The 113,835-nt window shown below is 45.4% G+C and overlaps 3 protein-coding genes and 1 pseudogene across 6 annotated transcripts; 1 reads left to right on the top strand and 3 right to left on the bottom strand.

Moving 5' to 3' along the window:
- The first annotated feature begins 631 nt into the window (after positions 1–631).
- Positions 632–7,692, top strand: Idnk (IDNK gluconokinase). Of its 2 annotated transcripts, XM_032884999.1 has the most exons (5): positions 632–740; positions 3,082–3,112; positions 3,313–3,399; positions 5,949–5,992; positions 6,404–7,692. In XM_032884999.1, the coding sequence occupies exons 1-5, from the start codon at positions 691–693 to the stop codon at positions 6,747–6,749; spliced, it is 558 nt and encodes a 185-aa protein (XP_032740890.1). In that variant the 5' UTR covers positions 632–690; the 3' UTR covers positions 6,750–7,692. The 2 variants fall into 2 exon arrangements, with proteins under 2 accessions (XP_032740890.1, XP_032740891.1); XM_032885000.1 differs by lacking the exon at positions 5,949–5,992.
- Positions 7,693–18,463: 10,771 nt separating this feature from the next.
- On the bottom strand, positions 18,464–57,720 carry Ubqln1 (ubiquilin 1). Of its 3 annotated transcripts, XM_032919595.1 has the most exons (11): positions 57,345–57,720; positions 41,385–41,536; positions 39,003–39,118; positions 36,222–36,484; positions 34,660–34,818; positions 34,279–34,522; positions 25,421–25,563; positions 22,907–22,990; positions 21,729–21,844; positions 21,428–21,593; positions 18,464–20,334 (listed from the first exon to the last, which is right to left on the bottom strand). In XM_032919595.1, exons 1-11 carry the CDS (start codon positions 57,495–57,497, stop codon positions 20,182–20,184), a joined length of 1,749 nt encoding a protein of 582 aa, XP_032775486.1. In that variant the 5' UTR covers positions 57,498–57,720; the 3' UTR covers positions 18,464–20,181. The 3 variants fall into 3 exon arrangements, with proteins under 3 accessions (XP_032775486.1, XP_032775487.1, XP_032775485.1); XM_032919596.1 differs by lacking the exon at positions 22,907–22,990; XM_032919594.1 differs by lacking the exons at positions 22,907–22,990; positions 41,385–41,536; positions 57,345–57,720 and having other exon boundaries at positions 39,003–39,246.
- A 10,675-nt stretch (positions 57,721–68,395) lies between these two features.
- LOC116884139 lies at positions 68,396–68,478 on the bottom strand (annotated as a pseudogene).
- A 7,486-nt stretch (positions 68,479–75,964) lies between these two features.
- On the bottom strand, positions 75,965–112,931 carry Gkap1 (G kinase anchoring protein 1). Its single transcript, XM_032884526.1, has 11 exons — positions 112,746–112,931; positions 103,474–103,731; positions 102,885–103,028; positions 99,117–99,194; positions 96,229–96,352; positions 90,463–90,485; positions 84,070–84,222; positions 81,075–81,176; positions 78,567–78,630; positions 76,998–77,068; positions 75,965–76,161 (listed from the first exon to the last, which is right to left on the bottom strand). The coding sequence occupies exons 2-11, from the start codon at positions 103,687–103,689 to the stop codon at positions 76,063–76,065; spliced, it is 1,074 nt and encodes a 357-aa protein (XP_032740417.1). The 5' UTR covers positions 103,690–103,731; positions 112,746–112,931; the 3' UTR covers positions 75,965–76,062.
- Between the last annotated feature and the right edge of the window lie 904 nt (positions 112,932–113,835).

Here is a 113,835-nt window from a genome sequence, read left to right as displayed (position 1 = left end):
GCTTAATGTACTAGGGAGGCAGAAGCAAGCAGATCTTTGTGAGTTTGAGGCCAGCTTGGTCTATGTAGTGAGTTCCAGGACAGCCAGAGATAAAGCTGGCTGAGAGAGAGAGAGAGAGAGAGAGAGAGAGAGAGAGAGAGAGAGAGAGAGAGAGAGAGAGGAGAGAGAGAGAGAATATGTTTCAAAAAACAAAGCAAACAGAAACACACCTAAGAGTTAGATACTTGGATAAGCTTTTGCACACAGAGTGAAAGATGCTGGACCATGGCGTGAAGCTGCGGCTGGTGCATGCCTGCTCAGTTGAGGGCGCACTGGGGGAAAGCGCCTTTCTCCCCCTGAATATCAGTCAAGCTTGTCTCTTCCATTTTAACCCTTGAGCTTTTTCGGGTTAGAGTGAAGAAAGGGAAAGCAAGCTCTTTTCTGTTTGGTCGTTTTGTTGTTGTTGTTGTTTAAAATGAGTCTCTCTTTCTCTTTTTTAAAGATTTGTTTATTTAACGCACATGCATACACTGTCGCCCTGATCAGACACACCAAAAGAGGGCACCACGATCTTCTGGAAACCCCAGCAGGAACCCTCTGGGGCTGCACCACCCAGCGGTCAGCACAGGAGCGGAGGGGCGTAGTCTATGATGTCAGTGTTTGGGCGGGACCTGTCCCGGAAGTAGGTGCTGAGGACCGGGGAGCTGGGACATGGAGACACCCGGGGTGCTGCTGGTGATGGGAGTGAGCGGCTCTGGGAAGTAGGTCCTGGGGGCAGCGGGTGGGTGGAAGCTGGGAGGCTGTGCGGAGCCTGAGCCCTGGGGGCCACGCCATCGCCGCCCCTGCCGAGGACCCCCGCTCTCCTGCCCCCCTGCCCCCCTGGCAACTCCCCAGGATCACCACGGGTAAAACACAAGAGGTCCTGTTGACGGTGGCTAGCGACCCTTCTCATCCTTTAGTCTTATAAACCTGAGCCTGGTGGCATCTTGCAGAACAAGGTGGGAGGGTGCGAACCCCAAACCAAGAGGCAAACCTCGCCATGGGCAGATGGTCTCCCTCCTAGGTGAGTTTCTGGATTCTTCCAAATAGGTTTTGAAAAGTGAAGAGCAGCCTTGATCATGTTCCTGCTTAGGCTGGGATGCTCACATGCGAAGTGCTGCTAGAACTCTGCAAAATAAGCAGTTTCTTCTCAGTCCAGTGCTGGGAAGTTGAGAAGTAAGCAAGCGGTAGGCATTGGCTTTATAGACGCCTACCTGTGAGATTCTTTGAACTGAAGGTAAAGTGGGACAGAGCCCAGATCCATAGGTGTAACCCGGTGGTGGATTGTCGTGCAGGGGTTCAATCCCTGTACCACAGAATGAACAAACCCCAGAGGCGAAACTAGGAAGTCCGTCCATTGTGTTCACTCTCTTCCCAGAAACCCTTTCTCTTTCATCCAGAACCACACCTAGTCCATAGTAAGTGCTCAGGTTGTCTCTGTGGTAGAGACCGGAAGGACGAGTCTGAGAGCATTACCCGTGTTTGTTTTCTGATGGAGTGACTGGACTGGGCTGGTTTGGAAACAGAGTTAGGGGCTGGGAACTCGACGGAGGCGCTGGAGGCGCTCGAAGAGAACTCAGTTGAGTGACAGGTACTGCAGGGTGAAAAACTTAGGGGAGCTCTGCAGGAGAGGTGGTGGAGGGTGCTGACGGCACGGTATCCATCTCTGCTCCTGCTGGTGTTTTCTGTCTACGGAGTTTTTGCCTGCAGTTTGTCTGAGTGCCACATGGGTGCAGTGCACAAGGTGGCCAGAAGAGGGCACCAGAGTCCGTGCAATGGTAGCTTCATCCAGATGGTTGCAAGCTGCCCTGTGGGTTCTGGGAACCAAACCCAGAGTCCCTGGAAGAGCAGCCAATGTTCTAACTGCATTGTGTACGTCTGTATAGCTAACAGGGCTCCGAGGTGTTTATAGGCCCCCGAAGTTTACACAGTGTTTACACATTTAAACTTTTTATTAAACCCCCTGCTTTGGATGTGTCAGTCACAAGTCAGGGCAGGCCCCATGCCGAGGCCAACACAAAACAAAATCAATAGTACTTAAAAAAAATAAAATAAAAAACAATTTCTTGAATCTTTGATAAAAGTACCTTTTTCTTCATTCAGTGTTCTCTCTCCCCAAGTATTTATACAGGACAGAGTTTCTCTGTATAACAGAACCCTGGCTGTCCTGGACTCACATTGTAGACCAAGTTGGCCTCAAACTCAGAGACCCACTGCTTCTGCTTCCTAGTGCTGGGATTAAAGGTTTGCAGCCACGACCCCCAGCTGTTTTTGGGATTTTGAGTCAGCATTTCCGTGTGCCATCCAACTGGCCTAGAACCAACTGTCCCCTCTCCTGCCTCCACTTCTTTTTTTTTTTTTTTTTTTTATTTATTTTATGTATAGGAGTACACTATAGCTCTCTTCAGACCCACCAGAAGAGGGCGCCAGATCCCATTACAGATGGCTGTGAGCCCCCATGTGGTTGCTGGGAATTGAACTCAGGACCTCTGGAAGAGCAGTCAGTGCTCTTAACCTCTGAGCCATCCCTCCAGCCCCCTGCCTCCACTTCTTATATCTACCACAAAGCTACAAAACACTGATTATTGAGGGGGGGGCTTTTTTTTGTTATTTATTTTATGTATTTTATGTATTATGAGTACACTGTGGCTGTCTTGAGATGCACCAGAAGAGGTCATCAGATCTCATTACAGATGGTTGTAAGCCACCAAGTGGTTGCTGGGAATTGAACTCAGGACCTTTCGAAGAGCACTCTTTTTTATTTTTTTTTCTATTCTTTTTTTTTTTTTTTCGGAGCTGGGGATCGAACCCAGGGCCTTGTGCTTGCTAGGCAAGAGCTCTACCACTGAGCTAAATCCCCAACCCCTTCACTGGTATTCCTAAGGACGGTGAAGGCCGTCTCTAGACGCCATGGCTAAGGGCATGGCTGCTTTAGAACCACAGAGGGGCCTGCATCTTAGTACCGTAAGTCATGACGGCTGTGCCTCTCTCAGAAAAGCTCTCAGAACAGGTGGTCCTCACCCGTGTTGGGCAGAAATAGCATCACCTGTATTCCTTCCACAGATCCACTGTGGGTGCGCTGCTGGCCAACAAGGTAATTCCCCTCGCCCACTGTGTTCTTGTCCACGGCTTCCTCCCTTTCCGTTTCTTCCTGGTAGTGATAAATCAAAGTTATCAGTGGGAGAGGGGCCGCCTCAGATCAGTGATATCTACACCTGCCTGACAGTAAGCTCCCGGTGACTGTCACAAGGGCCATCTTGCTGACGCTATATATCTTTCCTTTTGTTCCTAAAGCTGGGATGGAAATTCTATGATGCCGATGATTACCACTCTGAGGAGAATCGGATAAAGATGGGGAAAGGGGTACCACTGAATGACCAGGTAACACTGGCTATGAGAGCCTAACATCGCGGCAACACGCCTCCACATCAGTTAGTTAGCCTAGAACCTGAACTTCCTCCGTGAATTCAACCCCAGGAATGAACCACCTCTGCCCTCCCTGGATGCAGCCTGCCACAGCTCTTCCCAGGATTTTAATCTGCAAAGGCTCCCTTGTGCTCATACAGGGGAAGTTAGCGCCTCCCGGGTCCTTTCACCTCTCTCACACCACCAAGTTCTGGTGAATTCCAGCCCAAGACCACAGTGATGGTGCAAACTCCAATGTGGCCGCGTGTCTTAGTTACTTTTCTGTTGCTGTGCATGACTAAGCCTTAATTGGGCTTACGGTTTCAGAGGATTGGAATCCATGAGGGTGGAGCTTGGCATGGCAGCGGGGACAGCTGAGATTTTTACACACGGATCTGAGACAGGAGGCAGAGAGCGCTCTGGGAATGCACTGAAACCTCAAATCCTGCGCCCAAGGACACACCTCCTCCAAGAAGGCCACGCCTCTTAATCCTTCCCCAAAACTTTCATCGAAAGTTTCACCGAGTATTAAAGCATCCGAGCCTATGGGGGTCGTTCTCATTAAAACCACCACACCATGCCACGGTGTCTGAGGCTCTCCTGGCATGGTCTCTCAAGGCTGTTCAGTCTCGCTTTTAGAAATGTCAGGAATTCCTCCATCTCCATCGGTGCCACTCAGCCCTTAGTCCCTCCCACCTCCATCTCCATTGGAGCCACTCAGCCTCTTAGTCCCTCCCACTTCCAACTCCATTGGAGCCACTCAGCCTCTTGATCTCTTCCACCTCCATCTCCATCGGAGCCACTTAGTCCCGCGCCCCTCCATCTCCATTGGAGCCACTCAGCCCTTAGTCCCGCCCACCTCTATCGGAGCCACTCAGCCCCTTAGTCCCTCCCACCTCCATCTCCCTTGGAGCCACCCAGCCCCTTGGTCCCTCGCTCGACCGTGTTCCTCCTCACAGGGCTTTTGTGTCCAATGTCCAGCTGCTCTCTGGATTGTGTTTCCTCCTTCATGAATGACTCATGTCCATCTTAATATCTCAGCTCCTAGGCCACTCCTTGGGCGAGCCTACTCAGAGGCCGTACTTTCCCTGTTAAATCGAAGGTCTTGATAATCCATCAAAAATACGTGAATCTGAGCTGTTTAGATACTGTAATGGTTTGAATACACTTGGCCCAGGCAGTGGCACTATTAAGAGGTATGGCTTTGTTGGAGTAGGTGTGTCATTGCGGGCGTGGTCTTTAAGACCCTCATCCTAGCTCCCTGGAAGCCAGTCTTCTCCTGTTTGCCTAGGTGTTGAACTCTTAGCTCCTCTTGCATCGTGCCTTCCTGGGCGTTGCTGTGCTCACTCCCGCCTTAATGGTTTAGAGAATCCACCTGAGAGGCTGAAGAGGTGGCTCGGTGCTTAAGAGCTCTGGCTGCTCTTGCAGAGTTCACAGCTCACAGTTCGTAGCGCTCACAGCTGCCTGGAAGTAAGTTGCAAGCGATTCCCCAGTCTTCTTTTGGCCCCAGTGAGAACCGCAAGCATTCAGTGTGCTTAGAGAACACGCAGGCAAAACACTCACATAAAATAAAACAAAACTTAAAAAGGAAATAGCCAAGAAGTTAAAATTAAAAGGTTTAGCATAATAGATAGTATCGTCGTCTCTAATCTCCTTTCTTGCTTGAATGTGGCAGGAAACCTTGGCTAACCGGAGTCGTTTTGGGAGACAAATTCAAATGGTGCATTAAGACATTAATTCAAGGCTGGGGTAGAACTCAGCTGCAGATCAAGTGCTTAGCTGTGGGTTCTGATCAGACGCATTGAAAGAATACGTCAGCCACAGTAAGAGGTGTGTGAGCATGAAAGTCAGGGAGGACGTCTGCACCAGTGGGAGGTTTGAAGGGAGTATAGAGTATTGCAGCTTAAGGGAATCTCTAGTATTCTGAAACGAGCCATTGACACCAGAACCAAGAAAATGTTTCCGTGGTGGTAGGCCTATGGCTCCCCGCTACCCCCAGCCTGTTCATGCCCAGTTCTCATAAGTAATGTGTTTATAAAAAGATAAACAGAGGGGGGATGTGTTCTAGAGAGGTGTGGGGGACGGGGGCGCCTCTGCGAGCCCATGCTGAGACATCCCTTCCCCCTGAGGGACCAACCACACGAAGGTATAGTATAGAATAGAGTTTATTCGGTGCATGGGAGGGGAGTTGAGAGGGTAGGAGGGCAGAGAAAGTCAGAGAGAGAGCGCAAGGAGTAGAGAAGGAGAGGCTGGCCATGAGTCGAGTAGAGAGAAGGGAGAGGGGAATGGGAGGACAGAGCAGGGGCAAGAAGGCCCCTTTTGTAGTGAGTCGGGATACCTGCCTGTTGCCAGGTAACTGTGGGGCGGAGCCTACCTGGCTGTTCCCAGGCAACCGTGAGGCGGAGCTTAGACAGAATGCTAACAATAACCACTAAGATCTCTTTGAAGTTGACTGTCGTGACTGTGATGCAGCCATCTCTGTACAAGCGGTGCTGGGAAAGCTACTGAGTCTGTTCTAATTTCAGGACAGGATTCCATGGCTTTGCAGCTTGCACGACATTTTACTAAGGTATGACGTCATACCTGCCCGCCATAACTCAGTAAATTAAAAATCACTTCTGAAACCGCAACTGGACGCGTCCATGGGGTGGAGACAAACACTTAGCGCTTGCACATACCAGGTACCCAGCCAACTTCTGTCCTCGGGACAGCTCTGAATGGGCCCATTTTACAGGTGAGGCACTGATGCCGGGGGCTGTAACCCTTGAGCCCAAGACTGTTCAGTTTACGGATGAAAGACCCTTAATTTAAGATTGCTTAGCGCCCACTGCTTAATCTCCATTTTCAAGTAACACTTTACACCGGCAGAGACAGGCTATTAACACCCATAATTGACAGCCTTTGCAATGGCTTCATTCTTCAGCCCTCATCCCTTTTTGGGGGGTGGGGGGGTATGTGTTTTCTTATATTTTGAAAACAGAGATGTGGCTTCGGGACAGTCTGTCGTTCTAGCCTGTTCAGCTCTGAAGAAAATGTACAGGGACATCTTGATCCGAGGCGGAAGTGACGTGCCTCCGAGAAGTGATGAGTCAGCAAAGGAGGAGCCGCTGGCTGGCGGGAAGTTCCTGGTGGTCCACCTCTCCGGGTCGTTTGAGCTCATTTATGGACGCTTGCTCCAAAGGAAAGGACATTTCATGCCACCCGAGTTACTGCAGTCCCAGTTCAGTATTCTGGAGCCCCCATCAGCTCCCGAAAACTTCATCCATATCAGTGTGGACAAAGGTCTCCCAGAGATCGCGGCTGCGGTTCTGGAAGCCCTCAAATGAAGTATTCGCTTCACGCCTGTGGGGTCCAGCGCGCTCTGCCTCCAAGCTCCTCACCCACTGTATATTCTGAATTCATTGTTTTAGAGACAGGGTTTCTCTGTGTAGACCAGGCTGGTCTGGAGCTCAGAGATCTGCCTGCCTCTGCCACCCCGGAGGGCTGGAATTAAAGGCGAGGACCACCATGGTCAGGCTGTATTCTGAATTCTTAATTGGGAACAAACCGCAGCTCGTGGAGGTGTGGCGGTGGAGACGGTTGTTTGACTGTATTAGGAGTCCGCGGTGTGCTTGGAAGGACAAGGGGGAGGATGTTAAATGTTAAAAACTGGGGCTGGAGAGATGGCTCGGCAGTTATGAGCACTGACTGCTCTTCTAGAGGTCCCGAGTTCAATTCCCAGCAACCACATGGTGGCTCACAACCATCTGTAATGGGATCCAATGTCCTCTTCTGGTGTGTCTGAAGACAGCTGCGGTGTACTATCATAAATAAATGAGTAAAAATAAATAAATCTTTTTTAAAAAGTTAAAAACTGACGTTTAAATTCACGTACCATGCAACCAGATGGCCAGAGAAAATCCGGTAATCAATGCTAGAAATTACTACCTTTCAAAAGAACAATGGCTCGTGCTTGTATCTGTAATAATGAGTGAAATTTGCGATCCTGGAAACTGGTTTCAGTAACAGAAACTCCGGCAGAACAGAGCCGCCCACTGCATGCCACACTGCCGACTGCAGCGTCAACCGCTTTTTAAATATTTTAGGTTAGCATACTAAATCATAGGCTTTGTCTTCTGTCACTTACTATCTATAATGTCATTTATTCATTGTCACTATTATTAGTGGGTTATTATTAGACGGGTTGGCCTCAAACTCAGACATTTGCCTCCTTCTGCCTCTCCAGTGCTGGATGAAAGGCTCGCCCCACCATAAACGGCTTTGTTTTCACACGTCCGTCTTTATACTTTATTCTAATGCATCCCTCTCTCACTGCCCTCCCCCATCCTCCTGCTCCTCTCTGGTTGGTTCCCTTCCTCCCCACTTCCCCTCCATATAGGTTTAGGACCTGCTCGGGAGAGAATTGGGTCTTTTTACAACTACACAAAGTTTCACTGTGTATACACACATTTTCTTTAACTGTCCTGGACATCTCGGCTTGCTAATGGAGGCAAAGGGCTTTTGGTTGAGTCATTTCATGGAAAGACCTGTGAAGAGTTTTCTCCTTTTTAAAAAATCACCTTTGTGTTGGATCTTGGAGACAGTGTCTCTGTAGACCCCGCTCTCCTGGACCTGTTATATAGACAGGCTCCAAACACAGAGTAAGTAGCAAGACTGAAGGTAATGGACTTGCACTGAAGGACCCGATCTGAGCCCAGGCCTTACTGCTCCATGCTTCCTGTCTGTGGGTGCAGTGTGACCAGTCACCACTTGTGCCAGCTACTCTGAGTCCTTGCCACAGTAGACTGTGTCCGGTCAATTCTTTTTATTTTATTTTTTAAAGAACATTTATTTATTTAATGTATTTATTTTATGTATAGGAGTACACCGTTGCTGTCCTCAGACTCACCAGAAGAGGGCATCAGATCCCGTTACAGATGGTTGTGAGCCACCATGTGGTTGCTGGGGATTTGAACTCCGGACCTCTGGAAGAGCAGTTGGTGCTCTTAAACGCTGAGCCATCTCTCCAACCCGTCCTGTCAATTCTTTTCTTTTTTTTCTTTTTTTCTTTTTCCTTTTTTTCAGAGCTGGGGACTGAACCCAGGGCCTTGCGCTTGCTAGGCAAATGCTCTACCACTGAGCTAAATCCCCAACCCCCCCCCCATCCTATCAATTCTTTTTTTTTTTTTAAGAATTTTTTTTATTTAAGTACACCGCAGCTGCCTTCAGACACACCAGAAGAGGGCACCAGATCTCATTACAGATGGTTGTGAGCCATGTGGTTGCTGGGAATTGAACTCAGGACCTAAGGAAGAGCAGTCAGTGCTCTTAACGGCTGAGCCATATCTCCAGTCCCCCGTCCTGTCAATTCTTAAAGCCACAATAAGATCGCTCACTCTTCCTCCAGCCGCTGTTTGCCGAGTGCTTGGTCACAGCAGGAAGGAAAGAGAGCATTCATCCCCTGAAATGTGAAGCCTTTGCATTCTAGACCCAGCTAGGTCTCTGGGAGTTCAAGGCTAACCTGGCCTACACACTGAGTTCCAGGCAAGCCCAGAACTACATAGTAAGACCTCGTCTTGTAAGGCTTGAAGTGAGTCTTGACTACTGGGGGAACCCCCAAGTGAGACACAAGAACGGGGTTCGATGCAAGCGCAAGGTTTATTTTTCCAGACTGTCAGGGCCGACCCTCAATCAGCCCCTCGTGGCGAGCAGCTAGAAGGCGACCTGAAATGGCTAAAACAAACAGTTTTTATACTTTTTAAGAGTATGGGTTACATCAGCAAGTTACAGTTTAAACTTATTGGCTAAGCATATTGACCTTTGACTCTATTGGCTAGCAAGCATGTGACACGCATTCAAACTCTTATCTGGGACCAGAGGGTCAGGTGACTACCAGTCAGGACATTCCGTGGTTTTTCAAGAATGTCCCTGCTCCTCCTGAGGACTGTGGGTGGAGAATGGAACTTGGCCTAGCCTTGACCCGAGGCGGTGGGTGTAAGACTGGGGAAAATCCCTAGGGTCCTTTAACTGGAGCCTTAAGGCAGGAGTCCAGATCTGCTGAAAGATAAGAGTTCCTGGTAGACTGTTTCCTCGATCCACTCCCTACTCGTGTGTCCCGGATTAGACTTGGACTGGCCCAGCCCAGAGGTGCCGCAGCAGAAAATGGAAAGTAAGAGAAAGGCGGTGTTTTCCAACCTCTAATGCACCTTAGGATGGGATGTCTCAGGGCAAGAGACATAGCTCAGTGTACTGGCATGTGCAGGGCCCCAAGTCTGACCCCAGCACTGCAAACACCACCAGATGCTTTCCCAGCCAGTGTACTGAACCATCTTGACCAGGGCGTTCTGGTACCTGACCTGAGCCTTGGACCTGGGCAGAGCAGCCTGATCCAGAAACCTGTTTGGACTTGTAGTTTGTGTACACCAACCCCAGAAGAAAGCATCAGAGAGACTTCATTGTGTTGAAAGTCTAGAGCTGGTGGGGTTGTAACCAAGCAAACTGGGCTTAGATAGGCTGGGCTCCCTGAGACAGAAAAGACAGAAATGTGGAGAGCTCTTGGGGCCACCTTCTAGGAATTTGGCAGGAATTTGACATTGGGCTAGGACAAGGAAGTAGGCTCAAGATGAATCCATCCGAGGGAGGTATTGTAGTCCTAGTATCTTGGTCATCCTGAAAAAACCCTAGACACAGGGACCATGGGACTTTGTTTATTGCCTCGATTGTTCCTTGACTACTTCGTCTTTGACCTAGAACTGACCCTATTCTTTGCATGTACCTAGAATAGTATAAAAGCAGACTGGAAAAAAAATAAACCAGCCTCAGCCTCAGCACTGGCTGGAGCCATGTTCTAGAGTGGTCTAATTGTCTCTTCTTTCTTCAATCCTCATTCCCTCCCTTGAGGCCCTGTTGACTGACTGAGCTGGCTTGATCAGTTTAATGCCATTGTAACAAGGCCTTGGGCCACTCGGCTTTCAACGAGGCTGAAAGTCTGTAGTCCAAGGAGAGAAAGCACACTGGGAATCGGGCAGAGGTGACAGAACAGGAAGGCTATGGAGGGCAGAGAAGGAAATGGCCTGCAGTACCAACATGGGCTGTTTGGGCTGGGGGTTGTCCCACTGACAACCACACTTCCTGTAGGCTTTAAATCTAGTGTGGGGTGGCTCCGCCTGTGTGGGAGGCAGGTTTTGAGGATGCAATGGCCCGTATCTCAAGAGAGCTATACAGTTTACCGCCATAATGAGAAGGATCTATTGTTTGAGACCCAGCCAACGTAGGAACCATAAAACACGCAACAATCAATATCAGGGATCCAGGGGACGCCCTGCCATTGTGTTGCCATGGAGACAGCCACAGAGGCACAGAAACAGGAGAGGGGGTTGCGGGGGGGGGGGAGAGCAGATGTAGACCCAGCAAGAGGTTGGAACACACTGGAGAGAGCCTGGTCTGAAGAATGCAGAGCTCTTGTCACCACCCTCTGTTAGCTTGCACGTTGCCATGGGAACAGGAAGCTCTGAGCACAGGTCTGGGATGGCTCCTCCCCTCTAACAGAAGTGCCAGCAGCAGGAAGAGTGTAAGGTCCCCTGTCTCTCTCCCTGCATGCAGAACTCCTGCTGGCCCCACTCCCTGACACGTCAGTTAGGACATTTACTACCTCTGGGTGCACAGAGGGTGGAGGGGATGCTCTGGAGAGAAAGCAAGCGAGCAGGTTACAGGCTGCAATTCCACGGGAGCCAGCGGCAGCAGGAAAGTTCCAATCACTGACCCTGTAACTCAGCAGTGATCAGCAGGCCGCACATGGAGTGACTCCCACACAGGGCAGGCAGGCTCCAGGGCTGGAGGTCCTGAAAGACGCTGCCACATTTCAAGTGCACTCGCGCGCGCGCGCACACACACACACACACACACACATGTGCACACACACATGTAGACACATATGAGCAGACCTATGCACACATATACACACATGTACATACACATACACACCCACACGCAAGCACACACACTCAACATTTTACCTTTTTATTATATTTTACTATTACATACTTTTATAAATTTTTATTTTGTCTTGGTTCTTAACACTCCAACTGCTGGACTCGATGATATTAAAGCGGTTGAATTTGCTACGTAAAGAACTGGAAAGCTGGGGTTGGGGATTTAGCTCAGTGGTAGAGCGTTTGCCTAGGAAGCGCAAGGCCCTGGGTTCGGTCCCCAGCTCTGAAAAAAAAAACCAAAAAAAAAAAAAAAAAAAAGAACTGGAAAGCTGGGCTGGAGAGATGGCTCAGCGGTTAAGAGCGCTGGCTGCTCTTCCAGAGGTCCTGAGTTCAGTTCCCATCAACCACACGGTAGCTCAGAAAACCATCTGTAATGGGATCTGTTCTGGTGTGTCTGAAGACAGCAACAGTGTACTAGAACACATAAAATAAAATAAAATAAAATAAAATAAAATAAAATAAAATAAAATAAAATAGGCTGAAAAATGGAAGCCGTGGAAGTGCACATCTTTAATCCCAGCGCTCAGAGGCAGAGGCAGGCAGGTCTCTGAGTTCAATTACAGAATGAGTTCCAGGTCAGTCAGAGCTACATAATAAGCTCTTGTCGGAACAAAACAACAACCAAAAAAAACAAACAACAACAACAAAAAACAAAAGACAAAAGAGAGGTGGAGGCGGGAGGGATCGATGGCTCTGAAATGAGAGAGTGCCAAGTGCTCTCACACGGGGTCCAAATTTGGTTCCCAGCACCCACATGGTGGCTCATAACCACCCGTACCTCCAGTTCCAGAAGATCCAACTCCTGCACACACGTGCGGCACACAATCATATACATTCAGAGGCGCACATGTAACATTAAATATCTTGTCTTAGTGATGAGTGACCTCAAGAGACTTCGGATGAAGTCAACTCATAAATTTGGATGAAAATTCAACTTCAGTCAGAAATTCAGGAAAGAGGGAGTCTAAAAAATAATAAAAAGAAACTTGGAACATAAAGCTTAATCAACCCAAAAGAAAGAATTACCGACAGACCAGCTTCTACATGGACGAGGGCCAGCGCAGTGGTGCTCACTGAGGCTAAGGATCTCTTGAGTTCCAGGGTAGCTACCGAGGATAGGAAGGCTCATCTCTATTCTGTACAATAAAGACATTTCTACCCCCACTGCCGAAAGGATTCCGCTGTGAATTTCTATATACACACCATCTGTTCTGTTAGCACCCGTTCCACCTCGCCCCTACACCACAGATGCCCCTGGAGAACAAGGTTGGTATTGGCAGAGGTAGCTAGACTTGGGGTCCGAATCAGTGCCTGATCCCAGACAGGCCAAGAATGCCAAAGATAGTGAGTCAGATGTCACAGGTTTTAGAGATCTGACTGAGCCTCCAGACAGAGACAAAACTGAAGTCTACAATGACCGGCTTTCTTTGTGTCTTCACCCACCATTTCCTTATACGGTTGACTGACTGGAGAGGTGTAGGCAGGTTTCCTGAGATTGCTGGTTTTGAATACACAATTTAAAGATTCAGCTGGGTGTAGCAGCACAGGCCTTTTAGCTCAACCCCCAGGAGGCAGAAGCAGGTGAATCTTAGTGAGTTCCAGGCCAGCCTACTCTCTGTTGTAAATTCCAGGCCAGCAAGGGCTACCCAGAGAGAATTAGTCTTAAGAAACAAAAGTACGGTTTCCATTTGTCTCCACTCACCGGCCTCGGTAATGAAATCCCACATGCCAGGAGTCCAAGGACAGTACAGGTTTCTGACCTGCTACAGTCACAGGTTAATTTATGAGCATGCGTGTCAAGCATGCCTTTCTGGAGCGCGGTTGTGTCGCAGTGTTCCGGAAGCTTGTTTCTGAGCACACACGCACACAGGCACCTGCCGCAGTCTCTCCACACAGTAGCAACCAGTTGGCTGCGGTAGCCTGATGAACAGTCCAAGCTGTTTCCCGGAGCTTGTAAGAAAACAAGGCTGTAACCTGCTCCTCCATTTCACAGGTTGTTCCTATGCCCCGCCCACATGTCATCTGTGGGAATGGGTTTGCTTCATACTTCAATTGTTCACTTTTGTTAGTCACTTTCCAAGCACAGGTCACCCTGAGACTGTACACAGCTTGAACTTGAGTGAACTTTGCGCCTATGACTCTGCCCAGCCCTCAGAATGTGAATTGATGCTCTGAATAAAGTCGGCTATCACATGACTTTAGTTTTTTTTTTTTTTTTTGGTTCTTTTTTTCGGAGCTGGGGACCGAACCCAGGGCCTTGTGCTTCCTAGGTAAGCGCTCTACCACTGAGCTAAATCCCCAGCCCCTAGTTTTTAGGTTTTTAGGCTCTGCTCTCTCAGGCTTGGGCCACCAACTAGAGTAGTGGCACTAGACACGCTAGGACATCTGCAATCTCTTGAGGGTTCTGCCTGCTTCTCGTCTCCCCTGGGGCATGCCAGGCTTACGCTGCCTCTGAAACACCTCAGACCAGATTTGTGACCATTATGTTATAGGCTAGGGTTTTTACTGAACACATGGAGTTTTCTGCACTTCTAAGAAAATAATGACGTATACTCTACTTCCTACCATCGGTCCTCAGCATGTCAGCATCAAACTGGTGTATCTCTGAACAGCATTTATACAATGTTGGATTTTAAAGATTGTTTTATGTATCTGCCTGTATATATACATGTATGGGTACCACATGCACATTGGAGGTTAGAAGAGTGTGGAACTGTAGTTACAGGTGGTTGTGAGCCACCACGTGGGTACAGGGAACCAAACTTGAGGCCTCTTCATGGTTCAGATTAAGCTGGTTGTCGTACCTGCTTAATCTCTCCAGCCAGTCCCCTGGAATTAATATTAACATTTCTCAAACTACTTATAGTAGAAAAGTAAATGGCTACCAAGGCACACAGCTGGTTAGCATGTGGGCCTTACAGAGAGAAAGAATGCTACCAAGACATTCTATTAGGGGCTGGAGAGATGGCTCAGAGGTTAAGAGCACTGAGTGCTCTTCCAGAGGTCCTGAGTTCAAATCCCAGCAACCACATGATGGCTCAAAACCATCTGTAATGAGATCTGGTGCCCTCTTCTGGTGTGTCTAAAGATGGCTATGTGTACTGTGGCCCTGTAGAAAACCCAGAAAAGTCAGACAGATGGACACGCACACGCACACACACACAAGCACGCACGTGCGTGCGATTAATTTCACTGATGACAGACACAGTAAGCAATAAACTGTTCCTTGCAGACATGTTCCTACATTAACTAACAGGAATACGGACGACTTTGTTGCTGAGGGTGATTTAAACTGTGGAAGCCTGGTTCTAGAAGTTTCAGAGGAGAATTTTAATTAATATGTGCAAGAGAGACTGTTCTTGTGATATTTTGGTGAAGAGCGTGTGAGGTGGAAACTTCTCAGTTATGCCAAATGGTGTTTTGTTGGGGCACACGGGCGAAAGGATGTCTTGCTAAAGCAAACACATGAGACTGTTTTCCTGAAGCAGACACAGGTGAGAGGATGTTTGAATATAGCAGACGCGTGAGAGGACTCCTGATGAAGGAGTATGAATGTGACCCCACAGACAGTGGGGGACGAGCACTGAGCCTTGGTTTGCTCCGCTATTCGCTAATGACACACGTTATTGCCTTAGGTAGACAGTGAAGCTCAACTTGTGGTAACTCTGACATTGAGAGAAACTTGCCCAAGAACTGCTTGTGAGGTTCCTGAGGCAACTTGCCGCTTCCTCAGGCTTGTTGGCCATTCTGGCTGTTTCTTCAGGATGGAACTACAGCTGCCTGGTGTCTGCTTGCTGAAAGGACCAGACTGCTGCCAAAGAAGAATGAACTATCCCCCCAATGAACTATTTTTGAACATGTCCAATCCCCCCACATCCTAATAACTTTTCTCTTCTACTACTTCTTCTGGGTGGTGGGCTAGAGGAGAGGTTGAACCCTTATTTAACAATAGGTTGCAAAGAGTTTATGCCAACAAACATGGTTTTTGGTTTTTTTTTTTTTTCTTTTTCCCTTTTTGATCTTTTCTGGAGAATCTACCTGAGGCTAAGGTAAAGAGATTTATACTAATTGCACTGACAAAGTCCCAAAAAATACCGACAGAGACTTCGTTCTCTGGTAAATCTCAGGAAGAATGTTTTGAACAAGTGTAATGAGCTTAGAAAGGAAAAACATAAAAATGTGTGGTTCAAGTATTTAAGGGGCTCCAGGGAGTGAAATGGAGCTGAATCCTGTGTTCAAGAGATAGAGATTAAGGGAGTGGTTATCTCAGGATCCCACCCAGCTAAGTTTACTGCTTGTGTTTGCAGATAAAGATACAGGTTGGACTTTTAATCTGGAATGATCTACAGTCCAGAAATGAAGGACACACTTGTGACCCCAAATTTTGAGGCTGGAAGACACAGGCTTCTGATCTGGATCTTGAGAAGAGTGGCCATGAAAAGCTTTGGCCCAGGCATGGTGGTACAAAATTTTAATACCAGGGGCTGGAGAGATGGCTCAGCAGTTAAGAGCACTGACTGCTCTTCCAGAGGTCCTGAGTTCAAATCCTAGCAACCACATGGTGGCTCACAACTGTCTGTAATGGGATCTGATCCCTCTTCTGGTGTGCCTCAAGACATCTACAGTGTACTTATGTATAATAAATATTTTAAAAAAAATTTTTAATACCAGGAGACAAAGCAAAGCAGGTCTCTTGAGTTCAAAGCCAGCCTGGGACTCAGAGCAAGTTCTAGGCGAAGAAAAGCTTAAGTCCGGGTGTAGTGGTACACACATTTAATCCCAGCATTTAGGAGACAGGCATGTAGATCTCTGAGTTCAAATCAGTCTACAGAGCAAATTCCAGGACAGCCAAGCTTAGGCAGTGAAGGAGTTGGAAAACAGAAAGTTTGTGATAACGTAATAGAACAAGGGGCCATGTTCCAGCTCCTGCAAGCAGCAGAACTTGGCAGTATTGGCAATGTGGCTCTGGCTTTAGAGCAAGAATAGAAGGGACTACTGGGACAACTGATGCTGGAGCTAAGAAATTAGCAGTGATTAAGAAGAGACCAGCATCACTGAGGTGAAATCTTCCTGGGAAGTGTTTTCTGAGGGCACAAAAAAGCTGTGTTCCAGAGATAGTCAAAGTTGTATCTCATGCTGCAGCTGGACTGGTAATGTGTAAGACTTACCCAAGTTGTACTGGCTTTGAAGGCATGAAGGGGTCTTGGAGAGCAGCTGAGGCTTGGCACTGTGAGAAGCCATGGAAGGTGAAGGTGCAGCCTCAGTTGCAGTTGATGGACCAGGACTGAAGGGGTAATGCAAAGAAGTTGAGACTTGGCACCATGATGAGAGCCTATGGGAGCCTATGGGTGAAGCCTAGTTGCAGCGGAAGATCCCAATATATCGGAGATGCCAGTACCAAGGGATGATCACCAAGACCAGCGGCAGTGGAGTTGAGACAGAGATGCAGAGTTTTCACGGCTGGCTTCCTATTTTGTTTTGGGGATTACAGTTAGGTGATTGGATGGATCTCAGAAGAGACTCTGCACTTAGACTTCTGTGGGGACTTTTGAAGTTGGACTAAGTATATTTTTTATTATGCTGTGGCTAGTTATGCCCCCCCACAACAGGCTCATGTGTTTGAACACGACTATGGGGGTCAGGGAGTAGGAATGTAGTGGTTTACATATGCTTGGTCCAGGGAGTGGCACTATTAGGAGGTGTAGCCTTAGGTGTGTCACTGGGCTTTGAGAGATCCTCCTCTTAGCTGCCTTCAGAACATGAGGTGGAACTCTCAGCAACTCCTGCCCCACACCTGCCTGGATGCTGCCATGCTCCCACCTTGATGATAATGGACTAAACCTCTGAACCTGTAAGCCAGCCCCAGTTAAATGTCCTTATAAGACTTGCCTTGGTCATGGTGTCTGCTCACAGCAGTAAAACCCTAACTGAGACAAAGATGCTTTCAACACAATGAGATTTCTTCTGGCCATAATGAACACGCCCACGTATATACTTACTTAACTTTGAAATTCAAGAGTAGGGTAAGTTCCTGGCACACAGTTATAACCCAGACTGCAGATAAACTATGCTCTTGGAAATGTTTCTGTTCTCTGTAATGTACTCTATGGCCTTGTCATATTGCCCTACAACTTCAGTCTATTTCTACAGGCTGTCTTTAATTAAATGTAGCTGCTTTCCCATAGTAAAAAAGAAATACTTTTGTGAGTTCAAGGCCAGTTAGGGATATGTGGTAAGGCCCTGCCTAATTAGTAATCCCTTTCATTACTCTTTAAGCCAAACTTGAAATCCAAGATGTAAGTATTTTCCCCCTTTCCTCTCTTGACACCTAGGATCTCACTGTTTATCCACACTGGCCTCACGCTTTGGATCCCCACTAGACATAGGCACATACTACCCCTGGCTTGAAATTGGGAAGACCGTTTCTATCTGGTAACTTTTGTTAGAGTTTATATTTTACCCTTCCATTCTTTTGTGTGTTCTGTTCTGGAGGACGCAGTGTAAGAACAACACATGCCTGCACACAACGCCTTTTTTGCCCTTCTAAGAATCCCAGCCACAGACAGGCACTGCGATTCTCACATGGGGGTCATTCCTAAATAAACCTACTGTGAACTGAGGATATCAAGCCAGAGTACACCTAGTAGAGCCAATTAATCTAGTAGACAGCTCACTCTAGCAACCCTGTACTTGCAGGACAGAGGACTCCCACCTGTTATCTCAATACCTAGGATCAGTGCAGACTCCTGGCCAGGCTGGGACACGGAATGGATTTCAGAGTAGCCACAGCTACAGAGTCAGACTGTGTGCGATACAAACCAACCCCATAGCTCACAAAAGAATTTATCGTTGTTTTTCAACATAGTGTTTCTCCGTGTAGCCTGGCTATCCTCTAATTCAGAGATCTGCCTGCCCCTGCCTCCTGAGGGCTGGGATTGAAGAAGTGCACCACCATTCCCAGCTCCCTGACAAAAGAAATCTCTAACTTTTCTGGGGTAAACCAAATAGGTTTTACATTAAGACATACTGAGAGAAAACAAGACACTTTTCTACAAAAGAGGCAGACGACCAAGTGTAAAAGCTGGAGGTTTATTGTTATTTGGTGATTAATAAATCAAACTGCTTTTGACACTGCCCCACCAGTATATTACCATTCACCCGTACAAAGTCTTTCAACCAGACAGACTGAGGCGTGAGGCAGAGAGCAGACATGTGCACACTGTGCCGACCTCCTCAGTCACGCCTCCACCCCGACCTTTATCCATGTTTTCTTCCTGGAGAAAGTGTCAGAAAAGTGTACAGCCTGGGGCCAACCTGCCTCTCAACCTTTTAGTATCAAGCGACTTACAGAAGTTACAGAATTCACCTTCTATTTCCCTTGATTTTACTTGTCTGAACTCATTCTAGATTATTTAACATTATAATTTCGGGCAACCATACAAGAGAGAACACAGTGACCTAAGAGAATACTGAACCAGAGTCAGTCACATACATCACTGACCCTAACGTTGTATTTTAACTGGTCCCAAAGGAATGTATCACCCCAAGAGTTTGAGAGTCAGGCAAGCAGAACGTCTCTGGGGAAGGAAGAAAGGGGCTATAGAACAGCCAAACTTACTGAAAATTGTTAAAACGGCTCTTTTCCACCCGACCGATACTACTGTATGCATAGAATCTTCACAGAATCAGAGTTGCCAGTATTACCTAGTTCAGGCTGGCCCAATCCAGCACAGATTCTGTCTCAACCCTCCCCCACCCCCTCTGAGGCTCCGAACAGCACGACATTAAACTACTTCTTAATAGAACTAGCCAAACACTTGAGAAACGAGTGGCTCACTAATCATTTAAAATCCAGGTATTGCCTATGGATGAGAAAGCTGATAAACCCAAGAGAGCTCTACCGTTGTACGCCAACTAACCGGAAGCATCAGCACCTCCAGTGAAAGCGACGTCTCAATAAACCCAGTGCTGCTTAGACCCTGCGGGGAGCAGGAAGCCCCAGCAAACCCAGCAGACAGAGTGTGGTACACATCAGAGTGTGGCACAGTGCTCCTTCAGTCGGCACAAATAAAGGTAATTTACAGACATTATAGAATGTTGAGATGTCCTTACATTATGTTGCCTGTACAATTAAATGTCCCTAAAGAGATAACCAGAATTAGTTTTTCTTTATTTTCCACACTGACTAAATGGCACTTCTGCTGAGAGATGTTTATCAAAGGTGCTGTAAGATTCTACGCACTTAGGAATCCTTATCGTACTTTTTCGGTTACAGAAATTTTGCTTAGATGGCCTAGAAATGTGCAGTAATTGGTACTGTATACAAATAGAGAAAACTGTCAGCAGTAGAAACCTTACGGCAGCGTTTGCAAAGCACATGCCAAAGTCACATCAGCAATGTTGTACCAGAAACCATGGAGCGCAAATGATCTGCTTTTTAATGCCTTTATTCTACATAAATTACTACCAGAGGGCTATGTTTAAAAAGCAAGTTAGTTGGACAGATGCAGGACAAAAATGTGTTCACCCAATTAGAAAAGGTGATGTTTAAAAGATTACAACAAATGCCAAGTGTTTGACGCATGCAGCGGCCTTAACCAGAGACATCGATTCCCACTGTTCCAAAGACACAGAAACCCGCACATCTTACTGCACTCCACCTCCAGAGACTTCCTATCGGTTTCCTTTATAACAGCACAGAATCCCAATGAAATAAAGCAGGTTATTTTAAAGATTTAAGAGCCGTTATCAAAAATAAATTACATTTTTTCAGGATACAGAAATGCTGCTATGACGGCTGGGAACCCAGCAACCTTTCAATGGCCGCATTGATGTCGCCCCCCGTTGCTATCAGTGCTTGTAAGTTTGCTTCACGGTTCAAGAATCCCATTGCACTGAGCTGTTCCAGTTGCTGTTGAAATCTGACTTCTGGACTCTGCAGCTGTTGAAAAGAACAATGAAGCACAATCTAAGGAAAGCCGGTCTATGCTATACCAAGTCACCTTTTAAAAACATCAACTGTATCCTAGACAATGTATGCTGGTCTGCTGAGTGCTCTTTAAATTGCTACGTCTGCCTTGAGATCCTGCCACCATCCTGGGTTATTTATTAAACAGGACAGACTTATTCATCTGAAGTCCACAAGACCACCTGCAATCATTCAAAAACTAATTTCCAGGCATTAGTCTATAATTTATCCCTACATTTATATTGCAGTTACTTCAAATGAGCAAAATACGACTTAAAATAATTTGTAACTATCCGTCATATTTAAAAGCTCATTAGCACTTTATTTTAGAATAGTTTATTCCTAAACCATGACCAACAGATCATATAACTCTGCCTTTATGAAAGCCTTACAGGTTGCAATGAGTACACGAGGGCTTTGGATCTGATTCCCTGAAGCCTCTCTCTCCCCTCCCACAAAAGGTAAACAAGCCTGATAAATTTCATTACCTCCAAGCCTTGTGAACCAGCAGAAAGAAGCCTTCTTTAGAGTCCATGCCCCGACAGTTAAGAATTAGTCACTTTCTCTCGTATCAATACTAAGCGTACTTCAATTCCAACTATGGTATCACTACGCGACAGCATGCCTGCTGCCCACAGAGGCCAGATGAGCCAACTGTAACTGCAGTCACACAGGGCTGTGAGCTGCCACACCCATGCTCGGAAGCATGGTCAGCCTCCTCTCCAGGCTCCTTCCTTTAACGGTAAATTCTTAGTAAAGACAATAAATGTTTACAGGGGTCCACCACATACAGGAAGTGCAGAGCAGTGGACAGGCTCCAATAGGAAGCCTAGAAACAGCTGTTCTGAAACACTGACAATGTCTTTAGATTCCCCTTGATAAACTCTTATAAAACTTGATACAGCAACAAAGTTAACAGCCTCTGTGACGGCTGCTTTGGTTTTAGATTTGTTATCCTTGAGTAGCGCTTTCATTGCTCTGAACAGGAAATGGCTACCGCTTTCTTTTTGCTGGTTTTTGAAAATTGGAAAAAGAGAGCAAAGTTCGCAGAGAAAAGCGTTATCACCTGAGGGTTCACCCCGGCAAGGGCCTGCAGCATCTGCTGGATAAACTGCTGGTGGCCTGGCTCAGCAGCACCCCCTTGGGGGTTCGTATCCTCACCAGGTGCAGTGCTAGGTGCAGTGGTCCCCACAGTGCCTCCAGAATTGCCCGCTGCCAAGCCAGGAGTAAACCTAGGGGAGCACAGGCAGCACCATCAGGCTGTATTCAACACGATCTTGGAGAGGTTGTTTTCCTAAAAACAACTCAATAACCAAAATAAAAGGCAGAATGATATTAAATCTGGAGTTCCAGAGAAATGAGCCTACCCTGGGATGAGGCCGGGAGCTTCTGTGGCCAACGTCTGCAAGCCCTGCTGGATCTGCAGCAGCGCCTGCATGGCTCTAGGGTTCGACATGGCTGACAGTGTGTCGGGGTTCTGCATCTGAGGAGGAAGGAAACCTGGTGGTTACCAGAGAACTAAAAGCACAGCAGGTACATTTTTCCAACTCTGCAACATTTTTGAAGAAAATCTAAAATCTTACACCCAGACACCTTATTTTTTCCCAAAATGAACATAAACCCTCCTCTTTGACAGCAAAGTCCAACACAAGCTATTACTTGACTCACTCGCAAGCCTACCAAGCCGTTTCCAGAGCGAAGACAAGGAGCAGTTCCAGAAGCCACATCCCCTTTCTCCAACAGAAGAAAAATTTTCTACGCAATTCCAAATGCACAATTTATTAGATGGTGGTAACCTGGTGACCAGGCCTTGTCTACTGCTAATCTAACAACTTTCCCAGTGACCATCTTGGAATCACCGTGGCAAACCTGAAGTAAGTGCAGCGCCCCTAGTTTAGCTTCTTGGCTTTCAAATCCCCATGCCTGACACAAAGGAAGGAGCTTCTACCACTGCAGCAGAGCAAGGACAGTCACTAACTGTGGGTAACGACTTGCTGCCTAACAATGATTTCAATCAGGTAAGAACCCCGACAACTACCAGTTTCAAAAACACCAACACCACTTTTATGTTTCTAAATAGCATTGTGACAATCTTGGGGAGTGTTTTTTTTTTTTTTTTTAAAAAAAAAAAAACCTTCCTAAGGTGACAACACTGACAGTCTTAATCTCACTAATTCAGATTTTAAGGAAATGAGATCTACTCCCAGAGAACAAGCATTCTACTAATTTGGAAGAAAATGAGACATTACAACAAAAGCAACCCGAGGGAAGCACTTTCCTATAGCTGGAAACCACACAGTGCACATGAAGAAGCTCTTCAAGGTTAGCACAGTGAAAGGAAATGGCCTACGATGTTAACAATCCTCAGGAGCAAAAGCAGCGCGCGGTTCTCTCCTCAGAGGAGGGGTGACATGGCCGGGGAGGTCAGGCTCAGTGTCTACAGGGGTGGGTCACGCGCTCCTGTGCACTGTGCTCTCAGCAGGTCTCAGGACGCTCCCAGCACCCCCTCCGCAGACGGCAGACAGCAGCGTCTTGTCTTACTCACTTGTTGGAGGAAGGTTGGGAGCTGTTGTCTCATTTGCTCTTGAAGCTGAGGGTTCCCAGCAAATAGGGGGTTATTCAGCATCATCTACGGGCAAGTATTCAGACAGTTTACTGGAGACATCCGGACAAGCCAGGCACCTGCTTACACTCTGCCTGCCTCCAAGTGCCTAACCGGCACTTAAGAGGGAGGGAGAACAGAAATCAAAACGGGCAGGGAAGTGCTGTCCACAAGGAGCTCAGGGGAGGGGAAAGAAAGGAGGGAGGGAGGAAGGAAGGGAGGAAAGGAGGAAGGAAGAAAAGGAAGGAAGGTGGGCATCTTCTCTTGAACAAGAATGGTGGGTGACGGATGACAGGCAGTGCCCTAAAAAATAAAAGCAAGTGTTTTGTCTCCTCTTCCTTGAACAAAGGTGAATTCCTGCCTTTGAAAGAAAGAAAGAAAGAAAGAAAGAAAGAAAGAAAGAAAGAAAGAAAGAAAGAAAGAAAGAAAGAAAGAAAGGACAAAAGAAAAAGAACCAACCGTGGGAGCGCCAGGCTCTCCGTCAGGAAGATAGGCTTCCTGCTACACTACAGAGAAAAGCGCATCACTGTGTAACAGCTTAAACATGGCTTGCTTAGAGGCCTCAACACACACAGCAAGCACTGAGAACACCCAGGTCCGGGATCACTCCATCCACCTGGGAGTCCAGAAGAACCACAACAGCAATCAACGTGCCAGAGCGCTGGAGCTGTTAGATGGAAACCAGCCCCAACCAGCCCAGCAGTCCTCTGGGTAAGGTTACATAGCTAAGACCCCAGATAGGAAGGAGAACACCAAGATTAGCGTCTGGATTCCACCTCACTAGCACCACTGTAGATAGAAATGTGGGACACTTAGCCCTCAAAGGATGACCAGTATTAACAGGATGTGACTGCCTGAAGACCATCACACACAATAAGCACACCGGAAACGACAAGGTTCAAAAGAGACAAATTGCATATTGCTTTCTGATGATTACTGATGGCCTGTTTACCTGTCCAAAGTCTGGGGAGGAAGTGATCTTTGCCCTCAATTAGGCAACCGTACTAAATAACAACTGTATGTAAATCCTGTTAAAAAAGCGATTCCCTCCCCCTTCAAAGTGGATTATCAACACCATCAAAGCAGAGAACAGTTGGTGTCTTATGGATACAGAATGTGCTTTAGAGTGAGCAGTAAATTACCAAGAGCTGTTCCAATTAGGGACGCCTCTCTTTAAGTCTTCCAGACAAACGCTCCTTTGTTACGAGGCTCTTAACCCTTACCACACGTACTTTCATCTTAAATGGCTCAACTAGGATAGAAAAAGCTACACACACACAGAGACACACACCCACACGCATGCACAGATACACACACAGAGACACACACACAAACACAGACACACATGCACAGACACACACACACACAGAGACACACACACATGCAGACACACACACAGACACACACACACAGACACACACACACAGACACACATGCACAGACACACACACAGAGACACGCACCCACACGCATGCACAGACACACACGCGCACATACACCTTTTTATTAATTATACTTACTATATTTTGCTAACTTACCTGAACTTCCACTCCAAAAATTAAGTTTTTACATTTAAAATACTTTAAATATTTAAGTTTCAAAAGAATAAACTATAAACGAGAGCAGCTGATGTGAGGAGAGCACACTGTAGGTTTTAAGGCACTCTACAGGAAGAGGCGTGGCCTCGCGCTGTCAGTGCTTTGCCTTGCAGTTAGCAGACAGCAGATGTGAAGCACCAGGTCCTCTACAGACAGAGCATGCTCACTCAGAGGAACCATAGGGATAGCACACATCCAGTGTTAACTGAATACGTACCTGAAAATACAGGTCACTTCACACACCCCCACATCAGGTACCCAAATGACAAAAATGCTTAGGACACATTACCATCAAGCATTTAATTAATAAGTTCACAGAACCAGCTTTCCAAACACCACAACAATCCACGACACGCACACTTGGAGATTAACATTACCCAGAAGCATTGTCCAGTAACTGTTGTTGTTATGTAAGTCATTACTAAGGACCCTACCTCAACGCCATCTGCTATAGCCTTGGGTCAGTGTGGCTGCAGGACTTTGGAAATAACGAGAGAAGAGAAGAAGCTTTCAGGTAAAGGAGAGCTGTAAGGAACACAGCTAAATTCCTAAACTCCCGAGCTGCAGGGACCACGTGGGCACGCACGTCCACTCCACGCCCGCTACCCGAGAGCTGGCATGCAGCGACACACGCCCAGAGCAGCAGTGATCAGAGCAGAGTCTAAAAACGTCTGGTTTGTTTTTAAAGCGCATCTCATCAGCAATAGCAGAAGTGAGGTTGTTTCAATTACTTGAAACTCAACTGAAACTGCCGCAAAACCTGGAGATGTGCGTCTCCACCTCTGGTGCTCCGAGAACGCCAAGGACAGACCCACACGGCTGCTCAGTTCAGAACACGCTGAGGCGGTCACAAGCTCACCTGTGCGGCAAGGTCGGGGTTCTGGCTCAGTGACTGCATCATGCTTCTCATGTAGGGGGCAGACAGCATGTTCTGCATGAGCTGAGGGTTCTCAGTTATTTGCTGCAACAAGCTTTGCATCCCTGGCGTGTTGAACATACTAGCTAAAATTTATTTACAAAAACAAACAAACAAAAAGCATATTAAGACATACATTCATGTTTTAAAACACAGTGTATATTGTTACTTACAATATTTAAAAACATAATGTCCACTGCACCAACCGAGGTGGCATGTGGCCAATTCATTTTATGCAGCCTGGTTCCCCATGGCCAAGCACAGTCCCAGAGAGTAAGTGACAACTTTCACAAGTAAGCAGCTAAGTTTTCAATTATGTACGCCATCCTTCCCACTCCGTCCCCCTGCACACTTACTAAGGGCTGAAACCTAAATAAAGTTGCTACCCATTATGACTAAGTTCAGTTGTCCGATCAACCTTTATTGTACTCAACTGTGGCTCCAAGGCACAAGAGTTCTGACAAATAAGTATTTATAAAAATGTGGAAACGATCGAAATCCAATGTCCAGTGTCAGTATTGTTTGCTGACCCCACTGCTGGGCGCTTTCACACTAGGAAGGCACTGAACCAGGCGCCTGTGAGCCACCCTGCTTCCTCCACACGGCTTTGCAGTGCTACCAGAACCTGTACTGCAGCATTTCGGTTTGTTTTGTTTAAATTACAAACTAATCATGTAAGAGGTGAAGTAAGAGAAGCAAACTGTGAGCACTGTGGAGGTAAGGCACAGTACAGTGTGACTCACTTCACTAAAGGAAATGGCAGAACCCTGTCACTTTTCAAAGGCCACAAGACACAGACATGGCTGACTGGACACTCACAGCTACAGCCCCAGCCAGGCTCGACGGCACTCAGAAGACCGAGGAGGAATGCTAATCTCCAAGCTGGTCTGGGCTCTATAATGAGGCCCCACCTCAAAGGAAGCAGGGCCAGCAAGATGGCTCAGTCGTGGGTTGCTATTCCAGAGGATACAGGTTCAAGTCCCTGATAACTCACAACCACGTATTAACTGCAGTGCTAGATGTGAATTCCTTTTCATTCCTCCTCAGGCACTGCATGCACATGGTACAGACACCTATGGCAGGCAAATCCCCACTCATAATAACCTTTTTTAAAAAATATTTAAAAACCACAAAACCAAAGCCCAATCCTAAACCAACATTCTTCATCCATAGAAGAGCAACAATTGGAAAAATTACAAAACCAATGTGGAGTTATCTCATCAGAATTACATTTCTTTGTGTAGCAACCAGCTAGTTTTCAAGGGGGCACGTGAGCCTTAAGAGGAGTCGGATCGTAGTAACCGATCCAGAGTAGATTATATCTAGACTGAACATGCAAAAGGGGAGAACAGACGTTTCCCTTAGAATTAAGTACAGTGGGCATAGCACCAATATTAAACTAAAAACAATAGTATTGATTCTGAGTACTTACTTCTTGGTTCTTAAAAGTTCTGACAGTATCCTGTTCTAGATTGTAAGGGAATCACAAAGTTTGAACAGACAAAGAAATTTAACTTCTGGCTGGAGACTGCTCAGGGCTAAGAGTACTTGCTGCTTCTGCAGATGTCCCAGGTTCCATGCCTAGCAGTCTCGTGGAGGCTCATAACCACCCCAGGGCATCTAATAGGTACATGCAGTATACATACATGTGTGCAGGCACAACTTCCATACGCATAAAATAAAATTTTAAAAACAAACGGGGTCTCAGTTTTCCACAGAATCACTCAGGTAAGACTACTTCCTCTTTTTTTATTTTAAGACAAGGTCTCTGTGCAGCCGTGGCTGTCATAGAACTCACTCTGTAAAACAGAGGACTTCAAACCAGAGTTCTCCTGAGGGCGTGTGCCACCTCAGGGGCAAGACTCTTCGAAGCTGCTGAGGGTCTAGGGCTTGAGGCCAGCCTGAGCTGCCGCCTTTCCATGGGTCAAGCCCTAAAATATCGCTTTATTGTTTACATGAAGAAGCCACCAATTCCTGCTTTAAGATCTCCCCCACTTTCAGAGTTCACATAAAAAGGTGCATGTGTCAAGAGCATCACCTCTGCGAGGCGGGGACGAGCCTGTGCTGGAAAAGCAAGTCTTTTTGCTACTTAAATTTTTTTTAAAGGATTTTATTTATTTATTTATTTTTATGTATGTGAGTGCACTGTCGCTGTCTTCAGACACACTAGAAGAGGGCATCGGATCCCATCACAGATGGGTGTGAGCCACCATGTGGTTGCTGGGAATTGAACTCAGGACCTCTGGAAGAGCAATCAGTGCTCTTAACCACTGAGCTACCTCTCCAGCCCGATAATTAGGTTTTTTTTTTTTTTTTTTTTTTGGTTCTTTTTTTCGGAGCTGGGGACCGAACCCAGGGCCTTGCACTTGCTAGGCAAGCGCTCTAAGACTGAGCTAAATCCCCAACCCCGCTACTTAGTCCCCGTTTTGATGGACATTCTCAACATTAAGTGTTAAGAGCATGAAGATGTTATATTAAAAACCCAACTTAAAAGTTGCAAAGTTGTCACTGTAGACAACATGGCGATTACAAAAACAAACAAACAAACAAACAAACAAACAACCCAAAACCCCAACAGCTTCTTAGTGAGGCCATGTGATTAAGGCTGCTGCCCTGAGCCATTAAAATGTGAACATTTCTTCTTCCTCCAAAGATAAGAATCAAATAAGAAGCAGAACACAGAGCAGTTTCTTGATTTAAGGATGACATTAGTCCAATTTTTATGACACCTGTCTTGTCTTCAGAAACCTCACGACACTGTCTGGAACTAAATTCTGCACCCAGAATATCATTTCATTTCATATCATAATATTCCTCTGCCAAAATCCAAGACTCCTTTATTTACAGCAGGTCCTCCCCTCCTAGTGAAGGACCCTTCTTTCATGATCCAACGTCTTCCTATTTATATGCCAAGTACTGGCGCTCGCTCGGTGGGGTAGGGAGGGCCCTAGAAGCCCACCTGAGGGCAGGGTCCTTTGAAAAGTGTTGGATCAATCAAACAGATGGTGCCTCATAGAAAGAGGCTACGTCAGTGGGGCTGACTGAAGGGCAGGCTGGAGCCTCAGCCCAAGTGGAAAGCACAGGCACTGAACTGTCTGTCAGTCTTCTCAACAGCTAGGAACAAGGCGCCTACCGGGACTGGAGAGGGCTCAGCAGCTAAGAGCACTTCTGATCTTTCAAGGGACGTTTGAGTCTCAGCACCTAAGTTGGGCAGCCTGTAACTCCACATGATCGGATGGGCTCTGCGGCCACACACCACACATGTGTGAATACTCACAGACAGAGATAGTGTCTCGTCTAATAAAAGTAACCTCTGTATCAGTCACACACTACTGTTAAGAAATTAGCAGGCTTTAAAGTCACTTATAACCAGCTTGGACCTTACCTCCTGTGTCTCTAGATATCTAGTAATTGTAGAAGAAAAAACTAGAAAGGCCCTGTGAGAAGATACTGAGGTAGCAAGGCTCTTTTGAGGTCCATTAAGGTAAAGTTGTCTCTTCCATGTGTAAAACATGTCTGTTCGTCTAGATTTAATTTGTTTTTCTTTGACTTCCCACCTCACCAAAGTTTCTGATTAGTCCTGGCTGTCCTGAAACTCACTCTGTAGATCAGGCCCCCCTTCATCTGCCCCTTCTGCCCCCCAAATGCTGGCCTTCATCAAACCTGGCCTCCTCTAACTCCTTTAAATCTACAGTGTCGGGGTTGGGGATTTAGCTCAGCGGTAGAGCACTTGCCTAGCAAGCGCAAGGCCCTGGGTTCGGTCCCCAGCTCTGAAAAAAAGAAAAACAAACAAACAAACAAACAAACAAAAAACAAAAAAAACCTACAGTGTCACATGGTATTCGGTTAAAGGAATAGAATCTGAGTTGTACTTCTGGCCCAGGGTGGAGACAGGACATTAATCACCATGTCGCAGTAACTTCCTGGATATATAATTATTATATATTTATATGTAATAAGCATTTATTACACACGATAAATATATATGTAAGGATATATAATTATCTTCCTTAAAGGTTAATTCAAGTGAGGGGCTGGAGAGAGAGCTCAGTGGTTAAGGACACTCACTGTCTGCTCTTCCAGTGGTCCTGAATTCAATTCCTGGCAACCACATAGTGGCTCACAACCATCTGTAACGTGATCTGATGGCCTCTTCTGCCATGCATGTGCACATGCAGATAGAGCACTCATATATACTCAATAAATAAAAACAATTTTTAAAAAGTTCATTCAAGTGAGCCTGCCAGTAACATGAACAACAGAAAAGCACCACTGGCAAAGACTTAATCCTAGAGGCTTTAGAATACCGTCTCCACAGACATGTAGTTCAACAAAACCAGTCCCTTCATAGCCACCGTCTATTGTCACCTCTTAAGGATATTTCATCATCTACACCACTGTCTGAATTCATTCTATGGAAACCAAGGACAGGAAGTCAAGGGGGCAGAGGTAATGTTCCCAACACCACCACAAACCCTAGAAGCTTCACTCACATCCACACAGACCTTGAAGCCCACAGACTTACTAGAGAGAGAGTCTGGTGTACTACAGCCACCAGGCTCTGTAGGAACCAGCGAAGTCACGTTAAAATAAGAAATGCTAGATTTTATGCCAAAAAATAATAGAAGGGGAAAGCCTCAGAAATTTGCAGAAAGAGTAAATGTTGTTCTTGTCAGCAAGAGGAAGACAGCAGAGGTCAGAGCCATGGGCTGGAGAAGCCCTCGACGCCGTGAACCTTCGGTGATTAATGGGCACCTTGGTCCCGAGGTTGAGAATGCGCCAAGAAGTGCGCAGTGGGGGTCTAGCTCATGAGGTTTCTGGAGAACAAGGACACAAGGGAAACCAGGTTGCACGTCCTTCCTTCACAGCAAAGGATCTGGCTGCACTCTGCCTTGGCCGGAAAAAGGAGTGAGTTTACAGCTTCGAAGAAGCAGCAGCTGCCATTGTTAAGGAAGTCAGAACCGTTAGCGCTTTGCCTCGTGGAGGTGGCCCTGAGGTGAGACCCCACTCACCCACCTAATCCAAACGCAACTGAAAATGCAAGGCTAGGACCACTGACTCTCCCTGAAAGAACAGCAGCAGAGAAGAGCACAGGAAGGTCACTGGGGCCACGTCTAAAAACCAGGCTGCGTGTCCTTGGTGTCAGAACTCGGGGCTTCCCTCCACATGGTACTGGTTTGCAGGCATGAAATATACAAGAGTTAGAGGATCGTGAATCTGGACTAAGGTGAGAGAGAGAAAGAGAGGGGGTGGGGGGGCAAGGCTAGGCTCTGAGGAGACCAACGTGAGGAGTTAAGGTGAAGTCTAAATTGGTGAGGAGACCTCAGATCACAGGACACCCACCAGGGAAAGCTGCAAAGACAGTGGAACTGATCTAAGGGAGAGGTCACAGTCCCTGAAGGCCACACATGAACCAGCAGAAGTCGGTGTCTACAAAAATGAAAATTAATTCAAAATGGAACATGACCTTAATGTTTACCCTGAAACCTTTAAGTTGCTAAGACAACTACTTTTAAACACATGCACGAGCATGGGTTTCTTAGCAGGGATCCAGCGGCATAGGGGCTAAACACAAGCAACGTGAGATTAAGACACTTCTGCTTAGCAAAGGAAACACTACAGACGGGTGGTGTGTGTGTGTGTGTGTGTGTGTGTGTGTGCCTTTGCCAACTACATACCGAATGGGATTAATATCCAAACTACATAAAGAAATGCAAAACTAAACAACAGACCTCAAATCACCTACTCAGTAAGTCTATACAATAATAAACTGGGTAGACAATTCTCAGCAGACATACAAATTCTTGAAAAAGTTCAACATCAATAGGTATTAGAGAAATGCAAATTAAGACTGCTTTGAGGGCTGGAGAGATGGCTCAGTGGTTAAGAGCACTGCCTGCTCTTCCCGAGGTCCTGAGTTCAATTCCCAGCATCCCCTTGGCGGCTCACAACCATCTGTAGTGGGATCTGATGCCTTCTTCTTGTGTGTCTAAATCTTAAAAAAAAAAAAAAAAAAAGAAAGAAGAGTGTTTTGTGATTGTAGCTCACTCCAGCTAAGATGCTTAAGAAAAACACTGGCGAGGATGTGGGCAAGAAGTGCCCTTAGTCACTGCACGAGGGAACATAGACCTGTATGGAAACCAGTATGAAGAACCTAAAACACTGACCCAGCTACACCACTTCTGGGCAAGGAAGACTGCTGTGCTTTCACAGCAGCCAGGCTCGAAAGCCAGTCTAAACACCCCCACCAGACCAGCTGATATAGAACACGTGCAGTCTATGTCCAGGGCAAGCAGAAAGGCCGTAAAGAAAGCGGCCTCCCTGACGTGTGGAAGCAACGAGAAATCCTTATGCCAAGTGAAATGAGTCAGACCTAAGTGTCTCCTCTCACATGTGAAATCAGATATAAAGTTGTGTGTGTATCTAATTCTACCTAAGAGTGTTCAAACCAAGGAGCTAAGAAGGGGATCAAGAGAGGGGAGGAAGAGACCTCTGTGGAGGTGGGAAAAGCTGAATTCTTGCAATGAAAGAGCAGAGACTGGGATTAAGTGGGAGAAGGAAAAAAACCAGTTTGGCAAGATAGGACAAGGGAAGGACAGGAAGCGAAGGAAAACATATGATTCACATGCACAGCGATGCCATTGTGAAACCCAATGTTTTTTTATGTCCATCTAAAAATAATAAATCAGCTTCCTTCCCCATCAGATCTTACACCTCATGATGAACCCAGGAAAGAAGCAACTAACTAAGCAACGGGAGAGTCGAGCACCTCAGTACCCAGATTCCAGCCTTCACAAAACTAGTGGCTGGCCTAAAAGACAGCCACACACACACCAAGAGTACTAAGATTTGGTTCAAAAAGCACAGAGCAAAACTCAAGAGAGCAAAATAAATCGTATTCATTCAGCAACCACCAGGATCCCACCAACAGCAATTACCTAAGAGTGACATTAAGACCAATCCTGCCAGAAAAATACAGACATACCCTTATCGAGGACTATGCCAACACCAGAACCTGTCTGTGTTCGCACACATCACCAGCACCCCATTCTGACTCAGCAGACACCACAATTTCCAAGTCCATCCTGGCCTCTGCTACACATAGTGCTTACATCTTACCTGAACAATCTCAAGTTTGCCATCCAAGCCTCACGCCTAACCCCAGGCTCTACATCTCTATAAAGTACAGAGAAACTAGATTTAAAAAAAAAAAAAAAAAAAAGCCACACAATATGGTAATGAAGCCATATACTCCTAGAAGGAAACACTTTTCGGCAAATCAGAAACACACATACACAGAACAATTTCAAAACCAGTGCAGACAGACACAAACTATACACCGTGGAATCTATCTCTATGAATTTCTAGAGCTAAAGATCATTTATTGACTGAGAGAAAGAATCAATGAAGCGAGAGAGGTGTGTGTTTGAATTAGTATGGCAACAACTTAGGTGTTAGCCATCTAAATCTAAAATTCTTCATGTTATATCCTGCATGTATCTAACAATAGCAGTATAATCATGGTACTAGTGAGAACAATGTTTTACTTCTTCATCAATTAAGTGGATTCAAAGCTTAGCTTCCTATTTCTCAGTCACTCAGCCATTATTTCACACGTCCTGGGTTACTCAAATGACTTTAGAATCAAGTTCCTTCCATTAAATTTGACCCCTCCCCCCAATATACTAGTTACTTTTAGAAACTGTGATAAAATACTAGATGTAATTTTTCTTTTTCTTTTTCAAGACCTGGATTTTTGTGTGTAGCTTTGGTTGTTCTTGTACTCACTCTGTAGACCAGGTGGGCCTTGAACTCACAGAGATCCTTCTGTTAGTGTGGATGCTTTTATTTTTTTTAATTTCACTCATCATCCTTGTACCTCTGCCTCCCAAGCACTACGATTTTTAAAAGAGGACTTTATTATGGTCATGATTCCAGAGCCACCAGTGCACAACAGCAGGGAGATCTTGGCAAAGAATGGCAGTTCACATTGTGGCAACCAAGGAAGGAACAAGGGCGGAGACACGTGCAAGAGCCCAACCCCAGCGACCTGCCCACCTCCTCAGTTTTCAAAACCTCCCTGAGCAGTAACAACAGCTGAGGCTTCAACACATAAACCTGGAGAGCATTCATTCCAAACCAAAATACTCAAGATATGTTCTTCAATGGCAACCAGGATAATGCCGTTGTCATCTTAAAATGTTATTCCAGGGGTTAGTGGGATGGCTCAGTGGTTAAGAGCACTGACTGCTCTTCTAGAGGTCCACAGTTCAATTCCCAGCAACCACATCATGGCTTACAACCATCTGTAATGGGATCTGATGCCCTCTTCTGCTGTGTCTGAAGACAGCGACAGTGCACTCACATACATAAAATAGATAAATCTAAAAAGAATGTTATTCCTTTTCTAATTTTCCCAGGAATGAGCCCTGGCGATCTCCTGTACAGCATGAAAACTACATGTAATCATGTCATGATTACACAGACCAAGGCATGTTGTAGGGTTAGGTACAGAGCAGCAGTTAAGCGAGAGCTTACTGATCTGGAGAACGTGGTTCAGCCCCCAGCACTGTGTGATGGCTCAGAATCAAGCACAATTTCAGCTCTAAGGCATCTGACACCCCTTTCCAATTTCCAGGGGCTCCTGGACACATAGGCACGCACACACACGTTAGTAAATAAATTAATTCTCCGCCTCAAACAACCGTAACAGTCTGCGACAGAGTCTTCAAAAAAGGGATGCACATGGATACAGAGAAAGCACCAGCACCAGTCTCATTTTCAATGCGAGCCACACGTACCTCCTGCTCCAGGCACCAAGTTGGGCCCTGAGGTGCCCTGTCCCGCCGGGGTACTGGTGGCATTGCCAGCAGAGGTGCTCACTGTGTTAGTGGTGCTGCCAGTGCTGCCAGAGGCTGGAGAGCTCTGGGGAGTCTGTGGAGCCCAAGGATTAGGTAGCGGATCCCTATTTTCTGTTCGAGAAGGCTGAGTTCCTTCTGCTGAGGACGGACTGCTCACTAAGGAAGCAAATGGATTACCACCAAACTGTAATAAAGAAAAACATTAATTACGGAAGTATTTTTCAGGGAAGCTACATTCTCCATATAGCAGTACCCTCAATCGCAGACTATGCTAGACAAGAACAACTCGTAGGCCCCCATGAGCCTCGGAATGAGCGATACCTGCTCTTGCGCGGCGTTTAGCATGGGCTCCTGGATATCTGTGTACATGCGCCGTAAGGCGTTGTAGCCCCCAGGGATACTTTCTAGGTTGCTCAAGGCTCGGTCCTGGTTTCTCATCATTTCCTGCATCATCGCTGGGTTTCTGGCAAGTTCCAATGTCTAAGAAAGAAATTTACAGTTTTAAAAAAAGGCACTGAAATATTCAAGGAATTCCTTCCACATTCAGTCAATGCTTGTGGGAAGCCACTGACGTGGACTAGCTCCTGCACTGAGCCTCAGGAAACTGAAGGGAGGCACCCGTGCCAAGTGCCAGGCAGCCACACTGAACTTTTAAACTGCTATTTTGAAAAATACGAAACAGGGTGTTCTAGTCACTGAGAGTCAGCACCACAGCTCTGTCAGGACCGAGACTGCCCGGCGCTGCCGGCCTTGGCATCTCCAGTTGTCTACCTGCTGAAGGCCTAACCTCGTTTGCTCAGTTCATGGAAACACGGGTTCTATTTTAAAGGATGAGGTGTCATCCAATTCTAGAATCAAAAAGGCCAATTAAAAGTCTTAAACCAATTTTGCTATATTTAAATTAGTAAAGTACTTCTTAAAATTCCCAGTGGATTCTATCTCTAAATACGACACTTATTTATAGGCTATCACAAAGTAAACAGGCCATTCCAAAAATGGACTTTTAAGTTTCTTAAGTTTCTTAAATCCACAACCCCGACCCCAACCCCATAATTTTTGAGACAAGATTTCTCTATGTAGTCCCTGCTGTTCTAGAACTCACTATGTAGACCAGGATGACCTTAATCAAACTCAGAAGAGATCCTCCTCCCTCTGTCTCCCAAGTGCTGTGTGCCACCATACCCAATGGTTTTATTGAAAATTTTTTCATTAAATTTTTCTGATCCCCTCTCCTCAGAACTGTTTTCTGTTTTGTTTTATCTGTGTGAGGAGCAGGGCACTGATATCACCTCTCTAGCCTGCACTCTAGGACCTACCCTTCTCTCCACCCCACAGCACTGAGGAGAAACTGGCACAACAAGCCTATTTTCTAAGGCGGGCTTTAAAGAATTTTCAAGCATAGCAGAACATTCAGAGTTCAAACAAACCAAATTAATATTGTTTTGCTGACTTTCCTTAAACAATGGTTGGGATTCTCTTTAACTTTATAATAAATACACAATTCAATTTCTGGCACCACAGAAAATAACATTTTATACACACACAGACATGCACACGTACACACACACAATCTCACACAGAGACATTCACACACACACAGAGAATACACACACGCGCACACACAGAGTACACACACACATACAGTACACACACTCACACACATGCATGCACACACACAATCTCACAGAGTACACACACATACAGTACACACACACATGCACTCGCACACTCAGTACACACACAATCTCACACAGAGTACACACACACATACAGTACACACTCACACACACTCACACATGCACGCGCACACAATCACACACATATAGCACACACACACACGGCACGCGCACACACACAGTACACACACATTCCTTTCTGCGTACCTGTCGCATTATGTCTGGGTTATTGAGCATGTGACTGATCTCTGGGTTTCTCTGTATCAGCTGCTGCATCTGTGGGTTGGCCATGATCAGCTGCCGCATCAGGTCAGGGTTTGAGAGCATGCTCTGCACAAAGGGGTTTTCCATGATCTGGACCATCATTTCAGGGTTAGACAAAAGTTGCCGCTGCATTTGGCTCTGTAGTTCAGAGAAGTTGGTGGTATTTAAACCTAAGCTACTAAGACCTGCAAGTCCTCCAAGTCCACCTTAAAAGAAAAACAAAAATGGAAATCAGAAGTTTGTGCTAAAATATGAAGAATCATTAACTCTATATTTTAAAAACCATTCAAAACAAAACAATTCCTACCACCTACTTATATGGTGTTATACTCACTATTATACTATCTAATTCCTATGCTGTAGCTTAGATACGAAGTGTTGCCCCTAAGCCTTCATCCTCAGCTGGTGACACATGAAGGTGATCACAACGAGCTCCTCGTAGCTCAGTGGACTATTCATGCAGTGCATTTGAAGGGACTTCCTGCTGCTACAGATAGGGGACTTCTCTATGTGTATTAGGAAGACGTACTTGTACTCCCAGACTGGACACAAATCTGCATGTGCACCCTAATAGCCTACAACACACACTGCTAATGCTTTGTTCAGAGTCAACCTCACCCACAGCAGAGCAGAGACTCTTGTTAATATAACCCTGATACCAGCAGACACTAATTATTCTGTTTTAAGAACTGTTTGAACCTAGACACCCCCGGAACAGGGAATGAATGAAAGGGACAGCGGCAGCATAGGAACATTTCGCATAGTCTCAGTTGCTGACCATCTGAGCAGAGGCAAACCTGAGTTCTCAAAGGGTCAGTCACCTTGTTTCTGTTCTCCCCAACCCCATATCATTTGCTGGCAGAAGGTTACATGTGGCCTCCCCGGATTACCAGTTCTGAAATAAAGCACAATCTATAAACTTAATCCGCCTCTTCTCATCTGCCTTTGGGGCGGCAGGCAGAAGCTTCGAGACAGTAGCTGCACTGAGAGAAGCAGCGCTCTGCTGTACCCTCCTGGCCCACCAGCTGAGACACCAGGTGCCAAGACAGACTTGTCCCCTCCCCCACTGCTGCTTCACATGGACAGCCCCAACCCCAAACACATCCTACAATCAAAATGTGCCAAATTTTCAACTTTAATATGTAATAGAACCAGGGTTGGGGATTTAGCTCAGTGGTAGAGCGCTTGCCTAGCAAGCGCAAGGCCCTGGGTTTGGTCCTTAGCTCCACAAAACAAACAAACAAACAAACAAACAAAAAATAAAAACAAAAAATGTAGCAGAACCAACCAGACATATTTTTTTAATCTCTCTAGTATAAAACAACATATTTATTCCTTCTTGATCTCTCACAGGGTTCCTAAAAGCCTAGGTGGTCATTTGAGGGCTTTCTTCTGTCTGTCACACAGGTCACTGCACTGATGATGTTAGACTGAGGGTGCCCTGGGGAGTGACAGGAAGAGGACTGAGCTGGGGGTCAGAGAGCCTAGTGGATTACAGGTGAAACCTTCAGCCCCATCCACCTGACGTCATGAAGGGGAAGGAAAGCAGCTGGAGGCTCTTGCCTGTGTAAACTAAAACAGCGCTCATTTATTTCTTGTCCGTCCGCACCATGTTCTAGACGTGTGCACTGTGTGTTGGCATACTAGAATCGAGTCACCACAAGGTTTTCATGAAAAGGGTGTGTTCCTAGGATGTGAAAGCGAGACCTAAGGAAAACTGTTAGCTACAGCCTTAGGGCCGGTGAGGACATTGAAGCCCGACCAGTGTCACCTTCAGAACACGTTTTCTCCACAAAATCTCAACAACTGCAAGTGAATAAAGAATAGAGTGTGGGGAAGAGGCTCAGTGTGAAGTGTGCACAGGATGCGGGAGGGGGGGCGACGGGGAGGACGCAGGAAGGAGAGGAAAGTGGCTTGGGCTGACAGAAAAGAAGCTTCACTCCTGACGCTCAGGACACAGTTCTTTCATGTGCTTAGGGCATTTTCAAGATGTTTTTTAAAGTATTAGAATTAATTATTTATTATTGTGTGTGTATGAATGTTTTGCCTGTGTGTGTTATGGGTACCACATGCATGCCGGTGTCCCCAGGACAAGAAGACAGTGTCAGATCCCTTGGAACTTGAGTTATAGATGGTTGTGAGCCACAGAATGGTGCTGGGAACTGAACCAGGCCCCTGCAAGAGCAAACGGGGAGCCATGTCTTAACCAATGAGCTCTCCCCAGCCCGCGGTTGTGCAGCCGCACCCACAGCGGTGCGCTTGTCTACAGTCTCACAGCAGGAAAGCCAGCGTGGGAAGAGTGAGCTCGTGCCACACTGCAAACCAAACACAGGAGACTCCGTGACAAACAAGGAGGAGCGTCACTGGCACCCCTCCTGTATAAATGAAATATCATTACCGAATTCATCACAGCTCAGCACCAATTAACTAAGTCCTTAGATGCAATTATGTGGCATCACTACTTACACACGGGCTACATCACTTTTATTATAAAATGCCACTAAATGTCAGTATAAACTAAACAAACATACCTGTATCCCAAACCACTGTTGAAGCACAATTACAAAAATAAAAATAAACCATATAAAGTTTAAAAACTGGTTTGCTGAGTGACTTATGTTACTTAATTAAACTACCCTTGGAGGAAGAGAACATTTTACTACACACACACACACACACACACACACACACACACACACACATACACACACACACACAACTTACCTAAACCAAAGGAACTGTTAGCAGCAGACCCAGATGTGGGGTTACTATCAGGAGCTGGTGAACTGGTCACATTGTTTCCAGTGGTATTTGTTTGCTGAGCTGAATTATCTTGTGGCCTAGTGTAAGTAATTAAATCACAATGTAAGATGCAGAACTGGTTATTTTTAAAAGAATTAAAATTCCAATAGACAGAAAAACAAAGGGTAAGCTCTAGTAAACAGAATATCATCATCAATACTTTGCCTGAAATGACCTGACTGAGCATCACAAACAAATGTTGGAAACATAGTAAAACTTAAAAAAATTACTATTGTCTTTCTCTGAATACAATACACATGAAATGTTTCCCTGCTTTCCATCACAGTGATTATATAGGAAGGCCAACTAGTTATCACTCACAGAAGATGATCATAGACACTAACATCCACAGACCTCAAACAATTAAACTATTTTCTAGTTCCACAGTGCTAGGAACAGTTTACCTTCCCTCTCTCAAACTGTTAAAGGTAAAAAACTTAACAGTAAATGGGCTGGAGAGATGGCTCAGTAGTTAAGATCACTTGCTGCTCTCTCTTCCAGAGAGAGTTTCCAGCACCCACACCAGGTGGTAACTACAGCTCCAGGAGAACCAGGGGTCTTCAAAGGCACTCATGTGCACATACCCATACATGGCAATAGACACAGACAGACAGACAGACAGACAGACACACACACACACACACACACACACACACTCTGTGTAGGCATAAAAGCTGACAGGCTGTCATGGCTGTAATGTGGGCTGGTTCTGATATCACTGTAACTGGGCAAGAGTCCCGTGTCTCCCACCAGCTTTGGCTGCCAGGTTACTGACAGGATGATCCAAGAAACTGAAACTTCTCCACAGCTCCATGCTGCAAGGAGCAAAGGCTGGAGATCTGGTGCCAACTAGAGGGAGAGCCTGTGAGCTGGAAAGGGATCCATCAGTCTTTTGACAACTGGGTAGACCACCTTGTAGGAGAGACTGAAGCCAAGACAAGGATGGGTCAACAGGCAGGGCCCCACTTTTCCCCGGACTACTTAGTTATGTACACCTCTATCCTCTACTTAAGCCTAACCTATGTCACCACTCAGAAGATGGGGGTGGGGGCTGTCACTGGTCTATCTTGTTCTTCTCAGTGTGACACTCAATGGACTTCCCGTCTCATGTTCAGCATTAGTTGTCTGCTTCACTAAGGACAAGGGGTGCAGCCAGCTTGTTCAGGTGGCCAGGGCCGGGGCTCTGACACTAACCACTAGGTGCCATCTTCAGAGTTCTTTAGAACAGCAGGCTTGATTAGAGAAGTCTCTCTCATCTGACACCGATCTGATTATGGACCTTACCGCTTCGTTTACTGATTAAAAGGTCGATTTTTCACTTCGACATCTCAGAAATCATAATCTACCTTACACTTGCTTGACATCCCAGCATGAATCATCATGTATGCATATGTGCTCTGTGCTACATCACTGTCACGCAAGATGTTATCAAGTATACAGAAGCACAGGAAGAACACACGTCCTCATCAGTCAAGAGTATGCATGGCTGAGAAGCTGCTCCTAGTGCAAATGCTCCAGCCAGGTCCTGCAAGATGCTTCACCTCGATGCTTTCAAGTACAGTCTGTTGCAAAGGAAGAGCTGGGAGAGCCTTAAGACTGGCTGTTCAGTGAGGCACTGATCATCCCAGCACTCAGGAGGCAAAGGCAGGAGGAGCGGATTCACCGCTGGCCTGGACTAGACTGACGCTGTCTCTAAAAGCAAGCTGGTGTGGGAACACAGTGACAGACTCAGGCTGACCCGTTATGTAGCACAGCAACTCAAGACTAGCCATGAAGTTAACACTAATGAAACGGGAAGTGTTAGGAGGCTTCGGTCTGTTACATCATCTTACATTATCTCTGTGGTGGAATGATAGAAAATTCCAAGTTCCAGTAAGTCTGATGAAGCTCTCTCAACTAATAATGAGACAAAAATTTAGATGCTATCCAGAATAATGATAGTTTCTTTCAAAAATTTATCACACATTAATAATGATTTGTATTCTGTTAACATGTTACCGAAACCATGTCTAAAACTTTCCCTAAAGAGAACAGCTAAACACCAAGTTGTTACCTAACTCGAAATTGTTCTACATAATAACCAGTTGACTTTTCTAAGTTAAATGGGGCCTGCCCTGGATCTGCGTCCCAGCCCTCCCCACAGAAACAGTCCCTTCCCAGACATGCCATACCAGTACAGCACGGCTGGCGTCACAATGTTGTTTTTCACAAACACTCAAGAGAAACCAAGAAGGAACTTTAACTGTAAACACTAAGGACAAGGAGAGCCCCTGGGAGCCAGAACTGGTTATTTAACAGACATACCTGTTTTGGGTTTTGATGACAAGGTGAACCGTAAGTCCATCATGAATCCCATGCTGACTCAAAGTATCTTGATCTTTTAAAATTTTTCCAGCAAATATCAACACAAGTTGGTCAATATGAGATTTGAAACGTTTTGAGATTTCCTCTTTGAACTAATAAGATAAAAAATAAATTATATATGTATTTTTAATAACATAGAAGTTTGTACAGTACCACCTAGACTGGTTTGCAGAAGTTCCTCCAAGAGGCCTCACTACACGTGCTGTGTCTCCTCCTCTGTGTGCAACAACTGTCCTGTCTCTAATGGAGGACTTACCCCAGGTGTCACAGCCATGGCTTTGCACACTAAGATGGTGACGGTGCCTTCTTCCTTCTTATGCCAACAGGACCAAATCTAGTTGGAGTCACAAAGGAGCTCTGCTAAGCTTATTGTAACTGTCTCCCAAATCTCCACCTTTAGCCTCCCTGCTTTGGAATTCCAATGCACACAGGCGAGCTCATATTCACAGACCTTTTTACCAACCCTGTCACTTCTCTCATTCAATGTACATTACCAAGCAGTACCACCAAAAAGCAAATAAGAAAATCTTTTCCAGAGACTCGAATAAACTATAAACAGAGAAAGCACAAAGACAGTTGAAGAAGGCTTTCCAGAACTGAAAACCAAAAGAAAAATTAGGAAGAAATCAGGAAAACCTAGAGACCTGTTTGCTGGAGAACAGAACAGCCTGCAAATGCAGAGAAAGAACAAGACAATGCAGACAAATGCTTACTTAAAGTAATCGCCATTTCTTAACGTCTCTACTAAAATATTCAAAATACAGGTTTCATTCCGATTAGAAACCCCACAGTGGCCTGGGAAGCCCCATTACACGAGACTACACGAGAGCACAGTGGCAACCTAAAGACGAGGACCGCTCCGTCCCAGCTCCACACACTCCACAGCAGGGTGTGAACACAGAAGCCAGAACTTGACAGGCAAAGTCCATGGTGTTCCGGAGCCAAAACACTTCTGGGAGCCGCTAAGTTGTCTGTAACATCGGTAAGCAACCTTAATTAAAAATATCCCAAATCGGGGTTGGGGATTTAGCTCAGTGGTAGAGCCCTTGCCTAGCAAGCGCAAGGCCCTGGGTTCGGTCCCCAGCTCCGAAAAATAGAAAAAAGAAAAAAAAAATATCCCAAATCTAAAATCTGCCAAAATAATCTGACTTTTTCAGCGTCCCATTGTCACTCGAGGGTCTCTGATATCAGACCGCGTTGAGGAAAGCTCAGCACCTGCACACTGAAGTCTCTCAGGATCAGGGAAAGAAGTCAGAGGTACAGAGAAACAGTGTTATGTCACTCTGTAGCAGAGGGTGACCTCAAACTCCCAGTGGAGCCTCCCCAGTCCTGGCATCACAGGCTTGAGCGCCTCACCCAGCAGCCTGGACTTTACAACCCACCCTCTCAATTCCTACACGCATCCAAACTTCTGAAAGGCAAAAGCACACGTATAAAATGCACTACAGTAAATATTCTGGAACTTTCTCTTCTGAGCTTTCCCCCTCTATTTGAAACTATATGATACATTATCTTTTTGTTGGTGGTGATTTTGTGAGACAGGGTCTCTCTACATAGCCCTGGCTATCCTGGAATTCATTATGTAGACCAGGCTAGCCTCAATCTCACAGAAATCCACTGGCTTCTGCAGGTGATTAAAGGAGTGTGCCGACAGACTTGGCTGTGTAACACACCACTTACACCCTACAGCACTCACATGGAAAGAGAGTACCCTAACCACCTGTTAGGAATTCTTCCTCCCTTTGGTAGTGATAAGAGTATAATGGATAAAGAAAATATTTTTATAAGGCTCAAATGACAATGCATAAAACACAAGCATCAAGCACAGTAAACGGTGCCACTCTTTAGCACAGGAGTCTGTGATATGGACGAGCCTTTCATCAAGCACAGAGAAAGGACTGAAGACTTGACCCCAGTGGTGTTCATAAACCACAGCACTGGGTTTCCAACATAGATATGACTTCAAGGCCAAACCCATAAAGATCATACACAAAATAAACCAAAATGTATTAATTAAATGTGTAACCTTTATGATAGGTTTATTATAACAAATAAGATGCATTTAATGCATACAATGAGAAAGTCGATTTAGACCAATTGTTTCAATGTTAAACTCAGAAAGGTCTCGCTCTCCCTCCCAGTCTGAAGTAAGCAACCGACTGACCAGAGCTCAGCGTGCTTGCTGCCAGCCCGACTGACAGCCTGAGCTCAGGCCTATCCAAGGGACTACACGGTGGGTAGGAGGAGAGAACTGCCGTGTGTGTGAACACATGCATGCACACTAATAAACAAATATAGTTATACAGCGTTTTACAGTGTTTGAAGATATGAAGGGAAGATGCTGGATAGATAACTAAAGGTCCTACTTGTGCCTCCAAATTCCAACTAACATAAAAGGATGATTTTAGGCTTTACTGAACTGTCACTCACCAGTCATAGTGACACACACCTTTCATCCCACCACAAGGGAAGCAGAGGCAGGCAGCTTTCTCTGAGTTTGAGGTCACCCTGATCTACACAGGAAATTCCAAAACAGCCAAAGCTACACAGTAAAACTCCTTGTCTCCAAATATGTGTAGCTCACACGCCACTTAAAGGTGTCTAATTCAGAAGTCGTTAGTATATTTAGAAATAGGCTGCATTGATAAGAGTCAACTTTAGAACACCCTCAGTCACTCACAGAGAGAGCTGTGCCTCGAGCCATCCTTCCCATACACTCATTAACTCAGCCCCATTTCCCCAAAGCCCCACCAATGTCCTTTTCTCTGTCTACAGCTTTGCCCATTGGGGATCATTCATTCCCATCCTTAACCTACTCTGTCATCTAGTGTGTTCTTGGTACTGCCATCTTACCACTTGATAGCACACTGTCCAGGCACTGCACACTGAATTCCCAGAACAGCAGCAAACAAGCAAACAGCACACCTGTACTTACAGATTGTGGACACCAAGACCACTGCAGGCCAGAGACAAACTGTCTTAGAGTCTTAAGTCTCTTTGAAAGCCATTCAATGCTCACTTCTGTGTCTAACTAATATCACTGAATCAAAAATCCTTAAGATTTATTAGTAGGTTACTATCCAACTCCAAACCAAAGAACTGAGAAGTCGCTGGGGGGTGGTGGTGTCTGTCTTTAATCCCAGCACCTGCAAGGCAGAGAGGCAGGCGGATCCGTCTGAAACATAGCAATTTCCTCTCTTCGCTGTACCCACCTATCTGTGAAATCCACCAATGCAACTGGCAAAAATACTTTTATACTGAAACATCTTGTAACTACCTTCATAGCAGAACTTGCCTTTCGAGATAACCTTGACACATGGTCACTCCTCTCTAGTCCCAGAATCCATCCCTGGTGACAGCTGGTGTCCGCCCCATTCTCCTCCTGGCTTAATAGGAAGGCTGCACTCTCTCCACCGCTCACCAACAGTTTAGTTATCAGATGTTCCAGTCATCCTGGTTGCTGTGCACCTCTGCACACACTCACTGTCCACTTTCCTTGTGTGTGAATGTGATGACTGCACACAGGGGAGTTAACCTCAGGTCCTCACACTTTGCCCAAGGCTCCCCATTTCCTTGAAAGATGAAAACTAGCAAAGCACCCAATCTCTTACAGAGCCATTTCTCTCCTCACTTCTCACAGCCCTCATTACCTCATGAGAAGCTAGTAAAGGTAGTGAGGAAACCCAACATTGCTCGGCAGCAGACTAACAGCGTGAATCAGATCAATCAGTGATCCAGGAGGGCACTGGGCAGTGGAGGCAGGCAATGGTAGAGGGACATGATCTACCACACAGACAGAAGCACACATACATTTTCAAAGAAGACAAAACATGACTTTTAAAAAGTTTGAGCAAGGGGTTGGGGATTTAGCTCAGTGGTAGAGCGCTTGCCTAGCAAGCTCAAGGCCCTGGGTTTGGTCTTCAGCTGGGGGGTGGGGGTGGTGGGGGGTGGTGGGGGGTGGGGTTTGAGCAACAGATGGAACTTCATCTGTAAATGGGAGGCCAAGCCAACATGTGGGTAAAGCCAAGTACCACCCAGGTTAACTGACAGGGAAAGCCACACGGTCAATGCCAGTTAACTGCATCCCTTCGTTCTAAGTCAGCAAATTAAGTATTAAAAAAAAAAAAAGCACCTACATCTGTAAACAGAAGTGTAACTACAAATCATGTCAGGCACATTCTTAACTATGAGACGGGATGGTTCCCTGTAAAATCAGTAACAGAGGCTGTGCCCTGGGGACACCTGGTCTCTCATCATTTAAAAGACCTGCTATGTGCCACTTAAAACCATCTTTCAAGAAATTAGAAAGGTGAACAGATGTGGCATATTTGATAACCAGCTGTTATCCAGATTCACAAAGGAAGTAATCATAAAACTTGACAATAACAACCCAATTTTAAAATGGGCCAAAGCAGGCACTTCACCAGAGATCTACAGACAACTAATTAGCAGGAAAGATGCTCCCCGCCACAGCAGAAAGATGTGAAACTAAAGCCAAGAGATCAACAACAGACATGTATTAAAACAAAGCTCGGAACACCAACCGCACCAAGTGCTGGCAAGGGTCTGGAGCAATGGAAAGGCCTTCACTGGGGTGAGACTGCAGAATGAAGGGCCACTGCGGAAGATGCTTGGCTGTTTCTTAGGAAACCAAACTCACTCAGAATGGGATTCAGCAACCACTCCTTCATACTTGCAAGCTTTAAAACCGTCATGTAGACCTACAGAGGTTTCACTCATAATTGCCAAAAATTGGAAGGAGTCAAGCTATTCCTCAGTAGATAATCTGTGGTGCATTCAGATAATAAATTCAGCCCTGAAAAGAGTGTGCTCTAAGGTCATGAAAGGATGTGGAGGAACTTTAAACCAACTCACTGATGGAGCCCAGGACTTCTGCAGGCCAGGCAAGTTCTCTACCACTGAGTAGCATCATCTCCCAGGTCCCACTGTTTGCACTTAATCATAAACTTCTTTCCCAGGGAGAACCAGTGGCCTAGAGTTTTATAGCCAATAAAAGTCCCTTGGATTTACACTGAATGTAAAGACAGACAGAGCGGCTCACAGAATCTTTTTCTTACTCACATAAACAGAGAATGTGACACCTACCAGGCAGGCAGTTTAGGAAATGTAACAGGGTCCCTTAAGGGTCAAGAAAATGATCCCAGATGAAGAAATAAAAATGAAAAACTGTACAGACAATCCTCATCAAAGTCAATCACAGAAAGCCTTATATAGCTTGTGTCATTTGACAGGGACCAAAGAAGAGAAATGTGTGGAATCCAGGGCTCGCAGAGTTCGGAGCTCTAGAATCTATGTGCTCGCCTACAAGTAGCAAGTACTTCCTGACGGGAACAATTTACAAAAGCCACGGAGAACTCTCCACAGGACATAAAAACAGTGTGCACCTATCAACCTGATAAGGGAGGCAACGGAAATAGGGCAAATGACTTGATCTGAAAGCAGGAGGAGAAAAAGTGTACACAACAGGCAGGATAGACAGAAACCAATGTCCCTAGGACCACATGGCTGGATTTAAAATCTGACTTCTTCATACTGCCAAAAAGAGAGGAACTTAGGGCTGTGGCTGTGGTTGGTCAGTTGGGCAAATGCTTGCCTGGCACCCAGGTAATGCTGGCTTACATTCTTAGCATCCCCAGCAGGGGTTTGGAGAGAGGGGGTAAGGCTATGGACATCTTAGGCAGATGTGGTGACACACCCCTTTGAGCTCAGCACTGGGAGGTGGAGGCAGGCGTCTCTGTAAGATGGTGGTCCACAGTAAGCCTGGTCTACATGTGCATACGCATGCCTGCACAAACACACACAATTAAAAAATAATTTGAAATAAAACAAGTGGCTGACCCACTTCAACAATAAGCATCTTTTGAAGCACATTTAACAAAACAAGCTGACACCCAATCAAAACTCATTGACACATTTCAAAAATTGGAAATCTTATCAAGTAGTACTCCAGCGACATTTGCTCAAACACAAGAATTCCTGAGCGAACAAAAATATTTAACCACGCCCCCCCACTCACACACACCCCACACATACAGAGTGAAGAAGCCAGAGTCAAGACAGCAGCCACGCATAGCCAACAGAGGGGGCTGGAGAGCACCCAGATGCTCCCTCTTGTGGAGGAGGAGTCTGGCTCCCTGCCTTCCCTAACCATGGTGCTGTCCTGGCTTCCATCGGTGTCAGACGCACTTGGTATACACACATACACAGAACAACAGTACGTACATCTTTTAAAAAACCAACAGCACAAGCTCTGACTCCATAAAGATTTCCTACAAATTAGCAAGACACACAATCCTGGGGAAGAATCCTCTGCAGCAGGGAAAGGCGCCTTCCCCGTCCACATCAGGGACTGTAACTTACAATGGAGACTCCCTGAATGGCGCTGGGTCTGCAGAGTCCTGCAGTAACTGCTGCTACATAAACAGCAGGCTGCAGTGTGAGCGTCAGTTTAAGGCACGTACCACGGTAGAGACTGGATTGATTACAGTTCCACTGTTTATCTGACAGGCTGGCCATGTAAACGAACTGTGCCTCAAGCACACACTCATTTAGTCCAATCTGTGTTCAAGAACCAATGAACAGCTGCCTCTTGCCTCGTGTGACTGTAGACATCTCAAAGCAAAGGAAATCATGTCCAAGTGAAGATAAGCTCTGGTTTCTTCTATAAAATTGAAGGGCAGAAGGGCAGCATGTGTTTTCTAGAGAAGTGTGGCATTGGGACCATGGTTCAGTAGAGTGCTTGCCTAGTATCTGTATGCATTAGGCCCCACACTGGAATCTTTCCCTCCACCCCCCGGAGCTGAGGACTGAACCCAGGGCCTTAGCAAGCGCTCTACTGAGCTAAATCCCCAAACCCCCCACCCCCACTGGAATCTTAGTACTGCATAACCTGGGCACACTACTTGCAATCCAGGACTTGGGAGATCAAACAGGAGGACTAGAAGTTAAGGTCATCCTTGGCTACCCAGAGTTTGAGGCTAGACAGTCTAGACGTGAGCTCCTGGTTCAGTAAGAGACCTCATACCAAAAACCTATGCATAAGACAGAAGGCAACAGAGAGACTCAGCCTCAGCCTCTGCATGCATGTACACACACGTGGATGTGCCTGGACAACACACAATTCTCTATGTCAATCATCATTGTATTGCACAAGTACATAATTTTCTGGTACCATATCACCTCATTTGAAGTTTATAAGAAATTAAAAAAAAATCAACAAAAAACAAAAGCAGAGTCTGCTAGACATATGTGAAGTCACCTTCTCTCAAGCGAAGAAAGGGTCGCTAACAATTGCTGTCACAGACAACAGACTCCAGCCTCACCTCAGGTTTGAAATGGGAGTGCCTGGCTCTTCCCACTGACAGAAAACAGCGATGGATGCAGCTGACTGGAGCGCTTGCTTGCATTCTCCTCAAAGGAGCTGCCTCGGCTGCCTCATGAGCTATCTCTCAGACCTTAGATGTGGGGCTGAAGAGACCGCACAGCAGTGAGAGTGCCACAGGCAGTTCTCAGTACCCTCACCACACAGCTCCAGCTGCAGGGAAATCAGATATTTTGCAGCTTTTGGGGACCCTCCCATACTCACACTCACACAGGTAAATATTAAATATACATCTTTAAGAAAAATCTCAGAGCTGGAAACACTGAGAAGGCAGAGCCAAGGTAGATTTCTGAGTTCCAAGGCCAGCCTGCTCTATAGAGCAAGTTTCAGGATAACCAAGGCTCTAGAGAAACCCTGTTGCACACATGGAGTGTGTGCATGCCTGCCTGCTCACTCCCATCTATTTGGGAACTTGGTTTCAGTCCAATACTGAACTGAAGAGAGTAAAGGGAAAGCCAAACAACCAATACCAATTAACCAATTAATATTAAAACTATTCCTAGGGCTGGTGCAGGACTCAGCAGGTCAAAGGATTTGTCACACAAGCCTGTTGACCTGAGCTCAATTCCTGAAACTCACAGTCTAAAGAGAGAACCAAATCTCTAAAGTTGTCTCTTACCTCCACATATGTCCCTTGGCACACATGCCTGAGTGTACACACACACACACACACACACACACACACACACACACACACACACACCCCTCTGAAGGGAAAAAAATGCAAAACCTGAAATATTTCAAATCGTAACCATTCCCGATAAGGACTTTGCAACCTGGTCATGAGGTGGTCACCAGTGTCACCCTGATAACAAAAGACTGGGAGACAAACCTCTGCACAGCTCTGAAGGACTTTTTTGATTGGCTAATTAAGGAGGAAAGACCTAACCCAAAAGTTTGGTGGCACCATGGATGGTGTACACACACACACACACACACACACACACACACACACACAATTTAATTTAAAAAACTGTTAAAAAAGCAAGTTTTTCTTTTACCTTAACAAATTTAAAGCTAAGTTCAGCTTTATTGCTTGCCAAGAAAATTATGTTTCTTATGCTTTTTTTAATTATCTATTATATAATAGAGTACACTACAGCTGTTTTCAGACACACCAGAAGAGGGCATCAGATCCCATTACAGATGGTTGTGAGCCACCATGTGGTTGCTGGGAACTGAACTCAGGACCTCTGGAAGAGCAGTCAGTGCTCTTAACCAAGGAGCCATCTCTGCAGCCCCCTTATGCTGTTTGTTTTTGTTTTTAAGAACTTTGATTTTTATTTTGTGTGTATGGTGTTTTGCCTGCATGTATGTCTGCATAACAGATGTGTGCCTGGTGCCCATAGAGTCCAGATTAAAGGGTGTTGGATCCTTTGAGACTAGTTATGGAAGGCTGTGAGCCACCATGTGGGTGCTAGAGATCTAATCTAGGTCCTCTGCAAGAGCAACTCACAGCCCTCTTAATGGCGTAGTCTGCCCTTCAGCGCCCTCTCACCACCCTACTAGGAAACATTGTTACACAGTAAAAGATCTCCAGTGAGCACTGTATCAAGGTGCAGACCTTGCAGTTTCAGTAAAGGGCTACATAAAGTCTACTTTGTTTCTAGAGGCCAGTCTGGTTCGCTCTGAAAGACAGACAGGAATTGCCCAGTCATAGTTGACCTCTGTCTAAGAAACACACATGGGTAATAGCTTCTTACTTTTAGTAATGTTTGAAGCGGTTTAATCCTGGTTGTTTGAATCTACCATTGTAACAACATTTACAACACACAAAAAGTGCTGTTTTTCCCAGAGAACTGGTTGACAATCACTGACGAGGTGATATGGACTCTGCAAAAACCTGATGGCTCTACACATCTGAAAATCTGTCAGGGGCCAGTGAGATGGCTCAGCAAGTGCTTGTTGAAGACCTGAGTTTGCTCAACAGGCCTGACGTAGGAGGAGGAGAGAACAATCCTACAGGATGTCCTCTGACTTCCACACCTGTGCTCACACACCAGCGACAAATGTAATAAAATAACTTATCAGTCATGTCATCTTTGATAGAAAACGGCTAATACTAAATCATGTTCTATGAGTCAGAGGAACTCTCCAGCTTAAAAACTGAGGGCAGTGAGAGGGCTGGTGAAAAGCAGTTGCTTACCAAGCCCAATGACCCTGGTTCCACAGCCGAGGAACCAACTCCCTGAGTTGTCCTGATGAGTGCATGCGCACACACACTCACACAGAGACAAACTTAAACATTTTTAAAAGAGTCAAACTGGGCTGGGTATGCTGGTGCACATATTTAATCCCAGACCTTGGGAAGCAGAGACAGGAGGATCTCTCTGAGTTTGAGGCCAGCCTGGTCTGTATAGAAAGTTACAGGACAGCCAGGGCTACATAGAGATCCAGTCTCAAAGAAAGAGTTCCAAGTTAGGAGATTTAAGGGAGAGAAGGTTAAGATGAGGTTTCCAGAGGACTGTACCCATTTGTATATGCTTCACTCAGTAAAGGTTCCACAATGGGATTCCACAGTAAATACACATCATCACACGGAATGTCCCAAATTCATCCACAAACACAGTTTAGGGAGTCTATACTATGCACCAGGTTCTAGGAACAATACAGTAACACCACAGGCTCTTCCTAGCAGAGAAGCATTAAATAATGATAAATATGTAATTTTTGAACTATGATAAATGACACACACATGTACTAATGGTATTGTGAGAAAAAGCAACAGGTGACCCCAGTCTACCCTGGGCAATCAGGGATGCTTCTTTGAGAATCTGACCTCTGTCCTACAATTTAAAGGATTTGTAGAAGTCAACAAAGAGTAGGAGGTGGGACAGAACAAGCTGTACAAAAGTCCTAAGGCAGAGCGTAAATGTAGTAACAGGTCAAGGAATTCCAGTGTGGCTAACCAAAAGATCAAGGAGACCGAGCGATGCTATCAACAGCAGTGGAGAAGCAGGCAGACACCATCAACAAGCCGTTCCACTAACTCAGAGTTTAGGATAAATGACCTTCAGTGTGTCCATCATCGAATTAACAGTTCTCAGATATTACTCTGTGAATACACGGGAGGAGAGAAATACAGAAGTCAGAGACTGCCAGGAAGCTAGAACGTCATCTCCAGGCAAGAAGCAGCAGCAGTGCAGGGAGCTCAGTGCTCAAATGTTCCAAGCCTACCTTTCTCTTAGTTACTCCACTGCAGCAATCTGTGTCTCAAGACACCATTTCAACCAAGAGCTATTTAGGTAAATCTCAACTCCTGATAGTAGAGATTAAAATTTAAAAATCAAGCTGGGCAGTGGAGGTCAGACTGTCTCAAAAAACAAACTTAAAGAAACTTAAAGAAAATGACCTTCAAAATTTAAAAATTCAAAAATCATCTTTCCATCTAACTAGTCTTCAGAAAGACAGCTGTCTAAACATTGAGAGCACTGGCTGTTTTTCCGGAGGACATAGTGGTTTACAACTATCTGTGACTCCAGTTCCAAGGGAGGTAACACACGTTTGGGCCTCTGCAGGTACCAGGCACATGGGGCACATAGACACACATGCAGGCAAAACACTTATAATTTTATATATGTTTTATTGTGTGTATAATTTTATGTGTGTATAAATTTTATACACACATAATTTTTTTAAAAAGCTTTTTAAAAGTATTGCAGTGTTTTAAATTGCTTTTAAATTCACACTGTGGGTAGAAGGAGGACACGTGAGCCAAGATACACAAGTAGAGATCAAAGGACAACTTCTAAATGTCAGTTCTCTCCTTCCTCCTCCTCCTCCTCCTCCATCCCCCTACTCCCCCACCCCGCCACCCCAAGAGTAGCTGGGACTCAGAACTCAGGTGTCAGGACTGACAAGCCCCACTGAGCATCTGGCTGGCCCAATTTGCAAAATCACTTTAATCTAATTGATGACAGCTGAGATTTCCTGTGCATTGCAAATATCCCATAAGTCTCAAAATCTCTGCCAAAGATAATTAGTGACATTTAAAACAAAAACACATTATCTCAGACTTTCTAAGACATGTCTGTGCTAAAAGGCTATTGGTAATACTAAACGGTATCTTAGTGACACTCAACAGTCACTAGGACAATTATAACCAAAGACTGTCAAAAGCAAGTGTCAATGACAAAGTATTGGAACAGCCAGTTTAGAAACTACTTTGGCAATTCCCCCCAGAATTAAACATAGTTACCATGTGGCACCCAAGAAAAATGAAACCATTATGTCCACAAAAAGCACTTGAATCATGAGTGCTCATGGAGACATTATTCCTAACAAACACACATGTCCGGCAGGCTCACATCCACATCACTATGCACAACAAAGGAGACACTGGGGCGAGCCAGATGGCGCAGGGGTAAAGGTGTTTGGCGTCACACCTGACCCCATGAGTTCAATCTGTAGGACCCCAAATTACCTTCTGACAGAAGGCACACACACAAATACACATATATAAGCAACAAATGTTTTGTTTTAGAAAGTTCTTCTAGACTACAATTTGGATGACCAATGAAAACATTGTAAGGTGGACACAGACAAAACCATAATCCTACTCTGAGAAGGCAGAGGCAGAGAGAGCAAACTCAAGGCCAGCCTGGGCTCTATAGGGAGAACTTGTTTCAAAAACTGAGACAAGGAAGAACATAGTTTCTTTCGGGATGATGGTTACTTTGTGCTTCCTAGGCAAGCGCTCTACCACTGAGCTAAATCCCCAACCCGGAATGATGGTTACTTAAGTCTAGGGATGTTCTTTTTAAAATGACATCATTTATGGCTTAAGAAGTCAATTGAGCGGCCTCTGAAATTTTAAAGAAAAGTTAAGCAATATCTGTTAATTAGAACCTCTAAATCAGTTCTTCAGCAATTCATATATTTGGTTGTGAGCCTAGCCTTTAACGGCTGAGCCATCTCTCCAGCCCTCTTCAGCAATTCATGATAGCATACAAGACACTAATCTCAAGGACATGTTTTCCTTAGTATAGCCTGTATTACTGCTTCCTTCTACCCAGCCTTCTGGGGAAGATGCTATCCAGAAAACTACAACGGAAACCACAGAAACTGCCCTAACATTCAAGTAGACACACTGGGACTAAGGAGAAACTGTGAGCAGCATAGGGACAGCACAAGAGGCCCCGGGTTCAATGTCCAGCACAGAGAGAAGTCAGTCCACACTCGCACATTATGTAATGCAGTATGTGGGAAATTTATCTTAACATACACTATAATCTATTAAGCTTCTAAAAAATACAAAATTCCCCAAACCTGGTTGATATTTTATAGCTACAACAGACCTGAAATTACACTTTCACAGACTTAACATTCACACACAGCTCTGAGCATCAAGATGTGCATGGGCGTTTTATACTCCTCCTGCATGGCTTGGTGTGATGACCTGGAAGTGCTAATCTCCCTCATCAAAGAGAGGTCCATATCCAAAAGTTACACACAAGCTCCCCTCCCTCCCTCTACACCAACTCATACCTACCGCACACCGCTCTACCTCACCTTTTGACAGTGAACCCCGGATTCTCCAAGCTGCCAACAATAGCTGATAACAGAGAGCGGGAAAAGTCTCATACACAAAGCCACTACACAGTTGGGAATGTGGCTCAGTTGGTAAGTACTAGCCTAGCATGCCTGGAGCTCTGGGTTCAAGGCCCATCGAGGCACAAGCCAGGTATGTTTTGTATCAGCTGTAACAGCAGCTCTCACAGAGCGGAGGCAGGAGAACAGGGGCTTCAGAGTCATCTTTGGCTACACAGCCCCAATCACCATTACTATTAACCATTTAAAAGGAAATCTTAGTGCCTTCGAACACTACTCAGTGACAAACTCCCTAGCAAATACCAAGCCTAGGAAGTTCTGTAAGGAAAGTCTAACTTACAGAATGGCGGACTTTTTTCTTGTGCTAAGAACTGGACTTTACAAACGAGTGCCAGAGGTCTGCTTTAGCCTACTCTTGTGCATGTGTGTTCCCCATACCCATCCAACAGTCTGATGTGCTGTCCAGTCTGGGGGGACAGGGTATGCTTTCAACTTTTATCACATTTACTGCTCCCACAGGAAACAGATAAACCAACATTAGAATAAGTTACTTTAGGAAAGCTTTACTTTTACCCATTAAAGTCATTTTTACAGCACAGCAAAACATAAGTTTCCATGGAATTTAAAATTCTAGTGTCACTATTCCCCATTCCCCCCAAAAAACCCTATAGATAATCACCTAAATAATTTTTCTATTTATAAAGTATTATTTCTAATGTCCTGAAATAAAATGTGGAAGCTGCCAGGAAGATGGAAATCTAAACTGGGACTCTCAGGAAGACTCAAGAGCTTCATAATTTAGTATGTCCACACATTAATTAATTGGTTACAATTTAAAAAAAAAAAAATCAGGGCTACAGAGATGGCTCAGTGGTTAAGAGCACTGGCTGCTCTTCCAGAGGTCCTGAGTTCAATTCCCAGCAACCACATGGTGCCTCACAACCATCTGTAATGGGATCCGGTGCCTTCTTCCGGTGTGTCTGAAGACAACTACAGCGTACTCACACACACTAAATAAATCTTTAAAAAGAAAAGAAAAAGAAAAAACCCTATTCGTACCAAATATTAACAAGGAGACAGAAGGAAGGAGCACACACCCATATGATGTAGACTGAACTGCAAAATAGCACATTTTTCACGTTTCTTATAAAACTAAACAGAACTGGCAGAGCATGGTGGTGAATGCCTTTAATATCAACACTCAGATGAGTAAGGCAGATGAGTTTGAAGCCAGTCTGGTCTACACAGTGTGAGTTCCAGGATAGCCAAACTTCCAGAGTAAAAGCCTGTCTTTTAAATAAAAACAAAAGCAACTAAAGTGTAACAGAGTATATGGCCTCAAAAGGACCCCTGAGGCTCTTCGCAAGAACTGCAGCCAGCTGAAAACAGATGACCCTGGGCAGGTGACGGCTCACGGTGTGGAAAACCACTCAGCAGTTAAGTACTGAGCTGAGGACTTGGTTCAGTGGTAGAACGCAGCCTGTGCCTAGTATGCAAATCTCTGTCGTGGGAGGGATACAGACCTCACTGGGATGAATCTCAAAAACTATGCTGAGTGGAGGAAGAAAAAAAAGCCTTATCCAGAAGACCACATGAGAGACAACTAGGTCTCTGTGAACTCAATCTTGTAGGAAAAAAAAAATCCTTACAGGGGTGACAAAAAGAGGAACCGAAGGAAGCTTGTAGTCAACTCTAACAGGCTCCACCTATGGTCTGCTTGGCTGATACAGGTGTAGATAGAGCTGGGGAAACTAGCCAAGGCAACCATGTCCGTATCACTGCGCCTCTGATCATGTGGAATACCATTTTTCAAAGACGTTGTTCTCAAGCCACTAATATTCATGTGGCTTACCTTCCTTATAAGGGTAATACTGATATTTACAGTATTTTTAATAGTAAGTGTATTTTCGAAGTAAGAGATGCCTAATACAGAAAACGCAGGAAAATGTCAATTGTGGGTGACGTACACACCTGCTGGAAAACATAAAGACGGTAAACTTTTTTTTATAGCAGCGTTAACGCACAAGGAATGATGATTCAGTCAACCAGAGTTTCTCTCAATGATGCCACACATCCTCTTGCTTCAGAAAAGAAACCGACTTCACCTTTGGAACTAGATAAACCTTGAGAGAACTTACAGGTACATTCCAGTGGCTGTTCCTTGCTTCCTCGCATAAAACTGTTTACAATGTTTGATACTGTCAACAATTCAAATGCTCTAGACCGTGTTGAAAACTACATTTGATAGGTTCTACCAAGGCTCTTAATTAGCTGCAAGATTTGTTTTCCTGAATAGACTTTAAGGCAATTATCGGCCTTAACATCAACCATGTTTCCTTGCGGTCCGTTGCAACCGCTAAGACCCAGTCAGGTGTCTTCTCATCTCCCTAAAAAATCAAACAAAAACCTATCCAATGAGTGGCAGCTAAGCGATGACGGAAGTATTGTTCACAGAAGCAAGTCGCCTATGAATCAAAAAGTCATTTACTTTTTTCCTTTCAGGCGTGAGCTAGTACAGTGTGACTGAAAACAAGTTCCGCGTCATAATTTTTATAATAAAAGGCTGAAAGGTGGGGGAGAGTTCAGCACTCAAAACCGAGAACTAGCCCTCCACGTGCTTCTCGCCCCCAAACCTCTCCAATTCCCAGGCAGGTAAAACAATGACCCCCACCCAGCCTGGCCAAAGGCCGAGCGACGCCCGCGCCCTGCCTCCCAGCAGCTCCCGGCTCCTTTGTGAGGACTGGGGTCCCGGGGCCCGGAGCTCGGCGGCTGCGGCGCAGCCCAGCCCAGGCCGCGCGGCTCACTCGTCCCGGCCCCGCACAGCTCACGCAGCGGAACCCGGCGGGACCTGACCGGAGCTCCCCGGGGCCGCCGCCCGGCCAGGCCGCCCCTTCGCCGCCCTCCCCGCCCCGCCGGCGACGCAGCGACCGCCTGGCCCGCGCCCTCACCTGCTGGACCGAGCTGTTCTCGGGCACAGCGAACTCTTCCTTCTCTTTAGGCGTCTTCACCGTGACCTTCATGATCTTGGGCTCTGCGGGGCCGCTGTCGGCCACACTGTCCTGAGCGCCCGGTGGGCCGCCGCTCTCTGCGCTCTCGGCCATGGCGGTGACTCAGGCGAGCGCGACACTGGGGGCTGCGGCCGGGTCCGCGGGGCGCGACAGGTTGCGGGGCCACCGACGGTGCGTAGACGAGGGCTGCGGGTGCAGGCCCCGGTGGGCGATCGGCTGCCGTGTGGACGCGGGGACTCTCCGCGTCGCCGCCGCTTCCTCCTCCCGCACCTCCCCCACGCTCGTCGCCGGGCGCCGCGCGGGGCACGCTGGGTAACGCGCTGGCCGCGGCGCCGACTCCTGGCGGCCGGCTGCGCGAGGCACGCCGGGTAGCGCGTTGGCGAAGGAGCCGACTCATGGCCTGGCGGCGCTCGTTCCTTTCTTAGCCGGCGGACGAAGCGCGGGCTCCTCCAGGTCGAAGGTGCGCTGGGCACAGCGGGAGAACCTAACCCACTTCGCGTCTCCCGTTCTTCTTTGAAAGGCATTTAAACAGGGGTTTCATGGAAAACGCCATGGTGGTGCACTAAGATGACGTCACGGGCAGCGAAATTGCTAGAAACGTCTGGCCCTTTGCTCTCGGTCCCGGTATCCTCCCGACCTGGTCCCCGTGGGCGTTGGCTTATAAAATAGCGGCGAGTTACTTTATTTTAATAAGCGTAGTGTTTGCCCGGGTGGAAGGAGTTACGATTGCCTTGTCTTGTGCTCAGGGCTTGGAAGCTAAGCCAATGGTGAAAGGTCTTCAAAGGAACACGAAACAGACGCCAGTGAGCCACCAGCGCAACCGCAGGCGCTCACTGTTTCAATGAGGCCAGAGCTTCCCTCCATGGAGTCAAACAGGTTTGGTCAGAAGACAGGACAACCCATATTGTCTGTCTTCCAAGCTGCGTGGGGCAGAAACAGAATGCCTAGGACTATCCACCCAACGGGTAGGAGTTAAGCCCAGCTGATGTGTGCCTTTTGTATTCTGTCCCATTACGTTACTGTGCAGCTCGCATCAGGGATAATGGTTGAAAACTTATTTTTAGCATAATGTAGGCACAAATAAGTCATTCACAAGTGACTCCCACATCCTTTATTCGCAAAGATAGCGTGTAATACAGTCCGGCACTTTATGTTAATCAGCATTGCACAAACGTGAACTCTGACAGCGTACGCGTACCGTGACCCTAATATGCAAAGACATTCCATAGTTCTGCTCTTAGGCCATCAAACCCTGTTCTATGATTAACTACTGTTGCATAAACACTTCTTAGCAGAGCCCTTTGAAATCTGGGTCAGAGTTTCGAAGGTAAATGGCGACCCAAGTGTCACTTGATATCACTTAAATTTCTGTCAGCGTTGTTCGATCACAGGAAGAAGTTACAAGCTTTATGTCTAGGTGTGAGAAAATTGTTAGTTCTTGGGGTAGAAAGTTCCACCACTGAGCAAGCAAGCATTTTGGAATTTTCATATATATATATAAAATCTCCTTCCAACTTCATTAGTTCCTCTGTTGACTGGTTTTCCTTCCTGCTGTATTCTCCCTGTGTACTTCCCTAGGCTGCCTTCCATGATGACATCCCCCCCTCCTACCCCCCTCACACCTTCCCCTGCCTAACTTTCTGTGATCTCACATCATATCCCCCACCTTCTGGAAGTCTTCATTCTGTTGCCTTTTAGAAACCCGATCTCTCAGGGGTTGGGGATTTAGCTCAGTGGTAGAGTGCTTGCCTAGCAAGCACAAGGCCCCTAGGTTGGTCCCCAGCTCGAAAAAAAAAAAGAAAAGAAAGAAAAAAAAAAAAAAAAAAACCCGATCTCTTTACTCTAATACAGCGGCTGTAGATAACCTTTACTGATGTTTGTATGGAATACCCTTGTAATTGTATTTTATTTCTAAAAATCTCTGAGGTATATGGCATGTTGTGAACAAGAGTTCTCCCAGCCAAGCAAGCCACTGCCATCTTGGGTAGTTAGCTGCACTTTCTTGGAAAAGGTTCCTCCAAGCTGGCGTTACTAACTAGCACACCCCTTCATGGAGTGGTAGGGAGGGTCCCAAGACTGTCACCGGAGTATCCAGCCTTTCTCTACCACCTGTTGTTTACAATGCTGCCTTAATTGCAAGTGGCCATAAGGAGGCCATATACCTCAGAGACACTAGATAGTGCTGCCTACATTCATGACAGATATTCCACCATTTTTCTCTAGAAAAACCTCACAGGAAGGTCCAGCCAAAGATGAGCCTTAGGTGTATTTAGTCAGGTTGACAATCAAAATTAACCATCACAGTCAGGATAGGGTGTCATTAATTAACCACCATGAAGTTAACCTGTTAGAATCAAATTATAAAGAGCCCTTGGCAATGTGGACAGGGATTTTCTAGATAAAGGATCCGTCAACTGTCTCCAAAGATAGGGGTCCAGTGGGCCATATGGTTCCTGTCCAAAATATTCAGCGAGAATAGATTTGCTGATCTTTGGTCTAGATGTCTATTTCAATCTTTGGCTGTGGAGATGGAGGCTTATTAAATAGTTGTTCTGGAGGTAATTATAAGAACATATTTCAATTGTTCTACATTTAGTTGAATACAATTCCCAAATACTAAATCAAAGATCGACGAATAGCATTTGCCAATTTCCTTACAAATGTCCAATTAGTAACTGTTGGGGAAGGGCCCTGCCCATTGTGGGTCTTAGATTCTATAAGAAAGCGGGCTGAGCAAGTCTGAGAAGCAAGCCAGTAAGCAACACCCCTCCATGGCCTTTGCATCACCTCCTGCCTCCAAGTTCCTGCCCTGTTTGTTTCCCTGTCCCGACTCCTTGGATAATGAACAGTGATGTGGCAGTGTAAGCAAGATAAACCATATACTCCCCAACTTGCTTATGGTCACGGTGTTTCATCACAGCAATGGTAACCATAAGGAGGGCACTCCCCAGCTCTACAATCTGTAAAGCAAAGCCAAGAGCTTTAGGAATTAAAAGTCCCAGATCCTCCTCATCTACAGAGATTGAGACCTACCTCAAAACAAACAACAATAAAAAAGAAAGAAAAAACAAAACTCCTGACATTTTATTACAGTTTAGTTCCAAGTCTGTGAGATACTTCAGATAAATCTTAGTGTTTCACTCAGTCTGTAGCATTGCCAAGATTCCAGTATAAACTCACATTTAATTTCAGTTGTATTTCACACTCTTGTTTTTTATCTAACTGGGATTTACTGGGGATTTGGGGACAGGCCTAAAAATATCCCAAGTGTATCTTCCTGTGGCAGTTTCTCCAAACACAGTGCTGCTGATTATGGGAACACAACCTCCCAGGCCTGTCTATCTCACAGAAGTTGCAAGACTGGTTCTCCTGGAAGCCAGGAACACAATGTAACTGCTCTGGGAGCTGGGCTCCGGCTCCTGTCTTATTGGTTTTCAAAACTGCAAGCCTACTAATTATTTTATTTTATTTTATTTTATTTTGCAGATGATAGAGTTATTCCAAACAATTGGATTTAAAATGTTTCCTGAGCTTCTGAATGTAAAGACTCCTGCTGTATACTGTGGAAACCATACATCTGTATGAGCTGTAGGGAAATAGAAGATGCTCTGCAATAATAGCATTTCAAACTTTTTATGGAAGCAAATCTAGGATTATAAGGCTTCTGAGGTCTTCAGGACTGATATCAGGTCTATACGAAAGGCTTTTTACCTCCAGAAGACTGGGGCAGAATCCATTCCTTGCCTTTTCTGGTTTCTAGAGGATACTCACATTCTGTGACTTGTGGTTACATTCTTTAACCTCTAGTCCACTGTCCCTTTATGCTCCTCCTTTGTCTTTTTTCTTTTTAAGGATGTTTGGCCCACCCAGATAAGCAGGCCACCTTTTCTTGCAACAGTGTAGCCAAGGATTTTGTAGACTAGACTTGGACAGGTATTGTGAAACAGTTTCTTCTGAGATTGAAACATTGTATCTGCCAGGGAAATGCTTTAATTAGGAAGGTAAACAATTCAAAGAGCTGGAGGCCCCTGAAACTTACCAAATTCTTTAGGTTCCCCAAATCAATAGGAACAAAATTGCAAAGATTCTCAGACAAGTCAAGTTACAAAGAAGACTGACACCAGACCAGCTGCCTGACCAGCTGCCTGAAAGACCTTTAGATCATCTCAAGTGCCTGGAAAGGACACTCTAACCTGTTGACTGCCTGCAAGCCTGTGCAGTATGCTCCAGGCTTGCCAGCTCTGTGGGTCACCCTTCTAGGGTAAGCTTTGGCAATATAGCTGTCTTTGAGTCATTTTTGCTCCTGTAAGTAACCCCAATAAAACTCATTGGTTCACCAAAATGTACTTTGGTGGAATCCCTATTTGTTCGATCATGGGATCCTTATCTGGGGAGAGTAGGGAGGGGTGTGTGTGTGTGTGTGTGTGTGCCTCCCCAGGAAATGTTTTGAACACACAGCAACATGCAAGCCAGACTCCATAAAAATTGTATTTAAAACCTCCACCACACACTGTTGCTGCAGTCTTGACTGATTGTATACTTTCCCACGAGTATGACAGTCTTCTGGTCCCTGGTCAATCTCAACTCCAGACTCTGGAACAAATCCACCATTTCACTCTGCATTAATAAAGCTACTACTGTCCTGCGCACAGACTCTAAGCAGGACAAGAGCAGCCTACAGAATTAACCATCATATCCCCTAGTGCTCCAGGCCCAGGCTCTCTGAACAAATACCACAAACCGTCAGGAACTACTCGGCTGCTTCCTAATTAGTGTATCTATATTGACTTTTCCCAAAGCATTAATCCAGGAACCGATGTATCAGAGTTTTCACATCCTTTGTCCTGGCCTGCAAGGAGGAAATCTAGGGCAGTCCTATTGGTCACGGCAACCATGGTCAAATTGAGTGCTCTCCCAGGCTAATGTGACCTTGTTGATCACTCCAGTTAAAATAAGGCCAAATTTTGTTCCATCTCGTCCAGCTGGTTGTTTCATATTGTGGGAGTAACATATTCAAGATTCACACAGATACCAGTCACTCTGAAAGACTCCTCGAGGTGATCCAAGCAGTCTCACCTTTAGACAGTTTTCCTACTTACAAGGTCTGGGAACTCTTGAGGCCTTTGTGTTTTCCAGGGTGGGATGTTGCTGCTGATGTGTATAACATGGTACTGGTGAGGTAGATGGTACACCTGGGAAGAAAATGACTAATTATCAGCAGCCAAAATTGTCACCCACATCAGGTGGGAAGTACAGGTAGGCAGGACCTCCAAGCCGGTTGATACCTACATGTCAGTTTGGATATTCAGTCTAGTTCTTGTTTACAGGAAGACTGCCTAAGAGCAAATAGTTCAAAGCATTGTATCCGTTCCACACAATAAATAGCATTCTTCCATTCTTCTCTCCTACAGAATGGCAGGCAAAGGGTGACCAGGGAAGCTAGAGGAGAAGATGCTCAGAAGGGCTGACATGTTCTGCTTATGAGGGGCAATTACTCCATTCCCTACTATCTTATACTTCAAGGGAAGGACTCAAGGCGTATCCTTTATCTCTGGGTGTTAGTCATTGTCATGAAACTTGCCACAGTTCGGTCTCACTCTTTTTTTTTTTTTTTCTTTTTTTCGGAGCTGGGGACCGAACCCAGGGCCTTACGCTTGCTAAGCAAGCGCTCTACCACTGAGCTAAATCCCCAACCCCCAGTCCCCCTCTTGAGAACAGTCTGAGAGGACTGATTATCACCTGTGGCCAGAGCTGTCTGATAGCATAGAGCAGACTAAGCCAGTTCAGAACACCAGCTCAGAAAGTGTCACCAAACTTAAAATACCTAACGTAGCTCTAAAAATCAGAGGCTCCCTTTCCCCAGAGTTCCAAGGCCAAGATGTGCTTTCCTGTAGCACTGGAAATGTTCACATGTTTCTAATACTTAAGGGACCCATAATGTCCTCATTTTGGTCTTCACTGACCCCTATTGGAACATTTAGGGAGCAAGGTTCTCAACCAACTGGTCATTAGCTTATAATCTGAGACCATGTCAATCCAACAAGAGCCAGATAGGCCAGAATAAAAGTCAGATTCCTTGCACCTCCTTTGAGTGAGTTGCCTGTGGTTGCCATTAGAAGAAAGAAACACAGGATCCCAGGATTTCCCTAGCAATTCTGGACTTTCTCTTTTTTTTTTCTTTTTTCTTTTTTTCGGAGCTGGGGACCGAATCCAGGGCCTTGTGCTTGCTAGGCAAGTGCTCTACCACTGAGCTAAATCCCCAACCCCAATTCTGGACTTTCAAAGTAAATCTACAAGCTTCCTATGTTACCTCTCCTATCCTTATCGTCACCCAGAAAGTTGCCAAGAAGAGGTTATTGTTTTTCTGGGGACAGCCACATTTAGTGACTAAGATAAGTAATACCAAAGAGCTCCAACTAAAAATGAAGGGCACAGAATGCGAGGTTGTCCTGTGGTGATTCTGACCTACATAAACTCACCAACCCCACATGCCTGGGTACAGAAGAGCCCTAAGTTCCCTGACCGTGACACACTGGGGAGAGACCTTTGCAACGAAAGGTACTCCAACTGCCAGACTGTAGAACTCTCACAAAGTTTAACAAAAAGAAAACAAAAAAGACACAAAGTTTAACAACAACAAAGGACACATTAGCTTTAAGAACCACAGCCCCATGACCATGTGGTTAAACTCAACTGATTAGACTAGAAATACCATAGGCAAAGCACCTGAATCCCAGAGGGGCTGCCACAGACTTGGGCTACCCAGTACTCTTAAGAACATGGTCCTATTCCCTGAGGGAGACTGTGAGCTTCATCAGGAGCCGTGGGGTGACTGTGACAGCCATTGAGCAGAACCACTGATGGATCATTCTGTGGTCAGTCTATGATGATGGATGATATTGTGCCCAGTACAGCAACGCACACGGGCAGCAGTTTTGTCTGTTGGCAGTGCATCGGCAGCTTGGCACACCACTCAAATTCACTGGCGAGTTGGCTCTTAGTGTAGACCTGTTGAAATGTGATTGGGTCAGCAGCTGTCATTCATTTTCACAACTCACAGTCACAAAACTGGTTCCTGTCTACCAGCCTTTAGTCCACCTAGGCCCCTGGTAACAACCCAAGAATGAGAACAAATACAGAAGGCTTCATGAAGGTGAAGCCTTAGTTAGGGTTTCTGTTGCTGTAATAAAACACTGACCAGGGGTTGGGGATTTAGCTCAGTGGTAGAGCGCTTGCCTAGCAAGCACAAGGCCCTGGGTTCGGTCCTCAGCTCCGGAAAAGAAAAAAACAAAACAAAACAAAACAAAAAAAAAACAAAAGAACAAACAAACAAAAAAAACACTGACCAAAAACTACTCATAGAAGAAAAGGTCTATTTCAGCTCACAGGCCCACAGGACAAACCTTTACCGGAGGAAATCACAGCTCTAACTCAAGGACAGCAGGAACCTGGAGGCAGGAAATGAAGCAGAGGCCATGGAGGGACACTGCTCACTGGCTTGCTCTTCATGGCTTAGTCATCCAGTCATCACCTGCTTTCTTACAGCAGCCAGGAACACCGCCCCAGGGGCTGGCTCCTCCCACATCAATCATCAAGGAAATGCACCACAGGCCAACCTGGCGGAGACTTCTCAACTGAGGTTTCCTCTTCCAAAAATGACTGACTCCAGCTGTATCGAACTGACAGGAGACTGGCCAGGACGATTGGTCAGAAGTTACAGGAAAGCCTTCAATCCTGCTCTAGGCGCAACAATGGACCTTTTTTTCCCTACATGTCAGCACGGAGACCAGAGTGCCTCAGCCACTCAGCGACCAAGGTGATCCTTCCAAGGGAAGCCAAGGACACAGAAAAATGGTCAAGCAGCTTTGTTTCAGGGAGAAGGCCAAAAGGGCAGGAAAGACATTGTAATGACAGACATCACTTATAAAATCAGTTTAGTCTGTGGCAACTTCGTTTATGCATACAACATAGCCCAATCATACTTCTCCCTCCTCCCTGTTCTCCTCTCAACTGCGCGGCCCGCTCCAAGTCCCCACACTTCTCGCATGTCTTAGCTTTTGCTCTGGGACTTACTGGTTTACCAGGCATCACTCCCACGGGCATGGTTTAAGGCTATCTACTGGAACTTGGATAACTCATCAAGGCTCACAACGCTGAAGACAATGAACTCCTCTCCTCCAGCAACTTGTGGTTGCCATTAGATCCCCTGGAAGGGACCCCAGGAGTCCCTATCCCTTCTAGGATTGAGCGTTTAGGGGTGAAGTCTTGTACAAACCCCATCCAGACAGCTGCAGCTCTCTTGAGTTCACTCGTGCCACAGACCTGTCGGGCCATAGCCCTGCCCCTCGTCATCCAGCTCTTACTTCCTTCTGACCCTGCTCCTTCACCGTTCCCTGAGCCCCACTATGGGGTGTGTGATGTGGGTATGCCCCTTAAGGTTGGGCACTCAGCAGTCACTTGCTCTCAGTATCTTGACTGGCCATGAGTCTTCATGAACTGCTTTTTGCTACAAAAAGCTTCCTTGATCAAAACTGAGAACTGCACCATTGTCATTCAGAAAATAAAGGTGCTTATGAGCGCCCCAGCCCAGGGTCTTTGACAAGGTACTAAGATGTAGTTGACTTTTGCTATTTTGTGGGTTCTTCTTACCTCTACCCTTCCTCACCCTTTCACCCACCCACTAACATCAGATGGGAGTGAAAAAAAGATAGAAGGGGAGAGAGAAGAGATCCCTGAATAAAGTCAGGGGTCAGAAAACAGAGACATTATCATTAGACTACTTCCTGTTGATTAGGGTCATTGAGTTCCTTGGGGTAAGTTTGATCTTTGCGGTCAGGATATCTAATTTCCTCTTCTCGTTTTCTTTACACATAACTACTTAATAAACTTTAACAACCAATAACCCACCCAGCTCTCAGACCTAGCAATTATATAGACTCTGAAAAGTTCCCAGAATTCCAGGCATCACACAATCACAGAAACTATTTGCAGCTGGCAAAACCACACCTCTGCTAGAGCACGAGGCAAATCATAGTCAGCTGCTGTGGACAGTCTGAAGCAGTCCCACACCCCCATACCTGGTATTAAAACAAAAATACATTCCCACATTATCTGTGTTTTTTCAAAGAAGCCGAAACTCCAAAATTGTCACTAGAAGTAGGCATGAGTTCCCTACTATGGAATGGGCCTCAGAGCCAATCAGAAACCAACTGGTAACCCCTGTAACAGTTGTGCCACTGTTATTTCAGTAAGCACGCTTTGCTTGACAACTTGATATTGTAGTTTGCAAGGTCCAAAGCTGGGAAATACCATTCCAGACTTCCTCTTGCTCCCCTCCCCCAAATAGCCTACACAGCAACTTCTGGCACTATAAGGGCCTGCCAGCCTCTAGGAAGCCTCCTGCTTGGTTCCAACAAGGTTTCTCTGTGCTCTGCAACCAAGGTGTGTTTGTCAGGTGGGCAAGCAAGTACAATGGCCAACAACTCCTGGAGACATATCTCATAATCATGACTGGGATTTTCGTTTATTAACCCAGAGCTTCTGGAATGGGAAGTAGGACTTAAAAAAAATATATATATATATATATATATATATATATATATATATATATATATGATTTGACAATTTCCTATGTGTACATAATTGATTCTTCTCTCTCCATTCTCTTACCCCTCCCACCACCATCAGTCCTTCCCCACATTCTTGACTTTGGCTGTGTTCATGACCCATGAGGTTTACCCAGAGCCATCTGTGTGATGACTGGACTGGAACTCTCCATGGTAGCCTTGTGTGGTCCTCCATGTTGAATGCCAAAGACAAGGCTCTCAGTAACAAATACTTCATCTGTGGAGGGTGGGGCCCCTGAGCTCATCCTCCCTCCATAGCTGACTCTGTGGGCTGCTTCTTATGCAGATCCAATGGAGGTACCCACAGATGATTGTGATGGCTGCGTTCAGAAGATAACAGTTTGCAGCTCTTCTCCCTGTCTTTTATCTGTCTCTCTACCCACTCTTCTCCAGTGTTTCCTAGAGAGGATTCTATGTGTCTTGTTCAGGACTGGGCTGCATCTGTCTATTACTGCCCTTCTTTTTTTTTTTTTTTAAGGGTTCTCTTTTGTTTTATTTTATTTACTTAGTCACTTCCCAATCTCAATTCCCCCTCTCCTCCTAGCACCTCCTCATACAGAACCTCCACACACACCCCAAAACCCAGCTCCTCCCTCCCCTTCTCCTTTGAGAAGGGAGAACCACCTCTGTTACTGCTCTTAACTCCATGAGTCTGTATTCTTCACTGGTCACTGGAAAGCTTTTCTCTTTGTTTAATTTTAATTTTTCTGTGTATTTCGCTGCTATGTCTGTGTGAGGATGTCAGATGCCCCAGAAACTGGAATTTCCAGCTTCGAGCTGCCATGCGGGTTCTGGTAATTGAACTTGGGTCCTCTAGAAGAGCAGCTGGTGTTCTTAACCATGCAGCCATCTCTCTGACCCCAGAAAGAGCTTCTCTAATTGAAGCTGAGAAGTAGTATTTGTCATGGGTATAAACATAAATATTTACGAGACAGTTTGATGCTACGTTAATTTGCCAAGCTATGGTATTCGGTTCCCTCCTAGGGCCTATAATTCTTTCCGCTATGGGTTTTGGGTAGGTTTAGAATGCTAAGGCATAGACTCTCTGCTGGTCTCAGAGAGCTGCTAGATTCCCTCCTAACAGTGGTGTACTATTTCACTTTAACATCATTGTGGGGGTGTTGAATGCACCACAGTGCACACGAGAACAGAGAACAATAACTCCGTTTTACTGGTTTTCCTCTTTAATGTTTTTTCATTGTATACATTAATTGTGCACGGCATTAAATAACATTTTCATACAATTATATAATGTACTTTGAGCATTCCCCACTCTAGCCCTCTATCTTCCCATTTCTCCTCTGTCTTCCTGTGAGCCACTTTTTTGTTGTTTTTTGTTTGTTTGTTTGTTTGTTTTTTTGTTTGTTTGACCTCAGACTCAAAAAGTTTTACTCATCATCCATGCATGACTCATACAACACCCGCAGATTGTAGTCATCATTGAACCCACATCATCCCTCCATTCTCTAAACTTGGTCATTTATTGAACAATTGATCGCTAGTACTGTTGATAGGATTTCCTTGGGGGAAAGAAAAAACCCTAACTACCAGATCCCTGAATGTATCTTAAACTTTACAGAACCTTTTGCAGTGATCACTATCTCTTTCTTTGTACACTCTTAATTTGGAATAATCTCATTGAACATTTTGTTTCTACACAGGCCATATTATTCCTTTGCCTACAGTTCCTCTTCCAAGATAAGAAACTGAGACGGCAAGAGGCATTAAACACAAAATAGAAAGAAAATCCTACTGGAGAATATAGGAAAAATTCACACTGTCTCAATTCTGCAGACCCAAACCAGGAATCCCAAACCTCAAGACTGAGGAAGAACGCGTAAATCACCTTGGAGGTATCTATTCTGAGAGTAAAAAGCAGAAAAAAAAATGACAAAGATTAACTTTCTCTTTCCTCATCCATTATTTACAGCTATCTGCCTTGCTCGCTTATCCTCCGTCCTATCCCTTCCTTAAGCCTTCAATCATCTTTGATTGGCTCTTCCTGACACATCAAACCGCCATGACTCTGACGTCACCAGGAACATAGCCAATGATCTTCAAAGGCCCTGTGAGCCGCTTTCGTTCCACACATTCTTCCCTCTCCACTCAAGTCACACAGACATGGTTTTATATGTCTATCTAAAACCCAAGAAAAAGCAAGCAAAACACACAGTACCCGCCATTCCGTATGATTACTTACCTGATATGATCACTCCTGGTTGCATCCATTTTGCTGAAGACAATGTAATTGCACCCTTCTTTGTGGTGGAGCACACAGGTACATCTCACGTTCCTCGGCTGCGGGCATCTAGGTTGGTTCCTAATCGGGCACTGTGACTGGTGCTATAATGATTCTCAGGTACCTCTGTGAGACACTGACTTGGGGTACAGGGGAGCTGTCAGCTGGGTCAGATGTAGATGACTCTCTTCAGGTTTCTGAGGGGCTTCACTCTCACTTTCTTGTTGGCTGCACTCGTTCACCTCTCTAGCAGTAGCACGTAAGGTTCTCTTTGTCCACACCCTCACCAGCATTTTCTAAATTGAGTTTTTCCTTTTTGAGAATCTCACACATGAGCACTACATTTGTTTTCTTTTTTTTTCTTTTTTTTTTCCGGAGCTGGGGACTGAACCCAGGGCCTTGCGCTTGCTAGGCAAGCGCTCTACCATTGAGCCAAATCCCCAACCCCTACATTTGTTTTCTTAATGGCAGCTGAAATGGCTGGGGTAAAATGAAAATTCGATGTAGATTAGTTTGCTTTAAAGTATTTTTTTTACATTTTTAAATTAGTTTTAATTATGTGTGTTAGCATTCCTTCTAGGCTCTGCCCAACAGTCACCTGGCAACAGCCAGGTAGGCTTGGATTGCTATAAGAGATACTGTTTGGCCCCTCCTTGCTCTCTCTGCGCTCGTGCTCTCTCGCGCTCTCTCCCCCCCCCCCTCTCTCTCTCTCTCTCTCTCTCTCTCTCCTCCCTTCTCAACTCCCCTTCCCATACCTTAAATAAACTTTATTCTATGGGGTTGGGGATTTAGCTCAGCTAGCAAGCGCAAGGCCCTGGGTTTGGTCCCCAGCTCCGAAAAAAAGAAAAGGAAAAAAAAAAATTTATTCTATACTACACCCATCAATTTTTGAGTTCTGTGAATATTTCGTAAGGGTCCATGATTCACTGAAGAATGCTACCCCAGACTCAAATAGTAGAGCGTTTTACTCTGCAGACGTCCAGCATGCTGGGGTCTACCATCTAAAATGGAGATGCCCAAGTGAGCTCGAAGGCCCAATTTAAAGCACATTAGGGGAATTCCAGGGTGGGTGACCTTTATCTTAATCTGTTGGGTCTATCTCTAAGGATATTCCAGGACCATTGCTGAGGCATGGGGGCTGGAAACTATTGCTGGGGAAGCCTGGAAACCGTTGCTGACCCATTGCCCTTGCCTCAGGCCGAGTGGTCGGGCAGCTTCTGATGGTAGGGCAGTTTCTGACTAACTTTCTGAAGCCTGGGTTTTTTTGGTTGTTTTGTTTTGTTTTTCAGTCACAGACTTCCAAGTCTGGACTTGCCTGGATTTGCCTAGTTCTTGGAAACAGAGATTTAGGCCTAGACTCCTGAACTGCCGGTTTGAAGCCTGTCATAGAGTCAGCCTACCCGGTCTCAACTCTAGATAGTAATCCTGTCAGGCAAACAAATATAGTCAGTATGCTGTCTCCTCACAAAGCTGTTTCCTTTTCTGTGTAGATTTTAATGCACGAGGTAGACGCCAGTGGTTGGTCTTACTCCCCAAACTGGAATACTGTTCAGAAAGTCCTTGCCTACGATTCTGCCTTGAGGTATTAATTGTTTTTTCCTGTAATAATTTTAGCTTCAGCACTTTTTTCCTGAAACCCTTGGCTTTTTAGGCAGGGTAAGAAGAAGGGATCTAGTTTTGTTCCACTGTGGCCATCCAAGTTTTCTCAGCAATGTTTGGAGGAGAGGCTGTCCTTTGTGTATTTTAGCATCTCTCTCAACAGTCAGGTGCTGTCGCCGTGTGGGCTGATGTCTGGGTCTGCCATCTTACTCCAGTCGTCTGGCAGTTTTGTTGTTTTGCTACTGGAGCTCTTGAGTACCAGAAATCAAGTAAGACCCTGGAGGCCTGTGGAGTCAGGCCTGCCTTCGCTACCCCAGGGTCCTTTGTGCCTCCTTAAGACTTTTAAGAAGGTTGTTTTTGAGGAATGGGCTCATGCTGGATCTGTGGGTTTGTCTTGGCAATTCAGCCTTTCTAGAATATTCCTGTTTGAATTCTTGAACACGGGAGGTCTTCAAGTCTCCCATGTTCTTGGTTAGCTTTATTCCAAGGTATCTGCTCTCTCAGTTGCGTAGAGGACCCTTCCCTGATTTCTTTCTCAGAGTAGTTGTTACCGGCACATGGGAAGGCTGTTGAGTTTTTTGTGCTAGCTTTCTGTCCTTTTTCTCCTGTGCATTCTGGGGATTGATCTCAGGCCAGCAGGTTTGACAGTAGCACCTTTACCTGCTGAGCCACCTCACTGGCCCGCAACCTGCTTCTAAGTATTTACTAAAGGCACTTGGGTTAGAGTGCCTTTAGTTGGGTTGTTTTATCTGTGGAAGTTTTTCCTCCTATCTGCCCACCTCCACCACCGATATGCAGACCAGGCTGGCCTTAAACTTAAGAGATCCACCTGCCTCTGCCTCTCACCTGCTGAGTGCATCGCACCTGTCCTAAACGTCATTTCCTTAAAGGATGCTGATAACAGGACTCCCGTGTGAGCCTTCCATGGTTTTTCCTCACTTACCAAATTACGCTGACGTCACTGGAAGCTCCAGGTGGACTGTCAACTATGTGCACAATGCCTTTCTGATCACTATCCTGTGTAAACATCCACGCCTTAGTCAAAATGAAGGTCATGTGGGCTGCACATGTGACCCTGCTGAGTGTGTGAGGCCGTGGTTAGACTTCTAGCATCAAATACCTTCCAAGGCTTCTACCCTCACACCATACTTATCACTTTCCCTTCTGTCTTCATTTTATTTTCCTTTCTCCTGAATGTCCTCTTTACTAATTGGACACTGCCTTGGCATCTACTCTGTGCTGTATGACAGACCAGCGCTGGGAATCCAGGGATGCTAAGTCACAGCTCTATGTAAGGCTCATGTAACCGAATGGGAGAAGGCAGAGAGATAACCAATAATGACGACTCAGCATGTTTTTATTAAGTTTTGTTTCTCAGAAACTGTCAAGAAATGGAGTGAGTGGGAAGGTTCAGTGAGGGCTCTTGTCATCAAGTCTGACACCCAGTACCCAGATGGTAGGAAGAGGGAAGAGTGACTCTGGGTGCTCTCTGACCTCTACACCCACACTGTGACACACACCACTTCAGTAAACTAAAAACAAAAAGGAAAGCCTGTCAAGACTCTTGGGACCCGAGGGCTGGCTCAGTGGGTAAGAGAACTTGCTCTTGCAGAGGACCTTGCGTGGACTGTCTCTCCAGAAGCCACATGATGGCTCACCACCATTCCCAACTCCATTTTCAGGGTATCTGATGCCCTCTTCTGGCCTCCATGGGCTCCAGGCACGCGCACACAGACAGACAGACCCTCCCCGCCCCCGCCCCCGCCCCGCACACACACACACGCACACACACTCACACAGTCAGTGCTCGCATACTCACTTCTATCACAGTGCCCCTGCCACTCAGCGATCTTCTCAAAGGTCAAAGACAATACTTTAATCAATTATGATTACATGTGACTAAACGGACTGAAGAAAACAAAGTCCCCTAAGAGCGAATTACTCTACAAGCCACAACCATCCAGAGTCATTTGCTGCTCTCCTCTCTCCGAGGCTCCTCACTGCTGCTGTGGTAATTCTCACGTGTGAGGGCCAGCCTGCTATCTGAGCAGATCTTCCAGTGCAGACTGGACTCCTCCTGCTGGGAATGCTTCTCAACAAGTATACAGGAGAGCGTCTCGCTAAACGCCACTCATATAAGCTTTCTCACTGCACTGAGGAACAGGTGACATCCTTTGGTGACTCTCGGAACACGTGGTAACTAGTTTTTGCTCTTACTTTGCCCACCTGATATGAGGACACCAGCCATGCTTTCTACTCATGTTGCTGTCCTGTAAGGGTCAGCACACAAAGCTGTTGACAAATCACACTGTTCAACAGACGCTAAAGATCAGACAGATTCATGGAAGAGTAAATTAATTTTATTGACTGATGAAAAACTAAAGTCCTAAGAAGTTTGGACAGAAAACAATTATCAAGTTCTGCTGGTATTCCATATTTTCTTTTAACTTTAAGCCAAAAGAACATAAAATTGTAGACTATGAGTGAACTAGGTGCTTTAGTTCCTTCAACAAAGGCTGCAGTTTCGCAGTTGCAGCATTAGACACACATTTCTGCAGAAGTGTGAAAGCTTTCTGTGCTGGCCCCCATGGCCACGATCACCTACACTGGTCCGGCTCGCAGTTCCTTTTCCCCTTCCTGCCACCCTGTAAGAAACAGCACTTTACTGAAGACGCACATGACATCAAAGCAGTTATTTCCACTCGGCAGCTCTCACAGTTACTTTAACAAATGCTACAGAAGGTAAAAGCATTTCTATACAGATCTGTTTAGGCTGCATCAATAAGATTACGATCACAAATATCTCATTTCTTTTTTTTTTTTTTTTTTTTGGAGATGGGGACCGAACCCAGGGCCTTGCGCTTCCTAGGCAAGCACTCTACCACTGAGCTAAATCCCCAACCCCAAATATCTCATTTCTTCAGAGTCCATTTTATCCTAAATACCTTAGTTTATTCTTTTTACATAATCAAGAAATTTGTAATTCAGTTTAGTTTTTTTTGATAACTTATAAATCAAGTTCTGTGTAGTTTTGTTCTTCTAAAGATTTATTTATTTTATAAGTACACTCTTGCTCTCTTCAGACACACCAGAAGAGGGCATCAGATCCCATTACGGATGGTTGTGAGCCACCATGTGGTTGCTGGGAATTGAACTCAGGACCTCTGGAAGAGCAGTCAGTGTTCTTGACTGCTGAGCCATCCCTCCAGCCCTTAGTTTTGTTCTTAATTACACAGTATTAGGATTTTGAAAAGACTAATGTTATTTTCTCGGCCCATCTAGGAGCTTTGCCTGTGTGCACGCCTATGCACTGCTTTCGTGCCTGGTGCTTTCCAGGGATGCCAGAGCAGAGTGTCAGATCTTCTGGAGCTAAAGTTCTAGAAAGTTGAGAGTCACCATGTGGATGCTGGGAATTGAACCCAGGTCCCCTGGAAGAGCAGTCAGTGCTCTTAACCGCTGAGCCATGAGTCTCTTCAGCCCTAGCAATAGAACTTTGATTTTCAGGCTGGGAATAAGAGCAAAACACGCACACACATAAAATGAAAACTTTACAGAGTGGGGCCACACTAAGACTGTATTTCTAAGTTGCATCAGGGGCAGGCAGGCCCAGGCTCATTGAAACCAGAGCAGCGACCTTAACTTCTTTCCCCTTTCTACTCTACAGCTTCCCTTTGCAGTCAGACACACCAGTCCTCCAAATCAAAGAACCAGAGCCTCTTTAAATAGATGGATGTTGTCATTCACTCCTGATCACGCACAGGGCAAAAGGTTTATACATTTAGGGGGAAAAGTACTGATTTTGTGAGAAATTAAATGTGTAAATAACATTTTAAAAGGAATTTATTTCGTTAGTAGGAAAAAAGAAGTTAGAAAACATTCCTTTAAGGTCATTCAATATCCACTATGCTGAGGACCACCAGGATGTATCTTGAAATCCTTCTCAAGCTTCTCAAAGGTAACACACCCGGGATAAATATCGCTGACTATGAACTGCCAGTGTGAAAAACTCAGTGAGATTAAAAAACCAAAACAAACTGGGATGCTTTTATTTCCAGCATGGTTAGGCAGAGGCAGGCCAATCTGTGAGTTCAAGGCCAGCCTGGTCTACAGAGTGAGTTCCGTTCCAGGATGGCTAGGGTTGTGACACAGAGAAAACCCTGTCTCAAAAAACCAAAACCAAACCAAACCAAACCAAACCAAACCCCCAAAACCAATCCAACCAAGAGACATACAAGGACTCCTTCCAGCATCTCATTATGATCAAACTGGCCTTGAACTCACAGAAACCTCTGCCTCCCAAGTGCAGATAAATGGCATGCCACCACACTAGGCTGGGTAAATGATTTTTCTATTCTCTATGCTACCTGTGGCTTTTAATCCTTTTGGTCCAAGTTTCACGTTGATGATTTACATATATGTGTAAGTATGTAAAAACACATCTGACATGCTTATTAATGTTCTGGAAACAGTGATGATTGCTTTCAATTGTTTCATACAGGAAAAGGGCTGAAATACTTTCTTCCATCTATCGGTCTAGAATATCATCAAAATAATTACCTCAAGTCTCCACTACATATCACTCGTCAGTTAAAAGGGTGGACATCTACAGTGGGGATAAGCAAGTGTAGCTACACCCACGTGACCAAGTGCAGGACTTTGCTGTGTCACCTGTGCCTCCCTGTTACATGATCACGGTACACATTGTCTATATAGCTCTAATGCACTTCCCAAATCACTTCACTTCGGTTATTGTTGTAGATGCCAATATCTAGAACTAACTTTATATTTTCGGAAATGTACATTATCTGGACAATAACAAGGAGCTAGAGAGATGGCTCAGTGGTTAAGAACATTTGCTCTTCCCCCAGAGGACCCTAGTTCAATTCCCAGCCTAGGTTGTGAGGTTCATAAGTATTTCCAACCCCAGCTTTGGGGGATCCAACACCCTCTCTGGCCTCCACAGATACAGCTTCCCCCTCCCCCAAATAGAAACACACACACACACACACACACACACACACACACACACACACACACACACACACACACAGAGACACACATCTAATTTTTTCCTTCTTTCCACTTCTTTACAAAAATCATCAATATTATCTAGCAAATAGTTTATGGCTTGAAAATAAAACAGCACACTCACTCTTTTACTGTACCTACTCTAAATGTGGCCATACAGAAAACATCAGAATTCATAAAGACATACCTGGTATTTGGTTAATTCTGCCTGTAATACTTTCACTTTAGATCTTTCTTGTTCCAATGCGGCGTGAAGCGAAGACACCTACATCCAGATAATCAGTAAGATCAATCCTTTAGCCTTTTTTGGAAAGTACATTAATTCTGAATATCTCCACTGTGATAAAATCTGACAACTGCCAGTATCAGAGATACTCTTCCCATGATTCCCATGAGGCCCTCTGTTCTGGCTGGTTCTGTGTGCCAACTTGACACAAGCTGGGTTAGCACAGAGAAAGGAGCCTTCCCTGAGGAAATGCCTCCATGAGACCCAGCTGTAAGGCATCTTCTCAATTAGTGATGGAGGGGGGGGAGGACCCAGTCCATTATGGGTGATGCCGTCCCTGGTCTGGTGGTCTTGGGTTCTATAACAGAGCAAGCTGAGCAAGCCAGGGGAAGCAAGCCAGTAAGTAACATCCCTCCATGGCCTCTGCATCAGCTCCTGCTTCCTGACCTGCTTGAGTTCCAGTCCTGACTTCCTTTGGTGATGAACAGCAATGTGGAAGTGTAAGCTGAATAAACCCTTTCCTCCCCAACTTGCTTCTTGGTCATGATGTTTGTGCAGGAATAGGAACCCTGACTGAGACACGCTCCCTCCACAGGCATGCACTAGAGCAGGAGGCCATGTTCGCTGGGAAGTAGCACCACATCCAAGAGCAGGGCTCTCGCTCTGTCTGTTATTCATGTTCATGGCCACCTCACCCGGCCTCTCCACACTGCTTAGGACACACCTCCCATGTTTAGTAAGAGAGACAGAAACTTTATTTACCTAACAATGACTCCTTTCTAGCCTGTGTAAAGAGTGTGTTTCTGTTTGATTGGCACAGCCATCAAGAGCTCAGAGGAGCATAAGGAGAGCAGCCAACACACCCCGTGGCTCACCTGGACTGTCAGCTCATTCTTGATGCTTTGAGATTCATCCACTTGCAGAAGGATCTCAGCCTTATCTTTCACTGAGAGAAAGGAGAAGAGCAGTGTTACTGCCTCAGCCTCCGCGGGGCTGAGTGACACGAAGCAGAGCAGTGGGTCAGGACAGTGACTTCTTCCTCGGTGCCTAACCCTGTCCTCCTGGAGCCTGGCTGCTCTTGTCTCTCACCATCAATTCTCCTCAGTATTACACTAGCAGCTTTTAAAAAGTAATTTAAATTTTTCTGTGGCATTGAAATATTAATTGCATAGATATGTGATGATTAATTTTTCAATTTACCATAACTAGGGACAGATATATAAGAAAATTGAAAAAAATGCATAGGAAAAATTAAATATCTTGAGTATTTATTATAGGTCATGTTATTCCTTGTCTTTTTGTTATACTTATTTACTCTGTGTTTGTGTTTGTGTGTGTGTGTGTGTGTGTGTGTGTGTGTGTGTGCACGCGCATGCATCACATGTCACAGTCCACATGTGTCAGGATAACTGTGGAAGTCAGTTCTTTCACTCTATCATGTCAGTTCCAGGGATCAAACTCAAGTTTACCATGTCTGTTAGAGCAGCTCAGCCTCACCTGCTTAGCTGTCACTCTATTTTGTAGCCCAGGTTGGCCCTTGGACATTTGATCCTCTTACCTCAGTCTCCAAAGTGCTAGGGTGGCAGACACAAACCATTACACTTGGCTTCTTAGCTAAACTTAAAAGCAAGATTTTTATTTATTTTTCCTTTTTTGAGACATCGGTCTCACTATGCAGCCTTGGCTAGCCTAAAACTAAGAGATCCACCCACCTCTGCCTCTAGCGTGCCGGATTAAAGCTGTGCATCACCATGGCCCAGCTGGGGACAGCAATGTGTAAGAACTGGACCCTCAACCCTCTACGTGAATAGTAGCAAATGTGCTAAGCGACAGGGGCTTTTAGAGGCCTTACAGTGATAATATTCCAACTAACTCATATCACACTAGGAAACGTTTTATTTTGTTGTGTTGATAAAACATGTAATGGGACGATTTATCGTTAGATAAAGATTAGCTTTAATTCTAAAGAGTACACAAAGGCTGCATGTGGTAGTGTCTGCCTCTAACCAAGCCCTTAGAGGCAGACAGTTCACCACCAGTCTGTCCACACTGCAGGTGTCAGGCCAGCCAGAGCTACAGAGTGAGACCCTAACACAAAGAAACAGAGAGAGAGCTAGAGAGGTAGCTCAGCCGCTAAGAGCACTGGCTGCTCTCACTAAGAACCTGGGTTCAACTCCCAGCCACACGGTGGCTCACATCTGTTTCAATTCCAATGCAAGGAGACCTGTCCCTCTCCTCTGCTGTTTTTGGCAGTAGGCATGCTCTAAGTGCATGTTTACACACACACGCACACACACACACACACACACGCACACACATACATACACGCACACACACACGTGCACACACACATGTATATAAACACACATGCACTATATATGCATACACATGCATTATATATATACACACACATGCATTATATATGTGTTATGAGTGTCACTTACTCTCTCCCTCCTGAAGCATTTTCAGTAATTGTCCATTTCTTGCTTTTACTTCTTTATATTTTGCCTAATAGTCAAAGGAAAGAAATTTTAATTTTTGAAGTAAATGATAAATCATGGTCTATTTTTAGTTTGTTGGGCTGTACATTCTATGCTTGCTTTAAAAACATAAATCATGTATGACATAAACAGACTACTGTTAGAATGTAAAGCCTCAGCACACGGGTCTGACCCCTGAACACGAAGGCACAAGGACAAATTTAATGTAAAAGATTTCAAAGTAAGAGGCTAAAAGTGAAGTCAGGAAAATATTAAAATTTCCCGAAGGATCCTTTTTTCTTTCTTCCCTAAATAAAAACTTTAAATAATTCCAACTTAGTTCAATAAAAGTAGAAAGAGCATGGCCGCAACTTTTGGCAGTGCTGGCCTCAAGTCTGGTCAGGACCTGGGGTTCCTCCACAGCACCACTGTCAAATATAGCGTGGTGCTGGACTTCCTCAGCTCCTCACAATGATATATCATACACTCATGAGTAAAAGGAACTGTGCTCCCACACGGACCGTTTGAACGCTGGAGAATTATCTCCCCAAACAGTCTTCACTGAACAGTTCCTTTAGTAGTCTGAAAAACTTTCAAATATTAATAAGCAGTAAGTAATTAGTGAAGACAATATATTACATTATAAAAAGACAAAAGCCTAAGGACATCAATGTGAAAACTTGTCATTTTTTCTCTCGACATCTACCAGGGATGTGCAGAATTTCCCAGTTTGATCTTTATTTCCATGGAGCTGGGGAAACCTAGAGCCTCACTAAATACAGAAAAGCAAGCAAATACCACCAGATGATACCAAAGCCCAGTCGACTTAAATATATTATTTATCTATTATTATTATTATTACTATTATTATTATTATTTTGAGACAGGGTTTCTCTGTGTAGCCCTGGCCTTCCTAGAACTCACTCTGTAGACCAGGCCAGCCTTGAACTCAAAGAGATCTCCTTATCTCTGCCTTCAAGGTGTTGGGGTTCAAAGGCATGCCCCACCACCTTGGCTATTTATTTATTTATTTATTTATTTATTTATTTATATTATAAGTACACTGTTGTTGCCTTCAGACACACCAGAAGAGGGCATCAGATCCCATTACAGATGGTTGTGGGCCACCATGTGGTTGCTGGGATTTGAACTCAGGCCCTCTGGAAGAGCAGTCAGTGCCCTTAACCCTGAGCCATCTCTCCCGTCCTAAATATATTTTAAATTCTAGGAAAGTGACTTACTAAACAGCACTCTATCAGATTAAACTGTTGATAATTATTGACTGGGTAGTATTTAAGAAGCAGATGAAGAAGACCTGCTGTACCCAGCAGCCCCAGAGCCCTGACGAGTGCACACTCAGAGCCCTGACATTAGTTAGGAGACAAGTGACACCTGAGAAGTGGGGTGCCTTTGCCCAAGTCTAAGGAGAAGGTGAGGGAATGAATGCTTCCTGAGTTTGTGGTTAAAGACAGCTGTGAGGGCTGGAGGGCTAGCTCACATCAACACTGGCTGCTCTTTCAGAGAACCCTGGTTTGGTTCCCAGCACCCACATCAGGTGGGTCACAACAACTTGTAACTCCCGCTCCAGGGAACCTGATGACCCCTTCTGAATTCCACGGGCAACCAAACACACATGTGCATACATACAAGCACACATATACACAAAAAAATTAAATCAATCTTTAAAAGAAGACAATTGCATTAAAGGATTAGCAAGGATGTGTGGAATCTTAGGCATTTCTGGTAAAATAACAGTTGCTTGGAAGACACAGGAACAAAACAATGAATACCCAGCAATTCTACTCTTAAGTCATTCAAATACTCAGAACTGAAAGCAGGATCGCAGATCCCTGTGCACCCACCCACAAAATGCAGTGTGTACGTGTACGAGAATGTAGGACCATGGATCAAATTCTGGGAAATCCTATAACGGAGGAGCCTTAAAAACATTATGTTAAAGAAATAAGCCAGAGAGAAAAGGACAAAAACTGTGTGATTCTACCAAAGCCAAGGATCAAGAAGAGGCAGCTCACACAGGTGAACGGTTGCTGGGAAGGGTGGGAGTTGTGAGCAGTTTAGTTGCTATGGTTTCTGCATGGAAACACAGCAAGGGTCACACAGTAATGGAAGGCACTTAACATCACTGAGCCTTTAATCCCAGCACTGGGAGGCAGATGCGGGCTGATCTCTGTGAATTTGAAGCCAGCCTGGTCTACAGAGTGAGATCCTGACTCAAAACAAAGAAAAACTAAACAAACAATGCTACTGAACCACATGCTTACAATGGTTTATGTATCTAAGTAATAAATTATGTATTTTATAACAAAATTTATGCCATCATTCAGACTTTAAGTGAATAATCAGTTAGACAACCTGATGGAGACGGTTTCTAGCAACTGAATAAAAACTATATAAGAGCCCAGCAAATATAAACCCACCATTCTTCTCTTCTACAAGGTAAGTGATACATACCTCCCACTGAGTGACCACAGCTTTCAGCTTCTGAATTTCTGCATCTTTCCTTTCGAGTTCTAACTTCAGTCTTTCAATTCTTCCATCTTTTAGACCCACTTCCTGAAGAAAGAAAAATACTGCTTTTGACCAAGACTGTTCCGCCTATCATAGTTTACAGCAGTAGTTTGTAAAAAGGTGAAGAGGAAAAGTACAGACTTAATTTTCTCAGCAACTTTAAATACTACATCTCCACCTTCACTCAATTACATGATTCTAGTCACACACAGTGAAAGCAAGTGAATTTTTTTGTTTTTTGAGACAGCATTTCTCTGTGTAGCCTTGGCTGTCTAGAACTCACTGTCCTGGACCTCAGCATATGAACCAGGTGAGGTCGAAGTTCAGAGATCCGTCCGCCTGTGTCTGGCTCCTTATGCAGGAATGAAAGGTGTGTGCCATGAGGCCTGGCTCTGCTGATGACTGTAACCTGGTTCCTGGTTCCATTCTCCTGCAGAGGAGCGCACACATGCTCCATGAGTAGCTTCTAGGTGCATGGGGAAAGGACCGCAACAACAGTTCTGTCCTGTGAAACACGTCTAGTGAGCATGGAGGTCACATCAACAAGCAACATAGCCAAGGTTAACCAGGAGACAAACTGCTGAGCAGTGTCCAAAGAGGAGGGTGCCATCAAGGGTGGCTGCAGGGATGGGAGATGGCACAAGATGACTTTGAGCTGAATATGGTGACCCATGCTGTGGCCCCAGTGTCTACAAGGCAGAGGACTATTTATTTGAGCCCACAAGTTAAACCCAGGCAAGACAAAGGTCACACTCTTCATTTCTCTGGAAACGTCTGAAATGACTGACTGGCCTGCACCCTTCTCATTGTTTATAGCTCTGAAGCTGGGTGTTCTCTGTTACAATGGTCTTGTGCTTTAGGCTTGTGATTTTCTCATGTACTGGCTTGAGTATCTTCCCAGTGACCAGACTCCTCTTGAAGGCTTGACCCTGGTACACTTGACAATGGAAAAGCAAATGGCTGTGGAGTGGCTTCTGCTTCCCTCCTTCCAGACAGGGCCAAGTGCAGAAACTCTGCTGGCTCCCTGTGCTGCCTGCCTGTGCTTCAGCTCTTCCCAGGCTCTGTTCATTTCCTCTGTGGGTTTCCAAAGCTGTTCCCTCTGTGGAATAGAGTCTAGTGTTTTTCTTATTCTGCTTTTCTTAAAGCTTCACTGGCTTGCACAGAGCCATTCTCTAGTCTGCCATCTTGTCTGATGATACGTATGTACGTTACCCATCCATCCATCTGTCCGTCTGTTCATACATCCGCCCATACATCTTGTGTGTTCACATGCAGGCCGTTCATCCGTTCATCATGTGCCTATACATGCAGGCACACATGGAGGCCAGAGGATCCTTCTTGGCCTTTCAAGCACTAGGATTACAGCCTGGAGACACCACTTCTGGTATGTATTACTTTAATAGAGTAATCTAATTAAAATGGACTTTTCTCCTCCACAGCGTGTTTGAACTCTCCATGTTGTCATCTGTAGTATAGTTAATTTTTTGACTGACTGTGCTCTATGAACAACTGGCTTTTGCACATACTACATGTGTCGAGCTGAGGTGGAGGGCTGGCACACACGCAGGAAAGAGAAGCAGGCAGATCTCTGTGAGTTCAAGGATAGCCTGGTCTACAGAGTGAGTTCTAGAACAGCCAAAGCTATACAGATCAAGTGTCTTGAAAAACCAAAAACAACTCCTGCCCCCACATAAATCATTAACCACAGCAACACAACAACCACGTGTGGAATTACTCCAGCGTAAGTCATGCCCATCTCTCTGGTTTTCTTTTTTCTTTTTTCTTTTTTTTTTTCGGAGCTGGGGACTGAACCCAGGGCCTTGATCTCTCTGGTTTTCAAGACAGCATTTCCTCTGTGTAGCCCTGGATACCCTGGAACTCTCTCATTTAGACCAGGCTGGCCTTGAACTCAGAGATCCACATGCCTCTGCTTCCCAAGTGCTGGGATTAAACGTGTGTGCTACCACAGGCTGGCCCTGACTGTTTTCAGATGGCTACAGCACTCTGCACTCAGCCCAGCGTGCTCTGCCGTCAGTCTCCTCACCGCTGACTGTCATCTAGCCCTATGCACACTCTTCATCTCACTTTAACTGTTCCCAGACTCAGAGATAAAATTATTACTAAATACAAGCTTATTATGCTCAAAATTTTCCAAAAATTCTTTTCTGTCTACAGACTAAAACACAAGTTAGGCATTAAGTATCGTATGAGCCTTCCCAATCTACCTCACCATACCCCTGCACAGCATTCTTTGAATTACGTTGCTTTCAATCAGACCGTGTCTGTGGTTTTACTGAAGACATCCTAGTTTCTTCCTCCTCATCTTTGCATGATCAGATTCTCTGTCCTGTGATCTTTCAGTTCAAGCGTTAGTTCCTCTGCAGAAACCCGTCTTAATGTCCAATCTGAGTATACTATTCTTGTACTCACAACTCTGCATCTATAAAACAACTATTAAATGGGTACTGTGAACAATATACTCTGCTAAGCACGTTAACTTATAATCTCTAAGTCTCCTAAAGTCCACGTAGAAAAGGAAACAATCATGTTCCTCGTGCAAGACCACAGAGGAGTTGCGACACTGATGTTTTTATTATATTCGTTTGGTTTCCACATCTATTCTCTTCCTGTTGCACCGCGCTGCCCTCCGGCCTCATACAGTACTGAAGCCATGTGACCATATGCTTGTCCTTACACAACCGGACTTCTAGCAGGAGAGCAGGGCCCCTGAGGGTACCAGTTCTGAACTATTGGGTATGGTCCCGTCGCACAAGCCCCACGTCATCAGTGAGTAACCGCACGTTCACATCATCCGTCACAGAATGAAGACTAATATCCTAAAACTGTACGCAGACAATTAGAACTGAAGCTGCGGTTTACTTCCCTTAAAATGAACAAGGAAACTCACTGTGCTTTTAAGAGAATGGTATTTACATGCCTGGTTGTGCTCTGGAGCAGGACAGTTGTCTGTTCCGTTGTGCTCTGTAAGTTGCTCTCTCCTTTTTTCTCTAACAAGAATCTTATGAACATCATCTTCCAGTCTATTGAAGAAGCCTCCATCATGTGATAAAGGCTGAGAAGAATTCGATTCCTGTCAAAATGAACCATGAGTTACTACCATTCAACACACACACACATTCACTAAGCCTCATGAAGTCACTAGAGGGAGAAAGAAAAGAAAGGCTGCTAGGAGATAGTCACTCTCCCCTGTCTGCAGGAGTGGCACGCCTGACCAGCGTCTCTCACTTCTCCCTATTTTGGAAGCTTCCCATGACGACACCTTCCAGAGGCAGGGTCTTACAGCAGAGCCCAGCTTGGTCTGGGACTTGATTCTCCTGCCTAGCTCCTCACAGACCGAGAGTGTGGCCCTGAACAGCATGTCCAGGCACTGTTGGTCTTTTAGCCCTGTTATACACACACCACACAGTTCAGTCCGTTACCATGGAAAAGCCCCGTGCAGATCAGAGTGGTGCAACTGTCACCACCAGCAGCTCTCTGTCCTCCTCCCCCGCACTCCTCCGCAGTCATGCTCTCTCAGATATTCTCTTCAGCCCTAGGCAGCACTAATACTCTGTCTTTATAAACAAATCTATTCTGCACATTTCCCATAAACAGAATATTGTGTTTTCTGCTCCAAACTGCTTTGATCTACTAATATGCTAGCCAGCCTCGGCCATGGGATAGCATGGACTAGGACTTCACTTTCACTACCACATACTATCACATTTTACACTCTTTCTTGTCAGTCCGATGAACAGCTCTTCTGTGAGTCGTGACTAGTGCTGCTCTGAACACTTATCCACAAGGTGCTCATGGGTGTTTCCAGTTCTGTCGGGCATCTACCTAGGAGTAAGGTTGCTGGGTGGTGTCCAAGTCTACCTTTAACCTTCTGAGACGTCCCAGCTAGCGCTCCAGGCAGCTCACGGTCTCACAACCTGGCAGCAACAGGAGACAGCTCTAACTAACACCTATATTCTCAGCACTATGCTGTCATTCTCCATCACTCACACCCTGATGGAGTGAATGCCCATTTCATCAGGGCTTTGAACTGCATTTCCCTATGGCTGATGGAGCAGGTCGTTAGTTTTAAGATTTATGGGTTTACTGGATACTGTAGAATCTTTTGTGAGAGATGTTTACTTAGAACCTCTGCTCACTTTTTTTTTTTTATTAACTTGAGTATTTCTTATTTACATTTCGAGTGTTAGTCCCTTTCCCAGTTTCCGGACCAACATCCCCCTAGCCCCTCCCCCTCTCTATAGGTGTTCCCCTCACCATCCTCCCCCCATTGCCGCCCTCCCCCCAACAATCACGTTCACTGGGGGTTCAGTCTTGGCAGGACCAAGGGCTTCCCCTTCCACTGGTGATCTTACTAGGATATTCAATGCTACCTATGAGGTTGGAGCCCAGGGTCAGTCCATGTATAGTCTTTAGGTAGTGGCTTAGTCCCTGGAAGCTCTGGTTGCTTGGCATTGTTGTTCATAAGGGGTCTCGAGCCCCTTCAAGCTCTTCCAGTTCTTTCTCTGATTCCTTCAACGGGGGTCCTGGTCTCAGTTCACTCTGCTCACTTTTTAACTGAGATACTCACCTGCTTACTTCTGTCAAGAGAGACGGCCCACAGTTGGGGTGTGTGCTGCATTTCCCAGTGTGCACTCTGGGTGGCTCAGATCAGCCTAGAACTCTAGCTCTGGGCATGTGGCAGCATCCCCTGGCCTCAAGTGTACAGACCTGTCCCAGACATGGTCCCCAGGCATACATGTCTATTTATAAGAAATATACATGTAAAAGAAAATAATTTATGTACTGTAAAATGCTGAGCACAGCGACAAATCCCAGTTAGTGACAGAGAGGTCAGAAAATCTATCCTGCAAGGACATCAGATTTCGTGGATCTCTTCTATACCCTCCCACTTTCAAGTCTGTGAATAAAATGGTTTGCCACCACACACACCCCAACACAGTAAAAAGGTGAAGACCAATCAAGGAAGACACTGGACACTGACCTTCGGCCCCCACAAACACACACATGCACATATACATGAACATGTTCACAAAAATTATGTATTTTAAATTAACATCTCATTAAATATTATTTATAAATATTTTCTCTCATTACAAGGGTTGCCTTAGCAAATTTTTCATGTTGTCTTCTATATAGCACAGAAGTTTAATTTTTTTCTAAGCTAGGGTTGAACTCAGTGCGTGTGCGTGTGAGCACTGACCACTTCACTTCTGTCCTCCTCTAAGACTCGGGATTCCATCCTACGGTTAGCAAACCTTTCCACCTAGATCTGCCTGTGTGCTGTTGGGGCTCAAACCCATGCACAGCCTCACTGGCATCCGTGGCTGGGTGCTGGCTTGGTTTTAGGTTCACATACACTCCACACTCCTGTGGCCCATGCTGAGTTAGTTTTTCTGTATATGCAGAAGACATCCAAATGAACTCCTCTGCACAGAGATATCCAGCATTTGTTCATGGAGAAGACTATTTTCCCATGCTGAATTGTTCTGGCTCTCAAAGTCAAAAATCAAGCCAATACAAATATCAAATTTTATTTCTGGACTCCTAATTCCATCGACTTCTATGTCCACTCTCAGTACTGTCCATTCTCAGTATCACAGACTCCATTACTGTAGCTTTATATCTGCATTGCATAAACTGTATAAACAATGGCAGTATTAAAGATATGGTTTTGCACACTCTGTAATGGACACTGTTATCATGCAGAGACTAAAGGAAATGCTCTCCTGTCCCCACTGGTCTTCTGACTACAGTACTGAGTTTTCTCAAGTCCACTCTCTGTGAAGTCACCCATACTTCAATCCATGGCTGCTCAGTGTTTACCTGCACATCACCCAAGAAACGGAAATGTCTCAATGGAAATTTATTTGTACATCAATGTAAACTAGTTAATTAGCTGTAGAGAACTTCATGTTCTATAGAGCATACAGGCACTCTTTTACCTGAGTCTCACAAACACCAGGACAGAGCACGTAGCCCACTAAGCAATCAAGGCTTATGATGCCCAGGAGCCACTGCCATATTCTGGCAAGACCTCACTTTAAAGCACAGGACAGGGCCAGCATGGTGGTGATGCTGACAGCTTCTGGACTGACACTCTGAGTGGCCCCATTTGCTTGACTGAGCTTTGAGACAGACCTTACTTTTTCACTATTCACTTTGGCTGGCCTTGCGTTCTGAGACCCATGCCTCTGTGCTGAAACCAAGGGCAAGCCCACCATGCCGGCCACCCTTTGACTGCTCCTCCTCTCACCAGGGTTCCCAGCCCCAATCTTAGCCCCTCAGTATTTCTGAATGACACATATAAAACACTTAAATTTGGTAAAAGATTTGAGAAGACTGTTCAGAAAATTTTGACAAGCCCATAATTATATCAGTTACCAGGAAAATGCGTTTGAAATTCAGTGAGACCCACTACATGTCCACTAGGTCCTGGCAAGGGTGTGTAGAAACTACAACTCTTTACACACCACTGGTGAGACTAGGGAATACCACACCCACTCTCTAAAGCAATTTGACAGGCTCCTAAACAGTCAGACATGTCAGCCGGGTCTCCTGCTGTAGGCTATAACCCCAGCTGGTTGGGAGGCTGAGGCAGGAGGATCACCAGTTCAAGGCTTGCCTAGAGTTCAAACCCAGTCTAGATAACTTGGTGAGATCGTGTTTGAAAGAGTTAAAACTTAGAAGGTCTTCGGATGTAACATAGTAGTAAACGCTTAAGGCCCTGGGCTCTCTAGGACATTACAAATAAGCAAACAATTCCAACCCCCACTCTGACAAAGTAAGATCACTATACAATCTAGCAATTGTAATCCAAGACAGCCTCCTGAGAGAAGGAAAAACACAGAACCACATAAACATCACACTGACTGACTGAACAGAAAGCACTATAGCCATGCGCTAACTCAGCAGTAAAGCCGAGTGAACTGTTATTTGCCTGTTGAGACAGGGTCTACCTCTGTAGGGCAGGCTGGCCTGGAACTATGTAGACCAGGATGGCCTTGCCTCCTTGGTGTCGGGATGCTGTGTGACCGTGTCTAGCGGAATGAATTACTGACCAATGCAACATGCATCAACCTAACAACACTCTGTCTGCCAAGGGAAATAATCAATCATAAGAGACCACACTGGGGTGTTCAGAGGTTACCAGGGAATGCAAATCTGTAGAAATTAAAAACAAATAGTCACTGTCAGGGACTCAAGAGAGGAGTACAAGGGAACTCTGGGAGATCATAGACAATTCTACGTCTAGACTATGATCACGGCCATACAACTCTTTCAGTATATTATAAATGGGGCTGGAGTTTAGCTCAGTGGCAAAGCAATTGCTTACTATATCTAGGACACTATATTTTGATTCTCTGTCTCCATGCCTTAGTTATATACATGCAATAGTAAATTTATTGCAAATTATACAACTCAAATAAACTGTTATTTTGCCCACTGAGCCAGCCACCACCTCCTTTCTCTGGGAGACTAGAGCGTGAGCTATGTGTGCCGTCCACTCTGCACTCTCCCACACACGTCTTCCTCCACGGAGTAATCCGACCCTGCATTCCTGTGGATCACCTCCATTCTTTGTTATTATGCAAACAGCACTAAACATAACTTCACTCTGTCTGTCTTACCTCACCCCATACACTTGTTTGGCTTAGGGACTTTGCAATAGGGACACCATGGCATAATCTGAGTAAGGCCTGTGTGTCATGGCTGGTGAGCTCTTCTAGTCTAGAAAACACCCCTTTCCACAGCCCACTTTTCTCCTCACATGTTGTTGTTGGAGAGACCAGGTGAGTTATCAGAGTTTCCGTTCCCTAGATTTTCTGGGACTCAGCCCCAGGCCAATTTCACAGCAAGCAAATGCTCCCCCATCAGCAACATCTCCAGCTGCCCAACTGCTTCTTCTCAGCACCCTTCTCTTATAGTCTGAGCCCTGAACCTCACCTACCTCCGATGCCCCTCTTGAGGGTTGATCTATATTTAGGTTAAGCACTGGTTTTGAGCACATTGTCTAAGTTTTGCTCTCCTTAAGTTGACTCTTCACTACTTCTAAACCTCTACTAAAGATAAGCGACTGGATTTGTTCTAGATCTTTTCTTGGGTAAGATGTAAAGGTAGGCCTGGTCATCACACGCACAGATATCAGTATCTATGTACATGTTCCTCTAAGTTTCTCAGAGCAGCATGCCAGTGGTAGCCTGCAGTCTGGTCTTGGATGTGTTTGTGTCTGTTTGAGGGCTTCTGCACATGTGTGCAGAGGCCAGGACTGGACATCAGACAACCTATTAAATACCACTTCCCATTGTTCCTTCCCCTCCCTCTGAACCTGGGCCTTGCACTGTCCCAGCGGGGCTGCAGCTCTGCACAGGGTGCTCTTCTACCTCCGACCGCTGGCCCTCGACTGCACGGCAGTCTAACGTGTTCTCACTGTGACCCCGTTCTAAGGGTGTCATATAACCCCTTTCAGGACAGACATCCCGCTTTACAATGTAAAGATCCTTACTACATCTCAATACAGTCTTCACAGGAGCCCATCCACACACACTTTCCCCTTCCCCACTATTCAAGTATTGTAACAGGTGATACTGGCCAGGCGTGGCATAGGCACCTCTATGTGTGGAGCCATCTTGCCAGCCTCGGGGGTTTGTTTTGTTTTTGTTCTGGATTTTCTGTATTTTGGTTTTTTGTTTCAGGACTTGCTATGTAGCCCCGGCTGTTAAACTACGGCCTCTTGCCTTGCCTCCCAGGTGTGCAATCTGTAAATACAGATCACCACACCTAGAAGAATAAGCCACAGGTGGGGGACATGTGTACCATGACACATGCAGAGGTCAGAGGACAACTTGTAAGAGTCAGTTTTCTTCTTGTTCCGTATGGGTCCATGAAGGTAGAGGGCAGTAAGGAATGACATCTCCACTTGCTCCCTGGCCTCCCCACACAGCCATTCACAAACACACAAACAGCTTTGCATACACACTGTGAACACACACCTGTGCACACATATGCTTTCCTCAGTACAAAAGAATGAACACACATATAAGTACAAAGATTGAAATACAGATTTGGAGACTAAGTTACTTCTTTGATTTTTAAGATGATATATTCACAGATTAGGATAGCGATGCCAGATGAAACTGTAGTTTATGCAAATAACCACTTTCTATTCTACTGCATTTATATCCTTATAACACCAGAAACATGAGTTTAGTGCAGGCAAACCTTTGTGGCCATGTCTCTAGAAAAAGACTTACTGCTATTCATTAAAGTACACTACCTTCAGTGTTTCTACAGGACAATCAGTGAAACTTACCTCTGTCTTTTTACTAATATGATCTGTAAATGAAAAAAGAAAAGAAAAGTTTTACAGACTAGAATTAACAAATACAAATATTTCAACATGTAAAAAAAGTAGCTGAAGAATGTAATAAAGTGTTACACACTCGGTTTTCTAAGATTCACATCTGACTAACATTAGGCTCAGGAGGTTAAAATCTAGCACAGACTTGCTAGCTGTGTTCAGTTTAGGGCTATACCTCATGTCCTAGTGGACGCCACTGCTCCAGGGGATAGCATTCAATTTTAAGCATGTGAGTTTTATACATAGCTCAGTTACCTGGCTATATGTAGTTTTCAGAGGAGAGACAATTGAGCAGATACATCTATGTCTCAAATCAGAGGGCTATTAACTGAAAATACTCTTTGTTGAAAGAAATGAAAAATATAGTAATTTATGGCCTTAAAAGCTATTAGTTAGGGGTTGGGGATTTAGCTCAGTGGTAGAGCACTTGCCTGGAAAGTGCAAGGCCCTGGGTTCAGTCCCCAGCTCAAAAAAAAAAAAAAAAAAAAAAAGCTATTAGCTATATTATTTTAGATGCACAAAATGATCTGATTGTACTGTAATGAAACCCCTAACATATATTATTTATAGAATTCAACAATAGAACAGTGATAATTACAGATGAAGCAAACCGTAGACACAGAAACTCTACAAAGCTCTCCTAGGCAGGAGTAACAGAGGAGGAGGGAGGGGACAGCGCAGTCTGAAGCACAAGGCAAGACCAACTATGTGACTCTAGGGTGGTCAGGATAATAACAGGGACATGCACTTACGTTAGGTGATTAGCTATCTACTTGGCAACGTTCTTGCCTACAAACAATTATCACCTCAAAGAAGAGCCTGACAGAATACCTTTCTTTTTTTTTTTTTTCTTTTCTTTTTTGAACTGGGGACGGCTCGAACTCCAGGGTTGCCTGTTAGGCAGCTCTACCATTGAGCCAAATCCCCAACCCCAGAATGCCTTTCTTGTGACCAGCGATTAGAAAGCCTCGGGGTTGGGGATTTATTCAGTGGCAGGCGCCTACCAAACAAGGCCCCTCGGGTCCCCACTCAAAAAAGAAAAAAAAAAAAGACTGCCTCATTTCTACATCATTTGTTCTGAGAACAGTACCAAACACAGTCAATGTCAACATCATTAATTCACATCAAACCAATCGAACACATCAACTAATTTTTCTGGTATGTTCTACTTAGCAACATGATGCCATAATCCAAGGAAATCCAAAATCATAGCGTTTTTGATCAACACAAACTGTGAGCGTCTGCAGCTTCCTTTTGCCAGACTCTCGTAGCTAATTAATACTGTTGCTTGCAACTTAAGAATCACATGGAATGGATTGGAGCTTTAGAAAGCATTGTTGAGGGTTGGGGATTTAGCTCAGCAGGCGCTGTACCCTAGCAAGCGAGGCCCTAACAAGGCCCTGGGTTCGGTCCCCAGCTCCAAAAAAAAAAGAACAGAAAAAAAAAAAAAAAAAAGTATTGTTGACATGTATTTGTGCCTCAGTATCCCAGGCTGACTTTTGAGGAGGAAGCTGATCTTCTAATCCTCCTGCCTCCACCTCTTCAACGCTGAATTACAGACACACACTATGGAGGCAGGTCATGCTGCATGGTAGACAAGCCCCCCACAGAGAGCTGTACTCCAGCCCTACCTCTGCCTAAATCTAAAGGTTGTTTTTTCTTTTTAAAAAGGTTAGGGCTGAAGAGATAGCTAGTGACTAACAGCACTGGTTGTGCTTGCAGAGGACATGGGTTTGACTCTCAGTACCCACAAGCGGCTTACAGCTGCCTTACCTCCTGTCCTAGGGTGTCGGATGCTCTTTTCTGACCTCCACAGGGACCAGGTAGGTACAGAGTTAAAAATGATAAAATTACAAAATTTAACAACATTAAAAAAACTACCCTGTGGCTAGGACCTTCCCCTAATGAATAAAGATTTCAGGGGACCAATCACCGGGCAAGAAGTAGGTGGGACTTCTGTGCTGTAGGGGGTAAGAGAGGAGGAGAAAAGGGACTTGGGGCTTTTTGGACAGAGAGAGGCTTGGGGTAGAAGATGTAGCAAACTAGAGCGCCCTCCCCACCCCCCCACCCCCCCAGTTAGATGGATCCGTCAGGATCCGCCACAGGAGGAGTTAACTCCGTATGGCTCACTAGTTAGGATGTTAGTAGCTGTGCCCAGAGACTGAGTTACCTGTTGATTCTAAAGTAAGTTTGTGGGGTGTTTCCTTCATGCAGCGACTCAACTGAGTTCCAGAGAAAGGTACAGGGCACCCCAGCCAGCAGCAGAATTTGGATGCATGGAGCTGGCATGTTAGCAACCTGCCATGGGAACTCAGCAAATCGGGTGGAGTTTTCAGGAGCTCTGGGCCGGGCCGAGACGAGGACAGCCCACCGGTGCCATGAGGCCTGCTGGTGCCCAGTGCAGTGTGGTTTGCTGCCCCTTTTCTATAATTTCCCAAAACTCTATCCTCTTAGTAGTGTGAGGCCAGCGTGTTTGTCAAGTGGTACTGAGGTCAGAAGAGGGAGTTGGTTTCCTTGAAACGGTAAGACAGTTGTGGTGCTGGAAACTGAAAAAGGGTCTCCTGGAACAGCAGCCTTAACTACTCCTAACTGCTGAGCCATGTCCATAGACCCAAAATGTATTATATATATAAAAAAAATTCTTGGTAAACTTTAATGTTTTACTTTTGCGTGTGCTTTATCCTTAGACCAAAGTAGCTTACTTGGACTATAGGAAAACTTTTTTTTTTAGGATTTAGTGTGTGTGTGTGTGTGTGTGTGTGTGTGTGTGTGTGTGTGTGTGTGTGTTTCAGTTCCTGAAACTGGAGTTAGAGATAATTATGAGCTGTTTGACATGGTTGCTGGGACCGGAACATAGCTCCTCTTGTAAAAGAATCAAGCACTTAATTTCTGAGCTATCTCTCCAACCCTAGGAAGAACTTTCTTGATTCTTGAACAAAAGCAAAAACTTCTATGTTTACTCTTAGTTTCACAGAAAAGCTAGTTTCTGAAAACTTTATTTAGATTTTCTACTTAGTTTTCAGGACAGCATCTCTCCTTAGAGAATAATGTCCGTGTCTACTGTTAAGGCATAGTGCCTACAATCCAAATGGCTTCCTACTGTGTCAATGTGTAGACAGCGGCTTACCCTGTCAGCAGTGGTTCTAACTAACATAGACAGAGAGAGCACTGGTTAGTAATCCCCGATTTCAGCAGACAGGAGAATATGAAGATCCCAGTCACATGTAGAAATTGTGTGTGTAGGTTGTTAATTATGAATCGTGGCTGTTGCCTGGCTCCCTATTACAAGAAGCTTTGAGGTCTGCCTGTCTTTTTTTTTTTTTTCCCCCCCTCGGAGCTGAGGACTGAACCCAGGGCCTTGCAAGCACTCTACCACTGAGCTAAATCCCCAACCCGAGGTCTGCCTGTCTTTAATGTTCAGTGGCCAGCAGGATCCCTGTCTTTGCTACTTGTCAATGACCACAACAATCTCATTCTAAAATCTATGTTTTTAGAACAAGAAATTTTAATTTCTAAACTATAACTTGACAGGTAATCAGTAATGGCTAAACCCTTAGGACTTATTTTAAGTCCACTACAAGTTCAAGCAAGAGTTAGGACAGTGTGTCTTCACTTGCTCTGTTAGAAAGATCGTCTCGCAATGCAGCCTAGGCTGGCCTGGAACCAACAATCCTGCTGCCTCAGCATCCCACGTTCCGGGATTACAGGCACAGACCACAACTCCAGCTATTATATTTAACTTTCTCAAAAGTAAAAATATCAGGTTTTACTTTTAGTTAGTTTTAGAAAAGGGACAAATTCAGTACAACAAGGTAAATATTTACTAAGTTTTACAGAGTCCTACTGACTGATTTAAGTTTTAAGCCCTCAAATAGTTATTGCTAAACAGATTTGTTTTAAATTTTGTCACTGTAAAATTCATGTTAAAATATAATTGCCATTGGAAAACTATTAAGCAAGAGAACCTTGCTTCTAGCCTCTGTCCCTTGGGAAACAACCCACCGTGAATGATCCCAGGTCTGGAAACACTGCACTTGGTGCTCTAAGACACTTTCACCAAAAAAATCAGGGAAGATGGTGAGTGTGAGACCAGGAGTTTGTGTACAAATGGTTATGATAAAAAGTGCCAAGGGGGGTTGGGGATTTAGCTCAGTGGGAGAGCCCTTGCTAGGAAGCCCAAGGCCCTGGTTTCAGTCCCCAACACCAAAAAAAAAAACCAAAAAAAAAAAAAAAAAAAAAAAAAAAGGAGAAGGGGAGCTATAGAAAATAGCAATGAGGCACGTATGATTCTTTTTCTCAAAGGAAAGCCTGCGGGAACAGCCAAGCACACCATCAGCACGTGCAGACGGCTCCTGTAGAGAAGGCAGCACAGCACTGAAGGTAGCCTTGGCCCCGCAGCACAGGCTGCAGCGCTGCAGCAGATGCACACAGAGAAGGCACAGGGAGGAGGTCAGGAGATCCACACCAGGCACCTTCCCCTGATCATAGATCTAAGAGAAGACTCACAAGAACACATGTAAAACAACAGACAGGGTCATATTCACCCCAGAAGGGGCACAAACAGAACAAAGACACTCAAAACCACCACAGATTCCTCTTGGAAACCGTCACGTGCTGATGGCTTCTCAGTACCAGAGAACAAGGGTGGCCAGGTTCCTGAATTGCCAAAAATATCTCAGAGCCACACTTGTAAATATCAACCACCACCCAAAATCCAAACAAATGGGTAAGAACTTTAAGAAAATTATTAGATTCAAGAGCTAGCCAGGAAAGTTACAAGGAGAATGAGATGGTCAGAGACCCAGAGATAAGGTTTCCCAGAGAGAAGGGAGACTCCTACACTTCTGCAAGCCCCACATAGGCTAAACCTGAGCCTGCATGGGCAGCAGAGACCCTACACAGACCTGTCTGCTGTGTGGGCAGAAGTCTCCAGGGTTCCGTGTTCGAGCTGAGCTATTACCCAAGCTGAGGTGATTCAGCTGTCCTACAGGTGACCTCTCACCCATACTTCTGTAGGAAAATCCAGTAAACTCATTGGCTCAGCAAGCTAGACTTGGAGGCAACTGTTCCTGGTCTGCTCTTGGCGCCCTCTCCTGAGTGAATAAACATTTGTTCTTATCTCCCCAGGAAGTCACACAGAACCTTTTGTCTCTCTTGCTCTTTTGCACAGCAAGCATCACTCTGACAGACCCTGGCACCTTGACACTGAACTTCCTTCCTCACCTCCATAACTGTGAACCAGTGAGCGTCAGTTTGTTGGAGATTCCCTGCAGTTAGTTACCCTACATGGCTGTCCCAAGTGAACCGAAACGCGGGTTACAACTTCATACTCTAAATGGTAAACGGACAAAACAAAACTAGAAAAGTAATCGAAATACATACAGCTATAAAAAGACTCAAAATGGGGTTGGGGATTTAGCTCAGTGGTAGAGCGCTTGCCTAGCAAGCGCAAAGCCCTGGGTTCGGTCCCCAGCTCCGAAAAAAAAAGACTCAAAATGGGGCTGGGGTAGAGCTCAGGTAGTAGATTCTGGGCCAGCACAAGCAAGCTTCTGTGTCTGATCCCAGCCTCACGAAAACTAGACATGAGACACACCGGGACCTCAGGTCCCTGGGCTCCACACTGAGTGTGAAGTCAGCCCGAGGTACAAGAGTTCAGGGTTAAGGAAAAGACAAAACCGACGGTGGAGACGGCTCTGGCGGGCAGGACACACACGTTACCTTCACACTGGAAGTCTTTGAGTGACACCGTGAGCGGTTTGTCCTTTCCCTGATGGTTCTTCCTTTTATCTTTCTTATTTATAACTTTTGTCTGAGTTGAAGCGTTTTCAGCATTTTCATAATCCTGAAAAGAATTGCAACAGTGATTAAGTCGGGTTTCTAAAGCACGACATCAACCCTTCAACCTTTCTTAGCGAATACAGGTAATATAACAACAGAAGCCTGAGCCAGCGAACTGTGTGAAAACTCCCTTAGCACTGTTCATCCTCTCAGCTGAACACACTCAAGTAAAAATACAGACTGGTTTATAAATACCCACCACTGCCAACTATTCTCTCCTTCAGAAGCAAATTTAAGACAATAATCTGTAATTTCCAATCTCATATCCCTGAAATGGGGATTCTGTTGTTTTCTACCACTAAAATTAAGGTCAGTTTTCTCCTAAAGCTATATATTTAAAAAAATAAACTCTTGTCTTTAAAAAAGATGTTTTCATATTATGTGTATAGGTGTTTTGCCTGAATGTATGTGTGGGCCCAAGTAGGTCGGAAGGTGACACTGGATCCTGGGAACCAGAGTTACACGTGGTCGTGAGCTGCCACATGAGTAAGTGCTGGGAACAAACACTGGCCTCTGAAGAGCATCAGTTTTCTTAACCCTGACTCCATAACACTGATGTATGGTTTTCCTCACCCATCTCCAGTGCCTCTTAAGTCTCCATTGCTGGCTTCTCTATGTACCTGTTTCTTCAGTCTCCACCTCATACCCATGATCTCTCAATGCAGGCATCAGCTGCTGTGCTTAGCCCACTCCGCCACTGTACTGTGTTTCTTCTCAACCGAGCCCCCCCCCCCTCAATGGACCCTTTATGTGCTGGGCTATGCCACCCTCAGCACGGCTGTCAAGTATGAGTCTCACTGTTTCATGTCCATTCCCCCTACACATCTTATGTGCTAGTGAACCACTGCTAGTTACTAGGTCTCCTCTCTTGCTTGGACACTGACATAATCTCTAATTTAGTCCCTCAATTCACTTTCTGTACTTACAACATGAGTTTCTAAAATAAAACCTGCAATCAATCTAAAAGTTAAAAATATCCAGTGTCTTGTAAAAGAAGGCAAGCCCACCACATGAGTTTTGACAACGTCTTTTAGCCTGCCGAAGCTCTCCTCGGTCACTCAGTTTCTCCTATGTAGTATTTCCCACATTAGCCACAACTGCCAGTGAGTAACAGAAGAGACAGAAAACAACATCCCTGATTTTTTTTCTTTTCTGTTTTTGAGACAGGAGTTCGCTCTGTAGCCCAAGCTGGCCTAGAACACACTGTTGTCCAAGCCACGGGCCTAAAACTGTAGCAATCCTCCTGCCTTTGGCTCAGCAGTGCTGGGGTTATAGGTGTAAGCCAGTGGATGGCCCAACTTTCATTATTATATAAATTCCCAGGCTAGAATAATCATGGGAGGGAAAAAGAGAGGTGGACCAGTTACCATGGTATTTTTTTGCAATCATGAGGACCAGAGTTCAGTCCTCAGTCTCATATAAGAATAAAAACTGGTGGAGTGGTGAGAGCCTGTGATCCCAGAGCTGGGGAGACAGGAGGACGACCCTGGGGCCTGCTGGCCAGCCAATCTGGCTGAGTCTGTGAACGCAGCTTTCTCAGAGATCCTGTCTCAAAGCAAAGATGGAGAGAGGCTGATGCTGATTTCTGGCCTCCCCACACTTGTACATGGACACTTACAGCCCACACTTGTACATGGACACTTACAGCCCACACGCACGCAGGCACACACAAACAGAAACTACTATAGTTATTTAATTAAAATATTGACTTATAAATTCCATGAGCACATTAACGTAATTATGTAAAACTTGTCTTTACATACAAAAGTAGCACTTCCATTCTCTTAGAGTCATTACTATCTGACAAAATCAATGGTTTGGAGTACTAGATCTATGAATTCAGCAAGAAAACTGGCTGGGAACATGACATTTTATCAACACCATTTGCTCCACTCCTAAAACATCTAATTGTTTCAGGTTTAGAACAACGACATCCATCCAACAGCAGTTAATCATTAATATTAAAATTATAGGCACTAATTCGGAAATAAAGGAGCACCTTGTCAAACATAACCTTCAAGTCCATTTAAATGGCTAAATCACAGGAAAGCATTGTATTCACTTCTATAGTAGCTTGATTTTTATCTCAGTGGACACCTAACCATTTAGGTTATAATCATTCTTTCCCCCCTTCTTTTTAAAAAAGTCTTTTTCTGCATATGAGTACCTCTGCACACTATGTGTATGCAGTGCCTCTGGAGACCAGAAGAGGGCCTGGGGCTGCCGCTAGTTGTCAGCTGCAGCCACACAGACGCTAAGACCTGGAGCCAGGTCCTCTGGAAGAGTAGCCGCGGCTCAGAATCATGGAGCCTCTCTCCAGCCTTCATTTTGGTTATTTAGCATATAGTGAATAAGGACATGGAAAATAAAGCACACGGGATACCACAGACCACCTCACAGGCAAGGGATTTTTATAGCAAAATTGTTTGCTGTGTGCTTTAATTTCTCTCTTCTTCCCTCCTGAGACAGGGACACTAGTGGACTGTAGCATGGCCAAAAGGGCCTTAATCATGACAGGGGATAGTTTTGATCACCTTGAATGACAACAACAAGTCCTAGTAAAGGTTAACGAGTGCGGTGTTGCAGAAGTCAAACGTCACACAATTTAGACACAGGAACTGGAAACCAACACGACTTTTCCCTTAACAGCCCTCTCGTCAGAGCTGCATGATGCCTAGATCAGTGCTCACTTCTGCTGGGCTGAGCGCCATGTCCTGCACTGCCTGCTGTCTCCCAGGCACGCCCGCCTGCCCGCCCGCCGCCCTCACCTGTCTGTGCTCTTCGTACTCCAGCTTACTCAGCAGCAGCGCCTTCTCGAGGTCGGCTTCAAACATTTCAGAGGTCAGCTAAAAAGATTGTTTCACAATAAACATCCATTTACACTACACTTTCAAAATAAGCATGATCTATGAGAATACACACAGCAAAGGAAAATGGATGTACTTTAAACGAACATTTATCAGTTTTCCTAAGTTATTTAACCATGCTATCCTAGCAACCTTGTGCTGTACACAAGCATCAACTCCTGTTTTTGAAATTTCTATTTCCCCATTCATTGTTAATTTGGGTACATACCCACGTCTACATATGCTATAGATATCTCATATTTTTCTCCCCAAAATCCCTTCACACTGTGAATAAAATATTCTGACATCCTTAATTCAACAGGACAGGTAAGCATCCCAATCAGACACGGTGCCACACCAGCAGCCACGTGGACGGCCCAGCAACAGCAGGCAGGGAAGGTCAGCCAGGCCTTCTCCACTCTCCCAGGCGCTGTCTTCGGATATGCAGGAAGGAAGGACACCCGCCTGACAGCTATCCCGAGATGTGGTGTCTGCTAGCTCCCGCCTTGGACTGTCCCAGAACTTGCTAGTTTCCATCTTTTATGGCTTAAGTTTTCAGGTTTTAGTTACTCCTCAATACATTTTTGTCCAAGTTACTAAGAATTGTTATGTTGTTCAATGTTTTAAAATATACAGACTAAAATAGTAACCAATGTCAAAAGGAATGGGTAAAGGCTGTCTTAAAAATTAGAAAACTAAGTATCAAACTCTACAAATTAAACTTTTCTAAGTGAAATCACCCCTTAGAAAGCATCTCACTTGATCCTTCGCCAAGACAAAAACAGTAAAACAAGCTAGCTTTACACAGAAAAACACTAACGGAAATGCAATGAGAATAAGACTGGTAAGGAAAGTGCATGCAGGAATCTGAGGAGGCCCACAATAAACTGCAATCCTACAATGATCCCGGGGGACTGAGGAGTTATGCAATTCCAATTAACTATTAGCAGGAAACAGCACCTTACAGCTTAATCCTAGGGGCCTGGAGAGCTGGCTCAGTGGTTATGAGCACTGGCTGCTCTTGCAGAGGACCCATTCCCAGCACCCACATGGTGGCTCATTCCAGTTCCAGAGGCTCCAGTACCCTCTTCTGGCTTTTGTAAGTACACAGGTGATATACTTACACACATGCAGGCAAAATCTCCATAGTAACCCCCCAATCATTATATAGGTAATAAAAAATAATAGTGGGGCTGGAAATTTAGCTCAGTGGTAGAGCGCTTGCCTAACAAGCACAAGGCCCTGGGTTCGGTCCTCAGCTCCAAAAGAGAAAAAAATAATAAACTAAAAATAAGATATATATATATATATATATATATATATATATATGCCACATTAAAAAAGTATAAAACTGAGTACAAAATGTTTGCTCATAAGTTAAAATATAATAATGATCTTTTTAAAAAACATTTATTTATTATCTATGAGTACACTGTTGCTGTCTTTCTTCAGACACACCAGAAGAGGGCATCAGACCCCATTACAGATGACTGTGAGCCACCATGTGGTTGCTGGGATTTGATCTCAGGACCTCTGGAAGAGCAGTCAGTGCTCGTAACCACTGAGCCACCTCTCCAGCTCAATGGTGATCTTTTTAAAAGTATTTGTCCTGAACAAAGCTGGTTAATTTGCCACTATAATCCTATTTTTAACATTTAATTGTGGGAAGAAAATTTGTGATTTCTTCTAATATCATACATACATTTGGACTGAGGTTTCAAAAAGTCAGACTGCAGGACAGATTAGGAAGCCTTGCAAGATACTGATTTTCCAGTAACTCACTGAATTTAATTTGTAGTGCAGATCATTCTGATAAAACAATAAAAAAGTGTGTGTGTGTGTGTGTGTGTGTGTGTGTGTGTGTGTGTGTGTGTGTGTGTGTTGTTTTGGTCTGTGCTTTTAAGAGAGAAGCTCTTATTATGCTGTCCTGAGCTCATTACATAGACCCGGTAGATCACAAATTCATAGATCCGATGAATTTTACTTAGAAATGAAATTTGAAGTGCAGAAAACAAAAGCCGACCGATCAACCAAACAACAACAACCCCATGGCTTTCCCAGGACCCTGAGTCTAGCTGTAAGTTTAGTCTGCCTGCCCGCCCGCCCGCCCGCCTGCGGAGCCGACAACTGGCCTACAGTGCGGTGAGCAAGCAGAGGTGAAGAGTAAGAGCATCGCACGCAACTCCAACCACCCTCACATGTGCTTGTTACTAAGATAAACTAGTGTACAAGTAAACAAAAGGAATGAAACCTAAAATCTCAAAACAAAGAAGAACCTTAATTGGGATATACCAATTCTTTGAAAATAAATTTTATGTTGCTATTTAAAGGACAGAAATAATTTTGATAGGTAGAAAAAGGAATAGAATTCTGGATACAATGCTGACATACAATGCTCACGATAGTTCACGAAGTGCCCTATCTCATGGAATACTAAAGACCCCCTGATACACGGTGCAAGACTGGAATATTTCCTTCTAAGCACAAGTTCTAAGGTTCCGGGTCTTTCAACAACATACCTAGTAAATTCCTCAAGGTCCTGAACTATGTGATCTGTTTTCTTTCAGAACCACCTGATCACCCTGACAGCAAATATGGGAAAGAAAGGTAATCGGAGGCTGTGTTCAAGTTTACACACTGCTTTCGGTATAAATCTGACTCATTTTCCTATGTTAGTTTCCCTCTGGCTACTGGGAGAAATTCTCCTTGGTGAAGACAATGGTAAATCCTATCACTATCCAATGGCATGTCACCAGCGGGAAATGTCAACAGCATTAATGTGTGGCTCCTGAGTAATAACTGGTACTCACAATACTAAGTCTTGGACAGTGCAAGAGCCTAAAGAAAAGGCACTGAACACGGTTTATCTGAAGCGTGTGCTCAAGCACTGTTGGCCTCCATGAGTTTGCTTTATTGGTTCCCAGCTAGGCTGAACTCAAGCTTCCTGCCTCAGTTTCCCAGGAGGTTAGATGCTTGGATTACATAGGTGTACCACCACACCTAGCTTTGTCTACTTCCCTTAAAATGGTAACACAGAATGACGGGAAATCCAATAAATGGACCAAATACTGTCTGAAAATAATGCCTATTTCCTACAGATCAAATTATAGTTCAGTAAATATGAAAATAACATTCACTTCCTACGAGTGTGTGCACACACATGCACACTCATTCTCACACACACTCTGTGCCTTCCTTCCTTCCCTCCCTCGTGTGTACTCTCTTAAAGAGATACAGACTAAATACCACTAACTAGGTCAGCAGAGCCAACATGCCGTCAGCAGTTTCAGACAAAGTTACAAAGAAGTTTTACTTCAAAGTCACTGTTTAAGCAAAACTGTTACTAGATATTTTTAATAAGAGATTTGTAGTCCTATAAATCCGTTTTAAAAAATTTGAACAAGTACTTTTCAACCCTCTCTTCAGCCCTTCAAAAGTTGAAATAAGTATATTTCTCTATGTTCCTAACACTTTCCCTTACAAACAGTGGATGAACTAAAAACAGATGACCAGGGCTAGGGTAGGTCAGGATGCTTAGCTAGCGTGCTGAGGCCCGGGTTGATTACCTACTGCGCCCACAGGCCACGCCCCATCAGAGCCCCCAGCACTGTGGGGGAGAGCTCGGCTGTGCTGCCATCTTACCAGGCCGTCGGCCCAGAACAGCAAGGGAGGGCGCGCACTCAGCTGTACCTGCTCATCTCTCTGTCTCCATTCTTGCCAGTTTTCTTCCCGTGATTCCTTCTGCACTGGGTTTGGCAATGAAATCTCATGTTGAACATTGCAAACAGAATGGGAGGATTTCTGGGGAATTTTCTTGAAAGCAAGATTCCTGAGCTAAGAAATAAGCACAAAATATATTACATTCCGCACATCAATACTAGTGGTTTTAATTTTAAAATATTTCTAGTCCATTCCTTACATTAACTTATACAATGGAAAGTTATTTGTGGACTTATCTCTATTTTTAAATTTATTAATTTGTTTACCACACAAAGTCTCACTATCCTGTCCAGGCTTGCTCAAGCAACCCTGCCAGCTTAGTCTCCTGAGAAGCTGGGGCTACAGGTACGGGCTGCCCCCCTTTAAGATGTCTCTGTCTTAATTTAATAGCATGAACACACGAGCTGCTCCATCAGGAAAAATGTCTGAGTGTTGGCTGCGTGTGGGTTCAGGTAGGTGAATGTCACCAGGAAGCCGTGTCCTGTGCCTGGCACGGTGTCTGCACAGTGAGGCTGATGGCGTGTGCTCCCTGCCCCAGGACACAGACAGCCATGGCTACCTCGTTTGCTTCACTCTGCTGCTGCTCCTTCTTTTTCCTCCTCTTCTCCCTTTTTTTCTCATTGGCGGTTGATTTGTTCCCCAGAGTCTGAGACTTCCCATTGTTCCGCCCTTTGCCTTTCCCAGGCTCAGAATCAGAGCCACTGCCGCTGTCCACTTGCAGCAGGGCAAAGCGGGAGGCAGTTGTGAGCACAGAGCTGAGGACTGCTGAGGCCATGGCTCAGAACAGGGGCTTAAACGCTTATGTCAACAGTAACTCCTGTGGGCAGGGGGAAGGAGGGGAGAGAGGGAGAGGGAAAGAGAGAGGGGGAGGAGGAGGGGGTGGAAGGGGGAGAAAACATTGAAGAAAATTACTCTAGTTTCTCCAACTGCCATACATGTAAAATACATTTATCCTAACATCACATTTGGTAATATTTGGGTTTGCACCCACAATCCCATTGTCATTAACATATTTTAACTAAACTAAACAACATAAAGTTATTCAGAAGAATATGTGGGTTTATTGATTTCACAGAACTATAATCAATACACAATGCTCATTTCCACATCTGGTTTTAGAAGTCCTTAACTTTTCTGTAAACGCTTTTGTGGTGTCCACACACTCGTGAACAGAGGCTACATCAGGATGCTCTACCGCAGGAGGAGGACCAGCATCTGTCATCAAAGACTGTTCCTGCAGGTGCATGCTCACCAACTTCAGGAAAACAGACAAGAGCAGAATAAAACACTCTTATATTACAATGCTGACATTGATTATAAAGACTGATGCTTATAACCAACTTTAAAGAAAGAAAGGACTTAAATTCCTTCAACCATGGAATTCATGCCTGTTACTGTCAACATTGTCAAAGCCTGTGGCTGACAAGGTCATGGACCCCAGCAGGTATGGACTACTGTGTTTTATTGAAAAGGCAGGCCAAACCACTTGATCAACGTTGCTCTTGGTCTTGGAGAGACTCGGTGGGTCAGTGTGTGTAAAGTGTGTATGGTAGCACACAGGCACTTAAGTGTCAGTAGTGACTGGTATTCTGACTGTAGTGCCTGTGTGAGTAAACGGTGATAAATACCTATTCTAAAACACCTCCTGAAGAGGACTTAGGATGTGGCACAACTATCTAACACGTGACGCCACTGTAAAATATGATCTGGAATTCAAAGCAACATTTAACGTTTGGCATGAAACAACAAAAGCTTGTGGGCAATAAGTAGGGATAGAGTCAGCAAAGCCCGGTCAGGACCTGACCAGCACACAGTACTGCAGCAAGACCCACGACGACAGCAGGGGCTGTCTGACAGAGTGGACACACAGACCCACGACGACAGCAGGGGCCGTCTGACAGAGTGGACACACAGAAGTTTTTGAACAATGAGTGAAACAACAAAAGAGAATCCAACTTCCAACTGAGAAAAGACCACAATAAACAGTCACAAGACAGAGAGCATTGGCTTGAAGGTTGGACCACCTCAGCAGCTCAATTGATAAAATGCTACAAATGTTTCAAAGGGAGGACAGAGCACAAGGGAGTATCCATGAGCAATGATGACACCTTCCTTTTTCAGGGTCAACAGTGCAAAAAAGGCCAGGATAGCGGCAGTCACTTGAAAAACAATATAATAAATTATTGTCAGGGTGTTAACTATTTAATATAGTAAATACATCAAAACAAAACACCATTGTACTCAGTCTTCCAAAGCTAGCATGACAGGGTTCATGTGGTCCCTGTTCTGTTCAAGGCCAGAATTCCTGCCAGGAAGCGATGGTGGTGTCTGTCTTTAATCTTAGTCCTCAGAGGCAGAGGCAGATGGATCTCTGTGACTTTGAGGCCAGCCTGGACTACACAGTGAATTCCAGGACAATCTCTGCCCTCATGTCTTGTTTCAATCCAGACACAGATAGTGTTGAAATGTTTATACCAAGAATTCCTGTCTCAGGTTTGTGTAAACAGCCTTTACCCTTTTACCCTTTATTCTCTGCCTTGTCAATAAATGCTGATCGGGGCAGGATGTCTGCCAACCAGAGGAAGGGAGAAGGAAGAAAGGGAGATTCAGATCAGTCCAAGGAGGATGGAGGATCTGAAGCCATAAGGAAGGGGTCTGGAGAGAGGTCATGGAAGCACACCTGAAGCCCACAGAGCCAGAGCAATAGCAATGTGCAAGGATCCTGGGCTGGGCTGGGCGGAAGTCAGATTAGCAGGAAAGTAAAGGTTGATCATTTGACTGCTCAGCTACTGAGGTACAGTTTTAAATACATAGTTACTCTGTGTGGTTATTGGGGACTGGCATAAAGCAAAGAAATACAGCTGCTGGATTAATTCACTGCTACATTTATATTAAAGTTAGTTCATTTACAGATGGCACCCAACTGAAAGGCATGTCATTCACTCTTAAAATTCATATTCATGTCTTAAAGCAAAAAGTTCTGGAGGGAAAGTGCAAACTGACAAAGACAGTTTAGCACGGGCCATTTCTCTGAGACTTTCCCCAAGGCCCAGCTGAGCCTGCCACTTGGCAAGGGGCAGGGATCTGGTAAAGAACTTAGGCCTGAGAAAGCCCAGGCAATTGGATCCAATCTGAGGCCGGAGCCAAAAAGCCCAGGAAATTTCAAAGGACCAGCCCCTGGCCACTGAAGGAGGAAGTCTCTGTCATACACAGAGGAAAGGTTACTCAGCAGCTCTGTAGCCTGGGGCATGGAAGCCTTGGGAAGCCGACTGAGCTGCTCTCTCTCAGGCTAAAAGTCCACCAAAGGGGCTCCCCCTGGTCAGCTGCTGCTGACCTAAGAAGCCAATACTTCAACCTTACAACTTCAGAGTGTGAGGAACTGGGATGAGGCAGAAACATGCCTCTTCTCTGTGAGCTGACAGTACAAGGGAGGCGGGACTGCTGCTAGCACGGAAGCAGAAGCCAAGTTCAGACAAAGAACAGACCCCCAGTCAGGAAAAATTGTTTAAAAATCATACTTTTGTGCTAAAAACAGAAGGAACTAAATACAAAATATCATAGTTAGATATACACACATTGAAATTGGTGATTTTAAAGAAATAAAAGATTAAGATGAAAAGCACAATCAAGACCTTCTGTGCTCTGTATAATACTATTGTAAGTGGTTCAAGGGAGATGAAGAAATCGGGATGACCAAACAGGACAGGTAACATGATTTGCTGATCCCTCTACATGGGATGGGAATAACCGTAAAACTGGCTGAGACATAAAAATGTCTAGCCAGAACGTCAGCTATACAGAGCCAATGGATCTTGTTGGCTACAAAATCCTCAAAATTCATCATGCCATCCTTTCATACGGCATGAATGAAATTTATATTGCAGTTTGGTTATATGATCAAACTAACTTCTAAAGGAAGAGAGTTGTCTCTGACCTGCTCAACAAGGAACAAAAAAATCATCTTTAACTGACCTGTGCATAATACACATTCTATATATTATGTTAATATAGAAATATACATTACTTCTAAAAGCTTTGTTTGCAGGGAAAAAAAACCCCAACCAAGAATATAGCCCTGATGCCCTCATCCTCGAGGGTGCTGAGATACTGAGAGCTGCTGTTCCAGCTCCCTGCCCTGATCCTACACCTCGACTGCATCAAAACTCTTTCCTCTAAAGACTTGCTTCTGGGACAACTTCAGAACAGCTAGCCTGCTTTGTCCAGCCTTTCAGACTATTCCAGTCGGAACTTCATTTAAAACCTGCACATTCTCAGCATACAGAGACTGGGCAACAAATGCTAGCTTTCTTTGGACTAACAATTTTTTCTAATTTCCTTGGGCTCCCAAAAAGGAATTCTTTGTCCCAATTCAGCAGAAAGAAATTATCAGGGATTTCTATCTTTCATTTCCTCTTCTCTATCTTTTCTTCCTTAAAGGGTAGGAGGTTGAAAAGAAAAAGGGGGATATAAAAATATTATGAGACATTAGACAAGTAGGGGTGGGTTACTGAATCTACTCTTAGACCAAAACATATGTTATAGGGGTTGGGGATTTAGTTCATAGTAGAGCTTGCCTAGCAAGCTAAAGGCCCTGGGTTCGGGTCCCCAGTCAAAAAAAAAAAAAAAAAAAAAAAAAAAAAAATATATATATATATATATATATAAATATATATGTTATAGCCATAATCTAACTCCTGGTCATATTAGATACTAGTTTAGTTAATTACAATGAAATGTTTTAAGGTTATTCAGATAGTAAATAGCTAAGAATAAACAATGTCTGATGATTTAGATATATATTATAGTTGGTCTTCAAAACCCTCAGAGATCAAGAGAAAATGGCATTTAAAATTATTTTATTACTAAAAGACCTTGTGACTATGAGACAGGTCCGTTCCCGACAGTCCCCCCATTTCATTTCAAAAATGATGAGCATCCTAACCTTCACGTGGAATTGCTCCACTTGTGGCAAGTGAGCCACTGGGTAAAGAAAATGCCCGTGCTTCATCTACAGACGAGTGTGTCCAGAAAGGACAAACGGATGCAGGGAAGCCAACTGCATGCTCTGCCAAGACAGGGTGTAAGTCCTTTGTAATTCCTGCTTCACAAAAGTCTGTCAGGTACACTGGCCAGAAGGCTGAAGATGGACACTCCAGTGTCACAGAGGCAGGCAACATTGGGTCTGTCCAGGCAGTCAGCGGTCTCTGTCATTTCTATAATCTTTGGAAGCTGCGTCCTGGCACTGCCTACATACTTAGGAAATATTCATTCCTTCTCAGGTCTCTGATGGAGTTGAAGGCTAAATAGTCATAGCCGTACTATTTACCTAAGTGGTTTCGGATGGAAGATGATGTTCCAGGTCTACAAGATGTTTTTAGGACAGTAATACAAGATAGAAAGTGATCTAGATGGCAAAACTCTGAACTCGCCAGGTAGGATGGTAGAATACTTTATCTAAGTTGCCAAAAATAAGTGGACTGGACATAATGGATGCAACTCTTATCTTCTGTGTTAGTTGTTATTAAAAGAGCTTTTTATTAGACAAAGAGGGGAATGTAGGCATCGTGTTTTTGTACACTGTGTAAAGTTTACCCTGTGTTATTTAAATGCTGACTTCTCTGCCCTCACATCTCATTCAATCTAGACAAGGCACTGAAATGCTTATACCAAGAATTCCTGTCTCAGGTTTGTGTAAACAGCCTTTACCCTTTTACCCTTTATTCTCTGCCTTGTCAATAAATGCTGATCACCCAATGGCTGCACAGAATAGACAACAGGGTAGTATGTCTGCCAACCACAGGAAGGAGAGAAGGAAGAAAGGGAGATTCAGATCAGTCCAAGGAGGATGGAGGATCAGAAGCCATAAGGAAGGGGTCTGGAGAGAGGTCATGGAAGCACACCTGAAGCCCACAGAGCCAGAGCAATAGCAATGTGCAAGGATCCTGGGCTGGGCTGGGCTGGGCTGGGCTGGGAAGAAGTCAGATTAGCAGGAAAGTAAAGGTTGATCATTTGACTGCTCAGCTACTGAGGTACAGTTTTAAATACATATTGTTACTCTGTGTGGTTACTGGGGACTGGCATAAAGCAAAGAAATACAGCTGCTGGATTAATTCACTGCTACATTTATATTAAAAATAATTAATTTACATTCTATAGTGATTCCTCATGCTTTCTCTGTTCTTTGAGAAAACAGACGGCTCAAAGTGTCCTGAGCACTGGGACTTGTTAACTTGTTCCTGGCTTGGATCTATGTTGTTCCTGGGGTCTGGAATGTCTGTGTCCTCCACTTAAAACTTCTCCATTCTTCAAATTTAGCCCCATTGCAAGTCAACTCTGACCCGCCCTCTCATTAACTACTGGCTCTCTTTAATATTCCTACACTTACATTTACTTCTTCAATGGACTCCTTACAATAGCTGTCACTGTATCTAGCTCCCTTCTGTCCTGATTTTAAAATGGTCTCTTCTTTGTGTTCCAAAAAATTATCAAGGACTTGGTACAGTCATTACCAGATAAACTTATCAGCCAGTTGTAATGGGCACATCTGCAGTCTCCATACTGGAAGGGCTAAGGCAGGAAGGTCATAGGTTCAAGGCTAGCTTGAGTTACACAGAAAACTGTCTCAGCAAAAAAAGAATAACATTAAATAAGTTAATAGTGATCTCAAGCTTACTGGTTGGGGCCTAATGACATTCTCCAAGTACACAGTGCTATACCCAAGTGTGCACTGGAATCTGTGCTCGGAACTAGAACAACGAGGGTGCAGAGAGCACAAACAGTCAGCTCAAAACTGTGTCACTGGGTTGGGGATTTAGCTCAGTGGTAGAGCGCTTGCCTAGAAAGCGCAAGGCCCTGGGTTCGGTCCCCAGCTCCGAAAAAAGAAAAAAGAAAAAAAAAAAAACTGTGTCACTAACAGCACCATCACAGCAAAGCATTCCCACAACTCATTTGTTTTTCTAGGAATCTTGTTTTCATAGGAAGCTTTGGATTTTGTGCTCATTTTTAAAAGGTGAGGGTGTGAGAAAAACTGTTGCTAGTAAGGAGCAGGCTAAGCTACACCTAGCAAGATTTATAAATGCTTTGTCTTCTTGAGGCCTTGGTCTCCATGAAGGGCCATAGCCATCATGAGCACCTTCTTCTATGACATCACTAGAGTTGGGAAAGACTTAGTCCGGGGGAACTCAAGTACCTGATTTTTACTCAATAACAATGTTAGCCCTTTAAAAATGAACAGTAGTATGGGTTGGGGGTTTAGCTCAGTGGTAGAGCGCTTGCCTAGGAAGTGCAAGGCCCTGGGTTTGGTCCCCAGCTCCGAAAAAAAAAAAGAAAAAAGAACAACAACAAAAAAAGTGAACAGTAGTGACAGCCCATCAATACTATCAACCACCCAGCTTGATCAAGAAGCTGTACAATGTAAATGTCATCCGTTCATATGACCATAGGCTTTAAGAGAGAATCTCTCATTGTGTAGTCTACACTGTGTTCATATGGCCATAGGCTTTAAGAGAGGATCTCTCACTGTGTAGCCTACACTGTGTTCATATGACCATAGGCTTTAAGAGAGGATCTCTCTCACTGTGTAGTCCACACTGTGTTCATATGGCCATAGGCTTTAAGAGAGGATCTCTCACTGTGTAGCCTACACTGTGTTCATATGGCCATAGGCTTTAAGAGAGGATCTCTCACTGTGTAGCCTACACTGTGTTCATATGGCCATAGGCTTTAAGAGAGGATCTCTCTCACTGTGTAGCCTACACTGTGTTCATATGGCCATAGGCTTTAAGAGAGGATCTCTCTCACTGTGTAGTCCACACTGTGTTCATATGGCCATAGGCTTTAAGAGAGGATCTCTCTCACTGTGTAGCCTACACCGGGATCTAACTCAATCCTCCAGTCAATCCTCCAGACTCGCAATCCTGCCCCAGACTCACGAGTCCTGGGAATACAAACATACATCACTATGTACAGCTAGAGAGGCCTTGGTGAAATCTAACAGATCAAACACAACAGACTGATGACTTAAGACTGCAAAAAGTCCTGGGTTTGGTCCCAGGCACTGCCCCCACAAACGACAAAATGAAAGTCAAAGCAAATGGCTAGGTCTCCCCTAATCTCTGTGACTGTCATTTTGACTGCTTAGAACTTAAGGTTACGGGGATCGAGGACCAACGGCATTCTGAAACTTTTGCTTCCAACACACCTATCACAAATGACATAAACCTTAAAGGTATAGGCCCCCGCCCCCACACACATTGGTTAAGTACAGCCTTCCTTCTCTAATCTGCAGCTCTCAACTTCTGTGGGTTGGGAGTTCTTTAAAAAAAAAAAAAAAAAGCAAACTGTAGACGCATGCTAAGGAACTCAGTCGTGAAGTGCAAAGGTGATTTTTCACTTGCACACAACATCCCTCCGATCCACGTGTAGGTTCTTGCTCTACAGTGGTTGCTAGAAGCCCCTAGGTTAGTGTATTTTGATCTTCAATGAAAATCTCATTAAAGAAGCTTAGACTAACCAATTTTAGTGGCATAAACTAGTGCGGGGAAACCCTAGGTTTTCCAGGAAGATTCTCAATATACTATCGAGACTACAGTTTAACTTCGCGCCGGTTCTAGGCGCAAGCACCTTCACAGAGACAGGGCTGCAGAACAATGCGTTTTCGGGCGTCTCTCTGCCTTTCGCTAGACCTCTGTCCACCAACAGCAACTGAGAAATGTGAGCCGGGCAGACAATGGGATAAACTTTTGCCCCGGCTGCCGTGTTTACGAACACCCCACGGCTGGCACCCCACCGCCGCCCCGCGAAGCTGTAGGAAGGCTCGACCGCAGAGGCTCGACCTGCGCGGCTACCCCCGGCTGCCGGGAGGGAGGGCGAGCGGCGTGCAGCCCTCCCTCACTCCTCCTTGGGGAACCGAAGCCAAATCTCACGCACGAGCGGTTCCGGGTGCTCCAAAACTTGTTCGCGAAGTACCCGGGGGAAAGAGCGCGGGGTGGGCGAGCCCCAGCTTCTGCCGAGAAGAGGCGACCAAGCCTGCGAGCGACACCGGCGTCGGGTGGGCGCCCCGGGGATTCCCGAGCGGGCGGCCGCACCTGTCACTCCCGCCGCCGCGGCGGACCAGGCCTGCGGCCCGCACTCCCCCGCAGCCTCCGCGGCCCTCCCTCCCGCCGCCCGGCCGGCTCCGCTCCCTGCTTCAGGCCGCACTCGGCCGCGTCGCCTCAGCCGCGAGCTGCGGGGCCCGCGGACTCACCGGGCCGCGCGCGGCGCGGCTGCTGCCGTCTCCCCTGCCGCTCCCGCGCTGCCCCTGGCGTTGGGCGCGGCTGCGGGCGTCCGCAGTAACGGGCCCGCGGAGGGCGGCGGCGCGCGGAGGGCGGGGCGGGGCGGACCCGCAGGCCTGGCGCCCGCCGCGGCCGGCGCGCGGGACTCCTTTCCAGAGGGTCGCAGCGCGGCGGACGCCGACGCTGAGGAGAGGTCCGCGGGTGACGGACCGCGGAGGGCCAGAACCACCTGCTGGAGGAGTCGCGCTACGGGGGCCGCGCAGGGTCCAAACGGCTCGCGTAGGCGGCGGCTCCGCGGTCCTCGGGGTCGCCGAGCCGGGAAGGTGGGAGGCCTTCCGGGAGGAGGCTTAGGCCGCCGCGGGCGCCGCACGGCGGGATCGCTGGGCTGTGGGGAGGCCCGGGGGCGGAGGCGGACCTCCAGTCGGCGAGGGAGGGCGGGGCCGCACGAGATGCAAACAGCCGGACGGCCTCAGATTCCCCGGGGAGCACGAGACCGCACGGTCCCGCCGCCCCGAGCGCCTACGGGGCCACTCTAGTTTTGCAAAGTTAAGCGGCTTACCCAAGCCTGTCGGCTGGAGCCCAGCCGTGCGGGCTGCCCGTCGCTGTCCCGTGCGAATCACCGCCGCGGGTGAGACGTGGGGGAGCAAAGCAAAGAATCACAGCAAACGCCACACCGCCCTAGGGCCCTGTGGAAAAACAGAAGGCTACTCCGGATCCGAGGACTGCGAGCATCTGTGGGGCAGCGTGAGGGAGGAGGCGTTTGGCCTGGCCTGGGAAGAGGTGGGGTTTTGCGGGGAGACCTCGGGGCCTTGGATGGAGGCCATTGGACGCTGCGTTCCACGATGAGATTGGAGGTGTTGACAACTGGAAATGAGTTCCAAGGGTAACCATGGGTGTTTAAGGCACTGTTTGGTTTTTTTAGGGTTTAGAAGTTTGGAGGAAGAAATGAAGGCTTTTTCTCTGTAACTGCTGCAGATGTTAGAGATGGGAAACTGACCGCAATAACAGGAGCTATGAAAGGGTGAGGACACACGCCTGTGAGCCCTCAACACTTGGGAAGCTGATCCGAAAGTGAGTTCAACGCCAGTGGTTACACAGAAAGATTGACCCGGGGGTCGGGGCCAAGAGGAGGGGGCAGACTGAGACAAGAGAAAGCCAGAAGAATTTTAAATGATTGAGAAGTGGTGTGGTCTACAGGATTTGACAACCTGATGAATCAGGGTTGGGAAGAGAGAAAAATCAGGTCTCCCGGCTGTAAGAGATAGAGTGAACAATGGGAAGAGGAGGAGACAGCCACTTTTTGAGGAAAGATGGCTGTTTAGATAGGAAGGGGTTGAAGGCAGCCAAACAGATGTGGCCATAAGAAGTGAAAGCTGAACAGCTGAAAGAACTGCACGTGGGCAGTCCCCTGGCGGCCGGGGAAGAGTTCAGTGGGTAGCCTGGGTTCTAGCCCTAGAATAAACGTAAAAACTTTTGTCCCAAATATTAGCAGACGGGGACAAGTGGATCCCGGTCTTGCTAGCCAGCCTCCCACTCTCCACAAAAAGATAGCACGTGAAGAACGATAACCACATCCCACTGCATGTACATGAACACGGCACATACACACACACATACACACACACACACACACGGAAATAGATTGGAAA

Source organism: Rattus rattus, chromosome 14 (assembly GCF_011064425.1).
Source record: "Rattus rattus isolate New Zealand chromosome 14, Rrattus_CSIRO_v1, whole genome shotgun sequence".
NCBI classification, from domain to species: Eukaryota; Metazoa; Chordata; class Mammalia; order Rodentia; family Muridae; genus Rattus; species Rattus rattus.
Note: the sequence above shows the minus strand (reverse complement) of the source record. Positions and strands in the feature narration are given on the sequence as shown.

Bases quoted from the DNA above. Each gene is read 5' to 3' on its own strand.
- Gkap1 (XM_032884526.1), bottom strand. From the start codon at position 103,689: ATGGCCTCAGCAGTCCTCAGCTCTGTGCTCACAACTGCCTCCCGCTTT. The intron at 90,486-96,228 runs GTAACGTGTGTG...TTTCATTTACAG, and splicing joins CAAAGACTTCCAGTGTGAAG to ATCATATTAGTAAAAAGACA. The intron at 77,069-78,566 runs GTAAGTGACACT...CCTTTCTCTCAG, and splicing joins AATGCTTCAGGAGGGAGAGA to TGAAAGATAAGGCTGAGATC.
- Idnk (XM_032884999.1), top strand. From the start codon at position 691: ATGGAGACACCCGGGGTGCTGCTGGTGATGGGAGTGAGCGGCTCTGGG. The intron at 741-3,081 runs GTAGGTCCTGGG...TTCCTTCCACAG, and splicing joins GGAGTGAGCGGCTCTGGGAA to ATCCACTGTGGGTGCGCTGC. The intron at 3,400-5,948 runs GTAACACTGGCT...TTCTAATTTCAG, and splicing joins GGGTACCACTGAATGACCAG to GACAGGATTCCATGGCTTTG.
- Ubqln1 (XM_032919595.1), bottom strand. From the start codon at position 57,497: ATGGCCGAGAGCGCAGAGAGCGGCGGCCCACCGGGCGCTCAGGACAGT. The intron at 34,523-34,659 runs GTATCGCTCATT...TCTTTATTACAG, and splicing joins TAAACGCCGCGCAAGAGCAG to TTTGGTGGTAATCCATTTGC. The intron at 21,845-22,906 runs GTGAGTAAGACA...CTTCCTCCTCAG, and splicing joins TCCCAACCTTCCTCCAACAA to ATGCAGAACCCCGACACACT.